The sequence below is a fragment of the Myotis daubentonii genome, chromosome 7 (assembly GCF_963259705.1).
Source record: "Myotis daubentonii chromosome 7, mMyoDau2.1, whole genome shotgun sequence".
NCBI lineage: Eukaryota > Metazoa > Chordata > Mammalia > Chiroptera > Vespertilionidae > Myotis > Myotis daubentonii.
The window spans coordinates 93,959,984-94,104,162 of NC_081846.1; the positions used below are offsets into that span (position 1 = coordinate 93,959,984).

Below are 144,179 nucleotides of genomic sequence, written 5' to 3' on the forward strand. Positions count from 1 at the left end.
TACCCTGTTAAAATTTCACCCTACTTATATATCTAATTTCTAATCCCCTGCTCTAAGTACATATACACCCTCTCTTTTCTCTTCTCTTCTCTTCTCTTCTCTTCTCTTCTCTTCTCTTCTCTTCTCTTCTCTTCACTATCCAATTTTTTTTCTCTCTCTGTCGTTTTGTGGTTGTTTGCTTGATTGTTGATTATATTGGGATTTTTTTATGCTTGTCTGTGAGATTGTTTCGCTTTTCCTTTTTCTTTTGTTGTTGTTTTTTATGGTTATTTTTTGCTTCTGTTTTCCCTCGCCTCGCTTAATAATAGTTGTTCGTAGTTTGCAATCATCTCTAGGTATCTGTTGCTGGAATTTGTTGGGATTAGTGGTTGTTCTATTGGAGTTTTCTCCCCATATAGTTTCTTCCCCTCTTCTATTTCATTCTCTTTCTTTTCTCTTTTACTTTTTTTTCCCTTTTGCAATTTCATTTTTGCACTCTTTTTCTTTCTCTTTCTATTTTTTTCTTTTTCTCTTATTCTTTCTTCCTTACCCCCTAAGTCTCTTTTCTCTGGTGGGCACCTCTATTTGGGGTTATTAGTATCGTGAATACATTTGTGTTCATTGCCTTGTCATTGTGCCTTGTTGTGTTGTATTTTGTGCCTTTTAAAAAATATATATATATTATTGATTTTTTACAGAGAGGAAGGGAGAGGGATAGAGAGTTAGAAACATCTGTGAGAGAGAAACATCAATCAGCTGCTTTCTGCACACCCCCTACTGGGGATGTGCCCGCAACCAAGGTACATGCCCTTGACCAAAATCGAACCAGGGACCCTTCAGTCGGCAGGCTGACGCTCTATCCACTGAGCCAAACCAGTCAGGGCTGTATTTTGTGCCTTTAAATCAACACAGCAGAGAAAGAACTACATAACCAAACACCTGGAGAAGAGAGATCATGGGGAGACAAAGAAACAGTCTGCATATGAAAGAAAAACAGGCATCACCAGAAAAGGAAGTAAACAAAATGGAGGCAATGGAGGCAAACCACCAGTCAGAGAAAGAATTCAGAGAAATGGTCATAAGGTGGATGAAAAGAATGGAAGACAAATTCAACAATATATGTAAGAACCAAGAAGAAATGAATAAGAACCAAGAAGAAATGAAAAATGACATCACTGCTATAAAGAACTCAATAGAAAGCATCAACAGTAGACTAGAAGAAGCAGAGGACCGCATCGGTGAGCTAGAAGATAAGGTAGGAAAAAATACCCAAGCAGAGCAGCTTCTAGAAAAAAAAATTAAGAAGCAAGAGGGGAGCCTAAGAGAACTTTGGGACAACACTAAACGAAACAACATCCACATAATAGGGGTGCCAGAAGGAGAGGAAACTGAGCAAGGAATAGAAAACCTGTTTGAAAAAGTGACAGAAAACTTCCCTGATATAGGGAAGAAAAAACTCACACAAATCCAAGAAGCTCACAGAGTCCCAAACAAAATGAACCCCAAAAGACCGACGCCAAGGCACATTATAATTAAATTGGCAAGCACCAATGACAAAGCAAGAATCTTAAAAGCGGCCAGAGAGAGACAGAAAGTTACCTACAAAGGATCCCCCATCAGACTAGTGACTGATTTCTCAACAGAAACACATCAGGAAAGAAGGGAATGGAATGAAATATACAAAGTCATGCAAAGGAAGGGTCTGAACCCAAGAATACTATACCCAGCAAGGCTATCAATCAAAATTGAGGGTGAAATCAGGAGCTTCACAGACAAAAAAGGACTACGGGAGTTTATTACCACCAAACCAGCAATGCAAGCAATGCTAAAGGGTCTGCTGTAAAAAGAAAAAATAGGAAACAAAGAAGGAACACAGGGGTAAAGAATAAAAATGGTGACAAACAAGTATCTATCAATAATAACTTTAAAAGCAAATGGATTAAATGCCCCAATCAAAAGGCATAGGGTAACTGAGTGGATAAGAAAACATGACCCATATATCAGTTGTCTACAGGAAACCCACCTCAGAAAAAAAGACGCACACAGACTGATGGTGAAGGGATGGAAAAGGTTTTTCACGCAAATGGAAATGAAAAAAAAAAGCTGGGGCAGCAATACTTATATCTGACAAATTAGATCTCAAAGTGAAGGACATAAAAAGAGATAAGGAAGGCCACTTCATAATACTAAAGGGAGCAATCCAACAAGAAGAAATAACTCTGGTAAACATATATGCACCCAATATAGGAGCACCCAAATACATAAGAAAACTTCTGGAGGGGATCAAGGGAGAGATAGACTGCAATGAAATCATAGTAGGGGACTTTAATACCGTACTATCACCATTAGACAAATCCTCTAAACAAAAAATCAGCAAAGAAACATCAATCCTAAAAGACTCACTAGATCAGATGGAATTAATTGACATCATCAGAACATTTCATCCCGAAGCCACAGAATATACATTCTTCTCAAGTGCACATGGGTCATTTTCAAAGATAGACCATATATTGGGTCACAGGCAAAGTCTCTTCAAATTCAAGAAGATAGAAATCATATCAAGCATCTTCTCAGATTACAATGGCATAAAACTGGAAATCAACTACAATAAAAACAATCCAAATAAATCAAACTCATGGAGACTAAATAGCATGCTATTAAACAATGAGTGGGTCACCAGAGAGATCAAAGAAGAAGTAAAAACATCATGGCAACAAGCGACAATAAAAACACAACAATCCAAAACCTATGGGACACAATGAAAGCAGTCTTGAGAGGGAAGTTCATAGCTCTACAAGCCTACTGCAAAAAACAAGAAACAATGATAATAAATTACCTAACCCTACAACTCAAAGGGTTAGAAAGAGAGCAAGAAGAAAAGCCCAGTGTAAGCAGAAGGAAGGAGATAATAAAGATCAGAACGGAGATAAACTACATAGAGACCAAAAAAACAATACAAAAGATCAACAAAACTAAGAGCTGGTTCTTTGAAAGGATAAACAAGATTGATGAACCTCTAGCCAGGCTCACCAAGAAGCAAAGAGAGAGGACCCAAATAAACAAAATCAGAAATGAAAGAGAAATAACAACAGACCCCACAGAAATACAAAGGATTGTTAAAAAAATACTATGAATGCCATGGCCGGTTTGGCTCAGTGGATGGAGTGTTGGCCTGCGGACTGAGGGGTCCCAGGTTCGATTCTGGTCGGGGGCATGTACCTTGGTTGCGGGCACATCTCCAGTGGGGGTTGTGCAGGAGGCAGCTGATCGATGTTTCTCTCTCGTCGATGTTTCTAACTATCTCTCTCCCTTCCTCTCTGTAAAAAATCAATAAAATATATTTTAAAAAAATACTATGAACAACTCTACTCCAACAAATTAGACAACCTGGAGGATATAGACATATTCCTAGAAAAATACAGCCTTCCAAAACTCAATCAGGAAGAATCTAAAAATCTCATTAGGCCAATAACTATGGAAGAAATTAAAGCAGTAATCAAAAAGCTTCCAGCAAACAAAAACCCAGGGCCAGTGGCTTCACAGGGGAGTTTTACCAAACATTCAAGGAAGAACTAAAACCTATCCTCCTCAGACTATTCCAAAAAATTCAAGAGGAAGGAACACTTCCAAGCTCATTCTATGAAGCCAGCAGCACCCCAATACCAAAACCAGATAAAGACAACACACAATGAAAGAGAATTACAGGCCAATATCCCTCATGAACATAGATGCCAAAATCCTCAACAAAATCTTAGCAAATCGGATCCAGCAGTACATCAGAAAGGTCATACACCATGACCAAGTAGTATTTATCCCAGGGATGCAAGGATGGTACAATATCCGCAAATCAGTAAACGTAATACATCACATAAACAAATTGAAAGAAAAAAACCACATGGTCATATCAATTGATGCAGAAAAAGCATTTGACAAAATCCAACACCCATTTTTGATAAAAACTCTCAGCAAAGTTGGAATAGAAGGATCATACCTCAACATAATAAAAGCCATATATGACAAACCCACAGCCAACATCATACTAAATGGGCAAAAACTAAAACCATTTCCCTTAAGGACAGGAACAAGACAGGGATGCCCACTCTCACCACTCCTGTTCAACATAGTACTGGAAGTATTAGCCATTGCGATTAGACAAGAAGAAATAAAAGGCATCCGAATTGGAAATGAAGAAGTAAAACTGTCCTTATTCACAGATGACATGATATTGTACATAAAAAACCCTAAAGACTCCATAAAAAAAACTATTAGACTTAATAAATGAATTCGGTAATGTAGCAGGATACAAAATTAACGCCAAGAAATCTATGGCATTTCTATACACGAATAGTGAACTTTCAGAAAGAGAGACTTAAAAAGTAGTCCCATTTACCATCACACCAAAAAAATTAAGATACCTAGGAATAAACTTAACTAAAGAGATAAAAGACCTCTACTCAGAAAAGTACAGGATGTTGAAAAAAGAGATAGAGGAAGACATAAACAGATGGAAGAACTTACCATGTTCATGGATTGGTAGAATCATCATCATTAAAATGTCCATACTACCCAAAGCAATCTATAAAGTCAATGCACTCCCCATTAAACAAACCTAGAACGAACTCTCCAAAAATTCATCTGGAATAAAAAAAGACCCCGAATAGCTGCAGTGATCCTGAGTAAGAAGAACAAAGTAGGTGGGATCTCAATACCAGATATCAAGCTGTATTACAAAGCCACTGTTCTCAAAACAGCCTGATACTGGCACAAGAACAGACATATAGATCAATGGAATAGAATAGAGAACCCAGAAATCGACCTGAACCAGTATGCTCAATTAATATTTGACAAAGGAGGCAATAACATGCAATGGAGTCAAGACAGTCTCTTCAATAAATGGTGCTGAGAAAATTGGACAGATACATGCAAAAAAAAATGAAACTAGACCACCAACTTACACCATACATAAAAATAAACTCAAAACAGATAAAGGACTTAAATGTAAGACGAGAAACCATAAACATACTAGAGGAATCCAAAGGCAACAAAATCTCAGACATATGCCGAAGCAATTTCTTCACTGATACATCTCCTAGGACATTGGAAACTAAAGAGAAAATAAACAAATGGGATTACATCAAAATAAAAAGTTTCTGCACAGCAAAAGAAACCATCAACAAAACAACAAGAAAGCCCACTACATGGGAGAACATATTTGGCAATGTTTTCACCGATAAGGGTTTAATCTCCATCATTTATAGGGAACTCATACAACTTGACAAAAGGTAGATAAATAATCCAATCAAAAAATGGGCAAAGGACCTAAATAGACACTTTTCAAAAGAGGACATTCAGAAAGCCAAGAGACATATGAAAACATGCTCCAAGTCACTAATCGTCTGAGAGATACAAATCCAAACAACAATGAGGTACCATCTCACACCTGTCAGAATGGCTATCATTAACAAATCAACAAACGACAAGTGCTGGAGAGGATGCGGAGAAAAGGGAACACTCATGCACTGCTGGTGGGAATGCAGACTGGTGCAGCCACTATGGAAGACAGTATGGAGTTTCCTCAAAAAGTTAAAAATGGAACTCCCATTTGACCCTGTGATCCCACTTCCAGGAATATATCCCAAGAAACCAGAAACACCAATCAGAAAGGATGTATGCATCCCTATGTTCATAGCAGCACAATTCACCATAGCTAAGATCTGGAAACAGCCTAAGTGCCCATCTGTAGATGAATGGATTAGAAAACTGTGGTACATCTACACGATGGAATACTATGCTGCTGTAAAAAAGAAGGAATTCTTACCATTTGCAACAGCATGGATGGAACTGGAGAGCATTATGCTAAGTGAAATAAGCCAGTCAATGAAAGAAAAATACCATATGATCTCACTCATTTATGGATAATAAAGACCATTATAAACTTTTGAACAAAAATAGATATAGAGGCAGAGCAGAATTGAACAGACTGTCAAACTACAGCGGGAAGGCCGGGGAGGGTTGAGGGGCGGGGCGGGGGGGGTAAGAGATTAACCAAAGGACTTGTATGCATGCATATAAGCATAACCAATGGACATAAGACACTGGGGGGTAGTGGAGGCTGGGGGAATGTCAAGGGGGAAAAAAAAGACATATGTAATACTCTTTGTAATACTTTAAGCAATAAAACAAAATTTTTAAAAAAAGATTACTCTTAAGTGGATTTAAGAGAAAAAGTAAAAAAAAAAAAAAAATCAAGCTTGTGGTTTACAGGTGGGTACACGCAACGATGGCAGCAGAAGCCCCGCCAGCTTCCAGAGAGAAGGGACTAAATGAAGGAAGGCTGCCAGGCCTGGACATCTGTGGGAGGAAAGGGACTGGTGGAGCTGTGCAGCTGCAAACATGTTCTAATTTAAGGAAAGGGAAGAGTGACTGGAAGGCAGTTCAAAGGCCAGCTGGCAGCTGCTGTCACGGGCTGGGAGGCACAGGCACGGGGATGGGCCAGTGCCTTTGGGGTACCTCCTTGGTCCTGAGTGAGCAATGCCACCACTCAGGACAGAGCAAGGGGCCTATGAGGGTTTTCCTCAAGTCTTACCATCGAATGAAGTCTGTTGGCCCTGTTAGGTTTGACTTGCTTGGGACCTAGGCCCTTTCCTTCTGCTTTCTCCCTTCCGAAGTAGAACTGTCTACCCTCCATCTGTCCCACCTGAAAGCAGGGTAGTCTGGTTCGACAGGTTCACAGATGAAAAGGACTTTTGCTCCAGCATGAACCATACACCAAGTCTAACCAATAATTGATTTGAATGAGTTAGATGGTTTTGAGTTGTTTAGATGAATATTGGCCTTCGTGTGGATGCTGGAATTATTGACTGGTATATGGTGGGATGGGGTGAATGTATTTTGCATGTGAGAATAGAATTTTTAGGGGCCACAGAACTGACTGCAATGGATTTGCCTTTCCATCAAATGAGAGATTTTGAAGTCCTAACCTCTGGTACCTTGGAATGTGACCTTATTTGGAAACAGGGTTTTTCGACGTAAGCAAGTTAAAATGAGGTCATCAGGGTGTGCCCTAATCCAATATGACTCTGGTGTCCTTATAAAGATGGGACACACGCACAGAGGGGTAGACACAAAGAGGGGGGACACCATGCGAAGACAGAAGGCAGAGAATGCAGCTGTCAGCACGAGCCACAGACAATCTGGGGCCACCGAGAGCTGGAAGGCGTGGAGACTTCCCTGCGCGTTCACAGGAACATGGCCCTGCGGACACCTTGATTTTGAACTTCTAGCCTCCAAAGTGACAAATTTGATGTTATAAGCTACTAGCCCAACTGTGGTACTTTGTTACATAACCCCCATTGTTGAACAGAACCTCAATTTGGGGCTTTTATAGCTATACTAGAGGCCCGGGGCATGGACTTGTGCACTGGTGGGGTCCCTTGGCCTGGCTTGCGGGGATCGGGCCAAAACCGGCTCTCTGACATCCCCCGAGGGGTCCCAGATTGTGAGAGGGTGCAGGCCAGGCCGAGGGACCCCACCAGTTCATGAATCAATGCACTGGGCCTCTAGCATGCATATAAGATCTTTGGTTAATCTCTTCCTGCCTTCCCCTCTCCCCCCTTCCCTCTGAGATCCATCAGTCTGTTCCATGTTTCCATGCCTGTGGTTTCTGCTCCTGCGTTGAGCATCTGCCCCCGGTGGTCAGTGCGTGTCATAGATACCGGCCAGCCAGTCGCTTAGGCTTTTATATATATTAGCTATATCTTAAGCACAGTTGCAATCATTGCCACAGAATTCATGGATACAGAATTGCTGGGTCAGAAAATATACAAGATTCTGAGGCTTTTGTCTTGTATTGCTAAGTTGCCCTCTATATGAAAGTATTAATTTAAATGATCTCTTGGTAACAGAAGATTTAATTTTGGGTGGTGGGCACACGGTGTAATATACAGATCTTGTAACATAGAAACCCACACCTAAAACCTAAATGTTTATGTTGACCAATGTCACCCCATCAATTTAGTAAATAAATATAAAAAGAATAATTTAAATGATCTCCAATACTGTGGGAACACCCATTCCTTACATTTTGACTAAGTAGGCTTTGTTCATGCTATTTTTCAAAAGTGTACCTTGTTTTTAAAAGAGCAGTTCAGCTGAGTGCTGAAGAGCCCTTATAACAAGCCCTTAGACCAGGGGTGGGCAAACTTTTTGACTCGAGGGCCACAATGGGTTTTTAAACTGGACCGGAGGGCCGGAACAAAAGCATGGATGGAGTGTTTGTGTGAACTAATATAAATTCAAAGTAAACATCATTACATAAAAGGGTACAGTCTTTTTTTTTTTTTAGTTTTATTCATTTCAAACGGGCCGTAGTTTGCCCACGGCTGCCTTAGACCCTACACTGTTGCTTGGCTGTGAAGTTATGCCCAAGACCTGTGAGTTTCAAAGGCAGTGTTTATGCTATGCTTCATCACTGTTAATTTCTGACTTGGGTAATCAAAGTGTCCAGAAAAAGATATGCCAGAGCCTGGTGGGTAGGACTTCACAGATGTATATCCTGGCAAGATTTAGTTGCAATGTTTCTAGGTTAGTCTGTGCTTGGTCTCCTAGAAAGTGATCAACTCAGGCAAAGAAGGAATAAGAGGGAACACACTGCATCCAAGAACAGATTTGGACAAACCAATCACAGTGGAAATAAATATTAGCTTTATTAACACTCAGAGTGCCATTCATTTATATTCCATAACCCAGGTTACTTAGAGTAATCCTTTGCACCACAATCTTTCAAATGAATTAACATGTTAAAAAAAAAAAAAGCAATTTCATTGTGCTAATTATTGCAGCCTTCATGCATGATACATCTAAAAAAAAAAATGTGTGCCAACAATATACAAATTTCCATATAAACAAAGTCACTGATCACTAACAAAATATAAACATGGTTTCTTTCACATTAGATTTTTAAAAAGCTATTTATCAGCAAGAAAAACAAATACATAAAAACTCTGAAATTTTATACATTTTTACAAGCACAACTTTCAATGAACAACACAAAGTCAAAATATGCATGAAATGTGGCACATACCACGCTGTATCTGGCTTCTGGGAGGTTATAATCATACTGGCTCTTGTAACATAATAAGCTTAGTGACATTCAGCTTCAACAGTGGACTGTATTCCTAGCACAAGTAATTTTACATGGTACCGCATATTAAAAACAAGGATTTCCTTAAGTACAGTAACATTGTCAGATTGGAACTTTAATTTCCAATTCTTTTTCTGCCAGTTACTTAGCATACAGAGTACAGTACAAAGACATTCAATGTATGTTTGGACATTTCTAGACCAATTTATAGTAAATTGCAGAGAATCATAAATGAGGTCTGACCTTGCCCAGTGAGGAAAAAACCTAACTGTTAACATCTTTAGGGTAGGATAAAGGAAACAGTCAACAACAGTAGGACCAGCCAAGAGAGCCTGGAGACAGAAAAGTCTCCGCATCTTTTCAAGACGAGTTAGTTCTCAGTTTTTTCATAGCTCTGAGGACTCAAAGGCCATTTTAGTGGGCAGTGTGTTTTTGCTACTGCTTATGATCTCCTTTTTCCTCTGAATTTGCACTTCAGAGAATTCTCAAAAGAGAACCGACGCTCTCCCTCCCAGGAGTACTTTAACGTACATCTAAGCAAACTTGTGTCTAATTCTGGAAATACAAACGTGTTGTGAATGGTTAAAAACAAAATTTTAAAAATATTTTAGATCAGCCAGCTGAAAATATATTCATATAGTAAATAATCTCTCAGAAAGTTTTTACATATATTTAATTCTAACTAAACAGTACCCTTATAAAAAACAAGTTCATAAAAATGTAGAAACAAATGAAAACAAGAAATTACTGGAATATATAAATGTGCCTACAGACAGACAGACAGACATACATCTCCACACACAACATCCCCTGATACATGGAGTTGCAAGCATACTTTCAACTTAGTCATGGATTTTAAGATACATATAAAATCAGAAAGTGAGTTGAACTCCTGAGTTCTTCGACAAAGAGAGAACCAAGATGAGCATACGCTGTAAAAGCAGTAAGGTCCGTGTAAGTCTGTGACAGCAGTGCAGTTACTGATGGCCACATGTTGAAAGAAGTTAAAACAGAGACACAGACAGTAGTTCAATGCACACATTCATGATGCTCATACACACATCAACAATTATTGGTCAAAGCAGTACATCAGTGTACAAATTAAAAACTTCCAAAAATGTGCAAAGTCAACCTTGATAGGAAAAAAACATTATTATTTGTACATTATTATAAACTGCCCAGCATTCAACTGAGATTAAAATTTTTTACAGAGAGAAACTAATAGGTTAAATACAAAGAATTTAATGGCTACATTAAAAAATGTACATTAGGCCAAAAGGTAAATTACAAATTGATAATCATAGTTTGTAACAAAGTTTATTCTCAAACTTATCCAAGTTTACTTTTATTTATGATGATATTTGAATAAAAAGAACCATGTGAAATGTAAGAGATGTCAGACATTAAAAGTATTCTTGGTATTAACTATTTTATAATATTTCTGAATGCAGAGTAGCAAATTTTAAAACCAACAGCAATAGAAAAAATGTAAACCTTTTACTAATTAACATTGTATTAAAAACAATCATGTTTTTAAAGAAGCATTCTTACCCTTAGACACGGTGCTTTTGCTTGAATAGGGTATATTGCAAGGTTTGGCCCACTTTCCCACTTCCTTTCGCCCATAAGCCTTTTCATCTCAGTGTTTCCGTTAGTCCTCCCTTCTTATTCCAGGTGGGGGGAAAAGTCTTTGGAAAAATTAGAATATGTCAAATGCCTTTTGAAGTCTAAGTATCTACTAGAGTTTAAGATGTAATTTTGTTACTTATCTCTCTCCTCTAAGTAATGCTAATGCTAAAACCACTAGTTACATATGCTTTTAAAATTTTAATTCTAAAAAAATAAATGAACATAAAAGTGCGTTCAGTACAATCACAAACTTTACTGTTCTCAACTGTCATTAAAGGACTCAGATATCCTTATTTGTGGACAAATGCTGCATGCCAACTGGAATGCAGACTCTTTTTATGTTCCAAAGTGTCTATGGCACAAAGCAGACATCGGACTGTAATTTGCATTTCTTCACAGCTTTCCTAATATGTCTCCCAAGTCAATCGTAAGTTCCTAAATGTTAAGACACTAAAAGAAAGTACACTTCCAACCTCAGGCATCGCTAGTCAACGTACCTATGGCCAGCTGATGTTAAGGAGCTCGGCAGGTGTACAGGCTCAGGTCTGCAGTGCCTGTAGTTCCGTAATAGCTGAAGTAAATTCTGCTGCCTAAGTGCAAACACTGAGCGCCTCTTCTTTTACCTGACGGAGATGCAGATTCTACTAGTATCTACTTTATCATTTTTATCCCATTAGCTTACAGGTGGGCAGAAGTAACGGTGCTAGTCAGTTTGGCAATGTGTGCAGGGAATATAAAAGCTTTGGTTTAAAGTGATTCTGATATTGCAGATTGTGAATGCAAACAAGAGTAATCAGGCATAGGGAATAACAGGACTCACTAATTTAATGCCTTTGCTGTTTTATCAAACATATATTACTGTCAATTAAAATGCAGAATTATGAAAAACATGTAGAACTACATGAAAGACTGGGTGCAGGCAACAGGTAAGATTCTACTCTTTTCTCTAGCTGACTCCTCCCTGTACTCTGACATGACTCATGTCCACTCTCGCTATCACTGAGAGGAGTCTCCAGACTCTCCTGAGAGTGCATGAGGCGAGCGTGGGCACTGCTGGCTCTGACCTTCCTTCGCCTGCCGTGGCATCCTGCTCAGATGGGCAAGGGCAAGCACAGCGGAGACCCTGTGAAGCAGGGCCAGTGGCTCCACAGCATGCGCTCCCTAGCCAACCAGGAGGAGGTGTAAGAGAATTTCCTTTCGAATGTTTCATAAACTAAGGAAGCTGGTTTTGATAATGTCTGGCAGAATTTCTATCCCAAAGAGTTCATGAAGAACTATGCAAAATCAATTACTTTCTATTTAAGGGTTAAGTATAAGCTATTATACACACATACGAATTAATTTTAATCTACTTTTAGCAACCAAGAGCTTGGCAATTTACAATAAATACCTGTATTAAATAATCATTTGTACTAGTTACTTGTGGAGAATGCTGGTATTCCTACCCAAGGATAATTATTCATCCATCATCAGTAGGTCATACACATTTGAGTTGTTCCTCCAAGAACAGAAACTAATCTAACTGAACATTCATACCTTTCCTCTCTTTCCATCCCTGCTCCACTACACACACATATACAGACACACAGACACACAGACACACAGACACACAGACACACAGACACACACACACACACACACACACTTCACAGAAATGTAAGTTAGAGTTTTCATTACAATGTTAGATTAGAAATTTGCTATCCCTGGATTTCTTGCTCATTGCCCTACGTCTCATTGCCTGAACATTTGTAAACCATTTAAACAACCTCGTTAGGGCAAAAACAACCATTCTACCTCTGCTATGATCATCACAACTGAACCATGATATACAAAGACTCTGGACAGTGTCCATCTGACTGAAAATCAAGCGCCCACCGGAAGACACCTTCCCGCCTGCCTTTAGAAGGAGGACACTCTCTCCTATCTCAGCAGTCCACGTGTCGCGGAGACTGTGCTGTGTCTGTGCAGATTAATGCTGATGTTTGTCTTCTAACATTAAAAAGAAGAGGTAGAAAAGGGTAGGAGGAGGAAGCAGGAAGTAAGAAATATTTAAGGGCTAATACACAGTCTAAGGCCAAATCAATTCTTGAAACTACTGATTTTGGAAAAAAACTTCATTTTGGTGGGTAACATGAATTATTCATATAAAATAAAATTAAGGCATACAGAGAAAAAGGCACTACCAAAAATGAACAGTTAAATTGCTTTTCATTAACATTTAACCGATCTTAAAATTCAAATAAATATGAACATTACATTCGTAACAAAGGTCAAACCCAATATAAAACAGGAAGGTTTTAAGAAATTGTTTGGATTTTAGTATAAATAACACTGTTGACAGAATTCAATTCCTATAACATTTCTAGACAATTTAGACCAAAATAAAGTTGTTTTTTTCTTTAAAAGAAACAGAAGGAAAAAGCACTATTTATGGGATAAATGCCCTTTTGGACGGAACTGTCTGAGCAGAGGCTGGGTTGTGGGAGGGAGTCCTGAGAGAGAGCGGCTGCTGAAGAACGGAGGTCCCTCTAATTTGGAGCTACTTTTAATTCATGTTGTTAATGACATTTTGGTTTGTAACAGCCAATAATTACCCAAAATTGCTATTTCCTTACATCACAAGAAACGGTAAGACTTTAAAACATCATTGCTAAGCTCTCAGAGTAAGGGTACTGTTTGCCCATGTCTCCTCCTAGGCTGGGATCTCCTTAAGGGTAAGTGAATTAGTACTGACACAGTAGCCACAATTACTGAGTGAGCAAATAAAAAAAGATTCACCTTATTTAAAAAAAACTGATAGATTACTATACTTGACTGACACCAGATGATTTTATATCCAAGCTATTGGTCCCTAGACCCCAAATGAAACCCCTGTCTCAGAACGCTGCCATGGGCCAAGGAGTTGGCATGTGGCAAACATCTTGGCTTTTGAGCCCAAGCGTGGTCGTCCCTATAAACTATTCAGATTTGATTTTCTTAATGACTTCACATATCTTATCTCAACTCCATCTCAGAAATACTAGAGATCAGACCTGACACATGTAAGAGGTAAAGTAGCAGAAAGCTGCTCTAAACAAATAATTTTTCTTTTTAACATAGTTTCTAAAGAATAAGATAGAATCTCAAGTGAAAGCCAATTCAATTTACTCTAAAATAAGCTTTAATTTTTTTGTAGCTCATTCAACCTGTGCGTTTCAATTTCATATAAATATGGGAGGTTGACGATGCCTCTGAAAACTTTCTAAGGCAACAGTCTTTAACCATTTTTTCAAGTTAGAAACATGTTTTGTAAATGAGGAAAATGGAAAAAATGTTAAAATATTCATACAGAAAAGTTCAAATACATTTGAAAGAATTACTAACCATTACTAAATTTCCATTAGTCATTCTATTTTTCAACCCTTTTACTCAATGCATTTTGTTTGCGATGTAAAATCTTCTACTTGGCCAAAACCTAGGTCCTGCCATTGTGACTCCCGCAAGGCCCAAGTGGAAAGACACTTCCTGAAAAGCACGGTCAGACTGCCCGGGGACCTCTCCAGCACCAGAGTCCGCCACAGCCTGAGCGCGGCATCGTGAAGGCACAGTCAGCAGTCTGACCCTTTCCAGCCTCAGCAAAGCAGCACTACCTAGAGAAGAATGAGTTGTGCAGCTAAAAAACAAAACACATTTAGAGTCATCTTAAAAAGTTCAGATTTCATTTGTTGATCCATACCATTATTAGAAAAAAAAGGGGGTGGAGTGTTATATCTAATTGCCCCTGATAAAGGTGGTTTATTTCAAAAATTTCTTTTTAAAATTTACTTTTGCTCTTCCCTACGTCATCCCACTTCAAGCTTTTTTGTTCTAGTAGCTTTTATATATATTAACTTTTCTTGTGGTTTTGGTACCTTTACAACTTATTTAAAATAAATTCACATCACATTTTATATAATAACTCTGTAAACTATTAGTCTATTTTTAAGTCTTTACATAAAGAACAGTACTCTCCCATAGCTAATAATATTTTTCCTATAAAACAAAGGTCTTCTGCAGCAGTGTTAAAGTAGCAGTTTCTTTCAGGTGATTTGTTTTCTATGCATTTAAAAGTAAAAGGGAGACTGAAGAAAGCAAACAATTTTGCTTTGGGTGTCAGAGTCTCCCAGGATCTCTCTCTAAAGAGTGTCGGTCTCAGATTCTGCACCCCTGGTTACCCCGACAGACCGAGTCAGAAGGAAATCACAGCCACAAAGACAAAGAACAAAGGAAAAGCCCCTTGGCCCAGACAGCGTGGTCTCGCTCCAGCATAAGGGGTGCCTTCACCCGTGAGAAGATGAGAAGCGGGACAGCTCCTTGTCCTTGGGGACGGCTCCCAGCACAGGGCGCCGCTGGCCTCCGGGGAGACCACTGACTCATGTTCTTCCTGGCGAGCCGCTTCCGTGGATTACAGGGTACGAGAATCTCGGTGTTTTGACTTCTTCTCAGACTAGCTAATAGAACTTCAAATTTCCTACAGGGAATGACAGATAGGACCTGATACAGTAAACCACAATCTAATGAACTTCAGAAACAGCTGAGTCCCTAAAGATCCTACTTTTTAGCAGAAAATGAAGTATCTGCATCCCCGATGAATCCCATAAAAGGCGTCACATATAGGGCCTCCAGGAAGACTACTACTTTCTAGATCTTTAAACATAACGCACGTCGCACTTGCTTTAATAAACTGGGAACTATTGCAAGTGGCCACATCACTGATAGCATTCATATTTTTCAGTAGCTCCAGTCCATCAGGGATCATGGCTTCTCCTAGGTGTCTCCTTCCATTCAAAGTCCTTGCTCTTAGTGGATACATTGTACTAGAAATACCTGGCGGTTTTAACTTTCCTATAAAGTAGTTAAACCTTGTTTTGATATGCTTTGCTTTTCCCACGACTCTAAGCTGAGTTGAGGAAAGAATGTACGCAGACAGCGGAGTTCAATGAGCTCTGTGTTTGAAGCCATTCCTTCTCTAGCAGGGAGTTCCTGCTTTGGGTGCGATGTGCAGCTGGGAAGGAATGGGCTGCTACTGGTGTTGAGGTCATTCACCCTGACTTGAAGCAGTGGTATTTGCTCTTGTAAAACACTCTCTATGCATCCTATCACCTTCTCTCTGAAATTACTGTTTGCAAGGAACCTCTCTGTAAATGGCTGCCAGCAGTCTGTAACGGGCTGGTCTTTACCACAGGGCTCCTGAACTTTGGCACTTTGGACATTTTGAGCAGGATGGTTCTGTCGGGAGCAGGTGTGGTCCTTATAGACTGTGGTTTGTTTAGCAGCATCCCTGGCCTCAACTCACTAGATGCCACCGGCATCCTCCTAAGCTGTGAAGCCAAAGCTGTCTCCAGGCCTTGCAGGTGCCAAGAGAAACAGCCCTGCCCCTGGAGAGCCACTATCTTACTATGTTTGAGGTGGCTCAGTATTCTGTGATCCCAAGAACAAGGGTTCATCTCCCAACACTAGCTTCATGGAAACTCCAGGTGAAACTCTTAGTTCCTAAGAAATGTTACCCTATGGGGAATCAGGAGCTAGAAATAGGAAGATAGAATATCTATTCAATTATTTTGATTATTTCTTCTTTCTCTTAATTTTGGGACTTTTTCCCTCAGGTAAAGATCACACTTTAAAATACACTAAACAACACATACTTCTGCTTCTCATTACTTCTCTTGATTGGCAAACGTGGTCTCTTCTACTGTGCACTCATTAATTAAAGCAATCTCCTTTTGTCCTTTAATTTGGATTTGCTCATTGACTTCCATATCTGTTTTAAAATAAAATAGTATCTTTTTAAAAAAACAAACAAACCAGAAAACTATCCCACAAGGTTTTTAGATCCCAGTAACATGGATCTTCTATAGTGTATTTGCTTATTATACTGGTTAGGATTAACAAATAAACATAGTTCTTAGAGATTCATATTTTCTATCATGGTTCCTACTGAGCAAGAAGCTTGGTATACAGAGGTTAGGATCTAAAGAATACAGATATAAGGAGGAACCTATATTCTTTAAGTTGAGTACCCACTCTAGACTCAAGTTTAGGGCTCAAACCCACAAATGAGGATCTATTTTAAGTACTGTCATTAAAAACTACAAAGCAGATATCATTTTCTTCTCCTTGTTTCCATGTCTCTCTATCACCACCGATTTGCCGGTAGCTCAGAGAAAGACCCTCTAGTCCCAGGTAGTCCAAATGATCTGTTTGTACTAGAAAGAGTAACCACGTACTAAAGTGCTTTATATGTCTGAACCACATCAGTACACTATAAAAATTTTAAAAAAAAGTTTCAAGTTCTTGTAAGGGAAAAAACGATTAAATATAAAAATTTAGGTTACTATTATTAAACAAATTTAACCAAGAATCAAGAGAAACACTTTCCCTCTTGTCTTTTTCTCCCATCTCTCTTTTTTATAAAAAAGAAAAGTGCAGTCAGAGAGGAGGTGCAGGCAGATGGGCGCCGGGGCAGGGGGGGCTGGCTGCTAGTGACAGTGCACAAACAGGTGCCTCAGCAGCTCCTCCGCCGACGGCCTCAGCTTGGCCTCCGTGAAGATGCGCTGGAGGAAATCCCGGGTGTAGTCGGAGACGTGAGGGGGCAGCTTGGGGTTTGTGGGCTGAGTGGCGATTTTAAAGATGGCAGCCATTGCTTCGTATTCCGCCCACGGAGGCTTTTCAGTTAGCATTTCTACCACAGTACAGCCCACACTCCTGAAAAGGAATTTAAAAGTTACATTTACACAAACAAGATCATCATAAAGAAGGATAGTTACTACAAAATGAGAAACAGGAGTGAAGTCAATATACATTAAGTGTGATTGATTTCAAGTTTAGTTTCATTAAAAGGTTGTAACACTACATAACATAGTTGAAAGATAAAAATCAGTGAAAAGAAACCACAATTTAAGGACTGACTCAAATGGTTAAGCACAAAGTATTACTTTAAGAATAGCTGAATTATAAGAGACGAACAGTAAAAATTGATTACTTCTAAGTTCTTAGGGAAATGAAATATAGTTTTCTAGTGCTGAAGATGCTTAAGATAAAACCCTTCGTCAAGAATGGAAGTCATTGATTAAGCTTCAATGAGGCATAATTAAAATATTCACCCTTGCAATCCTGACATCCTATTTCAAAAGCATGAAAGACCCCTGACACCTGGCCAGGCATTCGTCGCCGCGGAGACAGGCCGCGGGCCAGCCCGCACAGACCTACCAGATGTCCGCTTTGCGGCCGTAGCCTTCCCCGCTGATCACCTCGGGGCTCATCCAGTAGGGCGTGCCCGTGACAGACTTCATTCCTGTCCCCGAAAGGCAGATTGTTTGAAGCCGTTTGCTGGCCCCGAAATCTCCTAGCTTGACGTTGCCTGTTGAATCTCGCAGGATATTTGCACCTAAAAATAAGAAACACCCTCCTTGCACTCTTCCTGTCGGCAGTCTGGAGCGTATAAAAGGACAACAGCAGAGAAGTAAACGGAGCAGGCTCTTCAGTCTGTCTCCGAGCTGCCGCTCACACCCCAGTCAGGACAGTGCCCACGAAGGGCTCACCCACACACTGAAGACTGAGAACCAGGGAGTGCGTGAAGGCCAGGGAGGGTGGAGGAGGGGCAGCACAGCAGGCTCTGGGCCCAGTGTGTCTGTCCTAAAGCAAGAGGCTGCGGCTAAAGCTCATTTCCCTGAGGAGGGATGTCCCGGGGGGCCCTCATCATCAAAACTTCTAGCACTTTCCTCTCCTGCTCTAACTTAGTATTAGTTATTTTATATTTTATAGTTTCTCTAAATATTGGGTTTTGCTTTATATTGATGTTTCTTCTCAGTATCTACATATTTAAAATCTCTCCTATGCAAGCTTCCAGCTTTGTTTTTAAATTCCATTTACTTTTATAATAAACTTATTATAAACTGACTTTGATTGCCTAGCCTGAGGTGGTTGAATTCTGTACGGTGAAGTGCCCCTCTCCCTCGCCACGCTGTCCCGAGAGGCTGGCACACGGCCCATGAGGGAGTCGGCTGCGCTCCAGGCGGAGCGGAGACAGAATTACTGGGAATCACTCCGCATAGGAGCCGGTCTCCTCTCCCATCGGCTTCTTCGCCCATTTGTTTGCATCACTATGAACACAAGGATATTTATCTTATACTTTGGGTTATAACTAATGTGCCTCTTTCGCTGCTCACATTGTTCCAGCTTTGGCCAGTGGGAACTCCTCTCGGCTCCTGTGTCCCTTTGTCATAACCCCATCACTGTGTTCCTGCTTTGGGTTTGGGGTTGTTTCTTAGCATCTTCTTACTTTCGGGCACTATTAGATGCTCAAGGCCTAGAATCAGCCCTCTCTCCAAAGAGCCCCAGTTACTTTTATTTACTTATTTAATTTATTTTTATTGTTTCAAAGAGGAAGGGAGAGGGAGAGAGAAAAACATCAATGACGACAGAATCATCGATCAGGTGCCTCCTGCTCACCCCACCCTGGGGATCGAGCTCACAATCCGGGCATGTACCCTAAGCGGGAATCTAACTGTGACTTCCTGGTTCATAGGTCAATGCTCAACCATTGAGCCACACCGACTGGGCCCTAGTTACTTTCAATGGTATCAGAAACCAAGATCCAGGGGCTAGGTTCATTTATTTGTCATTCTCTATTTTCCCCTTTATTTATCATTTTAAAACTCAATCTTTTCTTCTGGAATTATAAGTCTTGTTTCTGTCTTATGTAAATTATTTCTATTCTCATTTTTAGCTTTACCTATAAACTACCAGTTTTTAAATAAGCAATGTATTTTGACTTATCCAATTTTGAAACTGTTATTTTTAAAAAATATTGTTATTGATTTTGAATGAGAGGCAGGGAGAGGGAGAAAGAAAAACATCGATGTGAGAGCAGAACACGGATTGGCTGCCTCCAGCATGCCCTCCGAGCCTGCAACCCGGGCATGTGCCCTGACCAGGAATTGAACCAGCGACCCTTTGGTGCACTGGGCAACAATCAACTGAGCCTCAGTGGCCAGGGCTGCTTTGTTCTTTTTAAGTCTCCTATAACCATAACCACATATTTTTTTAAGTGGGGGGAAATGATGAAAGGTCTTTTAAATATTTTCTTTTTATTGATTTTAGAGAGAGGAGAGAGGGAGAGAGAAACATCGATCAGTTGGAGGTCCACTGATCCCCACAGGACAGGCTGAGGGACCCCACTGGTGCACCAATCTGTGCACCAGGCCTCTAGTATTTTATATTTTTAAAAATCCTTTTCTTCTTCTTCTTCTTTTTTTAATGGCCTCTAAGGAGAGTGAGTAGTGGAGAAAAGCTACATTATAGACGGGAGAGAATGCATACTGTCCAGTCCCACTGTGAACTTCCGTACTTGTCTCTGTTCTCCCAGGAAACCCCAGCCTGGTGGTGGTGGCTCTCCGAAGCTCTGCCAGTACCAGATGCCCTCCCAGTGAGCCACAGGCCTGAGGGAGGCACACACCAGCAGTCCGGCAGAACAGCACTGTCTACCCTGTTCAACATCTCCCTGTTCATCACGCAAAAAGGACTCTGTCAAAAAAAAAAAAAAAGCCACTGTCTCTAAAATATTTAGCCAGGGAAGGGCAAAAACAAGCCAGATTCTACTGGCCACAGCAGGGAGGCTCAGTCCCAGGCATACCCCAGACAGGCAGAGCTAACTACAGGGAGGAATCACCACTGTGGCATCAATGCCCATCCATACGAAGGGCTGAATGAAAAATGTGTAACCAGGTTCCAAATATAGACTCCTACGTTTTCACTTTACTTTGGATACCTTAAAAGCAAACTATGAAGGAGATTTTTCAAACAAATATAAAAGCAAGTAGAATAGAGAAACCAAGATGGCGACATAGGTAAAGACTGGAGTTTGCTGCCTCGCACAACCACTTCAAAAATACAACTAAAAGATGGAACGGACATCATCCAGAACCACAGGAAGGCTGCCTGAGTGGACATTCTACAACTAGAAGGAAAGAGAAAAGCACACCGAGACTCAGAGGAGGCGCAGTGCTGAAGTAAAATACTAAGGTGCGGAGGTGCATGCGGAGAGGGCTGGCGGCTGAGGGCACAGTTGTCGTTTTCAATCGAGAGGGAGTCTCAGGCTCTGAGCTCCAGTTCTGGGCGAGTCTCTAGGGACCCAGACTCATACGGGAGAAGTGGGACTGTCTGGCATCAGTCGGAACTCGAGGGCAGCTTTCTCTTGGAGGGGCTTGCAGCCTGTTGATCCCGTGGGACCCACCCTGCCCAAGCCCTGCAGGGAGGCTTTTGCTGGACAGCCTCAGGCAAAGGCTAGATTAGCACCTCCCTAGAGATCCAGGAGCCAGGAACCCAGAGGACAGAGTGGGACCATCCAGTTTGCAGCTCCGTGGAACTATAAAGTACACACTCAGGGGGGAGACTCAGTGAGCACCAAAGCCCCATTGAAGCAAGTCTTGCCCCGGAGGGGTGTCTCCAGCACAGAAGTTCTCCCACTACAGACACAGCTGATTCTCACAGCCAATTGGCCTGGAGGTCAATTCCTCCCAGTGATACCTACAACAATCAAGGCTTAACTACAACAAGACTGTGCACAAAGCCCACAAGGGGGTGCACCAAGAGTGTCCTCCTCAGGTAATTGGGGAGGCTGAACCACTGGGCCCTAGAGGACACTGAAAGAAATAGACTTACAAGTCCAGGAAGTGCAGAGAACCCCAAACAAAAGGAATCCAAAGAGGACCACACCAAGACACATCAGAATTAAAATGCCAAGGGCAAAAGACAAAGAGAGAATCTTAAAAGCAGCAAGAGAAAGAAACTCAGTTACCTACAAGGGAGTACCCATAGGACTGTCAGCTGACTTCTCAACAGAAACTTTGCAGGCCAGAAGGGGGTGGCAAGAAATATTCAAAGTGATGAATGCCAAGAACCTACAACCAAGATTACTTTATCCAGCAAAGCTATCATTCAGAATTGAAGGTCAGATAAAGAGCTTCACAGATAAGAAAAAGCTAAAGGAGTTCATCACCACCAAACCAGTATTATATGAAATACTGAAAGGTATCCTTTAAGAAGAGGAAGAAGAAGAAGAAGGTAAAGATACAAATTATGAACAACAAATACACATCTATCAACAAGTGATCCTGAAAATCAAATGAATAGTCTGATGAACAGAATGAACTGGTGATTATAATAGAATCAGGGGCATAGAAAGGGAGTGGACTGACTATTCTTGGGGGGAAAAGGGGTGAGGGGGATGCGGGAAGAGACTGGACAAAAATCGTGCACCTATGGATGAGGACAGTGGGTGGGGTGTGAGGGAGGAGGGTAGGGTGGGAACTGGGTGGAGGGGAGTTATGGGGGGAAAAAAGAAGAACAACTGTAATAATCTGAACAATAAAGCTTTAATAAAAAAAAAAAAGAAGAAAAAAAAAAGCAGGTAGAATAGTATATGTATCCATGCCCCAGCCCCACCTATGCTGCCAGCCTCTCTCTCTTCCCTCCTCATATTATTTGAAACAAAGGCAAGACTTCATGATCGATAGTTCATTAGCTTTAAAAGATAATGGCTCTTATTACACCAAACAGGATGGACAATACCTCCTTAATAATGTTAAATATATACTCAGTGGTTTTTACATTTTTATAAAAAATGGAATCCAAATAAGGTCCATACATTGAGACTCAATGATTCATATTTTAAGCCTTTACTGATCTAAAGGTCTCTGTGATCTTTTCCATGGCACCTTAGGAGGAACCTGAATTGTCCGCCCGTGGCTTTCCTAGTGACTAGGTCTTTGGACTCCATCCCAAGGCATCCTATTGGCCATGTTCGTCTGCTGAAATGTATACTCTACAATTCTAATATTTGGTAGCTGAATCTAAAGGCTTGATCAGACTCAGATTATTATTATTACTTTTTGCAAAACTACTTCATAGATATGATGATGTAATCTAAAGATAGGAAGTATGTCATGCTCAACTGTCTCTGTTTTAGATGTCAGCACCTGTTAATCTTTAATGCTTATACCTATTAATTCATTAGTGGTTGTAAAATGGCACTATTCCATAATTCCTTCTTCATTTGTTAGTCAAAATATTGCTATAAAGACAAGTTCTCTTTCAACCACTATGTGGTCCTCAATGGTACAGTCAGTAAAAGAAAGGCAGAATAAAGGTTGCCTAGCAACAATGATCAATTCGTTTTTATCCTAGGTTTCATTAAAAAGTCATCAACTATCATTCTTTTTCTCTCACAGTTTAAAAATTTCTCACCATAAAGTTTGGGAAATATAGAAAAAGTAAAAACTGTGTCAAAGAAAACAACTATCACTCATCCTGCCATTTGGAAGTAACCACTGTCAATCATATGAACACTTTTCTTCTAGGCCATACTCTTACTTTACAGACGGTATTGCATCTCTAACTTACACCTTACTTTCCTCCTATCCCTGTATTTGTCCTATCAGGATTTTAAGTCAGCTTGCTTCCAGCCTCATCACTCCTGGTAAGGCCCATCTGGGGTAGCTCCCCTTGGTCCCTGTACCTCGTCTCACTATGAGCGCTAAAGAGAAACCAGCTGGAATAGAGATCATTCCTAAAAGAATAATTCCCCAGTGTGGTTCTTCAAGCTATCAGCTGTCCTTGACACCTGAGGCCTGCCTAAGCTGGGCAGATCTTGACATGAAAGACAGACTCCTCTCTCCTCAGGTCATGAGCCACACCCTCCTTCTCTTGTATGCTTCATTCTGGTGCGATGGTCTGGCTCAATGTTCGGTAGCAGAGTCCACTATATCACTAGACACTGGTTAGCAGCGCTCTCTTTAGCCTGAATATGGCCACATTCGGGATGTGGCTCACCACAGGAAGGCAGTAAATACCTGGGTAGCTCAACCCCTCAGTAAGACCAATAAAAAATGCATTTTTTATTTTTATTCATATACTAGAGGCCTTAGGCACGAAATCTGTGCAAGAGTAGGCCTTCCTTTCCCTGGCTGCCGGCACTAGCCTCCCTCTAGCACTCGGGACCTGGGCTTCCCTCCGGCCACTGGCCCCGGCTTCATCCGGAAGGTCGTCAGAAGGAAGTCTGGTCTAATTAGCATATTGCGCTTTTATTATTATAGACTAGAGGCCTGGTGCAAGAAATTCGTGCACGAGGTGGGGCGGGGGAGGGGGAGGGTGTCCCTCAGCCCGACCTGCACCCTCTCCAATCAGGGACATACCTCTCACAATCCGGGACCATTGGCTCCTAACCGCTCTCCTGCCTGCCTGCCTTATTGCCCCTAACTGCCCCCCCTCTGCCTGCCTGGTCGCCCCCAACTGCCTCCTTCTGCCAGCCTGGTCACCCCTAACTGCCCCCCCGCCCCCGCTGGCCTGGTCACCCCTTACTGCCCTCCCTGCCGGCCTGGTCACCCCCAACTGCCCCCCCCCCCCCCCCCCGCTGGCTTGGTCGCCCCATGCAGCCTGCTGTTCAGTCATTTGGTCGTCCCTCACTAAACCCCCTGCCAGCCTGGACGACCCACACAGCCTGCTGTTCAGTCGTTTGGTCATGCCTCAATAAACCCCCTGCCAGCCTGGTCGACCCACACAGCCTGCTGTTCAGTTGTTTGGTGATCCCTCACTAACCCACCTGCCGGCCTTGTTGCCCCAGGCAGCCTGCTGGTCATTACTGTTACTGTGACGGCGTCCTGGACAATTTGCATATTCCTCTATTATTAGTATAGATTGGTTGACTTAATAGTCATCTTTTAATTTGCGGTCACAACCCAATTTTTCTAGAACCAAGATTCAGTTTTTATAGACTCACACCTGCAGATATGCTTTGCAGTACAGAATTTAAGCACTCTCAAATTTTACATATCTCCTCCACTCACTTTTATCTCTCACTTCATGCATTTACCTTACATACCTAATCCCTGAAAACAGCTGAATTTTAAAAATAGCTTAACTGAGTTGAAGTTCATCCGAGCTCAATCTCAGGCTCCCTTCCTCCTTCTTATTTCCTCCCTAGATAATAACACCCACTCCAAAGGCTTAAATTAATATGATCTCAACATGAAGTATATCATCACCATAGCTATCTGAACGCTTTCTAGACACCAGACACGGTTTTAAGCATATTATATGTGTTATCTCATTTAATCCTTACAGGAACCTTATGAGTTGGACATTATCACCCTCGCTAAACATGAGGCATAGAGGGACTGTGCGTGTTTGCAAGGTCACGTGATTAATCACGGATAAAGCCTGAATTTGAACAAAGCCATCAATCTAGTGCCAGAGACTTCTCCGAGCCATTATATTCTAATGCCTATGCCCTAACATGAAACATGGTCACTCTTTATGGTCATTTGAACTTTACTAATTCTGTGAAGCCCGTAAGGGAGCGGCCTACCGTGGAGACCTGGACACCAGAACTTGCCGGAATATGACTGAGTCCTACAGTATTTTAAAGGCAGCTGTACTGATTTAAACGTTAAATTTCTTAAGCGTATTACTCTTCTTATTCACACACAAAGAAAACTGTGTATTTAAAATGAAAAGACCTCATTCCTTACCTTTGATGTCTCTATGAACAATCATATTACTATGTAAATAGTAGACGCCTTCCAGAATCTGACGGGTGTATTTCCTAGTCACATTCTCAGTAAGAGCTCCATATGCTTTTAATTGGTCCTTAATTGAACCCTAAATGAAAACAAAAGAAAACTATGGTATGGTTTGAAATGAACCACTATATTACATCTCTATTTTTTAAAGAATCCTAGCTGAGTGGGAAAGCATGGGAATTCTCAGGAAGAGCGTATATGCCATCTCATTTACATACAATTCAATTATATACTAGTATTCCCTGACAAGAGCTGTGGAAGAGCATGGGTCACCACTAAAGGAAGCCTTTACAACAATTCTTGATCCTTGTTTGTATTACTATCTTGGTTCTGTCTCATATTCCTTGCAACTGTGTTTCTAAAAATTCTCTTGTACTTTTATATCGTTTTGCCCAGAATATATTCTTGTTTTTCCTACTTGTTCTTCTATATATGCCCTATTTAATTATTTATTTTTTTCTTTCTCTGTTTTTAGAAGCATTTTATTGTTATTATTATTATTTTATTTAGAAGCGTTTTATTGATATCTGCCAATTTATTTCTCAGGAGAATGGCTATGATTAGAAAATCAGAACACATTACATTTTCAAGTTTTTCCTTTAAATACTCAACATGCTAGATCAAAACATGAGAAAACATATTAAAGAGAAATTTCAAATTGTCCTAAGTGTTTTTAACGCAGGACGAGGTGCCATCTTGGAGAATGCTGAGTCAGTCTGAGGTGAGACAGACATGTGAATTTTACAAAAGCTGCCCTACTGGTTCTAATGTGCAAATCTGATGAATAACAAACACTTTAAAAGATGGAAAGAAAATGCTTCCTGAGGGACAGATCTTCTAAGATTTATTGTGCCGACGGCACTAGCGGTCCATTGGTGTAGCTGTTTTATCTTTGTGTACCTTTTTCAGTAGGAACAACTGGAATGGGTTGGGAAGCACTGTGCCAGCTAAAAATTGCATGTGTGTAGCCCTAACCGGTTTGGCTCAGTGGATAGAGCGTCGGCCTGCGGACTCAAGGGTCCCAGGTTCGATTCTGGTCAAGGGCATGTACCTTGGTTGAGGGCACATCCCCAGTAGGAGGTGTGCAGGAGGCAGCTGATCGATGTTTCTCTCTCATCGATGTTTCTGACTTTCTATTTCTCTCCCTTCCTCTCTGTAAAAAATCAATAAAATATATTTAAAAATTGCATGTGTGTATGTAAAATTAACAGAGATTAAAAACGACTGCTAGTCCAGGTACTGAAAATAAAGGTAGTTATAGTTCTAGTCTGAAAGTAGTTGTAGATACACTAAGGAATGGGGTGCTGTGCTTGAGAAAATGGAAGAAGAGATGACAATTTTGGCAAATCTTGAATCCAGCATGCTTAATTTACTGAGAAAAATTATATAGCATCATTCACAAACTTGGAGATTCAGGAAAGTCTAGGAACATGTACGGTATGTCCAACCCATTGATGCCGTGGGCTTACCATATTTACAATTCATTCAGATTGTCAATTAACTATAACTAATTTGGTAATGAGCTTTTCCAATTTAAGGAACTGAAATCTATACTTTGATAAGACAGCTGCTTTTATGTGATCTAACACCTCTTCCTGAATAGTCCTGGTTTATCCTACGATTGCTAACTATATAAAGATTATCCATCTCTATTTGTGATATAAATCAGGTTTTTTTTAAACTTTTTTTTTTTTAATATATTTTATTGATTTTTTACAGAGAGGAAGGGAGAGAGATAGAGAGTCAGAAACATCGATGGGAGAGAAACATCGACCAGCTGCCTCCTGCACATCTCCTACTGGGGATGTGCCCGCAACCCAGGTACATGCCCTTGACCGGAATCGAACCTGGGACCCTTGAGTCCGCAGGCCGACGCTCCATCCACTGAGCCAAACCGGTTTCGGCTATAAATCAGTTTTAACCAATTAATCATTTTAATTAATCGTATCTTCAACAATCTGAGTCTCTATTCACTGGTATTCATAATTATTTCTATCTTAATTTAAATATTACACAAACAGTAATGAGAATCTGAATAAAAGAAAAAAGACAAATCACAATCCCAACATAACTCATTTTTCTAAGTTTCTCTGTCCTTGTCCAAATACAGATACCTTTAAAGTATCATAATCATTACTTAAAAGCACTTTGTATTATTTTTTTCTTTCTTACGTAAGTACTTCCTTCAACTTTGCCACAATTTTAATTTTTAACATTATTCTCTTAGACAATGCCATCATAATTTACTTCCACCATGGGCAATGAATTTCCATTTTTTCCATCACAGATCATACTGAATAAATATATGCAGCTTTTTCCTTCTTTTGGATTACTTCTGTAGAATAAATTTCTGTGAGATGCCCTTGTGAGACTGAGTATGGTTAAGACCACTACTATCAGAATCTGGTCCAATTTTATGATCCATAAGCTTACCCTGCAACCTTGCACATTCTACATATAATTCTAACAAACTATTCCCTTAAAGACCCATAAATCAAACCTTTTTTCTATCATATATGACTTATTAAACTATGAGAATGCATGTATTTTTAAAATAATTTTTTATTGATTTCAGAGAGGAAGGGAGAGGGAGAGAGATAGAAACAGCAATGAAGAGAAGCACTGATTGGCTGCCTCCTGCATCCCCCTACTGGGGATTGAGTCCCCAACCCAGGCATGTGCCCTGGCCAGGAGTCAAACCATGACCTACTGGTTGATAGGTCGATCAATGCTCAACCACTGAGAGACACTGGCTGGATTGCATGTATTTTTAAATGCGTAAACACACCATCTTGAAAATCATTAGTATTAGAATGTACTCTACATATTATAAAAATAACATAGAGGGATGACTCTATGAATCACGTTTTGCAGCTCCTAATGAAATTATTTACTGAGACAATTATTATCAAACTGTGTTATAAACATTAGGTGACGGCTGAAAAGGAACTGTGTCTTCAGGAAAAAACAAAACTTGACAATGGAAGAATCAGGGTATCAAGCACCCTAACCTAGCCATCAATCTTAGCATCACTAACAATGAAACAACCAAAAACTGTATCTAATGGGATGCAACATGAAGTACACAGCATGATCTATGGCTCATTCTAATAAAAAATGTTAAATCTGAATCTAACTTAGACTTTAGATCTAACCTGGAGTTTATAGAAAATAAGGGGATAAGGGAACAAATTGTAAAATGCCATGAGGTGAGACTGTCAACAGAACAATAGCCTGACAAATCTATGTCACATAAAACTGCTCTGGATTAAAAGAGGAGTGCCCGGTCAGCATGGCTCAGTGGTTGAGCATCAACCTATGAACCAGGAGATCTCGGTTTGATTCCTGGTCAGGGCACATGCCCAGGTTGTGGGCTTGATCCCCAGTGTGGGGTGTGCAGGAGGCAGCCAATCAATGATTCTCTCTCATTATTGACGCTTCTCTCTCTCTCTCTCTCTCTCTCTCTCTCTCTCTCTCTCTCTCTCTCTCTCTCTCTCTCCCTCCCTCCCTCTCTGAAATCAATAAAAACTTATTAAAAATAAAAATAAAGGAGGAGTAAGGAATACAGCAGCTAAATGTACTATGTGGTCCTGAACTGGATCCTGGTTTGTACAAACCAGCTATTATGAATATTTTTAAGGCGCTTAGAGAAATCTCAGTATGGACTATGATGCTTGTAACCTATTTTAGTATGTATTAAAATTTTTAAAATGAGTTAAAAATACAAAGATAGATGAAGAAGATAGAAAATAAAATTGGAGAGCAATATGCTAAGCGAAATAAGCCAGTCAGAGAAAGATAAATAGGATCTCACTCATTTGTGGAATATAATGAACGTAAGCTGATGAACAAAAATAGATCCAGAGACAGAGAAGCATCGATCAGACTGTCAAACCTCAGAGGGAAGGTGGGGGTGGTGGTGGGGGTAAGAGATCAACCAAAGGACTTATATGCATTCATATAAGCATAACCAATGGACACAGTCAACAGGGGGGTGAGGGCATGTGCTGGGGGTGGGAGCAGCCGAGGAGAGGTCAATGGAGGAAAAAGGAGACATATGTAATACTTTAAACAATAAACAATTTAAATTTAAAAAAATAAAGAAAATTATTTTACTAATTTAAAACTCTTCCAAAATTTCATTAACTAGGTACAACATTTTATAAATCAAAATGTTTTATTTTTCCTTCCTCAACTAAATCTTTAAATAAAATGTCTATTTTTTTCATATGTTTTTATTGATTTCAGAGGGAGGAAGGGAGAGGGAGAGAGAGATAAAAACATCAATGATAAGAATAATCATTGATCAGCTACCTCCTGCAAGCCCCCTACTGGGGATCAAGTCCACAATCTGGGCATGTGCCCTGATCAGGAATCCAACCATGATGTCCTGGTTCATGGGTCAATGCTCAACCACTGAGCAACGCTGGCCGAAAGTACGCTATTTTCAAAGGATATACTAACTTACCCCTGGCATATATTCCATAAATATGGAAAGTTTTTTTTCCTGGAGATCCCTCAAACAGCCATAATATTGAACGATTCGTTCATGTAGTAAATTTTTCAACAACTGAATTTCACACTCAAGTGCATTTACTTCCTGAAAGACAGAACTCATTGTTAAATCTTTACAGCATTGTTAGTAAAGGTAAAAAATTAGAATTTCATTGACCATCAAGGTGATTTAATTCTGAAATTTTTACTTCCTAAGGAATAAACATTTTTAAGTCTGTAAATAATAACTCTTCCTTGAAGGTATGCTAAAGCAACACTAAATCAAAATGTAACTGAGCATTAAAAGAGAAAAATCCACAGTACAAAGTAGATAAACATATCTAATTATTGATTTATTTTGCAAATAATTTGTGTTAGGAAAAATAAACATTCTATCATGTGTTACATTTATTTTATTAAAAACATGTGTTTTCTGTGTGCGAGTCTTACCTTGCTGGTCTCAGGTCTCTCGGGGTCAAACTGAACTTGCTTAACAGCCAACTCTCTTCCTGTATCGACATCATAACAGAGGTAGACCCTGCCAAAGGCTCCCTGGCCAAGCAGTTTGCCCAATCTCCAGTTTATTGGAGCACGAGGTGCTAAAAAAGAACACTTTCTTAAAATGGAATATCTAGATTGCACAAAAACGGTTAAGGACTAAATGAGTATGCTGCATTAGTAACATTCTTGATTGAATATGCTTGGGTGTGAGGAAAAATCATGGTCATCCAAGTTCATAATGATCATCATGGTTTGGGTTTTTAAAACATTTTCTTTATTGATTTTTAGAGAGAGAGAGAAATGTCGATTGGCCACCTCCTGCACACCCCTACCTGGGAATGTGTCTTGACCGGGAATTGAATCAACGACCTTTCCGTGCACAGAACACTCAACCAACTGAACCACACAGGCCAGCGCATGATCGCCAGCTTTGAAAAACTGCCTCTTCAGTCAATTTTCTAAGAATTCTAAACCCAAACAACGTTCATAATCCCATAACTCATTTTTTCCAATGCAATGAGATTATTTTCTTTCTTGGTTATACATGTAATAGTATTATTTCACTCAATCTAAGATGCCACTGCTTGTAAGACAGACTACTTATGATCTTTACTGCAGCAATATTTAGTCAGTTTTCCATCTGCCTATGATATAGAAAGCTGGAAAGAGCCCTACTCTAATTCTAACAAAAGAAAATCTTGAAAACAGCCCGAGGGAAAAAAGCAAACTACAGGGAAACGAACAAAGACACAAACTACAGAACACTTCTCCTCAGAAAATATACAAGCCAAAAAACTAGGGAGAAATATTTTTAAAGTGCTGAAAGGGAAAAAAACCTGCTTAGAATTCTACACCCAGAAAATAAAATCTTTCAAAAAGAAAGGAGAAACAAAGACCTTTTTCAAAAAAACAAAAGCTGAAAGAACTTATTACCAGCAGACTTGTATTAGAAGAAAGGTTAAAGTAATTATTCAAGCAGAAGAAATTTAATACCTGACAGAATCTTGGATCTACATAAATAAACTGAAGGTGTATATATAAAAGGCTTTTTTCCTCTTATTTTTTTTTAAATATATTTTTTATTGATTTCTTACAGAGAGGAAGGGTGAGAGATAGAGAGTCAGAAACATCGATGAGAGAGAAATATCGATCAGCCGCCTCCTGCACATCCCCCACCGGGGATGTGCCCGCAACCCAGGCACATGCCCTTGACCGGAATCGAACCTGGGACCCCTCAGTCCGCAGGCTGACGCTCTATCCACTGAGCCAAACCGGCTTCAGCTTTTTCTCTTATTTTTTAATCCTTTAAAAGACAGCTGTCTAAGGCAAATGTAGTGTGAGGGCATAGATGTAAAAGTAAAACATGATGACACTAGCACAAAAGGGAGGAATTCAGAGAATGCAAATATTACTGCAATCTTTGAGCGTGCATCTTTGTATGCACCGATTACATGATAAAGTTCAGATACTTCACCATCTGGCCAGAGTCACCATTCTAGTCCTATTCCAAGTAAGATATCCTCCACTTCGGCCAAAAACAAACTCTTCCACACGTTCAGAATATGCCACGGCCTCTGCTCCTGTCACCTCCTTCCTGGTGAATTCCTACTCACACGTAAGATCTAGACTAAATGTTACCCTATGATTACTGCTCCAGATACCATTCTCCCTATCAGGCTATCACTGAGAGGGTGTATTTGAAATCTCAGTGCAGGAACTCAACACAGAAATGTGAAATGAATGAACGATGACTAATCGATGACACTTCTCCCAATCAGAGAGGACAGAATCATCTAAAGTAATTCAGCAGCAATAACATGCTTTACCTGCCATTCCAATCACCTTTAGAAATACAACTTTGTTGAGAAGTTGGTCTAACTCTTGAGGATTGGCTTGATATTTATTTCTTTTAATACTATAAAATTCTGCAAAGGTTCTAGTATACATTTCACTATGCCAATGACTGTTACTTACAGCGGCTAGGTGGGCTGATGTCCATTACAGTTAAAGTAGGATTATCTATGTCACTTCCCCTTCTTCTTATTCGACTATCATCATACTCTGGGGTAAAGATACTGCTTCCACTACTAGTGCTTAAGGAGTGGTCAGTAGGACTGAAATTCACAGGAGACCGGAAGCTGGTCCCCTGGGTCCTTCTAGCTCTTGGAAAAGTTTTACGACCTACAAAACAAAAATATAATCACCTTAAAACTTTTATTAATATGTTGTAATTGAATGTTTTTAAAATTTGTAATGTAAGGAACAGAAATTTGTCCCATGACTAGGCTAAGAAACTGAAATAGCAATGATTATTTAATTATATGTTTTAAACCTAAAGTTAGTATTTTTTAAAGAGTTCAAGGAAAAATCCTTGTTAACAGTAAATCATAAAGTCAAAAACAAAAATACAAGGAAAAAAGGTGAAAGCAGAAATGAAAAGTAGGAGAAAAACAAACAGGATCTGAATACAAATTCAAATAATCTCTGTTAACACATATATACACACATTCATAAAAGTCATAGAACTCTCACTTTGTGGTAAAAAGTAGAAAAAATATAATTTAGTCTCATTTCTAATCACGATTTAAAATATAAAAAAAATTGGAAAGTTAAAGGTAGCAATATTTTTTTCCCTTAAAAGGGCCATGCAAGTATGAATTTTATGAAGGAGTAACTTTCTGAATAATATTTTTAATTATTCCCTTCCTTCTAAGGGAAAGATAAATATTATGAGGTAAGTTGGCATAAAACTAAGATGGTATTATAATTTTAGTTATGACCCAATTTAAAAATTTTTTAGGCAGAAAGCTAAATGATTGAGAAACAAGTTTATTTATAATAGTATTACTTAAATATGAAATTTTTATTTTTATTATTTTTGAGAATTTTCACAAACTGTTCTTATCTGAATGCCAGCAACTTACCATCATTGTAGTCTTGATGGTGATATGAAACATGATACCTCCTTGGATAGGTTCCTCCTTTTCCAAATTTCTCAAAGATAGGGTTATCGTAGTCTATTGAGACACATAAGAAATTTATGTTATTAAGAAAGCCAAGTACTTCTTTCAAATAATGAAAAACATATTTACATGTTTTGATTTTTTAAAAAATTCCCCTCACCTTTCCCGCTAAACCATTACTTAATAGCATAAACATTAAACATTTAGAATGTGGATAATCTAACCTGAAAATTCCTGATGATTATCTGGGTAGCTCTGTGCCCTAGGCATTCGTGATTTTGGATAGCTGTCTCTAAAAGTAGAAAATGTCACATTAAATTGAGAGAATGTAAATAAAACATTAAAAAAACTGTATGCAATATCAATATCTGTACGTATGTGTGGAGACCATATCTATATATATATATATATATATATATATATATATATATATATATATATATATAAAACCTGAATATGCAAATAGACCAAATGGCAGAACCGAACAACCAGTCGCTATGACGTGTGCTGACCATCAGGGGACACGCATGGAACATGGCAGGCATCAGCAGCAGGCGGGATGGTGGAGCAGATAATCAGGGGAGCCAGACCAAGGCAGGGCCCCAGTCGCTGTCATCAGGGCGAGCCTCTGGTGATACCTGAAAATTCTTTGCTCCCACGCACCGCAGTCCCACCTGGCGCTCACACCTGCTGCCGGCGCCGGCCTCAGCCCCACTTGCACCTGCTGCCAGTGCTGGAGCCACCACTCGCATCCGCTGCTGGTGACTGGCGCCAGTCCCAATTGCTTGACGCTGTCAACGGGTGTGAGTGGTGGCTCCCAGCCCCGATCGCCCCTCAGTGCTTCTTCACCTCCCTCTGCTCCTGAGGGGCGAACAGGGCAGCAGCCGCTACTCTCACCCGCTGCTGGCGTTGGCCCTGATTGCTCCACACCATCAGCGGGTGCAAGCGGGGCTGGAGCCATCAGTGCATGGGAACAGCGTTGGCGGGAGCGGGATTGCTGGCAGATAGGGGACTGGGGGCCACGGCAGGAGGGGCCAGGTATGGGCGTGGAGGATGGGCCGAGACCTGCCCCTGTGCCCACCGCAGCCTCACGGCCCACAGTTCCTTTCAAGGTGCACGAATTCATGCACTGGGCCCCTAGTGTACATATAAAGAAGCTCATTCTGAAATGTTAACATAACTCAAAAAAGAGAAACTTCTCCTTAAACTCTCATTTGGTCCACGCAGACACGAAGTGTGGCTTTAAAGATGAACCCATGGAGTTCAGTGATCAGATGATGTGCTCAGGAATCAGGTGCTTGGGGATGCCGGTGCTTTATCCTCCCTCTGTCACTTCACTAGCTGTTGTAACCTTGGAATCACCTTTCTGAGACTGTTTCCACATCTATAAAAAAAGAGGTAATATGCCCTAACCGGTTTGGCTCAGTGGATAGAGTGTCGGCCTGCGGACTGAAGGGTCCCAGGTTTGATTCCAGACAAGGGCATGTACGTTGGTTGCGGGCACATCCCCAGTAGGAGGTGTGCAGGAGGCAGCCGATCGATGTCTCTCTCTCATCGATGTTTCTAACTCTCTATCCCTCTCCCTTCCTCTCTGTAAAAAATCAATTAAAAAAAATCTAAAGAAATAAACCACGCCATAGACACCTCATTAAAAAAAAAAAGGAAGTAATTTCTAACTTATCAAGTATATATATTTTACATTACTATTTCCCTAAATTTCTTAAATGTTTTAAATGACTGTCTTTATGTAGATGCAAGCAAAGACAAAGGCTTCATGTACACAGGTAACAGAAAATTAAATGTCTGTTCCCTTACAATATTAGTTATATTTTTACAATAAAGATTTTAATAAAGACACTGACTCTGTGTGTCCTAATTGAAACCAGGAGAGAGGGAGCACTTGTAACAAAAAATTCACTTGATCCACCTTATATTCTTGAACAGCTATTTTACAAAACAATAGGACTTCAATTTTACATCACAATCAACACACTGGGCCACAACTACCAAGACTGTTAAGTTATTTATAATTTGGTGCCAGAACAAACATAATTCTAAACAGGTGAAACAACTCACAAAATCTCCAAAACATTAATACAAAATTTGATAGCAGTTTTGCCAATACAGTTTTAAAAGTAAACGTACATAAATTCTAAGTTTGCATTTACCTTCAAAACACTATTTTGGCAAGCAGGAATACTCAAAATATAATAAGGTGTCAGTTTTAACGAATAATGATACTGAGTCCCATGAGGTTAAGGGATTTGTCTACACTATACAAAAATTAATTTGCCATAAGTATGTATAGACAGTACCAATTAGGTTCCTCTGAATGTAGCACAAAAGCATTGATAACTCAACATACTGTATATGTATGTATATGTATATATATGCATATTTACCCACATATGTTAAAAAACAAAAAATACAATCAACATTACCCATCCAAAGGACTATCAAGTGATGGACAACTTCCTGAGCCAGAATTTTCAGGGCTGCTTAAAAATAATGGGTCCAGCATCTAGAAAAATAGAGTTCCACCATTTGATGTAAAATAACCAGAAGTTACTGTTTTTTAAGAAACAGCTTTATTGAGATATAAGTCATGTAACATAAAATTTACTCATTTCAAGTGTACAATTAAATGGTTTTTAGCAAGTATACTGAAAGTTGTGAGACCTCCTGACAATCTCAGAACACCGTCAGTACCTAAAAAAGAAACCTACCCAATAGCAGTCACCCTCAGAGCTACTCATTTTTAAGTGTTTAAAATGTAGTTGTCCCTTATAGGTACGCTACAAATTCAAAATATCCTAAGAAAAAAATGTTGTTTATCTATGGACTAAATAGTGAAAAGCTAAAAGATTTCACATAATTTTTCTTACTGTAAACTGAACAAAGGCCCCACCCAAATGAGACTAAACACCGTGAGTGCTGCATTATTAGAAAATGAAACTGCAATAGAAGCAGCCAATGTAACTTACAGAAACTGCAGGAACTCCATAGAAATATTTCAGTACTACACAACTTTTCATAACATTTTTTCTATTTTGTTCATTACATTCCACAAAAATATGGAAGGCCCCACGAGTTTGGGTGTCATCCTTGAGCAGGGGACATGCTAATCTTCTCTGTATGGTTCATTTATAGGTACGTACTGCTGGAGTGAGCACTTAATAACTTTTTTTTTACATGTGCTTTTTAAAAAGATATATTTTTATTGATTTCAGAGAAGAAGGGAAGGGAGAGAAACATCAATGATGAGAGAGAATCATCGATTGGCTGCCTCCTACACACCCCTTTCCAGGGATCAAGACAGAAACCCAGGCATGTACCCTGACCAGGAATCAAACCATGACCTCCTGGTTCATAGGCTGATGATCAACTGAGCTACAGCAGCCCGGCAGCATTTAGAAACATTTAAAAATGTTTTAGAAAGTTGATAAACCTCATCTTCACAAAGTTAAATGTTTGTCGTTTTGACTATATCTTTTAAATATTAATTTAAAAATCTGAATATTAACCCCAGGATTACAAATACTGCAATCATTTATTTATGGATGGGCAATATAAAATAATCCACCTTATCGTAACTTTTTTTATGCATGAATGCACATGGGCACACATAGTGTAGGGAAATTAGGCATTTTCCTACACTTTTTACCATTTTGTTCACTTAAGGAAGATGGGATTAAGAGGTGTAATACACACACACACACACACACACCTGCCAAACCACACTGACCTAGGCAATATCCCTTTAATAAAATAAGAAACCACATCCAACTCCTGCTTACTTGGTCCATGCTCTCTGGAATGAACTCCCCTTCACTGTGGATGCTGGTGAAGGACCCGTTCCTGGCAACCTGATGCAGTTCATCTGGAATGTATCCTGGGGGAGGGGAGCTTTGATCTCTACTAGTGGAACCTCAAAGAAGAAAATTATAGGATTTTATAAAGATCAGCATGGAATCAATTTTTGTTTTAATTAAATATACATAGAACTTCTGGTCTATATTACCAATAATGTTAGCAACTGAAACCCAGTTTTTATTAAAGCTTATCAAAGCATTCCTGTCTGTAAAACTTCCAATATTTTTATACCTTTCTAACTCCCACCCTACTGTAATTATTGCCTCACTGTAATATTCATCACACTTATCAGCTGGTGCATTCTTCTGGCTGCTGACAAAGCACTGTGGGGTCGCTAATACAAGAAAGCTTTCTAGATGAGTGCCACTGCTCCCAGACTCCAGGTGCTCCCCCCGAAATGCACGGAAGGCGCCCTGATGTAGTGGAGAGAACATGGCTTCAGTCAGACCTCGTTTTGATGGAGGAAAATAAGACATTTTTTTTTGGGGGGGGGGGAGAGATAGCACTCTGAACTTGTGCCAGTAACCTAATGTACATTCTTGATAACCTATAATTAACACATTTCGTACCGCTCAGTTTTCTCGTGTTTCACGCGCCATCTGTTAAGGACCGCTCATGAGTGTTCTCGTTTTTCATGCCCATGGAAAAAGGAGCGAATCTAGATACTTATGTAAATTTTGTTTGGTCCCTCTTCATAGAGGAAAATGTTTTACGCAGTACCAAACGTTAAAAAAGTACTAGGAACTTTAATTGTTTAATTGTTTTTGTAAATAAAAATGTTATAATTATTGAAAAACAACACCTAAAGTGCATTATGATGATTTAAATAACGTGCAGTTTGCCTAAAAACGTGCGGTCCCTGGCGTATGTCTCACAGATTTCTATGCAGTACACAATGTGTTAAGTCACTGCCCCTTTCCCAGAATCTGGTCTTGCAAGACCTGAGGCCATAAATCATGAACAGCACACAGCCCCCAGAGGGGGGATTATCAGCGCTGGCACCAGGCCAGGCCCTTAGGTATGGTCTCAAGACCCCCAACACCTGGGGCTTTTTGCAAAGCCCACAAAAGGTCCGGACCTATAATCCATATTTGGGGGACCAAGACACCAAGAGGGCATAAAAATAGGGGCTTCCACCATATTGGTTTGCTCAGAATTTGAGAGGCAACCTCCTCTGAGTCTGCCGGCATAACAAAGCTGTGTAACTCCATTTCTCTAAGCATTGCTTGGTTTTTCTATAACAGTTTAAATCCCAGTTATAGCTATTTGTCAGCTCTGTGTCTTTGGGAAAGTGACCCAATCCCCAGAAACCTGTTCCTCACTGGCAAACATGGGACTAAATCCCTTCTCTGCAAGAGAACTGTGACTATAAAATCATTCATAATGAGCACATGCCTGCACATTTGGCTCCACAGTTTTCCTTCCATTCCCTCTCTTTAATCTTTAGAAACCGAAAATGAGATGACTTCTTAACCATTCAGCTTGTATGTTTTCAATTTGGAGTCCTGAATTTTATTATTGGGGACTTAAAATTAGGCTGTTGTTTTTGTGGCAAGCCATGTTCCTGAAATGTACATTTCTTTATAATTTAGAAAACTGGAGAATCTAATATAGTTTATCTAATTAATCACTTAATTTCTTATTAGACAATAATCCACTTTATTTTTACCTGGATGTACAGACACAATGTCATGTTTATTAACACAGTTTCCCTCTGCTCCTAATTTTTTGAACTTAAACTTTAAAAAAACCTATGGGGAAGTTATATGAGTATTAAAAGCTCTGGTCAGATTTAAAAACAAAATAGGTTTTACCTTACGTAAAGGGGTCATTGTGAGTATATGCCAGTATTTGTTGGTGATGAGACCCGGGAAAAGAGTGTGAAATGATTACCAAGAGATGTGCACAAAAGAGATAATTTTCTAAACTGGACTCTAAAATGAGTAGGGACTCACCTCTAAGCCAGAGGCTGACTTAGGCTTTGTAACCACTATGATCACATTGCCCCTAATGTTCTTATGCCTTCCATATGCCCTTGATTATAGAAGAAGACCAATATACTCGTTACTAAAAGGAGACGGGGAAGAAAAAAAGACTGTAAAAGTGGCTTCATCTCCTTACTTAATAACCCATTTTTCTTAACTTTTGTTAGTAATGGGTGTGCCAATGCAATCGTGGTCAAGACCTCCGCACCAGTATAGAATTCCATCCCAAAGGAAGTTTTTCCTCTAGCTAGCTTTTATGAAAATAATTAAAGAGAATAATTGTTAGTAAATAAGGAAAGAAGATAATGGTCATATCTATCAAAGCCATTCTGAGTTTAAAGAAGTAGCAAATGGAAGACCAGTAATTTTTTAATTTGTAATTTACAATTTCTTATCTAGCAATGAAATCAAACAAGAATGTTTATTACAAGAACAACAGTGAGACATTCAGTACAATTTTAATTGAAAATGTCAAATTAACTAATGCATTTAGTTTGTTCTGTCTAATGCAACTAAAATAAATTGGCAATGTTTGCCCTGGCTGGCACAGCTCAGTTGGTTAGAGCTTCATCCTGTACACCAAAAGATAGCAGGTTCAATCCTGGTCAGGACACAGGCCCAGGGTGTGGGTTCGATCCCTGGTCAGGGTGCGTACAGCAGGCAACCGATTTATGCTTCTCTCACATCAATATTTCTCTCTCTCCCCCTAAAATCAATTAAAAAATAATTATAAATAAAAATAAATTGGGAATATTTTACTTTAAAATGATAGGTACTAAAATGTGATAAGGAAAGGGAATAAAGAAAGAAATGTATAACTACTAATAGTCATGCTTCCTAGTTTGAAAAGCAAAATGTACTTAAAAGGTGCTCTCTCAATTTACTGCTGTAGCAATCCCATAACTTAAAGTGGACAAAGTTACCAATCTCAGATTAATCAGAGAAATGGAATGGAAATGCAGGTACCCCTAATGTTCTTTCAACAGACTTTTAAGTTATATAAAAATATAGGCAAATGAAGACGAACAATTTTTATTTTACTTGTGTATTTTCTTTGTTGCTCACATTTCAGCATTTCTGAACAGTAGAATTTATGTAAGATGATACTCAGAAGGACCAAAACAGAAGATAAGTAACCGCTATTTTTGGTGATTCACATGCTAATTTAATCTCTTCTCTTGTTATTAACAAATGTCTTCTGTTACTAGTCTTAGATTCCCAATCACATCTCTTATTTTGTCATACTCTCCTGCTTCCTCCATATTCATGTTTTTCCTCCTCTTCTACTTCCCTTCAAAACCTTCGCTCAAATATGTTTTCGTGCTATCTTTAATGACCAGTCACTGCCCAATCTGCTGAACACACTTACACCAGTGGTTTCTGAGCAATTGTATGCTCCTACAATATAAAAACGCAGCTTATCAGTGTTCCACACAAAGAGAAGACTGGGGCGCTCTGAGCACCTCTGCCCACCCCATGCCCCGCTAACAGGCCTCCTGTAAAACACGGCACACAGCATCCATTTCTCTTTGCACCACAGCGTAATTGGAACAGTATATCATTACTGAGAAATAAAAACTGAATACTACTCCTATATAATGAAGGGCTAATATACTAATTAGACCGAACAGCAGAACGGCCCTCCAGAGGAAGCCGAGGCAGCCGGGGCTGCAAGGGCCAAGCCCCTTGCACAAATTTCATGCATTGGGCCTCCAGTAAAGTAATAATAAAGCATAATCTAGAAACTCTTTATTTTGATAACATTCTTGACATTAACTAAAACTCAGAGAAAGGCTTATGAACGTAGTCCATCCATTAATTTTATTTTTTAATCCTCACACAAGGTCATGCTTTTAGAGAAGAAGGGAGGGAGGGAGGGAGGGAGGAGAAGTAGAGGACGGACAAGAAAGAGGGAAGGGAAGGGAAGGGAAGGGGAGGGGAGGGGAGGGGAGGGGAGGGAAGGGAAGGGAAGGGAAGGAGAGAGAGAGAGAGAGAGAGAGAGAGAGAGAGAGAGAGAGAGAGAAGAGAAAGATCAAAGTGAGAGAGAAACATTGATCAGTTGCCTTCCGCATGCTCCCCAATGGGGGACCAAACCCACAACCAGGAATGTGCCCTGACAGGGAATTGAACCAGCAACCTTTCGGTGCAGGGACGATCCTCAACCAAGTGAGCCCCTCTGGACGGGCCATCTATTAATTTTAATATATGAAAATACTCCTTTTAATTTTCCCCTCCAGTTTATTTGTATAGTTAAAATTTCTTTGAGTAATTTGAATTTGTTCAACATTAAAATACCCTGGGGGTATATAAAGAAAGAATGTGTAAATGGGAGACTGCTAATCCTGTAATACTTGACATAATTTTTCAAGAAATATCAGATACTAGAACATAGTTAACTTAGATAAATTACAGAGAGTTAGAGATAGGCTGCTATTTATCAAGGTTATATTTAGGATATATAAAAGGTTAGAGGAAAAAACTGAGAAATCACCCATTTCACGATTCAGATACTAGCTCGCTTACCTATTACAGAAAGCCGTTTTTTTCTCTCTGCTTCAAATACTGTGTTATCCAAATCATCTAGTGACGGCAATGGTTCTACATTAGTAGCCTACAGAGGAAAAAGGGTGATTAATGCGATTCTTCCCCTTTAAGGCTTAAACAGAATCCTAGATATTCTACATTGTTTGTGGGTCTTATCAAATCTACTCTTTTAACATTTTAACATAATTCTTCCCAAGTTCTCAGTTTCTGCTAGTTTCATATGTACAATATATTACACTTGTAATGTTGGCTATAGAGTTTTGAGAAGTAAAGACATTAAACGATAGCAGTTACAATGTGTACGTTTTCTTTTAATCATATTGAAAATATATCAATAATTATAGACTGTAACTATGTTTCATATATTAATTTTCACAGGCACAAATCCTATAGTCCTTACTAACAAACAATCCCGACTCATACCTGTGTACTTCCATTTACCACAAGTAATATCTTGAGGCTCTTCATATGAACACTGCGATCCAGCAGCTCCACAGCTTTGTCCAAGTCATCTTGAGTAGTTAATGGGATCACCAACTACACAAAAAGGAACATCAGGAATCATGCAGCCATCAAGTCCTTCCAGGACCATCTTATTCCTAAGGGATTATAACTCAGAAGTCCCAGAATACCTGCCTCTTTGATTTGTCAATATAATGGAATTCCGAATGAATACATGTATCCAGACTGCTTTGCTCTTCCAATTCTACCACCACTAAAATCACAGAATAAATATAAACACTTTTTTTGCTTTATGAATCATTAAATTATTCTAGAAACACATTTAAAATTAATTATCTAGGATATTTCCATAATATTGCTAAACTTAAGTTATAGTACCTTCACTCCAAAACAGCATTAAAGAGTACACACAAAAACTATCCTATATAAAAAAATCCTAATATGCAAATCGACCGAACGGTGGAACGGGGCAGCTCCTGTGTTGAGCGTCTGCCCCCCGAGAGGGAGGTGACTGGTGGTGGAGTGGGCTGTCCAGCGAGCGCCCTGACGGTCGCCTCCACAGAGCAAGGCAACCAGCGGCAGTGATCAGGGGGTGGGGCCGGCCAGCAGGCTGTACCAGGCCCCCAGCCAAGGCAGGTGCCAGTGGGGCCCCCCCCATCTCCCTGCCCGCCGGTCGCCACACAGATTGGCCCTGATCACTGGCCAGGCCTAGGGACCCTACCTTATATATTGGGAACAGTCTCTTAGATTTGAAAATTAAAACCTGGCAAGGCTACTCTAACACTGGAAAAAAAAACAGGATGATGCAGCAATGACATGCATGGACTCTGGCTTGCACATTTTGTGGCCAGCCCTGATTCTGACACTTATAACTGTGTGACAAAGACAATTACTTAACTTCTCTCTGCTTCAGTTTTTCCACTCATAAGGTGGGGAAAATGGTACTACTGCCTCAGAAGGATCATGTTATGCACTACTTTTTATAATCAGGGCAAAAATTGTAGCTGCCCATACAACAGCAAGATGCCTTTCACCTGTATGAAAAGTATGGTCACTGGTGCATGCAGCGTCAGATTGCAAGAGGGATGTCCGATTGCCAGTTTAGGCCCAACATCCCCCGAGGGGTCCCGGACTGCGAGAGGACGCATGCGGGGCTGAGGGACCACCCCCTTCCCCCCATGCACGAATTTCATGCACTGGGCCTCTAGTCCTACATAATAAAGAGCTAATATGCTAATTAGACCAAACAGCCGGATGACCTTCTGGGCTGCAAAGGGCTGCGAGGGCCGGCCAAGGCTATGAGGGGCTGCGAGGGCTGGCTGAGGTTGCGAGGGCTGAGCCCCTTGCACGAATTTCGTGCATTGAGCCTCTAGTATAAAATAAAAGGTACTATTATCTTTCACTGATGAAACTTTTATTTTTTTTTAATAGGAATGATGGATTTGCATTCTCACTGGCTGTGCTTATCTACATCCCAACACAAAGAGTATCTGTGACAGCTGCAATGAAGGGGCTCATCTCCCTAACCCTGGAGACTTGAACACTACACTCTAAACCAGTGGTTCTCAACCTTCCTAATGCCGCGACCCTTTAATACAGTTCCTCATGTTGTGGTGACCCCCAATTTCATTGTTACAAATTGAACATAATTAAAGCATAGTGATTAATCACCAAAACAATATGTAATTATATGTGTATTTTCCAATGGTCTTAGGCGACCCCTGTGAAAGGTGTTTGAGCCCCAAAGGGGTCGCGACCCACAGATTGAGAACCGCTGCTCTAAACAAATGTAAGCTAAATAGTGAATCCTGAATGTGGAAATCGGCTTTCATTGGTCTCCTACAGGATTGGACATTATACGAGACAAAAGCCCCTGGGGAGTATCTGAGAACAAGCATGATACAATTAAAGAAAATCAAAATACCTTTTTCTTTTTAAAACACGTTGCAAACTTAGCATAAGATGACTCTTTCAATAACCTTCAAAGTATATCCCATTTCATTAAAAGGACAGAATAAAAACTGTGAACATATCCCACACTTAGCCTGCTTTAACTAGCATAGTACATAAGCTACTCAAATGTAAAGTCCTAGTTAATTTTGGGTCCTAACCTATATAATAAAAGCCTAATATGCAAATTGACCAAATGGCAGAACAACCGGTTGCTATGACACACACTGACCACCAGGGGGCTCAACTCAGGAGCTGCCCCCAGCCCACAGGCCAGCCAAGGCAGGTGCCAGCCCCGCCAAATCGCACCGCTGGTCACCCCGCAGAGGGGGAAGGTGGCGGCAGCAGGGGACAGGGCCAGCTGGCGAGTGGGTGGGGCCGGCCGGCAAGCAGGTTGGCACCGCCCTCCGATTGCCCCACCTGTGGGAGGCGACCTGTGGCAGCGGCAGGACGATCGGGGGTGGGGCCGGCCGGCAAGCAGGCTGGCACTGCCCCCCGATCGCCCTGCCTGTCACCTCTAAGGCAGGTGCTAGCGGTGGCCCCCCGATTGCCCCGCCAGTCACCCCACAGATCGTCCCTGATCGCTGGCCAGGCCTAAGGACCCTACCTCTGCATGAATTTTGTGCACCGGGCCTCTAGTACAGTATAAATTCCTTGAAGACAGGGATGCCGCTCCGCCCCCGCCCCCCCCCCCCCAAACACACACACTGCCAGTTAACATGGAGCACACAGAAGAGAGCAAACACTTGCTAAGTGTTGTTTAATAAGTATCACAGAGTGAAAGCTTCATCTGCACCCAAACCCACTAGCTGATATGGTGTGCATTCATTCTCTACAGATTTATGAAAAAAATTCCTTGTTTTAAGAAAGGCTGCCGCCCTAACCGCTTTGGCTCAGTGGATAGAGCGTTGGCCTGTGGACTGAGGGGTCCCAGGTTCGATTCCGGCCAAGGGCAGGTACCTTGGTTGCGAGCACATCCCCAGTGGGGGGCGTGCAGGAAGCAGCTGATTGATCTCTCTCATCGATGTTTCTAACTCTCTATCCCTCTCCCTTCTTCTCTGTAAAAAAGCAATAAAATATATTTTAAAAAAAAAAAAGAAAGAAAGAAAGGCTGCCAGACACAAATGCACAGGCCCTGTTGTGCAGGAATGTAACTCTTGTTTATATCAATTAGCCTGTGGTAAAACTGGTTTCATTATAAGTTGTTTTGCTTTAAGTCACAGAACCTGTCGATGCTATTAAGTGAGGACTCACTGGACTAATAAGAAAGAATTCACCAGGCCTGCATGGCTCAGTGGTTGAGCGTCAACCTATGAACCAGGAAGTCATGGTTCCACTCCCAGTCAGGGCTCATGCCTGACTTGAGGGCTCGATCCCCAGTGGGGGACCGTGCAGGAGGCAGCCAATCGATGATTCTCTCTCATCACTGCTGTTTCTATCTCTCTCTTTCCCTCTCCCTTCCTCTCCAAAATCAATAAAAATATTTTTTAAAAAGAAAAGAATTCCATCATACAATCTGTTTGTTTACTTAATCTGTGCTTGAAATTATATTCCCAATTTCTGTGTGTAGCTAATTTTATACATTACAACTTATCAACTAGCCTGACCCTTTTTTTTTCTATGAGAAATTTTTTCTAATAATAATAAAAAATTAACTGTTTGGTATTATAGAACAAGCCTAATCTCCTTAAATTATTTTCATTATCTATCAATTATGAACCATATTGGTACATCTTGTTCCTATCTTTAATATTCTTTTTTTATTATATTTTAAGCACTAGAAAACATTTTAAAGAAATGATGAAGATTGTTTTGGCAATTTTTCATTTGAGGGGAAAACCTGAATATTTACTTTTACTATACATTTAATTATAATTGGAATTATTTACTTCTCCATGATATTGTTGCTTTGAGGGAAAACACTGGTTTAAATTACAGTACCAAAATATTAAGAAAGTGATTTTGCTCTTCTCTGTTTACAAACCTGAGATGTGGACATTCTGGAGCGGCTGCCTGGAGTGGAGCCTGGACTGCTGCCTGTAGTTCTGATGGGTTCCTTGTATGTTCTAAGGCCACCTGTTACAAATTTTACAAGTCTCTGCTTGTCTAAATTATATTAAATAAATCACCCAATATTTTCCTGCTTCATGAATTCAATTTAGGCTCATTTATGAAATCTATTTCCTTCCTTCTTATTATTGATAAACCAGTTGTGTGCTAATATTAAACGTTTCTGGAAAGGAAACTAAAAACCGAGCTTAAAAACCCACTAAATAGAAACTAAATTTGAAAGAAGTGAATTATTTTCCTGACTTTACATAGTGAAACATGAAAACAGTCCATAAAAAAGGTTTCCAAATGGAAATGATCTTAAAAATCCATTTGCTTTCTTTTTTCCTCCTCTTTTAATCCTCACCTTAAGATATATTTTTATTGATTTTCAGAGAGAGAGAGGAATGGGGGGAGACAGAAACCTTGATGTGAGAGAGAAACATTGATTGGTTGCTTCCTGTACTGTCCTGATCAGGGATCAAACCAGCAATGGAACCCCCAACCTTTTGGTGTACAGGACAGGACAACGCTCCAACCAACTGAGCCAACCAGCCAGGGCAGAATATCCACTTACTTTATTTCAATGCACACCCCACATTTACCCCCAAAGCAAAGCACACAGAGACACATTTGATATACGCAGGAGCCCAACTAATAAACCCAATCATTGGCTTAAAGTTACTGGTTGTTTCGATTCTGGCAAGCTAGAAGTTTATAGAATAATGGCCCTTTTGGAAAAAAATTTATATTGCACTAGAAAAAAAATATTTATAGAACTAAAATAACAACCGTATAAATAAATGGGTTTTTGCTTATCCACAGGCCAACAAAACTAATATTCCTTTTAAGTTCTTTCCTAGTGCCCTCAATGTTCAAGGAGGGGCACTGAGTTGGTCATGATGTAAATTATGACATGGCTAATTACAGAATCACAGATTCTCACAGAATCTGAGCTGCAAGAAAATTTTAAACAATGTAATCTCATCCTAATGCCTTCTCTACCACATTCCACCCTGAGATAATGGCAGAACCACTCCCAAAAATCCTTCAGAAAGCATGAGGGGGGAAGTTTTTCTATTTTTAGAACATGGAAGAGGGTTCCTAAAACAACAGATCAATTAGCTTGATGTCAGTCCTCAAGAAAACCCTACAAAAATTTATACATAAACAAATTTGGAGAACTCAGAAAAGAAACAGCAATTCTAGGAACAAGAACAGGTACAACATGAAAAAATAATGCCAAACTAACATCATTTTTCTTGACAGACCTACTTGCCTGGTAGATCAGGATAATATTGTAGTTTTAATGTACTTGACATCTGAAAATTTCCCATGAAACCATTTTAGAGCAAACAAAAACAAAGATGCATCTAGGTTCCCCTAGAACAGGGATGGGCAAACTTTTTGACTCGAGGGCCACAATGGGTTCTTAAACTGGACCGGAGGGCCGGAACAAAAGCATGGATGGAGTGTTTGTGTGAACTAATATAAATTCAAAGTAAACATCATTACATAAAAGGGTACGGTCTTTTTTTTTTTTAGTTTTATTCATTTCAAACAGGCCGGATCCGGCCCGTGGGCCGTGGTTTGCCCACGGCTGGCCTAGACCTATCGCCATGCCCCTGAAAAGCTCGCAGTCCCAGGGGCTGGCAGCTGGACATCAGGCCAGCACAAACAGAAATAAGTGCCAAGACAGGGCAAGGTAACAAGGTGTTCATGGCTAATTTAAAGCCAAAAAGTATCTGAAAAATAAAAATTTAAGGTGTTCAAATATTGTAGTACTCATCATTTTGTTCAGGTATATTATTTCTTTGAAAAGGGATTTTTTAATCAAAATACTTTGTTTTCAGTTGTTCGTTAGAAACATTATATTAGCATATTCTTTTGCTTTAAATTAATTCATTTGAAAACATATTTTCTTTTCTTTTTTTTAAAAAAATATATTTTATTGATTTTTTACAGAGAGGAAGGGAGAGAGAGAGTCAGAAACATCGATGAGAGAGAAACATCGATCAGCTGCCTCCTGCACATCTCCCACTGGGGATGTGCCCGCAACCCAGGTACACGCCCTTGACCGGAATCGAACCTGGGACCTTTCAGTCCGCAGGCCGACGCTCTATCCACTGAGCCAAACTGGTTTCGGCTGAAAACATATTTTCAAATGTTTTTATTTGCAGAATGTTTCATATGTTTTCTAAAATTAATTTTTACTAAGCTTCCTGTAGGAACCCTGTCCCGAGTACACCAGGTGTTCAAGGCCACTCTGAGCGTGGGAATCCTAATCAGGGTGTTCAAGGCTAACTTACTATAAGCAAGTGCAAAAGGACGCAGCAAGCTATACACTGCGCAGGCGTGCCTGTCTGTAACCCAGATACTGAGGTCACTATTTGGCATAAAGCCTCTTTTGTTTGAGCTTATTTAAGCTGTATATAAGTTGCTCTGACCAGCCAGTACGGGGCTGCGTTATAGGGAAGATGTATTACTGACCAGTCGGTGTGTGGCGGCTTGGTCAGGCTACTTTGCTAGCAATGGCTCCTGTGTTTGCTACTATATTAGCAAGGGTTACTGGGTCTACAATAAAGTCTCTCTTATACGCCTATGACTGCTCATATCTTTTCCATCCGATACCTGACATCCAAGGAGGTCCAGTCCCTGGCCTAGGGACTCGGACCCAACCCCTCCCCTGTCTCCAGTCCCACTGGGACTTCTATCCCTGGAGCGCAGAAGTCTTTTCCATGTTAGGGCCTCCCACTGCTCACAAACTGCTTTCTCTACCAAGAATGTTCTTTCTCTCAAACTCTTTTCAGGGTTGTCTTTTCCTACCTCTATTTTCAGTAATTAAACATTAGCACCTCAGTCAGGTCTTCCTTAGTGTTATCTAAATAGAATACCTACTGCCCTTGCCTTTATTCTTTGTCACAATATTTTATGCATTCCCTTCAAAGAACTTAACATATTTAAACAGTTCATTTATTAACTGTCTGCTTCTCCTACTATAAGTCTATAAATTCCATAAGGGGCTGTAATTCCTAACTCATAGCATTATGCCTGGCAAATTCAACAAGTATTTTCTGAGGTGGTAAACAAAAAAAAATAAAAGTACAAATTAACCGGTTAACTACATTGTCCCTGAAAATTTTAAGGTCTCAAGATCTTGAGATCTCTTCATAGGACCTGAAAGAAACCTCAGAGATCATCAAATCGAATCCAAATTTTACAGAAGTTTCAAAAGGGGTTCCCCAGAACACAGAGCTCCTCAGGGCCACAGCAAGCCCTTAAGATCATGTACCACTCCCAAATGCAAACATGATCTAATCATGTCTTAACCACCATGAAAATAATCCTGTAAGTTTTAACTAAACTCACTACCAAAGCTCTACTGTCTCTTAGGAAGTATAGAGCATGAGAAAAGATAATTTATCAATAAAGTACACAGAGTAAAAATAAAATATAAATAAGCAGCAAATGTTTAAATTATATATATCTATATATATATATTTCCTCCTTTAATAGATTCTCATTCTATTATTCTCACAGTAGTACCTTTTAATATTTTAGACAATGGAAAAATCCATTTTAATTAAATTTACAAATTTGTGCTCTATCATTCCTCTAACATACCATATCTGCATCAATCCCTGAATAAAAACACAACAGTCCTAAAACAATCTCTGAAATGAATACACTACTTTCCAAAACAAGAACAACTTAAAGTGAAACTTTCCATTTACCTCGTTATTGGTGTAATGGAGCTCCATGGACTGTCCAAAGGCAGTTTTAGCTTTCGACCTCAGATGTTCCAGTCTAACTGGTCTGGGGAACTGAAGGATTCTGTGTAAATAGAATTTTAAACATCTTATTTTCTTAGGAAGAGTTAGCATGTGTCAACAGTTACCTTTCGAATAAACTGAAATTAAGTAAAGATATAAGCGCCCACTGTACATGAGCACCACAATGGCTTGTTTTGGATCAAGTGCACTAATTCTCAACACAAAGTTCAAAAACTCTGAAGTCTGTTCTATTCTAATACAAATTATAAACAGGAAAACGTCACAAAGCTCTGCAGTTTGTAATTTGCACTGAAACTGTTCTATGAGTATTAAAGGGAAATGTAAAATGTTCACTGAAGAAAATAATTAAACTTAACTATGTGATATCCATACTATGAAATGGAAGAAAACTGTTAAAAAGAATAAAGTCATTCTTTGGGGGTTCAAATTTTGATTTCTCGTACCCTTATCAACTCAACATTTAAATATAAATATTTTTAAAGAATTAAAAAAAATTAATTCTAGTATTTCTTCCTATGTCGCAATGGATTGGCCTATGCTGCTCCCGGGAACATGAGCCTAAGCCTGGAAACCACTCTACTAGCCTGTAAGCTCTGTCAGGCAGGGACCATCTGCTCACTGACTGGTCCCTCAGGGCCCAGCAGATAACAAGCACTCAATAAATAGTGCCCCATGAAGGAAAAAAAACACACTGAAAATACCCATAAAAGAACTGTAAGTAGAAAAAGCAGAATGGACGACACTGATAGAGTATATCTAGCATGTCGCATTTTTAAAAACTATATCTCTGTGTAAAACATTTTACATCTCAGGTTATATGATTTATGAGCCTTTTTAAAGTCTTTAAAATGGATAGATCTTTCATTAAATTAATGAGACACAAATGACAAACATGAAATCCCATATTCTCCAACTCCAAATAGTCTTGTTAATAATCCTGTTAACCATCACCACCCAGCTCTGCTGCTGTAAGAAGACACAGACCCGGAAGACTAGGCTGACCCCACTCCTGAATAATTCACAGCCACCATTCCAATTCATTTCCCTCAACGTTACTATTTAAGTGCATGCTGTATGTTGAGAATAATCAACATTGTGAATGTTGCCAGCTGGCGTGGCTCAGTGGTTGAGTGTCGACCTATGAACCAAGAGGTCACAGCTCGATTCCCAGTTTGGGCACATGATCGGGTTGCGGGCTTGATCCCCAGGGTGGGGTGTGCAGGAGGCAGGCGATCAATGGTACTCTCTCATCATTGATGTTTCTCTCTCTCTCTCTCTCTGTCCCTCTCCCTTTCTCTCTGAAATCAATAAAAAATACATATTTTTTTTAAATTGTGAATGTTAAGTCCACATACATAATTCTGTAGAGTATAATATGATAAGGAGATTTATAAGGATATGATTATGATAAGTAAAAATAAAAGAAAATGGTAATATTCAAAGGCTGCATTATGTAATGATCTTATTTACTTCCGAATATTGCAAAGTAAAAACATTTATCTTTCTAATGTTTAGCCTGAATTTTGATAGTTTCTATCTTAAGTTTAAATACATGTTACACGTTATCAAGGACTATTCCATTCTCAATTTGTAAGCCACAAGCCTTCATTAAAACATAGAAAGAACCTTTAATAGCTTTAACTAGAACACGCATTTAATTAAATTGATAATCTGAATTGTAATGTTTCTTTCCTTACCTTTTTTCTCCTCTATGTTCAAATTTGACTCGGACATCATTCTGTAATGAAATGATAAATCATTTCAGAAATCAAATAAAACTTTTTTTTTTCTTAGTCATGCATTTAAAACAGAGCAGAGGGGCCCTAGCTGGTTTGGCTCAGTGGATAGAGCATTGGCCTGCAGACTAAAGGGCCCCAGGTTCGATTCTGGTCAAGGGCATATACCTCGTTTGCAGGCTCAATCCCCAGGAGGGGCCATGCAGGAGGCAGTCAATCGATGATGTTCCTCTCTCATAAATGTTTCTATCTCTCTATCCCACGCCCTTCCTCTACTATCTAAAAATCAATAATAATAATAATAATAATAATAATAATAATAATAATAATAAAAAAACCCAGAGCTGACGGGGAAGGTTTCATTTCAGTATCAACTCCAATAAATTGATAGGGTCTGCCAAAAAGCCAGGTTGAGAATTACGTTGCTGAATTTGGGGTCAAGAGGGAAGATCAATAGGATCTGTTATGTAGCATCATGGGCATGAGACATTTGCTAATCCTGTTAGAGGGAAATTTAGCATAATGTATTTCTATTTTTTAGGGCAACATCCCAAACAAATTTTATCTATAAGAATCAAAATGGCCCTGGCTGGTGGTGCTAAATGGTTAGAGCCTTGGCCCCAGCACCGAAGGGTTTCGGATTCGATTCCTGGTCAAGGGCACATAGCTGGGTTGTGGGTTCGATCCCCACCCCCTTGTCAGGGCACATGCGAAAGGCAACTGGGGATGTGTCTCTCTCACATCAATCTCTCTCTCCCACTCCTTTCTCCCTCCCTTCCACTCTCTGAAAAGCAATGAAAAAAATATTCTCTGTTGAGAATTAACAAAAAGAATCAAAATGATCCTCATTTGTAAATATACAGAATAGATGACTTTAAATTAAAAAAATGCTTATCTTATGTGCTTTAAAAATGGATGAAACATGCCTAACCGGTTTGGCTCAGTGGATAGAGCGTCGGCCTGCGGACTGAAGGGTCCCAGGTTTGATTCTGGTCAAGGACATGTACCTTGGTTGCAGGCACATCCCCAGTAGGGGCTGTGCAGGAGGCAGCTGATAGATGTTTCTCTCTCATCGATGTTTCTAACTCTCTATCCCTCTCCATCTCTCTCTGTAAAAAAATATATATATATATATTTAAAAAAAGGAAAAACAAAGAAAGAATGGATGAAACAACTTTAGAGAGCAGATACCACATTAAATGTAATTCTACCATTTTTTAAACATACACTTATAAAAAATGTTTAACAAAATATTTGATTCAAAAGTATAAAAGCTAAATACTTTAAGCAAAACCTCTATAAGATCAAGATATTCAAGAAAAATAATTCACAGAACAATATAAATTTATTAAAATATTATTGAAACAAATACCTGTTTTTTTGGTGATAAAGATTTTGTTTTTCTGTTTTCTTGTAAGGATAATGCTGGTCGACTGGCTTTATGAAGAACAGCCAAATCTTGCATGATTGAGTTCAAAGCTTGCTGATCATCTAGGTATTTTTAAAATAACATAGTCAGACTTGTAATTTCAATATGTATTTACTACTGACATCAAACACAAAATTTATAATAAAATTTAATGCAAAAATCTAGAACATTTTCAATGCCTATGCTTGTTATTTTGGTGAAATAAAATTTCCATTTAGAAACTGAAGAGCAGTAATGTTAGAATAGCACTGGACATGAGCACTAGCATCATACTGGGTGTCCATACATGAGATTTTTACAGGCAAAATAAAGTCATTCTGATTCTTCTAATGATGTAACATCCTAGAATATGGGTCGAAACAGCTTTATTATGACAAGTTCTTTTCTATGACACCTAAACAAAACACAAGACATCTAAAATCTTAAATAAAACAAGTGTGTGTGGGGGGAACTTTCTATAAATACCATCATTACTTAGCATTTCTGTTCAAAGTACAGAATTCTTTTTAGAGTTTTTCTCTTTCATCAGACTTCAAGTCAGAAATAACAAAAGCTTTGCCTACTGATTTTATGAAGTGTTTTCTTGAACTTCTTCTCCATAAGGTTCAATAAGACTACAAACATTTAAAGACTCTTTAATGATCTCAAACTGGAACAATTCAAAAGGTAACAATACAAGAAAAATCCATTCCCAAGGGAAAAAAAACACTAAACCCATAAAACTGAGTGAAAGAATCATGAACCATAAATTTTTAATTTTTTCCAAACAGATCAAAGATTTCTTCATAAGACTATGAGCATGAGCCTCCTAGAAATGCCAATTATATAATCTGGGAAACTTCAGGGACAATATAATTGATTTTCACTAGTAAATCAATTCCACTAATAATAACCAACAATTGGTTAAAAAAAAAAAAAGGAATTCAGAGACTTTACAGCTTACATTTTAAAATGTAACCATTTTGGCCTGGCCAGTGTAGCTCAGTGGTTGAGCGTTGACCTGTGAACCAGGAGGTCACAGTTGGATTCCCAGTCAGGGCACATGCCTGGGTTGCAGGCTCAATTCCTATTAGGGAGCATGCAAGAGGCAGCCAATCTATGATTCTCTTTCATCATTGATGTTTCTATCTCTCCCTCCTTCTCCCTTTCTCTCTGAAATCAATACAAATATATTTTTTAAAAAGTAACCATTTTGGTGAGTAATAATTTATGTTCCAAAATAGTAATAATTAAAACATGCTTTATCTTGTAATGAAAAATCATTTAAATGAATGTGGCAATTCAATGGCTTCATTGTCTTTCAAACACACAAATACCTGACTTCTCTAATGCATTAATTTTTGTAACATTCAATATATTGTTTTGTAGCGAAAATATTTGCACATTAAAATGAAAATTAATGGCTCCAAGGGTTTTATTAATAAATTCCAGGTTTAGAGAAAATTTTATAAGTAACCTTTGTAAAATAAAATCTCATCAAAATGTTAGCTTAGCCCAAGAGTAACTGAGCCTATGGGTATAATATAATCACAACATGTGTACTGTCCATAGGTCCAAGCCAGACTATGTCATTTATTGATAAAAATAAACCTTTCCTTAGAAAAAAATTAGCTGAGAATGATCTCAACTGAAATGAAATTATATGATATAACCTTCTTGAGAAAGGTAAGATCCTTAATTCTGTACTGGGTGAGGGGAATTCTAATACTTAAAACATATCTATGTTTTAATTACTTTCTTCATTAGAAAAAAATTTAAACACTCTAATTTAGGTATTTTTACATGTTTCATATCATAATATCAAAATAAACAAGTGGCTGGGGAGGCTTTGGCTTAAATCTCTTATCACATTTACATACACTAATTTCCTGTTTTGTTTTTTTTTTGGTTTTTTTTAATTGCTTAAAGTATTACAAAGGGTATTACATATGTGTCCATTTTTTCCCCCCGCCCTAGACAGTCCCCTAGCTGGTTTTGTTTTTTAAAAAGTACTGTTTTCTATCATACGTGTACAAAAATAAAGAGGGCCATTTGAATATAAGTAACTTCTTAGAGCAGTGGTTCTCAACCTTCCTAATGCCGAGGCCCTTTAATAAAGTTCCTCATGTTGTGGTGACCCCCAACCATAAAATTATTTTCGTTGCTACTTCATAACTGTAATTTTGCTCCTGTTATGAATCGTAATGTAAATACCTGATATGCAGGATGTATTTTCATTGTTACAAATTGAACATAATTAAAGCATAGTGATTAATCACAAAAACAATACGTAATTATATATGTGTTTTCTGATGGTCTGAGGCGACCCCTGTGAAAGGGTCGTTTGACCCCCAAAGGGGTTGCGACCCAGAGGTTGAGAACCGCTGTCTTAGAGAGATGACATACTAATAAAGAGCAACTTAATCGAGTTCCTTCTTTTTTCTGGCTTGAAGAAGAATCACATGGTAGATAAATACCTGATAGGCAACTTACTTTGAGGAAGCTGACAAGATGTAAGCTAACAAATCCACAAAAGATCAAGCAAAGTGTGAGCAGAAATACACCACGAGCACTTTTCTAACAATTCTTAGACTGTTTTCCTCAAGAACCTCTGTGGTGGTGATCAGTACTAGACAGCTAAGACAGGCTGTAACTGTCATAAAGATCATGAGTTGATCAATGGGCAGTCAGGACAGCCAGAGGGCCCCACGGTTGACCGACAGTCACACAGACGAAGCAGTGGGTTTCTGACACATGTTGAAAGGACATTTAGTTGAGCACAAAACCAGAATATATTTGGGAAATCATTTCAAGTAAAATATTTTATTAGGCATGTTTAATTAGATACCTTATATGCTTATTCATTATACTTAAAATAATTATAGGAGAATATCCTCAATAAAAAATTCAAATATCTGTGAATCATACTTTAAAATATTCATGTTTTTCTATGACTAGTTTGGTATATGTTCTTAAGCAATGGCTGTTCTTTGTTTTGTTGTTTTCTATAGTACAGTATTATTTGAGAAGGTAGAAATCAATTTGATTAACACACAGCCCAGATTGCAAGTATGACCAACCAAAATGAAAAGTTAATAGGAGTTCAGAAAAAGGATATCCAATTTAAAGCTGACAAAACTGGAGAATTTGGACCACACTGCACTCATGGTTACAGAGAGAAACCTCCATATTGTTATCCATAGTGGCTACAAGTTTATCATGAATACAGAAAAAAAAAAATGTCTCCCCTATTTTAACCTTCAATTGTAGACAAAAAATTCTTTAGTTTGAACTTACCCATCATGACAACCAGCTCAACAATCTGAAAATTAGGGAAATGGTTCTCCCATCAGAATTCTTTATTGCCTTAGGAGGTAAAAGACAAACATTAATAATAAGAAACAGAAGAGGCAGACACACATACACAAAAATACCAGTATTAAAACCACTAATGAGAAACATACAATATTAATACTTTATACATTTTGCTGAGAACAAGGTCCTTTATTTTTCCTAGACACTCAATTATTGAGAACAAAAAATCATTATTTTTAATTAAGTTTAACTCAGTATTTTTCAGGCTCCTGGCTTTTTATGCTAAAAACAAAACCCAGAATTTTTGAGAATCAAAAATTATGTTAAAGAGTTAATCTAATAAACTCAAATTCCTACAGGACAATGGCAGGCATGAAGATGAGTAAAACGGGTCATGCTTAGAGACGAAGAGAACCAAAAGCGAGGACATCAACAAACACAGCAAAGGCCTACAAAAATTCTCTCTTGCGTTAAAGAAAACATTGTCAGGATCAACTTTTTCAGAACTCTGAAATTAACCAAAGGCTTGCAGCAATCTAGGCAGCAATCAAGTATCTCAATAAAAAGAGAGAGATGGCACTGGCTGGATACTCAGGGTGTTGGAGCATCGTTCTGAGGCACCAAGTTTGAGGGTTTGGTCCCTGGTCAGGACACATACAAGAAACAATCAGTGAACACATAAATAAATGGAACAACAAATCGCACGCTCTCGCCTTCTCTTCCTCCCTCCCTCCCTCCTTCAGAGCAAGCATGCAAGAGACCACCTTGTGGTGTTCTGACCCTCCCTACTCCTATCTCCCTACCCTCTACTCCAGTGCCAAAGTAGCAATTTACACCAACAGCCCTCCCGCCTGTAAGCCACAGGAGAGGACAGAATGGGGAGGAGTGCCTTCGAAGTCCGACTCTCCTCCCATGTCATTATGTGACCTCCTAGTGGCTGGATGTGAGCACCACTGGAAAGGCTGTCTATTTAACCTGACTCCGAGCTCTTTCAATGCACAAAAGCTTAGGGTGCCTGTTCAAATCAATGAGGCAATTAGTGCATTATTTTAACGGTCTAAGAAAGGGAAAACAGTTGTGGGCAAACCAATAGTTAAGAAAAATAAAGTTCTTTAAAAGAAAAGCTGAGGAACAAATTGTCAATAGAAAGCTTTGAGAAGCTCCAACAGGTTCCTGGGAGCCTAGAAGTCACACCAATGCCCAAGGCTGCTGCATGCTGAAGACAGGCCTCTGACCAAGGTGGAGGTGTAGAGAGTGCTGAAGGCCAGCTTCAATACACACAACAGAGAGCTTCTCAAAAACGTTGTCAAACGTATCGGTTCCAGGCATCTAAGGAACTGACTGAGCAGTCTTCAGTCATCACACACAACAAAGAATATGGACTTTAAAAAATTAGTTCTTGCCCAGCGGTGTGGCTCAGTGGGTGAGTGTCAACCTAAGAACCAGGAGGTCAGGGCTCATTTCCCAGTCAGGGCCCAGGCCCAGGTTGTGGGCTCGATCCCCAGTAGCGGGTGTGCAGGAGGCAACCGATCAGTAATTCTCTCTCATCTTTGATGTTTCTATCTTCCTCTTCCTCTCCCTTCCTCTCTGAAATCAATACAAATATATATTTTAATTAGTTCTTAAAAGTCACTAAATGAATAAATAAGAATAAGCAAACAAACAAAAAAACGGAGAGGAAAGAGAATCTGATTTCCAGAGGTGGCACACTACAATATTTTAAATAATCAGTGTTCAAGAAAAAATCATGAGACATATAAGGACAGCATGGTTCCATATACAGGAAAAAAAGACATCAACAGAAAATGACCCTTAGGAAACCTAAGTTAGAGTTAAACTAACAAAACAAAGACATTAAATCAACTGTTTTAAATATGTTCAAAGAACTAAGGAAGCCATGTCTAAGGAGCTAAGGATGTCTGAGAATGATTTTTCATCAAACAGAATATCAACAAAGAAACAAAAATTATACAAAAGGAACCAGATAGAAATTTTGGAGTTAGAAAGTACAATAACTAAAACCATCAAGCATGCCAACAAATGCATAATAGGAATCCCAGAAGGAGAGGAGGAAAAGAAGGGGGCAGATAGAGTATTTTAAGAAATAATAGCCAAAACCCCCAAATTTTATGAAAAACAATGTGTACATCCCAAAAACTCAACAAACTCCAAGTAGAAAAAAAAATCAAAGTGATTCACACCTAGAAATATCATAATCACACTATTGAAAGACAAAGAATCTTAAGAGCAGCAACAGAGAAGAAACTCATCATGTACAAGAGATACTCAACTGATTTCTCACTGGTAACCTAGGAGACCAGAAGGCAAGAAAATGACATTTGAAGTGCTAAAGAAAAAGACTGTGAAACAAGAATTCTGTGTACAGCAACACCATCCTGCAAAACTGAAGCCAATATTAAGACATTCCAAGATAAACAAGCACAGAGAATTCATTACAACCAGACTTGCCTTACAAGAAATATAAAAGAAGCCCTTCAGGCTGTAATGCAAGGCCACTAGGCAGAAAATCCAATCCACAGGCAAAAAGAACCCCAGTAAGGATAATTATGTAAGTAAAGATAAAGGGCAAAATCAGCATACCTTTTGTTTCTAACTCTTCATTTCTCCTGACTGTGGTAAGTACAAAACTGATCCACCCTAAAGATTTCCAAGCACCAAATCCTAGAATTTCTGCATATAATCACTTTACATGACAAAGGGGACTTTTAAAATATGATAAATTAAGAAACTTTAAATGGGAAGATTATTTGGTTGGACTCCACATAACCACAGTGGTCCTTAAAAATGACAGGAAAAGCAGCAACATGGAATTGGGGGGGGGGGGGGCGGTGATAATTCCATGGAGTGGATGGATACAGGAAGCTTCTAGAAAGTGGAAACGGCAAGAAAATGGATTCTCCTCTAGAACCTTCAGAAGGAACACAGCAATGCTGACACTTTGATTTTAGCCCAGAGAAACTAATTACAGATTTTTACTTCCAAAACTGTAAGATAATAAACTGAAGTTGTTTTAAGCCACCAAATTTGTGGGATTCTGTTATAGCAGTATGTAGGGAGTATTTAAGACCACCTCAGTTTCCTACAATCAACAAATCAATAAATGATAAGTGCTGGAGAGGATGTGGAGGAAAGGGAACCCTAGTGCACTGCCGGTAGGAATGCAGACTGGGGCAGCCATTATGGAAAACAGTATGGAGTTTCCTCAAAAAATTAAATGTGGAACAGCCATTTAACCCAGTGATCCCACTTCTAGGAATATACCCTAAGAAACCCGAAACACCTATCAGAAAGAATGTTTGCACCCCTGTGTTTACAGCAGCACAATTTACAATAGCTAAAATCTGGAAACAGTCCAAGTTGTCCATCAGTAGAAGAGTGAATAAAGAAGCTGTGGTACATTTATACCATGGAATACTATGCAGCAGTAAAAAAGAAGAATCTCTTACCCTTTGAGACAGCATGGAGGGGCCTGGAGAATGTTATGCTAAGTGAAATAAGTCAGTCAGAGAAAGACAAGTATCACATGATCTCACTCATATGTGGAATCTAATGAACAAAATAAACTGATGGATGGAGTGGATCCAGAGACACGGAAGCATCTCAGAGAGAACGTGGGGGGCAATCAACCAAAGACCTTGTATTCATACATGTATAACCCATGGGCACAGAGAGTGGAACGGTGAGGGCATGGGTGGTTTGGAGGGGGTGGATGGGGGGGAAAAGGGGACATATGTAGAACTTTCAACAAGAAAGATTTTTTAAAATGGCCACCCCAGTTTCAATGAATTGCTAGAGGGACTCACAGGATTCAACAATGTTAAGGCTGATCATACAGACACATGATCTACCTTGCACATACCAAAATTTCTGATTCCCAGAATAACAGCAGGTGCTCAGCATAAACTGTATTGTTTGTAAGCAACTTAGGCATAGTAAACCATTCTTATTAGTTAGGCAGGTGGGAACCCTTCTGAAATTCAAGTTCTCAGATGTCAGCCACGGGTGGACATAAGCAGTTCTTTCTAACGATAAGCAGTGAGGCCTGCTATGTTAACTCCTTCCTACACTAGCAGCAACAGGAAGCTAATACGCACACAAATTTAAAGAAACTGCATAAAGCAATAATTGTAAGTGTGTTACTGGATATACAATATATAAAAATATAATTTGTATAAAAGCAACACCAAGAAAAGGGAAAAAATGAAGTTTTATTAAACATGTTTGTATACCACTGCAATTAAGTTGATATTAATTCAATCTACACTGTTTTAATTGAGATGTTAATTTTAATTACAAGGTTCAAATATTAAAAACTAAATGTAAAAAGTAGTAAAAGAAACAAGAGAATCAAAATAGCACACTAAAAATATCTAACCCAGCTGGCGTGGCTCAGTGGTTGGGCATTGACCAGGAGATCACAGCTCAATTCCCGGTTAGAGTACATGATTCCAGTCAGGACACATGCCTGGGTTGTGGGCTTGATCCCCAGTAGGGGGCATGCAGGAGGCAGTCGATCCATGATTCTCTCTCATCATTGATGTTTCTATCTTTCTCTTCCTCTCTGAAATCAATAAAAATATGTTTTAAAAGATCTAACACAAAAGAAGGTAGCGATAAAGAAATGAGGAACAACTTTGATAAAAGGAGCTGGGAGGAGAAACCAAGATGGCGGCATAGGTAAACACCGGAGATTGCTGCCTCGAACCACTTCAAAAATACAACTAAAAGACGGAACGGACATCATCCAGAACCACAGGAAGGCTGGCTGAGGGGAAATTCTACAACTAGAAGGAAAGAGAAAAGCATACCGAGACTCAGAGGAGGTGTAGTGCGGAATTAAAGTACAGAGGTACAGACGCGCACGTGGAAAGGGCTGGCAATTGAGGATGTGGATGTCTTTTTCAATTGGGAGGGAGTCTCAAGCTCTGAGCTCCAGTTCCGGGCAAGTCTCTGGGGACCCAGACTAATACGGGAGAAACTGGACTGTCTGGCATCAGTCGGAGCTTGAGGGCAGCTTTCTCTCGGAGGAGCTGGCAGCACTGCCGGGACACTGAGAAGCGGGGCCTCTGAGGGCAGCCATAGCTGCTTGCTTCGCCCTATTGATTCCCTGGCACCCCCGCCCCGCCCAAGCTGTGCGCCGGCTTTTGCATATGAAAGGCCTGGCCTGGCCCTTTGCAATCTGAAAATTACCCAACAAACTACAGCTGGTCCAAGGCCCCAAGGCAACTCATATTGTTTCACAGGTGAGCTCCTGCTGGGTAGTAGCCTCAGGTGGAGGCTAGATTAGCACGTCCTTAAAGATCCAGGAGCCAGTGTGCCCGGTGGTCAGAGTGGTACTATACAGATTGCAGCTCCTCGGATCCATAAAGGACACATTCAGGGGGCAGACTCAGTGAGCACCAAAGCCCCACTGAAGCAAGTCTTGCCCCAGAGAAGTGTCTCCAGCACAGAAGTTCTCCCACTGCAGAAACAGCTGTTCTCACAGCCAATTGGCCTGGAGGTCAATTCCTCCCAGTGATACCTACAACAATCAAGGCTTAACTACAACAAGACTGGGCACAAAGCCCACAGGGGGTGCACCAAGAGTGTCCACCTCAGGTAATTGGGGAGGCTGAGCCACTGGGCCCTATAGGACACCTAGCACAGAAAGCCACTCTATCAACACAGGGAAGCAGCCAAAATGTGGAGACAAAGAAACAGGTCACAAATGACAGAAAAGGAGGAAAGCAAACTATTGGATATAGAGTTCAAAACCACACTTTTAAGGTTTTTCAAGAACTTTCTAGAAACCGCCGATAAATTTAGTAAGACCCTCAAAAAGTCTGGTGAGACCGCCAATAAATGTAGTGAGACCCTCAAGAAATCTAGTGAGACCCTCGAGGTTATGAAAAAGGACCCACTAGAAATTAAACATACATTGACTGAAATAAAGGATATTATGCAGAGTTCCAACAGCAGACTAGAGGATCGCAAGAATCAAGTCAAAGATTTGAAATACGAAGAAGCAAAAAACACCCAAACGGAAAAGCAAAATGAAAAAAGAATCCAAAAATACAAAGATAGTGTAAGGAGCCTCTGGGACAGCTTCAAGTGTACCAATATCCGAATTATAGGGGTGCCAGAAGAAGAGAGAGAGCAAGATATTGAAAACCTATTTGAAAAAATAATGACAGAAAACTTCCCCTACCTGGTGAAAGAAATAGACTTACAAGTACCAGAAGTGCAGAGAACCCCAAACAAAAGGAATCCAAAGAGGACCACACCAAGACACATCAGAATTAAAATGCCAAGGGCAAAAGACAAAGAGAGAATCTTAAAAGCAGCAAGAGAAAGACAGTCAGTTACCTACAAGGGAATACCCATACGACTGTCAGCTGATTTCTCAACAGAAACTTTGCAGGCCAGAAGGGAATGGCAAGAAATATTCAAAGTGATGAATGCCAAGAACCTACAACCAAGATTACTTTATCCAGCAAAGCTATCATTCAGAATTGAAGGTCAGATATGCCAAAACCGGTTTGGCTCAGTGGATAGAGCGTCGGCCTGCGGACTGAAGGGTCCCAGGTTCGATTCCGGTCAAGGGCATGTACCTGGGTTGCGGGCATATCCCCAGTGGGAGATGTGCAGGAGGCAGCTGATCGATGTTTCTCTCTCATCGATGTTTCTAACTCTCTATCTCTCTCCCTTCCTCTCTGTAAAAAATCAATAAAATATATTAAAAAAAAAAAAAAGAATTGAAGGTCAGATAAAGAGCTTCACAGATAAGAAAAAGCTAAAGGAGTTCATTACCACCAAACCAGTATTATATGAAATGCTGAAAGGTATCCTTTAAGAAGAGGAAGAGGAGGAGGAGGAGGAAGAAGAAGGAGGAGGAGGAGGAGGAGGAGGAAGAAGAAGGAGGAGGAGGAGGAGGAAGAAGAAGGAGGAGGAGGAGGAGGAGGAGGTAAAGATACAAATTATGAATAACAAATACGCATCTATCAACAAGTGAATCTAAAAATTAAGTGAATAAATAATCTGATAAACAGAATGAACTGGTGATTATAATAGAATCAGGGGCATAGAAAAGGAGAGGACTGACTATTCTTGGGGGGGAAAGGGGTGAAGGGGTGTGGGAAGAGACTGAACAAAAATCGTGCACCTATGGATGAGGACAGTGGGGGTGGTGAAGGCGGAGGGTGGGGTGGGAACCGGGTGAGAGGAGCTATGGGGTGATAAAAGAGGAACAACTCTAATAATCTGAACAATAAAGATTTAATTTTTAAAAAAAGAAATGAGCGACAAAAAGAGACATAATACACAAATATAAAATAGCAGGTGTAATCCTACCTTATACGTAATTACATTGAATATACATGGAATGAACAAACCATTTAAAAGGCAGACATCAGCAGAATAGATTTTAAAAAGCATGGTCCAACTATATGCCACCTACAACACTTTAATTTTTTTATTTTTATTTTTTAAAAATATATTTTATTGATTTTTTACAGAGAGGAAGGGAGAGGGATAGAGAGTTAGAAACATCAATGAGAGAGAAACATCAACCAGCTGCCTCCTGCACACCTCCTACTGGGGATGTGCCCGCAACCAAGGTACATGCCCTTGACCAGAATAGAACCTGGGACCTTTCAGTCCGCAGGCTGACGCTCTATCCACTGAGCCAAACCGGTTAGGGCTGAAAGACAATATTTTAAAGATGAAAATACTCTCAAAGTGATCTACAGATGCAATACAATATCAAAATTCCAATGGCCTTTTTTTTTTTTTTTTTTGCAAAAATGGAAAAGCTGATCCTTAATATACATGGAAATACAAGGGACCCTGAAAAGCCAAAACAATACTGGAGGGGGGGGGGGGGGGAGTTGGAAAATTCATACTTCCTAATTTCAAAACTTACTCTCTCTCTATCTGTCTATCCTCCTCCCTTCCACTCTCCCTAAAAATCAATGAAAAATATCCTTAGATGAGGATTAACAACAACAAAAGTAAAAACTTCAACATTACAACTGCTTGAATTCTTTTTAGTTGTATAATTATTTTGAAACTAGAGGCCCAGTGCACGGATTTGTGCACGGGTGGGGTCCCTCAGCCTGGCCTGTGGGGATCGGGCCAAAACCAACTCTCTGACATCCCCTGAGGGATCCGGGATTGTGAGAGGGCACAGGCCAGGCCCAGGGACTCCACCGGTGCACGATCTGGGCCAGGGAGGGGTCGCGAGAGGGCTCCAGGGTGTGTCCAACCCATCTCACCCAGTCCCCATTAGCCAGACCCCAGCAGCAAGTTAGCCTATGGGTTGAAGCATCTGCCCCCTGGTGGTCAGTGCACGTCATAGCAACTGGTCACAGGGTCAAACGAATGGTCAGACACTTAGCATATTAGGCTTTTATTATATAGGATGTCAAATAACATTAAAGAGCCCTAGCCAGTTTGGCTCAGTGGACAGAGCATAGGCCTGCAGACTGAAGGATCCCAGGTTTGATTCCGGTCAAGGGCACATGCCTGGGTTGCGGGTTCGATCCCCAGTAGGGGGCGTGTAGGAGGCAGCCGATCAATGATTCTCTCTCATCAATGATTCTTCTCTCTCTCTCTCCCTCTTCCTTCCTCTCTGAAATCAATAAAAAATATATTTAAAAAAGAATAACAACATTAAAGAAATATCAATGAAACATTTTTAAATATATTAATACATGGAATATAACATAAAACATGAAAATCCTCCTTTTGTCACCCTATCCATAGCATATCTAAAGGGTACCACTAAGCTACTTCAGGTATTTGGGCTTTTTAATCAAAGATTAATAAATTTTAAATAGTTGAGAAACAAAAATTTAGTTTAAGCACCCTATTTTATAGATGAGAAACCTTAAGGCCAAAAAATAATATAATTTACTCAAGGTCCTAAAGTTGGGCAAGTTAGGACCCGATTATCCATTTCTTATTGTTCACACAAGCAAACTTTCTAGAATACTGTATATGTCACTCAAGTTCATCTTCTGGGAAAACGGCTAGCATGGGGAATTCTCCAACCATACATAAACACATAAAGCACACCACAAAGTGGTTGATGGAAGTTTTATTGAGTGCATTCTCTTTCTACAAATTTAAGGGTTCAACTGAACTTTTCAGGCTTTTAATCTAAAATGGTTAAGACAAATCTTGACTAACCTAAGAAATGAAGCACTGTGAAAATGAAAATATTTTTCAGTTAAACAAATCAATAACATCTCTTTCAGGAAAAGCAATAGAAATTCCCCAAACCACAACTGTTAAATCAAAGAATGAATCTAATGAAAAAGAGCTCAACATTGCATTTTGTAAACAGCTATGTTGTGTGTGTTTTTAAGCAACTGTGAGGCTAAAATTGGCAAAACATGAAAAAATTACAAAATTAAGTGTTTAATAGGAAAAAAAAACCTAAGCAAAGGTGAATCATATCTGTATCTGAAAGGTCTTATCCACAAAATATTTTAACTATTTTGTCAATTGTCTGTGGGTAAACTAGTAACAGTTACACATGTGGGTATATCATACTTTAAAATTCACTGCAGTACCTGTTCAATTATTCTGTCAGCATTCCACTCACCTGAGAGCACAGAACCAACATCGTACTTTATTGATACCTAGCACTCTGCTATTTCCTTTGTCCCTATAGTTGTAAGATTAGATAGCTTAAGATTTTTCTTGTTTCCTGAGGTAGGCTTCTATTACGATGAATTTCCCTCTTAGGACTACTTTAGTTGTATCCCATAGATTTGAGGTCATAGTGTTCTCATTTTCATTTGTATCAAAGTATCCTTTGATTTCTTCCTTGATCACACTGCCAACTCATTCATTGTTTACTAACCTATTATTTTCCCTCCATGTATTTGTGTATTTTCCCATTGTTTTTTGTTATAGTGGTAGCGGCTATAATTGATTTCTAGTTTTATACCATTGTGGTCAGAAAAGATGCTAGATATGATTTCAATCTTCTAAAATTTATTGAGACTTGTCTTGTGGCCTAATGTAGTCAATCCTGGAAAATGTTCCATGTGCACTTGAAAAAAAAAGTGTCTTTTGCTGCTTTGAGGTAAAAGGTTCTAAACATATCAATTAAATCCATCTGCTCTAATGTGTAATTTAAGGCCACTGTTTCCTTGCTAATTTTCTATCTGAAAAAAGCTATCCATTGATGTCAATGCAGTGTTAAAGTCCCCTTCTATGAGGGGTAAGGGAGGTAGAGGAAGGTAATGGGAGGTTAAATCATGATGAAAGGAAACTTGACTTGGGATGGTGAACATACAATATACAGATAATGTATTAAGAACTATACATCTGAAACCTATATAATTTTAATAACTAACTAGAGGCCCGGTGCACAAACCAGCAGTTGGACATCCCTCTCACAATCCTGGACCGCTGGCTCCTAATCGCTCAGCTGCCTGCCTGCCTGCCAGCCCCTAAATACCCCCTGGCCGGCCTGATCACCCCTCACTGCCCCTCCTGCTAGCCTGGTAGCCCCCAACTGCCCCCTCCCTGCCAGCCTGATTGCTCCTAACTGCCCCCCCCCGGGCCTGGTCACCCCTTACTCCCCCACCCCCTCGCTGGCCTGGTTGCCCACAACTGCCCCCCTCTGCCAGCCTGGTCACCCCTAACTGCCCCCCGCCCCCTGCCGGCCTGGTCACCCCCAACTGCCGGAAGCCGGTCCATCCTTGCTGCTTGACACAGTCGCTGCAGGGAAGAAACATCTGCACAGCATATGTTTCAAGGGACCTGGCATATATGGCATACTGTTCTTAATATGTTTGCTCCCCTTCTTAGCCCTATGTGTTTTAATCAAGGTCACCTCTCTGAGAAAGGTTGTTTCCCCAGGTGGAGATTTTCCCCTGAAGTTATAGGGATTAACAGGACTAAGGAAGGGAATAAATCAGTAAAACCCCTTAACTAAGTGCCAGGCAGGTAGTTAATCACTTTAACTATGAACAATCACGCTTAAGTTACATAATCTTTACTTAGGATAATCTCTTTCAGTTACTTCCTTGTAGCTTAACAGAACGAAGAGTAGTGATCTTGGAATGGAGATAACAAACGCCCTAACCTTTTGAACAGAATGGATAGGATTAAAATCAACTGGTATAAATACAGGTGTAACGGGAGAATAAAGAGAGAACCTGGAGAGAACATGGCTGGAGAACCTGGCTAGGCTGCTGATCAACTGAATGCCAACTCCATCCACACCTTTGGGAACCCCTGGACCTGCTGGGGTTGGACCCCAACACCCAAATGCCTCCCCTGCCGGCCTAGTCACCCCTCACTGCCCCCTCTGCCAGCCTAATTACCCCAAATTGCTCCCCCTGCAGGTCTGGTCACCCCTAACTGCATCCCCCCGCCAACCCCCCCCCCCCCCGCTGACTTGGTTGCCTCTTATTGTCCCCCCTGCTGGCCTGGTCACCCCCAACTGCCCCCCTCTGCCGGCCTGGTTGCTCCCAACTGCCCCCCCCATCCTGGTTGCCCTTGTGGCCCCCCTGCTGGCCTGGTTGCCCCACACAGCCTGCTGTTCAGTTGTTTGGTCATCCCTCACTAACCCCCCTGCCAACCTGGTCACCCCATGTAGCCTGCTGTTTAGTCGTTTGGTTGTCCCTCACTAACTACCTGCCAGCCTGGTCATAGGCAGCCATTTTTGTGAGGGCGTGAAGGTTATTTTGCATATTACCTCTTTATTATATAGGCTATCACGCCAACAAACTCAATTAAAAATAATAAAATCCCCTTCTATGATTATATTATCTCCATCAATATTAGCTTTATATATTTAGGTGCTCCTATATCAGTGGTTCTCAACCTTCCTAATGCCGCAACCCTTTAATACAGTTCCTCATGTTGTGGTGACCCCCAATTTCATTGTTACAAATCAAACATAATTAAAGCATAGTGATTAATCACAAAAACAATATGTAATTATATATGTGTTTTCCGATGGTCTTAGGCGACCCCTGTGAAAGGGTCGTTCGACCCCCGAAGGGGTCATGACCCACAGGTTGAGAACCACTGTACTATATCAAATGCAATTGCTTACAATTATGCATTTCCTTGTTAAACTCATCCTTTTGCCATTATGTAGTGACCTTCTTTGTCTCCCATTGTAGCCTTTGTTATAAAGTCTATTTTGTCTGATATAAGTTTTCCTACCCAAGGTTTTATGTTTGTTTGCATTTGCATGACATATACTTTAACATCTCTTTACTTTCAATTTGTGTGCCTTTCATTCTGAGGTAGGTCTCTTGTAGATGACTGCCAGGAGCCGGTCCATCCTTGCTGTTTCAAGGGACCTGGCATATATGGCATACGGTTCTTAATATGTTTGCTCACCTTCTTGGCGCTGTGTTTTAACCAAGGTCACCTCTCCGAGAAAGGTTGAATCCCCAGGTAGGGATTTTCCCCTGAAGTTAGGGAGGGAATAAAACCCCTTAACTAAGTGCCAGGCGGGTAATTAATCACTTTAACTACAAACAATCATGCTTAAGCTGCATAATCTTTACTCCCTGGAATGGAGATAAGAAACGCCCTAACCTTTGTAATAGAGATTGATAGGATTGAATCAACTGGTATAAATACAGTTGTAACAAGACAGAAAGAGACAGAGCTTAGAACACAGAATTCAGAAGACAGAACCTACACGGAGCCTGGAGACAGAAGAACTTCGCTGGAGAGAACATGGCAAAAGATCCTGGACTGAACCTGACTATAGAACATGGCAAGAGAACCTGACTAGAACCTGGTGACTGGACCTGGCTGGAGAACCTGGACAGAACCTGGCTGGAGATCCTAAGCAGAACCTCTCCGGAGATCCAGACCAGAACTTGGCTGGAGATCCTGGCTAGGCTGCTGATCAACTGAACACTGTCTCCATGTCATTCCTTCTTCGCCGACTCCGTCCACACCTTTGGGGACCCCTGGACCTGCTGGGGCTGGACCCTGGCAGATAACATATACATGGGTCTTGTTTTCTTATCCATTCAGCTACCCTACATATTTTTTAAAAAATATTTTTATTGATTCCAGAGAGGAAAGGAGAGGAAGAGATAGAAACATCAATGATGAAAATCATTGATCAGCTGCCTCTTGCATGTCCCCTACTGGGGATCAAGCCTGCAACCAGGGCATGTGCCTAACCAGATATTGAACCCTAACCTCCTGGTTCATAGGTTGAAGCTCACCCACTAAGCCACACTGGCCTACTCTACATATTTTGACTATACTTAATCCATTTACATTTAAAGTGATTATTGATAGAATGTAGTTATTGCCATTTTATTATTGACTAGAGGCCTGGTGCACGAAATTCATGCGGGGGGAGGGGTGTGTCCCTCAGCCCAGCCTGCACCCTCTCCAATCTGGGATCCCTTTCACAATCCAGGACTGCTGGTTCCCAACCACTTGCCTGCCTGCCAGCCTGATCACCCCTAACCACTCCCCTGCCAGCCTGATCGACACCTAACTGCTCCCCTGCCAGCCTGATTGCCCCCAACTGCCCTCCCTTGCTGGCCTGGTCACCCCTAACTACAATCCCCTGCTGGCCTGATCGCCCCCAACTGCCCTCCCCTGCAGGACCGGTCCCCCCCCACCAACTGCCCTCCCCTGCAGGCCTGGCTGCCCCCAACTGCCCTCCCCTGCCGGCCATCTTGTGGTGGCCATCTTGTGTGTTGGGTCAATTTGCATATTACCTCTTTATTAGGATACTAGAGGCATGGCCTGAGGGGATTAGCCCACTGTGGGAGCACCACTCATGCTGAATGAGAAAATTAGTCTGAGCTGATATTTTGGGGGTTATGTCTTGGGTAAAGGTGTGTTCTGTGTCCTGGAGGAACCTGGCAGAGGGCTTTGCACCCCAAAGCCACTTGGTGAATATCCTTGATGTGTGATGCCAGGTCGACGACACCATCGGGGATGTTCAGGGCAACCATGCTCCAGGATCCTCAGCCATCAGGACAGCCTCCCCGGGGGTCCACAGTCACATCCTCTCTTGCCATCTGCTTATGCCAGCTCCCTGAGCTCTTTCTAGAACACACCTTAGAGGGCCTGCATCAGCTGGTGTGGTCAGGCCAGAGTCTGATTGTCTCAGGTATTTGATAGGTGCAGAGACTCAGCCTCACCCTGGGCCTACTAGCGGCCACTGTGGGAGTGCACTGACCACCAAGGGGAAGCTCCTGCGTTGAGCATATGCCCCCTGGTGGTCAGTGTGCATCATAGCGACTGGTTGATCTAGTCGTTCCACCATTCAGTTGCTGGACTTTTAAATATATAGATTTATGTTCCTTTGATTTTACTTCTTCTTAAAGAAGTCCCTTTAACATTTCTGTAATATTGATTTGGTGGTTATGAACTTCTTCAGTCTTTTCTTGTCTGGAAGCTTTACTTCTCTTTCACTTTTACATGGCAGCCTTTATCGCCAAGTAGTTTTGATTATAGGACCTTTATTTTCATCACTTTTGACATTTATTTCCAATCTCTTCTGGCCTGAAATGTTTCTGTTGAGAAATCAGCTGACAGTCTTATGGGAGCTTCCTTGTAGGGAAATGTCTTACTCTTGCTGCTTATAAGGTTCTCATTTTGTCTTTAACCTTTGCCATTTTTATTTTTAAAATTTATTTTAATTTAATTAATTTTAACCCCCAACCAAGGATATTTTTCCACTGATTTTCAGAGAGAATGGAAGAAGAGAGAAGAGGGGAAAGTAGGGAGAGAGAAAGGGAGAAGAAGAGAAAGAGAGAGGAGAGGAGAGGAGAGGAGAGGAGAGGAGAGGAGAGGAGAGGAGAGGAGAGAGAAAGAGAGGAAGAAAGAGAAAGGAAGAGAGAGAGAGAAACATCAATGTAAGAGACACACAACTGGTTGCTGGGAACCAAGGCACATGCCCTCGACCGAGAATTGAACCCGTGATGACGCTTCAGTGCATGGGCCCATGCTCTAACCAGCCAGGGCAATTATGATGTGTCTTGGGGCCTTTTGAGGTTCAAACTGTTTGAGACTCCCTGTGATTCCTGGACTTGCGTTTTTCCTTAACCAGGTTAAGTTAGTTTTCAGTCATTATTTCTTCAAATAGGTTCACAATCCTTTGTTCTCTTCTCTTCTCCTTCTGTTACTCCTCTGATGTGAATGTTATGTTTAATGTCCCAGAGGTCCCTAAAATTATCCCCATTTTTTAAAATATTTGCTTTTTGCTCTCTGGTTGGGTGTTTTCTGCTACCTTGTCTTCCAAATCACTGATTCAATCCTCTGCTTCATCTAATGTAATGTTGATTCCCCCCGGAGTATTCATTTCAATTCTTTTATTCTTCATTTCTGACTGGTTCTTTTTTATGGTTTCTTATGCTTACTTACCTTGAAGTTCTCACTGAGTTCATCTATTCTTCCCTTAAATTCTTTGAATACCCTTACTACCAGTATTTTGAACTCTGTCTCTGGTAGATTGCTTGCCAACATTTTATTTAGTTCTTTGTCTGGAAATTTCTCATTTGGGCATCTTTCTTTGTCTCCGCAATTTGGCTGTCTCTTGGTGTTTGTTTCTATTTATTAGATCTGTTATGTCTGCCAGTCTTGGAAGAGTGGCATTACGTAGTACCTGTCCTGTGGGGCCCAGTGATGCAGTCTCCCTGATCACCTGATTTGGGTGTTCCAGAAGTGTCCTTTGTATGGATTGTGTGTGCTCTCATGTTTTAGTTGAGCCTTGATTGCTGTTGGCACATCAGTGGGCGAGACTGACCCTAAGGCTGGCTGGGTGTGTCCACAAGCAGAGAATATGAGCTGCTCTGCAGGGGCTGGCCCCATGAAGCAGGATTCATACCAGTGGAGTCTGGTGTCTACTGAGATCAACCCTTTGGGTGTGCCACTTGTGGAGCTAATCGGTGGTGCTCTGTAGTCTGAAGCTGACCACTAGGTGTCTTGGTTCTGGGGCCTCTCGGGAGGGTCTTTGTTGCAGGTCAATGTTAAGATGCTACCTTTACTGGCCTGGGGCTACCTGTTCTTAGCTACAAAGTGGTCTGCTGTTGGTAGCTGACTGTGCTGGGCACAGACGCTCATGGCAAGGGCCATACTGAGAACTGAGGCTGGCTGCCACTATCACTGGGCCTCCAGAAGGTCAGCAGAAGGCCAAGGCACCTGAGATCCACTGCCACCTGCTGGCTGCCCATAAGGGTCAGCTGCTGACAGAGCCTCAGGCAGTATGCAAGTTGGGTTAGGCAGGTCTTAGGGAGTCTAAAGAGTAGAATGAGTGGTATCACCAGGTTAATACAGATTCAGATTTGGCACCAGTTATGGGCATGAGGCCACTTCACAAAAGTCTCAGGGTACACCGAGGCTGACAGCCATCCACCTGTTGGGGAGCACACGAGACTTGGTTGGAAAGTTCAAGGAATAATTAGGGGTGCCGCCTTCGACACTCCCCGAAGTCAGAATTCCTATAAACAGGGCAGGTGGCCTTCCACACACTTCCCTTTTCTCAGAATATCCTCCTTACAAACTTTCCAATCAAGTCTCGTGTGCTCCCCAACATCTGCCTGGTGCCTGTGGAACTTTGCAGTGGGGTGGCCTCTTAGGGAGTCATCAGGCTAAAGCTAGTAGAGTTCACCAAGATAATGTAGATTCAGATTTGGTCTCTTGCGGGGAGGGCTCAACACAGGGAATATGGTGAACTCTATCTGGTAGATCCCTCTACCCCTTGCCCTGAAGCCAAATAACTCAGTTTCTCCCTGTATGTCTCTGGCACTCCTCACCTACCCGAGCTTGACAAAATCCATCTAGAGTTTTTAAAAAAAGACTGTAACATGGACCCAAGCTGGCTGTCACCAAAAGAACTTCATGCTGGGTTGGGTAGGGCTAGATAGAAGGGAGTCAGTCACCAGGGTGGAGCTAGTAGAGTTCACGAGGCTAATGCAGATCCAGATTTGGCTATGTGTGGGGGAGGCTCAACACAAAAAAGATGGTACCTGTCAGCCGTGCAGGAAGAAAGCCAATGCTGGCCATCCCTCCAGCCCTTGCTCTGAAGCCACACAGAGCAATTTCTCCCTGTATGTCTCTGGGGACCCCAAGTCACTGTCGTCTACTGACTGCCTGCAAGTGAGAATTTATATGCTGGTCCTTTAAAAGAACACTTGGGCCTGGCTGGTGTGGCTCAGTGGTTGAGCGTTGACCTATGAACCAGGAGGTCAGGGTTCGATTCCTGGTCAGGGCACATGCCCAGGATGCAGGCTCAATCCCCAGTGTGGAGTGCGGGAAGGCAGCCAATCAGTGAGTCTCATCATTGATGTTTCTCTCTCTCTCTCTCCCTCTCCCTTCCTCTTTGAAATCAATAATATATATATATAGAGAGAGACATCTGGGTTTTAGTCTTACCAGGATAAACAGAAGCCCCACTAATTTTCATAGCTAGAAGTCATGTGGGCTCCTCTTCCTGGCACTGGTGTTCTGGGCTGGGGAGCCCAGCGTGGGGCTAGACATGCTCACTCCTTAGGGCAACCTCTGCAGCTGAAATATTCCTCCAATTTCTTAACCACCACCTATGGGTGTGGGACCAGTCCATTTCACATCTCTGCTCCTCCTATCAAACTCAACATGGCTTCTTTATATTTTTAGTGATAGGACTTCTGTTCAATAAGTCTTCAAATGATTATCTAGGTTGACTGTTCTATAATTTAATTGTAATTTTGATGTGGTCATAGGACTAAAAAAAAAATACAAAAAAATTTATGACACCAAGAGCTAGTTCTTAGAAAAATACGAGAACCAAGATGGTGGCATAGGTTAACGCCGGAGTTTGCTGCTTTGAACAACTACTTCAAAAGTGAAACTAAAAGACGGAAAGGACATCACCCAGAACCACAGGAACGCTGGCTGAGTGGAAGTCCTACAACTAGGAGGAAAGAGAAACGCATACGGACACTCAGAGGCGGTGCAGTGCTGAAGTCAAATTCTGAGGTGCGGAGTGCGCGGAGCGGGCTGGCGGCGGAGGGCGTGGTTGTTGTTTTCAATCGGGAGGGAGTCGCAGACTCTGAGCTCCAGATACAGGTGAGTCTTTAGGGACCCAGACTCAAACGGGAGAAGCGGGACTGTCTGGCTTCGGTCAGAGCGAGTGCAGCTTTCTCTCCGAGCTTTGCAGCAGGTGCTGGGACTCAGAGAGGCAGAGCCCCTGGGGACAGGACTGAGAGCCGCCATAACTGCTCTCTCCAGCCCACCCTGTTGATCCTGTGCCACCCGCCCTGCCCAAGCCCTGCACAGAGGCATTTGCCGGATAGCCTCAGGCAAAGGCTAGATTGGCACCTCCCTAGAGGACAGAAGTTCTCTCACTGCTGACACAGCTGATTCTCATAGCCACTTGGCCTGGAGGTCAAACCCTCCCTGGTATTAGCTACGACAATCAAGGTTTAACTATAAGACTGCGAACAAAGACCACTAGGGGGTGCACCAAGGAAGCATAACAAAATGCGGAGACAAAGAAACAGGACAAAATTGTCAATGGAAGATATAGAGTTCAGAACCACACTTTTAAGGTCTCTCAAGAACTGTTTAGAAGCCGCCGATAAACTTAATGAGATCTACAAGAAAACTAATGAGACCCTCGATGTTATATTGGGGAACCAACTAGAAATTAAGCATACACGGACTGAAATAACGAATATTATACAGACTCCCGACAGCAGACCAGAGGAGCGCAAGAATCAAGTCAATGATTTGAAATGCGAGGAAGCAAAAAACACCCAACCGGAAAAGCAAAATGAAAAAAGAATCCAAAAATGCGAGGATAGTGTAAGGAGCCTCTGGGACAGCTTCAAGCGTACCAACATCAGAATTATAGGGGTGCCAGAAGATGAGAGAGAGCAAGATATTGAAAACCTATTTGAAGAAATAATGACAGAAAACTTCCCCCACCTGGTGAAAGAAATGGACTTACAGGTCCAAGAAGCGCGGAGAACCCCAAACAAAAGGAATCCAAAGAGGACCACACCAAGACACATCATAATTAAAATGCCAAGAGCAAAAGATAAAGAGAGAATCTTAAAAACAGCAAGAGAAAGAAACTCAGTTACCTACAAGGGAATACCCATACGACTGTCAGCTGATTTCTCAACAGAAACTTTGCAGGCCAGAAGGGAGTGGCAAGAAATATTCAAAGTGATGAATGCCAAGAACCTACAACCAAGATTACTTTATCCAGCAAAGCTATCATTCAGAATTGAAGGTCAGATAAAGAGCTTCACAGATAAGGAAAAGCTAAAGGAGTTCATCACCACCAAACCAGGATTATATGAAATGCTGAAAGGTATCCTTTAAGAAGAGGAAGAGGAAGAAAAAGGTAAAGATACAAATTATGAACAACAAATATGCATCTATCAACAAGTGAATCTAAGAATCAAGTGAATAAATAATCTGATGAACAGAATGAACTGGTGATTATAATAGAATCAGGGGCATAGAAAGGGAATGGACTGACTATTCTTGGGGGAGAAAGGGGTGTGGGAGATTCGGGAAGAGACTGGACAAAAATCATGTACCTATGGATGAGGACAGTGGGTGGGGAGTGAGGGCGGAGGGTGGGGAGGGAACTGGGAGGAGGGGAGTTATGGGGGGGGGGGGAAAGAGGAACAAATGTAATAATCTGAACAATAAAGATTTAATTAAAAAAAAAAAAGAGCTGGTTCTTTGAAAAGATAAATAAGATTGATAAACCATTAGCCAGACTCATCAAGAAACAAAGAGAGAAGACACAGTATTTAAATTCAGAAACAAAAGCGGTGAGGTAACAACTTTCACCAAAGAAATACAAAAGATCATAAGAAAATACTATGAACCACTCACTATCTGCCAACAAGCTGGACAATGTGGATGAAATGCACCAATTCCTAGAAAAATAAAATCTCCTGAAACTGAAAAAGGAAGAATCAGAAAACCTGAATAGGCTAATAACAATTGATGAAATTAAAGCAGTAATAAATAAAAAAACTCCCATAAAACAAAAGCCCTCATCCAACACCGCCTTTTTAAAAAAAATAAAAACTCTTGCCCTAACCGGTTTGGCTCAGTGTATAGAGTGTCGGCCTGCGGACTGAAGGATCCCAGGTTCGATTCCAGTCAAGGGCATGTACCTTGGTTGCAGGCACATCCCCAGTAGGGGGTGTGCAGGAGGCAGCTGATCGATGTTCCTAACTCTCTATCCCTCTCCCTTACTCTCTGTAAAAAAATCAATAAAATATATTTTAAAAAATAAAATAAAAAAATAAATAAATAATAGAAACTCTCAGCAAAGTGGAAATAGAGGAATCATATCAACATAATAAAAGCCATATGAGACAAACTTACAGCTAACATCATACTCAATGGGCAAAAACTAAAACCATTTCCCCTAAGAACAAGAACAAGACAGAGATGCCCACTTTCACCACTCTTGTTCAACATAGTCCTGGAAGTCCTAGCCACAGCAATCAGACAAGAAAAAATAAAAGGAATCCAAATTGGAAAGGAGGAAGTAAAACTCATTATTTGCAGATGACAAGATACTGTACACAGAAAACCCTAGAGACTCCATAAAAAATATACTATCTATATATATAAAAAGCCAAGCGACTGGAACGCCGGAATGACTGGTCACTATGACACGCACTACGGTGGCCAACCAGCTCAATCGGGGCCCCAACTGGATCCCCCAACCTCTCGCAGCCCCTCCCCCCAGCTGGCCCCACCCCAAATCGGCCCCCCCACCCCAATTGGGGGCAGGGCTGGCCAGCCAACCACCAGCATCTCCTCCCCCCTGCTGCCCTGGACCTAATCAGCCCCCATGGGGCGGGCCAGCCAGACCCCACCCGTGCACGAATTCGTGCACCAGGCCTCTAGGATTTAATAAATGAATTCAGGAACACAGCAATATACAAAAATAACAGCCAGAAATCTATGGCATTTTTATACACCAATAATGAATTCTCAGAAAAAGAAACTAAACAAATAATCCCACTTGCCATTGTAACAAAAAAATTATGATACTTAGGAATAAACTTAACCAAGGAGGTAAAAGACCTATACTCAAAAACCTATAGGATGTTGAAAAAAGAGATACAGGAAGATATAAATAAATAGAAGAATATACTGTGTCCATGGGTTGGTAGAATCAACATCATAAAATGTCCACACTACCCAAAGCAATCTATAGATTTAATGCAATCACTATTAAAATACCAAAGGCGCCCTAACTGGTTTGGCTCAGTGGATAGAGCATCGGCCTGCAGACTCAAGGATCCCGGGTTCAATTCCAGTCAAGGGCATGTACCTTGGTTGCAGGCATATCCCCAGTGGGGAGCGTGCAGGAGGCAGCTGATCGATGTTTCTCTCTCACTGATGTTTCTAACTCTCTATCCCTCTCCCTTCCTCTCTGTAAAAAATCAATAAAATATATATTAAAAAAATAAAAAATAAAATACCAAAGGCATATTTCAAAGATCTAGAACAAAAACTCCTAAAATCTTTATGAAACCAAAAAAGACCCTGAATAGCTGCAACAATCTTGATAAAGAAGAACAAAGTTGGGGGGATCACAACACCAGATATCAAATTATGCTACAAAGCCACTAAACTCAAACAGCCTGGTGCTGGCACAAGAACAGGCATATAGATCAATGGAACAGAACAGGACAATAGAGCCCAATGCATGGGAGAACATATTTGCCAATGATACATCCAAAATATATAAGGAATTCATACAACGTAACAAAAGACAATCTGATTTAAAAATAGACAAAGGACCTAAAGAGACACTTCTCCAAGGTGGACATTCAGAAAGCCAAGAGACATATGAAAAAATGCCCAAAGTCACTAATCATCCAAGAGATGCAAATCAAATAGACAATAAGGTATCACCTCACACCTGTCAGTATGGCTATCATCAACAAACGACAAGTGCTGGTGAGGATGTGGAGAAAAAGGCACCCTCATACACTGCTGGTGGGAATGCAGACTGGTGCAGCCACTGTGTAAAACAGTATGGAGTTTTCTCAAAAAATTAAAAATGGACCTCCCATTTGACCCAATTATCCCACTTCTAGGAATATATCCTAAGAAACCTGAAACATCAATCAGAAGGAACATATGCACTCCTATGTTCATAGCACCACCACTTACAATAGCTAAGATCTGGAAACAGCCCAAGTGTCCATCAACAAATGAGAGGATAAAACACCTGTGGTACATTTACATGATGGAATATTATGCAGCTATAAAAAAGAAAGAAACTCTTACTATTTGCAACAACATGGATTTACCTGAAGAGCATTATGCTAAGCGAAATAACCCAGAGAAAGGTAAGTATAACATGATCTCATTCATATGTGGACTCTAATGAAATAAATTGATGGGAAAAAAAAATAGATCCAGAGACACAGAAGCACAGAGCAGACTGTAGAACCTCAGAGGGAAGACATTAAAAAAAAAATGATGGCAGCATAGGTAAAGAAGCATTCACACTCTCCATCAACCACATCAAAATTACAGTTAAACCACAAAATAACCATCATTCAGAGCTGCCTGAAATCTGGCTGAAGGGAAGTCCTACAACTAGAGAATTAAAGAAGCCACAGTGAAAAGTAGGAGGGTGGAGGCAGGAAATGGGCTGGTGTGATCCCCAGATATAGTGTGGGTTTTTCATTGGGAGGCATATCTTGGTTGTGGAGGTCCATTTGAGCAGTGAGGGGTCCCAACCCTACATCAGACCCTTCAACCCAGGTTCCAGTTCCAGGAAGAAAGTCCCCATAACTTTGGGTTGTAAAAAGAAGCGGCGATTGTGGCTGAGTGACATGTAGGCTGCTGGAGATCCAGGCAGCTCCTCTTAAAGGGCTGGCACATGGACTTACTTGGACTCAATCCCTCTGGGCTCCAGAGCTGGGGCTGAGGCTTGAAAGGATCCAGGGACATATGGGGAGGAGCTAAATTGTCTGGCATCAGGGGTGGGAGGGTGACAGCTTTCTCCTAGACAAAAGTGAAAGTAGAGGTCATTGTTCCTATGTTGAGACCTCCCCCACCACAGAGCTGACTGACAGGCGCCATATCTGAGTTTCCATTAGCCTGGCTGACACTGTTCACCTGGTCCTGGTGACTCCCTAAGACCCAGACCCATCCAATTTTAAAGCCCACCCAAGCTGTTTGCAGTGGTCTTTCCATTTGAATAGACTGTCCTGGCTCATCTAAAATCTTTCAAACAAGCAACAGCTGACCTCAGCATGCCCCATACCTCTCATTAAGATGCCCCAGGCCCGGTACTAGCAGCTTGCCTTAGTTCACAGCTTGGCCTCTCCTGGGCACCTCCAAACCCAACACAAGTAGCAGCCATCTGCAGATCACTCTGTAGCTTGTGCCGGGTGGCCCCAGGGAGGGCACAAGCAGTGGCTGACTTTGCGCCACCCTGGAGGTCACAGAGCCAGTGCACCCAGTGGTCAGCTTCAGACCATGCCAGATTACAAACCTACCATATCCACAAGAAACACACTCAAGGGGAAGACTTGGAGAACACCAAAGCCCCACTGAAGCAAGTCCTGCCCCATAGTGGTGTCTCCTGCACAGCAGCTCTTCCCCTGTAGTCATAGCTGAACCACACAGCCAATTGATCTGAGGTCAATCCCTCCCAGTGATGCCAATAACAAGCAAGGCTCAAATACAACAGGACAGTGCATAGAGGCCACATATGGGTGCACCTAGAGTGCCCAGCACAGGTGACAGGGGAAGCTGAGCAACTGGACCCTACAGTACACCTACAACACAAGGCCATTCCACCAATTCCAGGAGCTATAGCAGCTCTACCTAATACAGAGGAACAACCAAAGAAAAGCAGCCAAAATGCATACACAAAGAAACATGTCACAAATGAAAGAACGGAAGAAATCTCCAGAAAAATAACTAAATGAAATGGAAGCAAACAAACTACCAGATACAGACTTCAAAACAATGGTTACAAGGATGTTCAAGAAACTTAATGAAATATTTAAGGAAGTCAGTGACAACTTCAAGGAACTTAGAATATCAACGACATAAAAAAGGACCAGACAGAAATGGAGGATACACTAATTTAAATGAAGAATAATTTATAGAGAATCAACAGTAGAGTAGAGGACACAGAGAATCAAATCAGTAATTTGAAATATGAGGAAGCAAAAAACACCAAATCAGAACAGCAAAAGGAATAAAAAAAATATGAATATAGCCCTAGCTAATTTGGCACAGTGGATAGAGCATTGGCCTGAGGACTGAAGGGTCCCAGGTTCAATTCTAGTCAAAGTCACATGCCCAGGTTGCAGGCTTGATCCCTAGTGTGGGACATGCAGGAGGCAGCCAATCAATGATTCTCTTTCATCATTGATGTTCCTATCTCTCCTCTCCCTTCCTCTCGGAAATCAATTTTTTAAAAAAAAGTATTTTAAAAAATAAACAGCGTAAGGAGCCTCTGGGAGAACTTCAAATGTACCAACATTTGCATCATAGAGGTGCCATAAGAAGAAGAGAGGGAACAAGAAACTGAAAACCTAGTTGAAAAAATAATGACAGTAAACTTTCCCTACCTGGTGAAAGAAATAGATTTACAAGTCCAGGAAGCACAGACCCAAACAAGAGAACCTAAAGAGGACCACACCAAGACACATCATAATTAAATTCCAAAGGTTAAAGACAAAGAGAGAATCTTAAAAGCAGCAAGAGAAAAGCAGTTAGTTGCCTACAAGGGAGTGCCCATACAACGGTCAGCTGATTTCTCAACAAAAACTTTACAGGCCAGAAGGGAGTGGCAAGAAATAGTCAACGTGATGGAGAGCAAGGACCTATACCCAGGATTACTCTACCCAGCAAAGCTATCATTTAGAATTGAGAGTCAGATAAAGAGCTTCACAGACCAGAGAAAGCTAAAGGAGTTCATCACCACCAAATTGGTATGACATGAAGTGTTAAAAGGTCTTCTTTAAGAAGATAAAAATATGAACAATAAAATGGCAATAAATACATATCTATCAACAACTAAATCTAAATACAGTGGGGCCCTGACTTATGAGTTTAATTCATTCTGTGACGGAGCTCGTAACTCAAATTACTCATATGTCAAATCTTAAAGTGAACGAATGAGACACGTGATGCTGGGCTGATGCTGTGGCGTTCACTGTGACGTTTGCTGCGCCAACTAGCGGTGGGGTATCTGAAGCTGGCTCGTAACCCGAACTTTAGCTCACAACTCAAAGCAAAAAATCGGCTGATGGCTCGTATCTCGAAAAACTCTTTAGTTGGGACACTCCTAAGTCAAGGCCCCACTGTATCAAAATAAACAAACAAGAAATCTAATGAACAAAATAAACTGATTAATAAAATAGAACCAGAGGCATGGAAACATGGAACAGACTGATGAATCTCAGAGGGATGGGGGGAAGGAGGATGGGGAGAGATTATCCAAAGATCTTATATGCATACTTAGAGGACCGATGCACAAAACTTGTGCAAGGGGCTCGGCCCTCACAGCCCCAGCATGGTCCGGAAGATCGTCCGGAAAGTCGTCCAGACGGCTGTTCTGCTGTTCGGTCTAATTAGCATATTAGCTCTTTATTATATAGGATAGGCATTACCTATGGGGCAGGGCAGGAACCAGGTGGGGAGAGACAATGGGGGGGAAACAGGAGGACATCTGTAATACTCTCAACAATAAAGAAAAAAAAAAGAACCATTGAAAGTAAACTAGGGATCACGCAGGGCTGGGAAGATAGAAGGATAGGAGGGTGGGTGGAGAAAGGAGAGAGATGGGAGAATTTGGGGCTGATGGCAAAGGGTTCGAGGCATCTTTCTGATATAACGAAAATGTTCTAAAATTGACTGCAATGATGGTTGCATAACTCTATAAATATTACTAAAAACTACCAGAATTATACACTGCAACTGGTAAAATATCTACATATTTATAAAGAGTCCAAAACAAACAAAGGGATGACCAAATGCCAGGCTGCATGCACAGCAGGCTCGGGTGGGCAGGGACTGGAGAGCAGACTGAACTGCTGACTTCTTGGAGACAGAGAGAGGCAGGGCTGGTCAGGAGCTTCTGTGGCTGCTGGCAAGGCCCAGAGAGAGCAGCAGGGGCTGATCCGCAGCCTCCGTGGCAGCTGTGGATCAGCCCTTGCCTCTCTCTCTTTCCAGGCCTCACCAGCAGCCACGCCTCTCTCACTCTCCAAGAGGCCAGCAGCCTGGGGCAGCTGCTGATACGCCCCACCTCTCTGATCAGGCCCAGAGATAGGCCCGGAGACACTGACTGGCATAGAAATTGTGAGGAGCCAATGACTGCCTAGGAGGTGGAGCTTTTGACGCTAACTGGCATAGAAACCAACCAATCAGAACCAAATCTGGGTGAACTGCGAGGAGCCAATGGCTGCCTAGGAGGCAGAGCTTTTGACGCTGACTGGCATAGAAACCGACCAATCAGAACCTAATCTGGGTGAACTGTGAAGGCAGAACCTAAAGTGGGAGCTGAGGAGGGATTTTAAGGGCAACAACTGTTTGGTGTAAGGTGTAAGAAAGCAGTTCAATTTTTTAATGACTGGTTTGGCAGTATAGTATATATGGCTGGCTATCAGTCCAGATATAGGGATTATGTATTTTTGTCTGCCAAGAGCATCTCCTCCTGCTGAAAAAGGCTCCCCCCCATTTATGTAATCCTATCCTATATAATCTATCTATACTAATAAAAGAGTAATATGCTAATTAGACCGGGTCGACTGGGCATCTTCCAGACGTCCAACTTCCTTCCGGACAAAGCCATGGTGGTGGGGGCCAAGGCAGAGGCTGTTAGGGGCTATCAGGCCGGCAGGGGAGGGCAGTTGGAGGCGAGATCAGACTGGCGGGGGTGAGATCAGGTTGGCAGGAGAGGGCAGTTGGGGGTGACCAGGCCAGCAGGGGAGGGCACTTGGATGCACAATCAGGCCGGCAGGGGAGGGCAGTTAGGGGCAATCAGGCCGGAAGGGGAGAGCAGTTACGGACTCTCGATCAAGCCGGCAAGGGAGGGCAGTTAGGGGCAATCAGGCAGGCAGGCAGAGAGGTTAGGGGCGATCAAGCAGGCAGGCAGAGAGGTTAGGGATGATCAGGCAGGCAGGTAGAGGCAGTTAGGGGCGATCAGGCAGGCAGGCAGGTGAGCGGTTAGGAGCCAGCGGTCCCAGATTGTGAGAGGGATGTCCAACTGCCAGTTATCCCCCAAGGGTTCCCCAATTGGAGAGGGTGCGGGCTGGGCTTAGGCCCCTCCACCCACCGTGCACGAGTTTTGTGCACCGGGCCACTAGCATGGTACAAAAATTGTAGGTCAATGACAAGGTGCTAGAGTTATGGGGAAAGACAAATATTTTCCATAAATGGTGGCAGAACAATTGGAAACCTCAGTCCTTACTTCATAACATATGAAAATTAACTCATATACATCACAGATCTGAATATAAAAAACTAAAGTGATAAAACTACTGAAAAAAAAAGTGGTAACTTTGAGTCTGGCAAAGATTTCATTTTCTTAGTGTCTTTTGAAGAGCAACAGTATAAATTTTAAAAGAAAAATGCATTCTACTTCATCAAAATTAGTAACTTAGCCCAGCCGGAGTGGCTCAATGGTTGAGCACTGACCTATGAATCAGGAGGTCAGGATTCGATTCCCAGTCAGGGCACATGCCTGGGCCTACAGGAAGCACTGATTAATGATTCTCTTTTATCATTGATGTTTCTATCTCTCTCTCTCTCTCTCTCCCTCTCCCTTCCTCTCTTAAGTCAATTTAAAAAAATTAGTAACTTATGTTCTTCAAAACACACTATGAAAAAAATAAAAATGCAAGCCACACACTAGGAGAAAATATATACAAAACATATCTTTAACAAGGAATTTGTATCTAAAATTGGTAAAATACTCTTACAATCCAATTAAAAATACAAACAACCTAATAAAGAAAGGGCAGAAGATTTGGATATACATTTCACACACAAAAAAGATACATAAATGACAAATAAACATATGAAAGATGCTCATCATCATTAGTCATTTTGGAAATGCAAATCAAAACCACAATGCAATTCCCAAAGATTGGCTATCCAAAGTGTTGGCAAGGATGCTATGCAACTAAAATGCTCATACACTGCTGCTGAGAATGTCAAATGGTACAATTACTTTGGAACACAGTCTGGCAGTTCTGTAAAAAAAAACAAAACTAAACTAAACATACGATCCATCTATCATATTCCTTGGTTATTTACCCAAATGTTATGTTATCATGATTTGAAAAGTTACATTCATACAAAAACCTGCACACAGATGTTTAGTAGCTTTATTCATAACTAGAGGCCCAGTGCATGACATTCATGCACTGGGGGGAAGGAGGGGTCCCTCAGCCCGGCCCGTGCCCTCTCACTCCACCTGCAGGGAGTGGGCCTAAGCCGCAGGCAGACATCCCCCAAGGGGTCCTTAGTGCTGCCTTGGAGGTGAAGAGGCTCCCGCCACTGCTGCTGCACATGCCAACTGTGAGCTGGCTTCTGGCTGAGCAGCACTCCCCCTATGGGAGCGCACAGACCAACAGGGGGGCAGATCCTGCGTTGAGGTCTTCCCCCTGGTGGTCAGTGAGTGTCATAGCGACCAGTCGTTCCACCATTCAGTCAATTTGCATATTAGGGTTTTATTATATAGGATTGCCAAAACTTGGAAGCAAGCAAGATGTCCTTTAATAGGGAAATGAGTAAAGAAACTGAGGGACTTGCCCTGACCAGTTTGGCTCAGTGGATGGAGCGTCGGACTGCGGACTGAAGGGTCCCAGGTTCGATTCCGGTCAAGGGCATGTACCTTAGTTGTGGGCACATCCCCAGTGGGGGGTGTGCGGGAGGCAGCTGGTCGATGTTTCTCGCTCATTGATGTTTCTAACTCTCTATCCTTCTCTCTTCCTCTTTGTAAAAAATCAATAAAATATATTTTAAAAAAAGAAACTGAGGGGCATCTAGATGATGAAATATTATTCAGTGGGGGAAAATATTGAGCTATCAAGCCACAAAAAGACCTGGAGAAACCTTAAATGCATATTTCTAAGAGAAAGAACCTAATCTAAAAAAGCTATATACTGTATGATTCCAAGTATATGACATTTTGTAAAAGGCAAAACTATGGGGGCAGTGAAAAGGTCACACTGGCTGCCAGGGGTTCAGAGCAGGGAAGCATGAATAGGTGGGCCACAGGGGATCTTTAGGGCAATGAAACTGTTCTGTCCGATACTACACTAATGGTGCATTTGTCAAGACCCATAGAAGTTCAACACAAAGAATGAACCCTAATGTAAACTGCAGATTTTAGTTATCCCTCTACCACCACCTTCAACCACCCACTTGATTACCAAGTGTCACCAAATTAGCAAAGTGTGGTCCCAGACCCTAGGCCATAACTAACTGATGGCCCAGAGGTGGGCAAGTGACCCAAGCAGGAGCAAACACGGATAATCTCTAAAAATTACAAATAGATTACCAAAAGGCAAGAGTAGGAGTCAACAGATATTGAGTGTACCAATGAAGAGCTGCATGCCTTGCTGATACCCACCTTTTACTTCTTCTGTCTGTCTGAAACACTTCAGCCCTTTTTTCTACGTATCCAAACCACCTTTTATGGACCCAGCTTATGCCTTCCCTCTCCCCCTCAGCTAGTCAGCTTTTCCTCTACAAATGACATAAGTGGAAAATAATTATCCTCTGAGGACTGTCCATGTGCTAGGCACTTCATATATATCACCACCTGACCTTGGCTGCACTGGAATGACAGCACTTGCTGTCTTTCCACTCTTCATGGCAGAGTCATCTTTCTTAAAGGATATGAACTCATGTAACAGTTTTCTCACTAACTATTCTATACGTTTACATATGTTCTCTGCAGCTAGACTACAATATCCTCAGATACAGGAACTGTATCTTCTACTTTATCTTATCTCCGTCCATCTTCTCTCTTCCCTCCACTTATTCCCTCCCCTTTCAAAGCACACCCTTTCTACCATTATTATTATTACAATTACTACTATAATAAAAGCTAATGTTTATAATAGTTTGCGAATTGCTGGCACTCTAACTGCTTTACAATCCTTTTGTTTAATCCTCACAACAATCCCATAAGCTAGATATGATCTCCCCATTTCACAGGAGGAAGATTTGGAGAATTCAAAGAACTTGCTTTCTCACAGTAGGATGAACCTACCTCTATAAAATATCACTGTTGCCCAGCAGGACGTGGTTCAATGGTTGAGCATCGACCCAGGAACCAAGAGATCACCAGTTTGATTCCTGGTCAGGGCTCAATCCCCAGTAGGGGTCATGCAGGAGGCATCCAATCAATGATTCTCTCTCATCAATGATGTTTCTATCTCTCCATCTCCTTCCTCTCTGAAAAAAGTTAAAATATCTTAAAAATAAATAAAATATCACGTTGATACCATAACCATCACATCCCCCACAGTGATTCCCCATCCCCACCTTTATTTGCTGGGGCAGTTTGTACTGTACTCAACTTGGGTAAATTCAAACTATAGTGGGGCCTTGACTTACGAGTTTAATTCATTCCGTGACGGAGCTCGTAACTCAAATTACTCGTATGTCAAATCAATTTTCACCATTACAATGAATTGAAATGCCATTAATCCGTTCTGGACACCCAAAAAACACCGCAATTGTTTTTTTTAATGTTTTTAAATAAGAAAAATGTATTTAAAAATAACAAATATTGTATAAAAACACAATAGTGAACAATAGAATGTAGTGCAATAAACTTGTTTTATTAAGTTTAATGTACAGCATTTACCTTGGAGATCAAACAAGTTAAAGATGCTGATGGAGTTGGAGGAGAAAGGCTGAACTGAATAACTGAATCTTATTTGCCGATTTTTGCCCTTTTCGCCATGCTTTCATCACTTTCATCTACAGGAGTTTTCGATAAAAACCTGTCCAATGAGATCTGTTCCATCCTCCCTTTCAGAATATTTCTGAAATGAGTTAGGGAAGTGTCATTAAATAGCTCCATCGCACGCCCAGTTGCAATTTTTTCTGGGTGTTTCTTTTGAATAAAGTCTGAAAGTTTCTCCCACATTCCCAACATTTCCTTTATCTCACTTATAGAGATAACCTCCTCCTCCGTGTCATCTATTTCCTGAAAAACCTCCGTGTGCTGCAGAAACTATGCAGGCCAGAAGGGACTGGCATGAAGTATACAAAGTCCCACAGGTTGAGAACTGCTGTGCTAAACTGATTGATACAACATGAGGATATATCCCTGATAAACATATATGCACCCAACAAAGGAGCACCCAAATATGTAAAAAATCTTCTGGAAGATTTTAAGGGAGAGATTGACAGCAATATAATCATAGTAGACACTGACATCACTAGAGAGATCTTCTAGACAAAAAAATCAACAAGGAAATTGCAATACTAAACAACAAATGGATTTAATTGACATTCACAAAATATTTCACCCCAAAGCTGCAAAATATACATTCCTCTCAAGTGCACATGGGATAGTCTCACACACAGACCACATGTTAGGACACAAACTCTCTACAAAATCAAGATTGAAATCATATAAAGCATCTTCTCAAACCACAATGGCATAAAAGTAGAAATTAACCACAAAAACACCCCAGAACTTACAAACCTATGGAGGCTAAAAAGCACGTTATTAAACAATAAATGGGTTTACCAATGAGATCAAGGAAGAAATAAAAAACATCTTGGAAACAAATGAAAATGAACACACAACAATCCAAAACCTATGGGACACAATGAAAGCAGTCCTGAGAGGGAAGTTTATAGCTCTACAGGCCTACCTCAAAAAACAAGAAAATATGGTAGTAAATCATCTAACTCTACATCTCAAAGAATTAGAAAGAGAGCAACAAGAAAAGCCCAGAGTAAACAGAAGGAAGGAAATAATAAAGATCAGAGCAAAAATAAATGGCATAGAGACTAAAAATAATAATAATAATAATAATAATACAAAAGATCAATGAAACCAAGAGCTGGTTCTCTGAAAAGATAAACAAGATTGATGAACTTCTAGCCAGACTCATCAAGAAATAAAGAAACAGGATCCAAATAAGCAAAATCAGAAATGATAGAGGTGAAATAACAACTAACAGCACAGAAATACAGAGGACTGTAAAAAAAAAAAAAAAATACCATGAGCAACTCTAAGCTGACAAGCTGGACAAAACAGAGAAATAGCTAGAAAAATACAATCTTCCAAAACTGAATCAGGAAGAAGCAGAAAAAAACAACACAAAAAAACCTCAACAGGCCGATAACAATTGATGAAACTGAAGCAGAAAACAAAACAAAACAAAACTAAACTCCCAGAAAACAAAAGCCCTGGTCCAGATGGCTTCACAGGGGAGTTTTATCAAACATTCAAAGAACTAACACCTACACTCCTCAGACTATTCCAAAAGATCCAAGAGGAAGGAACACGTCCAAGCTCTTTTCATAAGGCCAGCATTACCCTAATTCTAAAACCAGATAAAGACACTACAAAGAAAAAGAATTACAGGCTAATATCTCTGATGAAACAGATGATAAAATCCTCAACAAAATATTAGCCAATCGGATCCAGCAATATATTAAAACGATCAAATCCCTATGACCAAGCGGGATTTATTCTGGGGATGCAAAGTTGGTACATTATTTGCAAATCAATAAACATGATACATTACATAAACAAATTGAAAGACAAAAATCATAAGATCATATCAATTGATGCAGAAAAAGTATTTGACAAAATCCAACACCCTTTTTTGATAAAATCTCTCAGCAAAGTGGGAATAGAGGGATCAGACCTCAACATAATAAAGGCCATGCATGACAACCTACAGTCAACATCATACTCACTGGGCAAAAACTAACACCATTTCCCCTGAAAACAGGAACAAGACAGGGTTGTCTGCTTTCATCACTTTTATTCAATATATTACTGGAAGTCCTAGCCACAGCGATCAGACAAGAAGAAGAAATAAAAGGCATCCAAATTGGAAAGGGGAAAGTAAAAGTGTCGTTATTCACAGATGACATGATATTGTACAAAGAAAACCCTAAAGACTCCACCAAAAAACTACTAGGTTTAATAATTTGGCAATGTAGCAGTATACAAAATTAACAACCACAAATCCATGGCATTTTCCTATACCAATAGTGAACTCTCAGAAAGAGAAACTAAACAATCCCATTTACCATTGTAACAAACAAATTAAGATACTTAGGAATAAACTTAACCAAGGAGGTAAAAGACCTGGACTCTGAAAACTACAGGACATTGAAAAAAGAGACAGAAGACATAAACAAGTGGAAGAGTATATTGTATTCATGGATTGGTAGTATTAATATAATTAAAATGTTCATACTACCCAAAGCAATCTATAGATTCAATGCAATCCCTATCAAAAAACCAATGGCATATTTCACAGACCTAGAACAAATACTCCAAAAATTTATATGGATAAAAAAAATAAAAAGTCCCCAAATAGCAACCTTGAGAAAGAAGAACAAAGCTGGAGGGACCACAATACCAAATATTAAGTTATACTACAAAGCCACTGTGCTCAAAACAGCCTGGTAACTCACACAAGAACAGGCATATAGATCAATGGAACAGAACAGAGAGCCCAGAAATCGACCCAAGCCATTATGCTCAATTAATATTTGAAAAAGGAGGCAAGAACATACAATGGAGTAAAGACAGTCTCTTCAATAAATGTGTTGGTTTAACACGTTAAGCGCCATGTCAGTTACCGGTGACTGGAACAAAAAGGAAGACAAAAAGGCTTGGCACTTAACATGTTAATTGGATAGGTACATGCAAAAAAAGAAACTAGACCACCAACTTATCCCACACACAAGAATAAACTAAAAATGGATAAAAGACTTAAATGTAAGTCATGAAACCATAATATCCTAGAAGAAAACGTAGGCAGCAAAATATCGGACATCTCACAGAGCAGAATTGTCACCGATACAAGAGCAAGAGAAACAAAGGAAAAAATAAAGAAATAGGACTACATCAAAATAAAAAGCTTCTGCACAGCAAAAGAAGCCATCAAGAAAATGAAAAGGGAGGAGAACATATTTGGCAATGATATATCTGATAAGGGGTTGATTTCCAAAATATACAAAGTACTCATACAACTCAACAAAAGAAAGACAAACAACCCAATTAAAAAATGGGCAGAAGACCTAAATAGCCACTTCTCCAAAGAGGACATACAAATGGTCAAGAGAGATATGAAAAAGTGCTCAACATCACTTATCATCATAGAGTTGCAAATTAAAATGACAATGAGGTACCACCTCACATCTGCCAGATGGCTATCCTAATATATAAAAGGCCAGGGTTGTAACAACCAATCACGAACAAAGGCTGACCAACCCGGAGATCCTTCAGTCAGCACTGGGTTGCTGTGGCGACCCAGCCCTGACTGCCCTGCTGCAGTCTGGCGACCCAGCACTGACTGCCCAGGGGGCTGAGACCCAGAGAGAGGGGCAGGGTCTGATCCGCAGCCTCAGTGGCAGCTGTTGATCAGTACTTGCCTATTTCTTTCTCTCCCTCTTTCTTATGGAGCTTCACCAGCAGCCGGGCCTTTCCTTCTCTCCTGGCCTACGCAGTGGCTTTATTCAGCCCTGCCTCTCTGATCAGGCCCAGAGATAAACCTGGAGATGCTGACTGGCATACGAACCAACCAATCAGAACCAAATGTGGGTGCTGTGAAGAACCAATGGCTGTCTAGGAGGAGGAGCTTTTTTAAAAAAAAATTATATATATTTGATTTTTTACAGCAAGGAAGGGAGAGGGATAGAAAGTTAGAAACATTGATGAGAGAAACATTGATCAGCTGCCTCCTGCACATCCCCTACTAGGGATGTGCCCGCAATCAAGGTACATCCCCCTGACCAGAATAAAACCTGGGACCCTTCAGTTTGCAGGTTGATGCTCTATCCACTGAGCCAAACCGGTTAGGGCAAGGAGGTGGAGATTTTGACGCTGACTGGCATAGGAACTGACCAATCAGAACCAAATGTGGGTGCTGTGAAGAACCAATGGCTGTCTAGGAGGTAGAGCATTTTAAAAAATATATATTTTATTGGTTTTTTACAGAGAGGAAGGGAGAGGGATAGAGAGTTAGAAACACTGATGAGAGAGAAACATCGATCAGCTGCCTCCTGCACACCTCCTACTACGGATGTGCCCGCAACCAAGGTACATCCCCTTGACCAGAATTGAACCTGGGACCCTTCAGTCTGCAGGCTGATGCTCTATCCACTGAGCCAAACCGGTTAGGGCAAGGAGGTGGAGCTTTTGACGCTGACAGGCATAGGAACTGATCAATCAGAACCAAATCTTGGTGCTGTGGGGAGCCAATGGCTGCCTGGCAGGCGGAGCTTATGACACTGGGACAGAAACTGACCAATCAGAACCAAATTGGCCAGCAGAGGGCAGTTGGAGGCGAGATCAGGCTGGCAGGGGAGGACAGTTGGGGGGCGAGATCAGGCTGGCAGGAGAGGGCCATTGGGGGCAACCAGGCTGGCAGGGGAGGGCAGTTAGGAGTGATCAGGCAGGCAGGCAGAGGCAGTTAGGGGTGATCAGGCAGGCAGGCAGGCAGGCAGACAGGTGAGCAGTCAGGAGCCAGCAGTCCCAAATTGCAAGAGGGATGTCCAGTTGGAGAGGGCACTGAGCTGAGGGAAACCCCCCCTCTCTGTGCACGAATTTCATGCACCGGGCCTCTAGTTAACAATAAATCAACAAACAAGTGCTGGTGAGGATGTGGAGAAAAGGGGACCCTAGTACACCGCTGATAGGAATGCAGACTAGTGCAGCCACTGTGGAAAAGTGTGAAGTTTCCTGAAAAAAATTAAAAATGGAACTGCCATTTGACCCAGGGATCCCACCTCTAGGAATACATCCTAAGAAGCTAGAAACACCAATCAGAAAGAATATATGCATCCCTGTGTCCATAGCAGCATTATTTACAATAGCTAAGATCTGGAAACAACCCAAGAGCCCATCAGTAGATGAATGGATTAAAAAACTGTGGTACATTTACACCATAGAGTACTATGCAGCAGTAAAAAAAAAAGAAGGATCTTTTACCATTTGAGACAGCATGGAGGGACCTGGAGAGTATCATACTAAGCAAAACAAGCCAGTCAGAGAAAAGACAAGTACCACATGATCTCATTTATATGTAGAATCTAATGAACAAACTATCCTGATGAACAACAACAACAAAAAATCCAGAGACATTGAAGCATGCAACAGACAAGTATTTCAGAGGAAGGGGAAGGAGGAGGCAGAAAGAGATTAACCAATGAACTTATATGCATATGTGCATAGTCCATGGACAGATAATAGGGCGGGGACAGCCTGGGGCGTGGGCAGGAGTGGGATGTAGGGAATTAAGGGGCGGGGGGGGACATCTGTAATACTTTCAACAATGAAGATAAATTCTTTTTTAAAAAGGAGTCAAGTTAAATTCATTGAATAAATTATTTCCAAAAAGGTAAAATACTAAAACATTACTTGTTAATAGTTCTACTTTGACTTCTTACAGAAAAATTGAAAGATAAATTTGGCTCTGTTATAGAAAACATTTTGTACTTTATTGGAAAAGCATGTTTCTAAAAAAGTATAAATATATTTTCCAGTAAAAGAACCTATATTTCTAGAGGCTATGAAATGTATTCATAAATTTGTCAATCTAAGAATGATGACTGCTTGCTTTTTGGTTATCATTAGAAATTAAGGTTTCTAAGGTTTAAATATTCTAATTAATATGGCAGGAAATAATATGTGCTTTCAGTAAAAGAAGGTATAAGGCACGGAAATGCATTTTTGAAAGAATTCAAAGAAAATGGTTTATCCTAATTCAGTTGGTTATTTCCAAATAAGAAGAGACAAAGTCACCCTAGCTGGTTTGGCTCAGAGTGTCGGCATGCGGACTGAAGAGTCCTGGGTTCGATTCTGGTCAAGGGCACATGCCTGGGTTGCGCACTCGATCACCAGTAGGGGGCATGCAGGAGGCAGTCGATCAATGATTCTCTCTCATCATTGATGTATCTATCTCTCTCTCCCTCTCCCTCCTCTCTGAAATAAAAAAATATATATTATAAAAAAAAGAAGAGACAAGAAAAGTTGTAATACGTTTTGTGGGGAAAAAATCTTTTCTTTATTCCTTTTTTTTTTAAAGAAATGGGGGTAGGGGGACAGAAGGGGGGAGAGAAAGTGTGTGTGTGTGTGTGTGTGTGTGTGTGTGTGTGAGAGAGAGAGAGAGAGAGAGAGAGAGAGAGAGAGAGAGAGATTTGTTGTTCTGCTTATTTATGCATTCATTGTTTAATTTTTTTATGTGCCCGTACTAGAGATCAAACCTGCAACCTTGGTATGTTGAGACAACACTCTAACCAACTGAGCTACTGGCAAAGGCAGGAAAAGAAATCTGGAGAAAAAAGTTTATGTGTTGTGAGAATAAACGAAGTAATATTTTCTGCCAGAGTAGGGAGTTTAGGCAACTGCCATTTTGAAACTGCAAAGGTCGGCCTCTCCCTTTTTCCTTTAAATTAGCCCATCACACAAGAATGAGAGCCTAAACTCTGGCCAATCAAGAGTCAGAAATAAAACCTCAAGCAGACCCCTACTCAGTGTGCGTGCATGCTTGCCCAAACCCTGTGTGGGCTGTGCACCCTCTGCAGAAGTAAAGATATTTGCCTTGCTGTCTGGCTCCCGAGTATCCTTCGCGTTCTACCAGGACCCCTGGTTTGGGGCTCGTCTTCTTTCTAACATGTGCGGTCAGCAAAATATGATTAAAATGAATTAAAATATCAAAAGCTGATGCAAACTTAGAGTTTGGTTCTTTCTCTCTGTGTTAAAATGACAGTTTTCCTGTACTATTAGTATGCTCTTAATAAGGAACTCTTAAAAAGAGGTGCTATGTCTTACTAAAATTATTTCCTTTGCTCAACATCATCCAGTCTTTTATTGCTTAGGTAAACCTTAATTTTAAGAGCTAAATTTTGCTTCTAACCATTTAAATTTCTGGAACAATTAAACGGATAACTAAAGTAAGGGAATCTCTTTACAAAAGGGGAAGATGAAACTAATGGCTTATTTGTGATTTGGAAAGTGGGTTTTAATCCAATTGCCCCCTTTTCAAGGAGAACAATGGACTGGTGATGGTTTGCATGTATTCTCACTGGGTAGAGCATCCCCATGTTGAAGGGCCACAGCTGCAGCAGTTACTATAATACCTCAAGAAAGCGTTTTCCTGCTTGAAAAATCCCTCCAGAGCCTCACAGCAATTGGGGAGCCCACTTTATTTTAAAGTCTGGATTGCAAAGTGTACTATTCACCATTGTCCTAATTTGTTTAATGTACCTCATTGTCAAGCTGTTTTTCTGTATCACCAGGTGAATAAAACCCCCTATAAAGACTCAAGTTGATGGTTGCACTAAGAATAAAAATGATATACCAAGTCACTACCTCCTTTAATTTAGAATGGTTTTGAACTCTTTTCCTGCTATAAATAAGTTGCTTGAATATATATCTGGATCAAGAAGATACAGGCTAGCCCTGACCAGGTGACTCAGTTGGTTGGAGTGTCATCCTGTGTACCAAAAAGGTTGTGGGTTTGATTCCGGGTCAAGGCACATACCTAGGTTGCAGGTTCAATCCCCAGTAAGTAGCGTACAAGAGGCAACCGAGTGATGTTTCTCTCTCACCTCTTCTCTCTCTCTCTCTCTCTCTCTCTCTCTCTCTCTCTCTCTCTCTCTCATCAATAAACATATCCTTGGGTGAGGGGGTAAAAGAAAGATACAGGCTAACTAGACTCATAAGTATAATTGTCTTTTGCCAATTGATTTACCCAATGTTTGCAGAATTAATGCCTGTACCTATTTTTCAACTCCTTTTTACACTATTTACTAGTGGTCGTTGCATGAAGATTCACGCAATAGGCCTTCCTTCCCCTGGCTGCCGGCACCAGTTTTCCTCCGGCACCCAGGACCCAGGCCTTTGGTCCGGCCACAGCAGCGAGACTTGGCTCCTCCGCTTCAGCTTCTCACAGCCCCCCCGCCCCCCCCAGCTCCTCCAGTGGAGGCCAGGACAGACTGGAAGCCTGGGTTGCCACCTGCGACCCAGACCCCCAGCCACTCCTTGAGCGGAGCCCAGGGCCTGCGGGAAGCTTGGCTTCCTCCGTCGCCAGGAGCAACCCAAGCCTCCTGCTCGCTCCAGCTCCGTGACTGCCACCATCTTCAGTCGTCTTCAGTCTTCGCTCTGCGCCTGCGTATGCAAATTAACCACCATCTTTGTTGGGTTAATTTGCATAGTCGCTCTGATTGGCTGGTGGGTGTAGTGGAGTGGCAGAGTGACAGAGTGATGGTTAATTTGCATGTTCCTCTTTTATTATATAGGATTCCAGAGATTACAGGACAATGATGAAAGGTCTTGCTAAAGCCTCACTAATTCAATGCCTCATGGCAAAATCTGCCTCAAAAACCTTCCAGGTTTAACAGGTACCTGATGAACCTCTTAAAGGTAGGTGGCCCTAGTTGCTCAATTGGCTAGCCCAATCTTGGGAGTATCACCAATGGAGATAAACCAACAGCAGGTAGCCAAACCACTCCAGTACCAAAATGGCACAACACACACCTCAGACAAACAAACATGATAGGCTATCAATACTATCTGCCAACGGATTGCTACAGAAAGGGGGAATATGGATCCCAGGAAGATTCATCTGATGTGGATCCCAAGAAGGAACTATCTGCTGAGATGAACTCTCCATGGTCGACAGAGGACCCACATTTTGTAAAAGTCATTTGCTGACGGGCTTCTCACATACTCTATAACTGGGAGAACTTCAGACGAAACCCTCAGCTACCCACAAAATGCTCCATTTGTTTATTATCACCTGAGTCAACAACCACTGCAGGGAAACCCTGGTTTCATCTTTCTACCAATGGACTGAGACTTGTCCCGTCCAATCAGACCTGCACAATTTGGTGCCTCATTTACATAAAATAGACCTATCTGGGAACCTTGGCAGGAACTTTCACTACAAGAGGTGGTCTCTCCTTTGTCTTGGTGGAACACAATTCAGGTTGCTACCTCAAATTGTATTCCAGGCTGCAGATCCTTTTGTTCAAATAAGTGCTTCTTATTTTCATTACAGTCTAAAATTAATTTTGGTTTACATCTGTGTAGACAGACTATAGGAGATTTCTACAATAACTAATAATGGCTGTTGAACTCTTATTATATACTAGGCACATATTAAACATATCTCATTTTTTTTCTTCCTTTTTTTTGAATCCTCACTTGAGGAGTTGAGGATATTTTCCCATTGGTTCTAAAGAGAGTGGAAGGGAGGGAGGGAGAGAGAGAGAGAAACATCAATGTGACAGACACATCAATTGGTTGCCTCCCACATGTGCCTGACAGGGATGGGGTGAGGGTTGGGGGGAGAAATCTGAGCTGCAGTCCAGGAATGTGCCCTTCACCAGAAATTGAATCCTCAACCCTCCTGTGAGCAGGCTGATGCTCTAACCACTGAGCGGCTGGCCACAGCCATATTATCTCATTTAAAACTCATAGAAGTCTATGAGTTAGGTACTATTATCTCTATTTTACAGATAAGGAAAGTGAAGCTTAGAGAGGTTAAACAGTAGAGCTGGGATTCACATTCAGATTTGACTCCCTTGTTCATACTCTTAACTGCTTATTACTTTTATTTTCTTCCCTCTCTTTTCTTTATTTAAGGTGTGTTTTTTTCAATAAACATTATAATCACAATCATTTAATATGTTTGCTAATTTAGTTCAACTCTTGTTTCATCTTCAAGGCCTTCTGAAAGTGTTCTTTCCACTCGAGTACATAGTAGGTACTCCATGCATGATATCATTACTTTGGTAAAGCAAATCCAGTTTTTGGTTGCCTTGATACAGCATGGTACAACTGCTCAGAGCCTAGATTCTGGAGCTGGACTGCCTGCCTTCAAGTCGCAGCTCCATCACACACAAGCAGTGTGAGTATGGCCAAGTGACTTCCTGCCTCAGTGTCTCAGTTCCCTCTTCTGTAATATAGGTGCAGTAACAGCAACAATGATGTAAGTAATAATTCACTGGGTTGCTGACAGGATTAAATGAATATCTTTAAAGTAGTACTTAAAACTGTCTAGAATGTAGAAATTGTTTTACGTTTGCTAAATAAAATGAATACTACTGAGAGAGAACAAAGAAAACCAGTAAATTAAAAAAAAAACAACTTTTGTAAATCATCAGTTGATTTGGTAGGCATCACCTTTTAAAAAAAATTATCTTTTTTTTTCTTTTTTTAATACATCCCATTGACTTTCCACAGAGAGGAAGGGAGAGGGATAGAGAGCCAGAAACATCGATGAGAGAGAAACATTGATGAGAGAGAAACATCGATCAGCTGCCTCCTGCACGCCCCCCACTGGGGATGTGCCCGCAACCAAGGCACATGCCTTTGACCGGAATCGAACTTGGGACCTTTCAGTCCGCAGGCCGACGCTCTATCCACTGAGCCAAACCAGTTCTGGCTAAAAAAAATTATCTTTACTGTTGAAAGTATTACAGATGTCCCCTTTATTTCCCCATTGGCCCCCTCACCCCACACCCACCCCTCCCAGGCCTTCACTACACTTTCACCTGTGTCCATAGGCTATGCATATACATTCCCCTGGTTCATCTCCCCAACCCGCCACCTTCCCTCTAAGATTCGTCAGTCTGTTCCATGCTTCTATGTCTCTGGGTCTCTTTTGTTCATCAGTTTATTTTGTTCATTAGGTACCTTTTAAGAACCTTGAAACACTGTAAAGGATGATCTCTTCTGTTTGCCAATACTCCATTTAATAAACATTTGGCTCCAAGCACTGATCTCGGTGTTGGGGGACCAGCATTAACCAAACACTGCCTCTGTCCTTGAAGAGCCAACTTCTTAGTGGAGGACACAAAGATGATACAGAGTGCAATGTGGTGAGAACAATCCGAGAGGCAGAGTCAGCGCTCCAGGAGCATTTGGCCTGACATGATGGCCATCAGGGGTCCTAATGTGGAAACTGTCAAAAGAACACTAATAAAATCACGCCTTAAACTATTTTTTGATTTGTCATTATTAAAGTCCACACCAAGTGATTACCTGCATAAACAGGACAAAAAAATACCTTTAGAAGAAACTTCTAATGTTTACAAACCACATAGTGATTTTTAAATTTATGGCCCTATGAATCTCAAACAAAACACTCTTGAGCATGTTTAAGAAAGGCAATGTGGCCAGCACCGGTTCGGCTCAGTGGATAGAGTGTCAGCCTGCAGACTGAAAGGTCTCGGGTTCGATTCTGGTCAAGGGCATGTACCTTGGTTGCAGGCACATCCCCAGTAGGGAGTGTGCAGGAGGCAGCTGATCGATGTTTTTCTCTCATCGATGTTTCTAAATCTCTATCCCTCTCCCTTCCTCTCTGTAAAAAATCAATAAAATACATTTTTAAAAAAAGGAAAAAAAAGAAAGGCAATGTGCTAGTTATAGGAGGGACTCCAAATATTCTATTTCTATCCTCCTGTCAATTGGGAAGGCAAAATATAACCAAAAAATTAAGAAACAATCTAAGAGTCAAGTAACAACCAAGGCAACAATTCAAGATGTTATAAAGGAATCATGTAATTTTAACAACCACAAGAACAGAAGTCAACCAATATTCCCAACAAATCTCAGGAATATCCAAAACAAAAGATCAAGTTATACAGACACATTTCTTCTAACTGTGTGCGTGTATATAGAGATATACTTCACACAACACTTCAGGATAAGAAAGAAGGTTTTCTATCTCCACATAGACAGTTAATCCTGATTTACAAAAGATGTATGAAAAAATTCATGTGAACTGGTTCATTAATTAAATCACATTATTTGAGAAACCAAGATGGCGGCATAGGTAAACACCGGAAATTGCTGTCTCGCACAACCACTTCAAAAATACAACTAAAAGACAAAACGGACATCATCCAGAACCACAGGAAGGCTGGCTGAGTGGACATTCTACAACTAGAATGGAAGAGAAAAGCACACTGAGACTCAGAGGAGGTGCGGAAGTAAAGTGCAGAGGTACGGAGCCGCACGTGGAAAGGGCTGGCAATTGAGGATGTGGTTGTCTTTTTCAATTGAGAGGGAGTCTTAAGCTCCCGACTGCTCTGAACTCCAGTTCCGGGTGAGTCTCTGGGGACCCAGACTCATATGGGGAGAAACTGGACTGTCTGGCAGTGGGCGGAACTCAAGGGCAGCTTTCGTTCAGAGGTGCTTGCAGCGATTACCGGGACACTGAGACCCAGGGCCTCTTAGGGCAGGGCTGAGAATCAGCCATAGCTGTCTGCTCTTCCCTACTGATTCCCTGAGACCCCGCCCCACCCAAGCTGTGCGCAGAGGCTGTTGCATATGAAAGGCCTGGCCCTTTGTAATCTGAAAATTACCTAACAAACTGCAGCTGGGTCAGAGAGACCCAGAACTTCCAAAGAAGGTCCAAGGCCCCACAGCAACATGCATTGCTTCACAGCTGGGCCTCATCTGGGCACATCCAAACCCCAAACAAAGAAGAGGAATCTGCAGATCTCTCCGTAGCTCCTGCTGGGTAGCCTTAGGTAGAGGCTAAATTAGCACCTCCTTAGAGATCCAAGAGCCAGTGTACCCAGTGGTCAGAGTTGGACCATCCAGATTACAACTCCTCATATCCATAAGGGACACATTCAGGGGGCAGACTCAGTGAGCACCAAAGCCCCACTGAAGCAAGTCTTGCCCCAGAAGGGTGTCTCACAGAAGTTCTCCCACTGCAGACACAGCTGATTCTCACAGCCAATTGGCCTGTAGGTAAATTCTTCCCAGTGATACCAACAGCAATCAAGGCTTAACTACAACAAGACTGTGCACAAAGCCCACAGGGGGTGCACCAAGAGTGTCCACTTCAGGTAACTGGGGAGGCTGAGCCACTAGACCCTATAGGACACCTAGCACAGAAAGTCACTCTATCAACACAGGGAAGCATAAAAAATGTGGAGACAAAGAAACAGGTCACAAATGACAGAAATGGAGGAAAGCAAACTACAGGATATAGAGTTCAAAACTACACTTATAAGGTTTTTCAAGAATTTTCTAGAAACCGCCGATAAATTTAATGAGACCCTCGAGGTTATGAAAAAGGACCAATTAGAAATTAAGTATACACTGACTGAAATAAAGAATATTATACAGAGTTTCAACAGAAGACTAGAGGATCGCAAGAATCAAGTCAAAGATTTGAAATACGAAGAAGCAAAAAACACCCAACCAGAAAAGTAAAAAGAAAAAAGAATCCAAAAATATGAAGATAATGTAAGGAATTTCTGGGACAACTTCAAGCATACCAACATCCAAATTATGGGGGTGCCAGAAGATGAGAGAGAGCAAGATATTAAAAACCTAGCTGAAGAAACAATGACAGAAAACTTCTCCTACCTGGTGAAAGAAATAGACTTACAAGTCCTGGAAGCACAGAGAACCCCAAACAAAAGGAATCCAAAGAGGACAACACCAAGACACATCAGAATTAAAATGCCAAGAGCAAAAGACAAAGAGAGAATCTTAAAAGCAGCAAGAGAAAAACAGTTATTACCTACAAGGAAATACCCATACGACTGTCAGCTGATTTCTCAACAGAAACTATGCAGGCCAGAAGGAAGTGGCAAGAAATATTCAAAGTGATGAATGCCAAGAACCTACAACCAAAATTACTTTACCCAGCAAAGCTATCATTCAGAATTGGAGGTCAGATAAAGAGCTTCACAGATAAGGAAAAGCTAAAGGAGTTCATCACCACCAAACCGGTATTATATGAAATGCTGAAAGGTATCCTTTAAGAAGAGGGAGAAGAAGAAAAAGGTAAAGATACAAATTATGAACAACAAATGAATCTGAAAATCAAGTGAATAAACAATGTGATGAACAGAATAAAGTGGTGAATATAATAGAATCAGGGGCATAGAAAGGGAGTGGACGGACTATTCTTGGGGGGGAAAGGGGTGCTGGGGTTGCAGGAAGAGACTGGACAAAAATCGTACACCTATGGACGAGGACAGTGGGGAGAGGGGTAAGGGCAAAGGGTGGGGTGGGAACCGAGTGGAGGGAAGCTATGGGGGGAAAAAAGAGGAACAACTGTAATAATCTGAACAATAAAGATTTAATAAAAATTTTTTAAAAATCACATTATTAATGAGAGAACATGTTAATTAAGTAAACCCTATTATAAACCCTTCTTTAAAACAAACACCTACCAAATGTCAGTTAATTAGTTGGAAAATAAATTCAACTTTATATTACATGTATTTGATTTACTTCTATCAGGCTTAATTAAAATGAGGTTCACCTCTAAATGTAATCAACACATTTCATTATCAGAAATTCTGATAATGATAATTCTGACATGTTTACTAATTTAACCATTATGAAATGAGAACAGAGTGAAGTTTAAAAGAACTTACAAATCTTTAACTTCACATAGTGGTAGAATTAGGACAATTTAGATCTTCTAACTCTTAATCTTGTGCTCCTTCCATTACACCAGAAAATGGAGCATTTTCTCAAAATGCTTTTTAGTAAATCCACTCTTCCTTTATTGTATTTTTGGCTATTCCTCTGCAACAAATACTGCCTAAGAAAAACTTAAAAGAAACACACTCCTTGAGGAAAATAACTGCATTTAATTTTTCCCATTTTTCTCAAGCCAGTTTTGTAAAAATTTATGTATAACAGAAAACACCTTAAATTCATAATTTAAAATCCACAAAATCAGAATGTTCTTATTACATATAGCTGCACTGGATATTTTACGAAATCCTGTTATTTTGTTTCTATCTATAGACCAACAAATGATTGTTAACACTGAAATTCAAAAGCTAGCTGTACAAAGATCAGCAGGAAATGCTACAACTATTAGGTGAAAGATTAATGGAGAAGAGACTACAGTGCTAATTTATTATGCCACAGATTACGTGCTAATTGCAATAAAGAAAAAATACCTTACTCCAATAGCCAAGTGATCAAACTCAGCATTACAAATAATAGTACTTGATAGTTTATGTCTCCTGATGGGAAGTAATATGAAGTACACAGCATCACTTAGTAGTTATTCTTGTCCAAAAATACTTAATTTGAAAATAATCAACCCTTTAAACCTAGCTTACAGTTAGCTAATAAAGAAGGAAAGAGAGGAACACTGTAAGTCAGTGGTTCTCAACCTGTGGGTCGCGACCCCTTTGGAGTCAAATGACCCTTTCACAGGGGTCGCCCAAGACCATCGGAAAACACATATATAATTACATATTGTTTTAGTAATTAATCACTATGCTTTAATTATGTTCAATTTGTAAAAATGCAAATACACCCTGCATATCAGATATTTACATTACGATTCATAACAGTAGCAAAATTACAGTTATGACGTAGCAACGAAAATAATTTTATGGTTGGGGGTCACCACAACATGAAGAACTGTATTAAAGGGTCGCGGCATTAGGAAGGTTGAGAACCACTGCTCTAAGTGATACCATGGAGGAGGAAAAAAAATCAGACAAATCAAGAATGTGATTCATTCTAGATGAGAAGAGATCAGAGATTTAACAAATCCTGGTTTGGTGGGGTTGGGTGTAAAAAGCCATAATAGACCTTTTAGTACAAATGGGGAGATTTAAATATGGATGAATATTAGATTACACTAAGGAATTAGCAATAAGAGACTATTAACTCTCCTATACAATAAAGAGCTAATATACTAATTAGACCTTCTGGAACGACCAGTGGAGGGGAGGGGCCCAAGGCAGCAGGGGCTGCGAGGGCAAAGCCCCTTGCATGAATTTCATGCATTGGGCCTCTAGTCAATAATATTAACTAAGAAAATTAACATAATGGTATTTTGTATATGTAAGAAATGTTTCAAATAATTCAGTCAAAAATAATATACACATCTTTATAGATGCAGCAAATATGGCAAGATGTCAAAAAATACTGAATCTAGAGGGTCATCATATATGGATGTTCACTGTAACCAATTTTCTGTATGCCTGAAATTGTTTCATAATAAAAGGGGGAGGCTAAAGAGTGCCAATTTTACAAAGGGAAGAAAGAAGGAAAAATCCTGAAACCAAAGCTGTGGGAACTGTGAAGAGCCAAACATGACTTCATTTTTAGCATCTGTTAAATACAGTTTATCTCTTTGGTAGCAATAAGGTTAACAAGGAATGAAAGCTCCACCTAAAACACTGCTTAAAAGATTGAGTCTATAATGTAATCCAATTATTTGAGATAAACCTTTAACTGCTAGTTCTCTCGAAAGACACATGGAGCGCATGACCAGAAAACAATTCTTTAATGGTATCATATTCAACAAAATTTAACAAGGCTCAACATGTTTATATTTTAATCAAACAACAAATTAATCTGTGAGCCATCCACTTGTTAACTTTATAATTTGATATTCCATTCAACTACAAATTTTCTCAAACCTGGTAATAAACTAGAGAAAATTATACATAACTATAATTGTGCATTAATAGATTAAGCATTTGCAACTATGCAGAAAGCTTCAATTACTGAAAGAAATTTATTAACACTTTTTTCTGTAAAAAGAAAAGGCTCTTTACTTTTTCACTAACCATAATCAAAGAAATAATACAGGCCAATGCCAAAATGAGAATTGGTAGTTTATAAACACGGATTGGTGGCCACACACAAATGAAAGAAAAAAAATCACGCCATTAAAATGTAACTTTCTTCAATATTCTATCTATACTGTAAATTTTTGACACTCAACTCAGAAATATTGCATAAGACTACACAAATGACAAGTGTGTCGCCATTGCCACATAACCCAGCAACAAATTTTGCAATAAGGAAATATCAAGCAAATAACCCATCTGCAAGTTCCCTGCATGCTCCAATAATAAACTGCACAACTACAATTGTAACTTTTCTCTTTGTTAATCCTCATATAGGATTTTTCCCCCATTGCTATTCAGAGAGTGAAGTGGGAGGGCGGGCGAGGGGAGACATATCGACGTGAGAGAGACACCTCGACTGGTTGCCTACTGCATGGAGAGCGAACCGCAACCCAGGTACATGCCCAGGACTGAAATCGAACCCGCGACCCTCACGGTGCACGGGATGACGCTCCAATGAACTTGAGCCACACCGGCCAGGGCATAGCTTTTTTTTTCCAAGCCAAGAAAAATGACTTGTCTAGGCTGCAGCAAAACACATCAAACAGTCTATGATGGGGCAAATAAGCTACATCTACCTATATATTAAGAATTTACTCCCAGGTAGAAACTCTCCAGCTATATATTTATTTTTGCAAGACGCAGAAATACAGTTCTGCAGAAAAGTCATCGTATTCCAATCAAGGCTTCCCAGATTATCAGCTGCATGACCTCGGTCCAATGCCTGGGTCTAAGCCTCAAGCTGTTTATCTGTAAAATGGGAAACACTACCCACCTCCCCGGCAGAGAAGACTAGGGAGACGCTGCACGACAGCTCCCAGCTCCCAGCGCCCGGGAGGCTGGGTGCTGGCTGAACGCTCCGCAAAGAGAAGGCGGACTCAACCCTGCTCTAGAGGTGACCACAAAGTGGGGCGCAAAGACAGGACCTTCGCTCACTGCAGGGACGTCCCGGCTCCTCCCAGGGACCCCGCTCCCCGCTCCCCGCTCCCCCCAGGGACCCCGCAGAGCACAGATCAGCAGCCCGCTTCTCGCGGGCGCGCGCGCGCACACGCACACACACACACACGTACACACAAACACACGTACACACTCACACACACACGTACACACTCACACACACGTACACACACACAGGCACGTACCGGCCGCTCCGCGGGACGTGGGGAGCCGCAGGCCCGAAGAGTGGCTCCGCCGGCCTCTGCACCCGCCCCTCGGCCCCGTGCGGCCTGTCACCGCGCCCCCGTCGGGGAGGCCGCGGGCCGGGGCAGGAGAGGCGCGCGAGGAGCCGGGCGCGGGCCGGGGGGCCGGGCCGTCTCTCCTTCACATGGAGTCCGGGCTGAGCCGGGCGGCGGGAGCGCGGAGATCCGGGCCGCTCGGCGCCCCTCGGCCCGCGGGAAGGGGGCCGGAAAGCAGGAAGCCGCGGGCCGGGCGCCGCCGGAAGCGGAGAAGGGGCGGGAGGGTCCGCTCCTCGGCCGTGGGCGCCGGGCCTCCGGGTCCCCGTCCTCGTGGTCGCCGGGCGCCCCCGAACGCGCAGTCCGCGGCCACACCGCCCAGCCAGGCGCCGCCGCGGAGGGCAGCCCGGCCGCCGCTACACACGCACCCGTGACGTCGGCGTAGCGCGGCCCACGTCACGACCGGCCGCGGGGAGCGCGCCCGCGCCCGCGCCTGCGCACGCCCGCCGCTCCCGGCAGCCTTGTCGGCCGGAGTCCGCCGGTCCGCGGCCTGGCAGGCGCCCCGCCTCGCAGCCAGTCCCGGGGAGCTTCCGCGTGGGGCGCGGGCGTCGCGGGGAGCCCGGCGCCGGCGGGAGGAGTCGATGGGGTGGCCTTGGCCCGAAGGGGGCGCCCCCGGGCTGGTGGCGGAGCTCGCCCGTCGCCCGCTGGAGGCCTCTGTGCCGGGGTCCCTGCGCTCCATGTTGGCGCCCCATCCCCTCTCACCCCTAAACTAAAGCACCTTCCCCGCCACAGGCCCCGTCCCCATCCCGGCGTCTCCCCGTGGCCTCGGGTCCCTCGCTCAGCGCGCACATGGACCCACCCCATCCTGCCCGCTCCAGCCCCGTCCGCTCGCAGCCCCAACGGGAGGCGGAGGCGGGGCGGCCTCGCGGGGCCGGGCCGGGCCGGGCCGGGCCTCCTTCCTGGGTTTGTTGCAGGCCCCGCGGCGGAGGCGGCGGAGGCGCGGGCCGGTGCTCGTCGCCGGGAAAGCCCGCGCGCAGCTCCGGGACTGTCGGACCCGCTGGCGGTCTGCTCCGCCGGAAACGGCAGCGCAGAGGCGGGCAGATGCCAATCCCGCGGCCTCCTAATTGCAGAGCTCAATAGAAACCCACCTGTTTCGATTCTGGACACACAGAATCAAGGCCCTTAAGCTGCCTCTGGGCCCCGCCATTCTAGGCCCGAAACGGGTGGGGTTCCCCCTGAGCCCCCCGCTCCCACGCCCCCGCCGGCCGGTCGGCCGGCGGGTCCACAGTTGCTGGCTGAGTGACCTCCAGGGGTTCCCGTCCCGCCCCCCCCCCCCCACTCCCACCACTGGCTCCTGAGAAACTCCCCTCCCGTCGTCTCTCCTTTTCATTCCCTTTTTCCTTGGGTGAGTTTGCCTCTTCTTTAGACATTAAATCCCCAGCGTCCTTGGCTATTTTAGTATATGTGACTACAAATAGTGATCTTGGGGGCTTTTTCTTGATGAAACTCAGTCGATATGTTTTGCCTCCTGCTCTGTGTCTGGTGTTGCAGTGACCACATGGTAGTGCGGCTACCGCCCGGGGCGCAGAGCGGACAGGAGGCTGGTGAGCGGATGGCTGGCAGGCCTCGCGCAGCAGGTGCGTGGAAGTGGCGAGGAGATGCGCAGGCGTGCCTGGGGACGGAGGGGAGACCTCGGAGAGGCAGCTGCGTTCGTTTTCCAGGCTGCATACCACACTGCCACCGGCTCGGTGCCTGAAACAGCACCTCCTTGTTAGCTCATAGTTCTGTAGGTCAGCATCCTGCTGAAGTCAGGGTGTCAGCTGGGCCCAGTTCTCACCTGGAGGCCCTAGGAAAGATCTGCTCCCAGCCTGTTTTTGTTGTTGGCAGAATCCAGTTTCTGTGGTTGGGTTGAGATGCCCATTTTATTGTGGGCAGTCAGCTGTTGACTTCGAGACCCACCATCTTCAAAGCCGGCAACAGATAATTTCTTCTACTTCAAATCCCTCTCACACACTGAATTTCTTTTTTTTTTTTTTTTTTATTGCTTGAAGTATTACAAAGGGTATTACATATGTATCCATTTTATCCCCCCGCCCTAGACAGTCCCCTAGCCTCCCCTAACCCCCAGTGTCTTATGTCCATTGGTTATGCTTATATGCATGCATACAAGTCCTTTAGTTGATCTCTTACCCCCCTCCCTCCTGCCCCCCAACCCTCCCCGGCCTTCCCGCTGCAGTTTGACAATCTGTTTGAGGCAGCTCTGCCTCTGTATCTATTATTGTTCAAAAGTTTATAATGGTCTCTATTGTCCATGAATGAGTGAGATCATGTGGTATTTTTCCTTTATTGACTGGCTTATTTCACTTAGCATAATGCTCTCCAGTTCCATCCATGCCGTTGCAAATGGTAAGAGTTCCTTCCTTTTTACAGCAGCATAGTATTCCATCGTGTAGATGTACCACAGTTTTCTAATCCATTCATCTACTGATGGGCACTTAGGCTCTTTCCAGATCTTAGCTATGGTGAATTGTGCTGCTATGAACATAGGGGTGCATATATCCTTTCTGATTGGTGTTTCTGGTTTCTTGGGATATATTCCTAGAAGTGGGATCACAGGGTCAAATGGGAGTTCCATTTTCAGTTTTTTAAGGAAACTCCATACTGTCTTCCATAGTGGCTGCACCAGTCTGCATTCCCACCAGCAGTGCACAAGTGTTCCTTTTTCTCCACATCCTCTCCAGCACTTGTCGTTTGTTGATTTGTTGATGATAGCCAGTCTGACAGGTGTGAGATGGTACCTCATTGCTGTTTTGATTTGCATCTCTCGGATGATTAGTGACTTTGAGCATGTTTTCATATGTCTCTTGGCTTTCTGGATGTCCTCTTTTGAAAAGTGTCTATTTAGGTCCTTTGCCAATTTTTTGATTGGATTGTTTATCTTTCTTTTGTTAAGTTGTATGAGTTCCCTATAAATTTTGGAGATTAGGCCCTTATCAGATATGTCATTGGCAAATATGTTTTCCCACACAGTGGGTTTTCTCGTTGTTTTGTTGGTTTCTTTTGCTGTGCAGAAGCTTTTTATTTTGATGTAGTCCCATTTGTTCATTTTTTCTTTAGTTTCAAGTGCCCTAGGAGCTGTATCAGTGAAGAAATTGCTTCGGCATATGTCTGAGATTTTGTTGCCTTTGGATTCTTCTAGAATTTTTATGGTTTCCCGTCGTACATTTAAGTCCTTTATCCATTTTGAGTTTATTTTTGCACACACTGAATTTCTGACTTACTCTTTTACTACCAGTTGGAGAATACTCTGCTTTTACTTTTATTATTTTTTGTTGTTGTTAATCCTCACCTGAGGATATTTTTTCCATTGATTTTTAGAGAGAGAGAGAGAGAGAGAGAGAGAGACACTAATGTCAGAGAGAGACATTGATTGGTTACCTCCTGCATGAGCCTTAACTGGGGCTGGGGATCAAACCTGCAGCCCAGGTGTGTGCCCTTAACCAGGAATCGAACCCGAGACCCTTAGTTGCACAGGCCGCCACTCTAACCACTGATCACACCAGCCAGGGCTACCCTCTGCTTTTTTTTAAAAAAAAAATATATTTTATTGATTTTTTTTACAGAGAGGAAGGGAGAGAGATAGAGAGTTAGAAACATCAATGAGAGAGAAACATCGATCAGCTACCTCCTGCACACCTCCTACTGGGGATGTGCCCGCAACCAAGGTACATGCCCTTGACCAGAATCGAACCTGGGACCCTTCAGTCAGCACGCCGACGCTCACTGAGCCAAACCAGTTAGGTCTACCCTCTGCTTTTAAAGCAGTGGTTCTCAACCTTCCTAATGCCACTACCCTTTTAATACAGTTCCTCATGTTGTGGTGACCCCCAACTATAAAATTATTTTCGTTGCTACTTCATAACTGTAATGTTGCTACTGTTATGAATCGTAATGTAAATATCTGATATGCAGGATGTATTTTCATTGTTACACATTGAACATAATTAAAGCATAGAGATTAATCACAGAAACAATATGTAATTATATATGTGTTTTCCGATGGTCTTGGGCAACCCCTGTGAAAGGGTCGTTCGACCCCCAAAGGGGTCGCGACCCACAGGTTGAGAACCCCTGGTTTAAATAGTTCACATGATTAAATCAGGCCTGCACAGATAATCTGTTCTTAAAGTCAACTGTGTTGTGCTACATAATGTAATTATTGAGTACCATCCTATATAATAAAAGCCCAGTGACCCAACAGCAGAACAACCAGTCGACCAGTCGCTATGACATGCACTGACCACCAGGAGGCAGACACTCAACGCAGGAGCTGCCCCCTGGTATCAGTGCGCTCCCACAACAGGCCGATCCCTGCAGGCCACGCCCCCCCCCCCCCCCACCAGTGCACGAGGCCTCTAGTTTACTATATTTACAGTACCTACAGTTATGCAGGCTATGTTCAACAGTGGGCAGGGATCTCCAGGGAAATGAGAATCCTGCATACCACACATGGTAGGCTGAAACTTGATTCAGAGCTAGTTATTTGCTGAGAGAAATAAGAATAGAGGAGTGGACATCCAGGAAGAGGGAATCAAGTATGCACAAGCTTGGAAGTGTGAGAGAACATGCCCTGTCCTGGAAGTAATAAGAGTTGCTGGCCTCCAGGTAGCCGGACAAATGCAGGCAGTGGGTAAAGCCAGAGAAGGAAGACAGCAGCCAGATTAGGATGAAGGGAGTGTTGGAGTAGGTTAAAGAGCATGGTTAAGAAATGAAGGTCTACACAACCATACTGGCCATGAAATTGATATACAGTGGGGCCTTGACTTACGAGTGTCCCGACTAACGAGTTTTTCAAGACATGAGCCGTCTCTCGGCTGATTTTTTGCTTGAGTTGCGAGCTAAAATTCGGGTTACGAGCCAGCTTCAGATACCCCACCGCTAGTTGGTGCAGCGAACGTCACAGTGAACGCCACATCAGCCCAGCATCACGTGTCTCGCTCGTTCACAATTGATTTGACATACGAGTAATTTGAGTTACAAGCTCCGTCACGGAACGAATTAAACTCGTAAGTCAAGGCCCCACTGCATATAAGGAGTGTTGGTTGAGATGCATTCAGCTGCAAGGAATAAGACCCCTGGCCCCAAACAGCTTAAACTGAACTTTATTTTCACAAATAACAAAAATCCAGCACATGAATTTAAAATTGGTAAGGGTTGTGAATTGTTATCTCTGCAGTCAGAAGATGGCTACCTCGGCTCTGAACACTATGACCTCCCACACAGGAAAGGGGAAGGATTCATTCATTCTCATTCTCCCTCTCCATCTCCCTCTTCCAAACTTTTAATTTTAGATGAGTTTTAGGTTTATTAAAAAAATTGAGAAGCTAGTACAGAAAGTTCCTATATACTTCATACCTAGTTTCCTCTATTATTAACATTCTATATTTGCATGGTACATTTGTCATAATTAGGGAACCAATATTGATTCATAGTCATTAACTAAAGTCCATACCTTATTCAAATTTTCTTATTTTAACTAATGTCCTTTTTCTGTTTCAGAATCCCATCCATGCTATCATATTATATTTAGTCATCGTGTCTCCTTAGGCTTCTCTTGGCTGTGAATTCCCTTGTTGTTTCTTATTATTGTTGTTTTGTTTTACTTATTAATTTTTAGAGAGAAAAACATAGATTTGTTCTTCCACTTATTTATGAATTCATTGGTTGCTTCTTGTATGTGCCCTGACCAGAGATTGAACCCACAACCTTGGCACATTAGGATAACACTCTAACTAACTGAGCAACCCCTCCAGGGCAGACTTTCCTTGTTTTTGATGACCTTGACAGTTCTTTTTCAGAATATTTTTATTTTTAAATTAAGAGTTGACATGCAATATTATATTAGTTTCAGGTGTACAACCCCATTATTAGACATTTATATACTTACTAAGTTATCACCATGATAAATCTAGTAACCATCTGACACCATACATTTATTACAATACCAGAGGCCCAGTGCACGAAATTCGTGCACCCGGGGGTGAGGGGGGGGTCCCTCAGCCCTACCTGTGCCCTCTCGTAGTCCGGGAGCTTTCAGGGGATGTCAAACGGACTGCTTAGGCCTGCTCCCTAAGGGAGTCGGACATCCTTGGCGCTGCCCCGGAGATGGAAGAGGCTCCTGCCACCGCCACTGCACTAGCCAGCTGTGAGCCCGGCTCAGGGCTTCTGGCTGAGCGGTGCTCCCCCTGTGGGAGCACACTGACCACCAGGGGGCAGCTCCTGCATTGAGCATCTGCCCCTAGTGGTCAGTACACGTCATAGTGACCAGTTGTTCTGCCGTTCAGTCGATTTGCATATTGGCCTTTTATTATAGAGGATTATTGACTATATATTCCCTGTGCTGTACTTCATATCCCCATGACTATTTTGTAACTACCAATTTGTACTTAATCCCTTCAATTTTTTTCATCCATACCCCCTCAACACCCCTTCAATCTGGCAACTGTCAAAATGTTCTCTGTGTTTCCGTTCTGCTTGTTCATGTATTTTGTTTTATAGATTCCACATATAAGTGAAATCATCTGTAATTTGTCTTTCTCTGTCTGACTTCTTTCACTCAGCACAATACCCTCTAGGTCTATTCATGCTGTTACAGATGCAAGATTTCATTCTTTTTTATGTCTGAGTCCTATTCCACTGTATATATGCACCACTTTTTCTTTATAAATTCATCTATTGATGGACACTTAGGTTACTTTCATTCTTGGCTATTGTAAATAATGCTGTAATAAACATTTAGATGTATGTTTTTTTCTATTTAATGTTTTGGGTTTCTTCGGATAAATACCCAGAAATGGAGTTGCTGGGTCCTTCTTCATTGTTATAGTCTTTGTTTTAAAATCTCCTTTGTCTGGTAGAGGTATTACTATCTCAGCCTTTTTTTTCCTGTTTCCATTTTTTAAAATTGATTTCAGAGAGGAAGGGAGAGGGAGAGATAAGAAACATCAATGATGAGAGAGAATCATTGATCGGCTGCCTCCTGCATGTCCCCTACCGGGGAACAAATCCACCACCCAGGTATGTGCCCTGACTGGGTATCAAACAGTGACCTTCTGGTTCATAGGTTGATGCTCAATCACTGAGCCATGCCCCAACAGGCTCCATTTTAAAATATATATATATATATTTTAAATATATTTTATTGATTTTTTACAGAGAGGAAGGGAGAGAGATAGAGAGTTAGAAACATCGATGAGAGAGAAACATCGATCAGCTGCCTCCTGCACATCTCCTACTGGGGATATGCCCGCAACCCAGGTACATGCCCTTGACCGGAATTGAACCTGGGACCTTTCAATCTGCAGGCCGACGCTCTATCCACTGAGCGAAACCGGTTTCGGCTAAAATATATTTTTTTATTGATTTCAGAGAGAAAGGGAGAGGGAGAGAGAGATATTAGTCAACCCCTGAGCCACACCAGTTGGCCTTCTGTTTCCATTTTTTTCATTTTCATTAGATATATTTTTCCATCCCTTTACTTTCAGTCTGTATGTGTCTTTCAATCTGAAGTGGGTCTCTTATAGACAGCATATGTAAGGATCTTGTTTTATCATCCCTCAGCCACCATATGTCCTTTGATTTGACCATTTAATCCATTTGCATTTAAAATAATTGTTGATAGATACTAGTATGTATTTATTGCCGTTTTTAATTGATAGTTTTGGTCTTTTTCTACTTCTAAAAGATTTTCTCTTTGTCTTTAACCTTTGGTATTTTAATTAGGATGTGTCTTGGTGTGGGCCTCTTTGGGTTGGTTGTGTTTGAAACTCTGAGCTTCCTGGACTTGTATGTCTATTTACTTCACCATGTTAGAGAAGTTTTTGGTCATCATTTTTTCACATTGGTTTCCAATTTCTTGCTCTCTTTCTTCTCCTTCAGGCACCCCCATGATGTGAATGTTGGTACACTTAAAGTTATACCATAGGCTCCTTACACTATCCTCATTTGGGAGGGCGAGTTCTTTGTGCTGTTCTGATTAGGTGTATTCTACTTCCTTATCTTCCAAAATGCTCATTTGAGCCTCTGCTTTACCTGTTCTACTATTGATTCTGTGTAATGTGTGCTTCATTTCAGATATTGTATTCTTCATTTCTGACTGGTTCTTTTTATGTTTTCTATCTCCATTTTTGTTTCCTACTTCTTTGTTGAAATTCTCACTGTTTCTTTATTCTTCCCCTAAGTTCATTGAGCATCTTTATAACCAGTGTTTTGAAGTCTGCCTATGGTAGATTGATTATCTCCATTTAGTTTAGTTCTTTTTCTGGAGTTTTGTTCTGTTCTTTTTTCTGGGACTTGTTTCTTTGTCTCCTCATTTTGGCTGCCTTCTTGGTGTTTGTTTCTGTGTATTACACAGAACTGCTATATCTCCTGGATGCGGTAGAGTGGCCTAAAGTAGTAGTGCCCTGTACAGCCTCCTGATCACTTCCTGGTACAGCTGGGAACTCCAGGTGCACCCCCTATGTGGGCTGTGTGCACCTTCTTGTTCTAGTTGAGCCTTGGTTGATGCTGGCACATTCATGGGAGAGATTTAATCCCAGGCCCATCAACTGCGAGGACTGGTCATGATGACAGTGGAGGATCTTCTATCAGGAGCTGACCCCATGGAGCAGCACTCACTTTAGCATGGCTCATGTACCTGATAAGTCCACACCTTGAGTGTGTCACTTGTGGAGGTGGTTGGGAGGTGTTTCAGTGTGGTACGTAGCTGTCCAAAGAGTACGCTGTCTCCGGGGCCTCCTGGGAGGTACAGACCAAGGTCAACTGCTGCCTGTGCTTTGCCCAGGGTCAGCCAGCATGAGCTACAAAGTAATCTGCAGATGGCTGCAACTTGTGCTGGGATTGGAAATGCCCGAGAGAAGCCAAGCTTAGAACAAAGGCCTGATGCCACTACTGCTGGCCCATGACCATTTAGCAAGAGGTAGGGGTATGCAGATGCCAGATGCTGCTTGTTTTAAAGATTTTAGAAAAGTGAAAAGCATGAGCCGAGACAGGCAATTTATATGAAAAAAAAAAAAAACGCACAAAAACACTGGAAATGGCTTTCATGGGCCTGAAACAGTGTAAGGAAGGTGCGAACAGTAAGCCAGATTCAGATATGGTGCCTGCCTGCCTGCTCTGTGGATGGAGAGCTCAGAAAAGGAACAGTGGTTTCCACCAGCACTTCTGTCTGTGAGAAAGCTGCCCCTCCAGCTCTTGCCCTGCTGCCAAACAATTCATCTCCCCATATGTCCCTGGTGACACTGTGCACTGGCCCTTTAAGAGGAAAGTCTGGGTCTCCAGCAGCCTCCATGTCACTCAGCCACAATCCCCCTGGTGTTTACTGCAGAAGTTATGGGGACTTCTTTTCCTGGCACTGGAACCCTGGGCTGGGGTTGCTGGTGTGGGGCTGGGATTCTTTGCTCCTCAGGAGAAACCTCTGTAGCCAAGATATTTCTCCCCATTTCTATCTGCCACTCATGGGTCTGGGGCCAGGCCAGTTCACATCTCAGCCTCTGCTCTCGGTCTCAATGTGGCTTCTTCAGTAGAACCTTAACTATAGGACTTGTGTTCAGCTAGATTTCAGGACATTCTGAATGATGGTTGTTCTGTAGTTTGCTGTGATTTTGCTGTGTTTGTTGGAGGTTCTGAGTACCAAATTTATGCTGCCATCTTGATTGGAGACCTGACAGTGAGGAGTACTAGTCAAGTGCTTGGTAGAATATTCCTCTATTGTTGCCTGTCTGATGTTGTTCTCATGATTAGACTAGAGTTATGAGTATGGAGGATGAAGAGCACAGAGGTAAAGTGCCATTCAAGGGTACATCCTAGCAACATGGTTTAAGACTGTTGAGGTTGACCTTCATTGCCTGTTTGAGGTATTGTTTTTCAGGGTTTTCCAGTCTTTTCCCCCTTTTCTGTACTACTAGTAGCCCGGTGCATGAAATTCGTGCACTGGGGCAGGGGGCCGGGGCTTCTCAGTCTGGCCTTCACCCTCTCCAATCTGAGATCCCTCAGGGAATGTCCAACTACCTGTTTGTGCCCACACTTTTAACAGATAACAGCTCCATTGTTGTTTCTTTCTTATGCTTAAAACCATTGGAATTAGTAGGTATTCAAAGTGTGTATACATTTTGGGGGAACACCCTGTATATCTCTAGTCAGCGGTGAAAGAAACCAACAACAGATTTGGAACCCCAAGACAGGGAACCTCGCTCACTCCCCACATGTCTCCCCACTTCACTTTCCACCTTCGTGGGCAGCAGGAGAATCAACGTTTTCTCTCATTAATTTGGAAAAGCACATCCTGTCACCCGCTGTTCGGCAGGAGTGAGCTAGGCCCCAAGCAAGCGAGGCTCAGTCAGGGCAGCCTTCGCTCATGGGTGCTGGCACCCAAAGTGCACATTCCTCCTCTACAGTCGCCCCGACTATCCCACTGTTTCACTGAGAGGACGGAATTCCTCTCCACCTCTGGGTTCTTGATCTTGAACGCTGACCGAAGGCACCTCAGCGAGGGCCGCCCGCGCCCACCAGGTGTGTCTGTCTGCACCTGCTCCTGCCTCAGCACCTGCATTAACCCCCCAGAGGTGATCTCGTAGCTGCACTGGCCTCCGTGGGAACAGGGCATCACCACTCTGCCCTCTCACTGTCATCTCACAGGCACCCACCCTCAGCACCCAGAACACCCAGACACTCTCCAAAGGACGTGAGCGCATCAGAGGGGATGTGTGCCCATCCTGTTGGGGGTGTTAGGCATGCTGGGTTGATGGAAGTGCGGTGGAGAGGCGGGGGGAACTTGTGCACGCCTTGGTTTGTAACTGTTGCAGGCGCGGGAGGGTGACAGTGTGCTGGGGGATGTTCGCACGCCAGGGGGGATGTGCACACCGGAGGCCTCTGGCTTTGCAGATCCGCAAACCCCCATGGTGTGGCTAGGAGGACATCAGTCTGGCCTGCCACGGTGGCTGTCCCTGCGATCCTGCACCTTCTGGGCCAGGAGGCGGATCTTGCACAGCCACTCTTGGGCGCTGATGGCCTGCAGGCGCTACTTCAGCTCAGCCTGCAGGCTCCGCTTGGTGCACTCACAGTTGTCACCACCACCATGTGGGGAGTACAGGCCGCCCTCCGGCCAATCCCCCCCTGTATGAGCTGCCGTCCCGCCAGGGAGGGTCACGGATCCAGGTCCCAGGACCGCGGACAGACTCAAGCACTGCTCCCCCCCCCCCCCCGGCAGGGTCACAGATCCGGGTCCAGGGACAGTGGACAGCCTCCCGCGCTGCCCCCCGCCCAGCAGGGTCACAGATCCGGGTCCCAGACCTCCAACAGCCTTGCCCGCTGCTGCCCACCTTCAGTATGCAAATTAGCCACCATCTTGTTGCTTCAGGCTGGGGGTCCCCACTGGGGTGCCTGGCCAGTCTGGGTGAGGGGCTGAGGGCTGTTTTCAGGCTGGCGGGTGACTGAAGCTCCCAACTTCTCCTTTTTTTTCTTTTTTCTTTTTTTCCCTATTCTGGGATTTATTTACCTTCTATGGCTGTCACTAGAGCTGAGAGCAGGCTTTAGCTCTGAGACCTGGCTGCAGCTCTGAGACCTCGGCTGCTGAAAGCAGGGATCTGGGTTTGTTTGGGTTCTATAGTTGTAACACTGTTGTGGTCCTGCTGGCTGAGGCCCGACTGGCTGAAAGCAGGTTTCTGGGGTTTGTTTAGCTTCTATAATTGCAACATTGTTTCTTAGAGTGCAAGCTGAGAGCCCAGCAGTGGCAGGCGGGGAACCTTGGCTTCCTCCATCACTGGAGCAAGCAAGCCTCCTGTTCGCTTCAGCTGTCTGGCTGCCGGCCGCCATCTTGGTTGGCAGTTAATTTGCATATCACCCTGATTAGCCAATGGGAAGCATGTCAGAGGTACAGTTAATTACCATGTTTGTCTATTATTAGATAGGATACTTTTCCCAAAAAAACTCCCTGTGCTCACACCTAAGGAGTGGGGAGTTATGCTTCACTTTCTTGAATGAAAAATGTCCACATAAATTTCTAAGAATTCTTCTACATGGGAGAGTTGCCTCTTCTCCCTCATTTAAGTATTTTAATATTTTTTTTACTTGGTTTCAGAGAGAGGAAGGGAAAGGGAGAGAGAGATAAAAACATCAGTGATGAGAGAGAATCATTGATTACCTGCCTCCAGCATGACCCCAGTGGGGATCAAGCCTAAAACCTGGGCATGTGCCCTGACCAGGAATGAAACCACAACCTCCTGGTTCATGAGTCAATGTTCAACCACTGAGCCACACCATCTGGGCTCCCTCATTTATTTATTATGCAATCATTGATTTAAATTAAAATGGATTAACAAATTTATTTTATACTTTGGGTTATAATCCAATAATATATATATATATATATATATATATATATATATATATATATACCCAGTGCACGAAATTTGTACACTTGGCGGGGGGGTCCCTCAGCCTGGCCTGTGCCCTCCCACAGTCCAGGAGCCCTCGGGGGATGTCTGCCTGCTGGCTTAGGCCCACTCCCTGTGGAGCGGATGTCAGTCGGACATCCTTAGTGCTGCTGTGGAGGTGGGAGAGGCTCCCGCCACTGCTACTGCACACACCAACTGTGAGCCCAGCTTCTGGCTGAGTGGTGCTCCCCCTGTGGGAGCGCACTGACCACCAGGGGAGCTCCTGCATTGAGCATCTGCCCCCTGGTGGTCAGTGCGTGTCATAGCGCCCAGTCATTCTGCCGTTAGGTCTATTTGCATATTAGCCTTTTATTATATAGGATATGAATAGTTTAAGAAAATACTATTGATTTATTTTTGAGAGAGAGGAAGGGAGAGAGAGAGAGAGAGAGAATAACATTGGTATAATTGCAGAGTATTGATGGCCTGACTCCTGCACAACCCCTACTGGGGATTGAGGCCATAACCCAGGCACATGCCCTTGACTGAGACTCAAATCAGCAACCTCCTGGTGCACAGGGTTACACATAATGAACTGAGCCACACTGGCCAAGGCTACCTTATTAATATTTTTGCCCAAATTTTTTCAGGTTTGACCATAGGCACTCTTTCCACTGATACCTGTGACCCTTTGGCATACCCTATCATGTGGGCTTTTTATTTTTATTATTAATTTTTTTTTTTTTTTTTTTTTTTTTTTTTTTTTTTTTTTTTACTTTTGAGCACTTGCTTTCTTTCTGGCACTACCAGATGTGCTAGACCAGGGGTGGGCAAATTTTTTGACTCGAGGGCCACAATGGGTTCTTAAACTGGACTGGAGGGCCGGAACAAAAGCATGGATGGAGTGTTTGTGTGAACTAATATAAATTCAAAGTAAACATCATTACATAAAAGGGTACGGTCTTTTATTTCAATAGTTTTATTCATTTCAAACGGGCCGGATCCGACCCGCGGGCCGTAGTTTGCCCACGGCTGTGCTAGACTCATCTTGAATATTTCCTGCTTCCGTCCTAGAATCAGCCATTTCTTCAAGGAGCCCTGCTTCCTTTTATTGGAGAACTAGAGGCCCGGTGCACAAAATTCTTGCATGGGGGGGGAGGTCCCTCAGCCTGGCCTGCGCCCTCTCGCAATCTGAGACCCCTTGGGGGATGTCCGACTGCCAGTTTACAGGCCTAAACCGGCAGTCAGACATCCCTCTTCCATCCTGGATGCTGCATGCACCAGTGACCATACTTTTCATGCAGGTGAAAGTCATCTTGCTGTTGTATGGGCAGCTACATTTTTTGCCCTGATTATAAAAAGTAGTACATATTTTTTGGCTTTGTCACACAGTTATAAGTGTCACAATCAGGACTGACCACAAAATGTACAAGCCAGAGTCCATGCATGTCATCGCTGCATCATCCTGTTTTTTCAGTGTTAGAGTAGCCTTGCCAGGTTTTAATTTTTAAATCTAAGACTGTTCCCAAATATATAGGGTTGGGTTCCTACACCTGGCTGGTGATCAGGGCCGATCTGTGGGGCAACTGGTGAGCGGGGCAATTGGGCCCCTGCCCCCCTCCGCCCCCCCCCCCCCGCCCCGCAGGCTCCCACCTTGGCTGGTGGCCTGGCACCACCTGCTGGCTGGCCCGGCCCTGCCCCCCCACGACCAGTCATTCCACCATTTGGTCAATTTGCATATTAGGGTTTTATATAGTAGTAGATAGATGACATTAGAAACCAAGATCTCAGGTTAGGCATGCGCCGGATTCTCCTTTCACTGAGGACCGTCTCAAGTCGCCCTCCACAGACTTCCCTTTTGTTTTGCAGCAGAGTCTGCTAATAGTGCCCCCGAGTCCATTCTCTTCTTCCCATAATAATCAAATTTTAGCTGAGCACGTAGCCCCCCTCCCCATAATAAAGAGCTCATTTTCCACTCTGGCCAGGTAGCTCACTTGATTGGAGTGTTAACCCCATACACCGAGATTGCAGATTTAATTCCCAGTCAGGGCACATAAAAGTATCAACCAACAAATGCATAAATAAGTAGAGCAACAAATTGATCTCTCTCAAAACCAAACAAAAAAACCCCACAAAAAACAATGAGTTAATTTCCCAGCCTCCCTTGCAGCTAAATATGGCCATGTGACTAAGTCCTGGCAAAAGGAGAATCAGTAGAAGTGTCCATCCAGGAAGCTTCCTGAGAGACCCTTACTCAAGAGACCACTGCTTTTACCCCTCTGTTTTTATCCCTTCCTCCATCCTGAAATACCTACAGGCTGGTTGGAAAAGTGAGGACAAGGGGCAACCCCCTTCCTAGTCTGGCCCAGACTGCTCTCTACTTTCACATGAGAGAGAAGTAGATCTGTGTTACTGGTAGCTGAACCTACTACTAAGCATCTTATCGGCTGGAGCTGTTCCTGAAAAGAAGTTAGCGTTCCCATGATGGCTTCAGCCTACAGGAGGTTGCCTCCGGGTTGGCACACTGCCAGGCCATGTCTAGCTAGAAACTGAGGCTAGGTGACAAGGGAGATGGGGGATGGAGTGACCCCCCTGAGAAGCACATGGAGAAGCAGGAAGTGGGGAACCAGAGCAGGACCCCTCAGGTGGACAGGGCTGTATAAATGATCTTTGGCAAATCTATTATGCTTTTACTCCCAGGGGAGTTGAGTAGAAACTCACTTTCCTGTTTCAAAAACCAAAGATAAAAAGTGCTTCCACAGTCAAAGAAAAGTCACATCTGGGATTTCTGCTGTTTGAAATGGCCCAGGAAGTACTCTGCGTGTGGGAAGAGTCCTTATGATAAGATCTCCAACAGAGAATTCATGGTCTTGAGTTTTCTATGATCTTGATCATCTCTAATTTTTTCATCAGTTGCCAGTATGTATATTTTTAAATAGTCTGTTGCATATTGTACTTTATGTTATACATATTAATAACAGAATATGTGGAGAAACTTCTCACCCCTTCTGTAGCTCTGTTTCCATCCACTCTTTGCTGCATGCATACTAGCAGATCTTGGTTGTGCTGGTATTTTTCTTTTAGATGCATTTTAATTTGTTTAGGCAGCTGTAATCATCCTGTGAATGCATTCTGCACCCTGCTTTCTCACTTACACAGAACAAATAGTTTTACTTTATTTTCTCTTATAAACAAATTTGAATATTTTATATATATTCTTAAAATTTTAACTTTATTCTAATTTTTTATTAAAAGTACTCATAAAACAGATACAGAGTTCATGGCAGTTTCTGGGTGCTGGGGAATGCAATGGAGAGATTTTTTTTTTGCCCTTAGTGTTTGCAGCAAAATTAGAATGACCATGTGAGACACCAAAGCTAATTAAATCTGAGAAGTGAAACTCACATAGAGAATGACAGTCCCTCTCACCTTCCGGAGTGCTTGTCCCAGTGCTGGCTGATTTTCTCACTTTCATGATACAATGCAGAAGGAGTATTATGGATTACGGTTGGGGGAAAGGACTCAAAGGTGCTTAAATCATATGGGTTATATAAGGTAGTGCATTCTAAGACTTTATACTAAAAGATATGCTTTTAAAACATCAAACTGCTAATATTTTTAACTTGGCTGTTAGCTTGGGGCCCCTGGTGGTTCCCACTAATGCAGCATCACCCTGCTGGTCAGCCTTTTGCTTCTGTCATGTGTCTTATCTTTCTCCTGTTTATATTGTCTGTTTATTCTCTTCTTGTTCCTCTTTTTTCTTCTCTCTCTGCCTCATCTCCAGTCTCTTTAATTTACCATATTTCATTAGTTTTCACAAACATCCTGAAAAATGAGTCAGCAGAATTACGATTCTCATTTGCATAAGAGGAAAAGTGGCAGAGAAAGGTTGGTGGCTGTCGCCAGGCCCCGGGACACCTAGTGGAGCAGCCTCGAAGGCGCCCATCGGCCTGGCCCTCCTAGTGCCTGAGGTCTCAGGGTTTCTCCCCAGCGCCAGGCCCGCATCTCCTCACTGGCTGCCTAAGGCCCCAGGGCCCCACTCCCTGCCTGCCCCCTCCAGCTGCCCCCAGTCCCTGGGCCTCTCCCCTCGAGGCTCTGCTTACCTTTCTTGAAACCACTGGCTTTCTTCACGCCCAGCCCTCCCATCCCCCTCTAGGGCTGGTTTGCAGCCCCTAAACCCCCTCAATATGCCATCAGGGGGATGGCACCAGCAGAGAAGAGTAAAGAGTTGTCATTCTCATACTTATGACTCATCCTGCCCCTCACCGGATGTGAGGTGGCACCTTTTACTGTGGTTTCTAGAAGTCAAGTCACAGGGTTGGTGTCCTCTCTTCCTCATAGGTCAGCCTGGCTGAAGTGAGCGGAGCCGGGCTCAGTACCCTGTGAGGGAGCAATGCCAGGAGCCCTCAGCCCACAGGCTGCTCAGGCCAGCCTCAGGGTGAAGGGGGAAAATAAGACATGTGGGGGGCTAGCTATCTGAATCCGTGCCCATAACCTGCCTTCTGACGTACACCCTTGCTTGCCAATAAACTCCATTCTTATCTGTGATGCCTGTCCTGCCTTAAGAACCTGTTTCCCGGAATACTCCCATTTTACAGAGGCCATAAACCATGAACCATACACAGCCCCCGGAGGGCTGGTGCCAGTGCTGGCAGGCCTCTGGGTGTGGTCTCACTTCCCCCATCCCAACTCCCGGGGGGTTGTGGGGGTTGGGGGGGGGGTGGGGGTGCTGCAAAGCCTACTAAGGGTCCAGAAGCCTGATCCATATTTGGGGGACAAAGGAACTGAAGAGTATAAAGGGAAAGCTTCGCCCATATCCATCACTCGGGATTTGGAGACTGACTCCCCTGAGTCAGGGCACTAGTGCAATCTGTAAAGGCTACTTTTCTGAATATTCTCCGAGTGCCCAGCTGATTAATTCTCCCACGCCACCTGGCAGCTTATCTGCAACAAGAGAGTGGGACTGCCTGTGCCTCAAACAGTGGCTGCCCTGCTATGGCAAGGCCTGCGCCCTCACCAGGCTGGACTGAGAGCACTAGAGTCAGCAGAGACGGGTACCTGCCCTTCTCGGCCTCGCTCTCCTCAGCATCTTTGTCTGGAAGACAAGGCCTGCTGCCCTGGGACTGTGGCGGACACCAGTGGGCTAAGCATGTGAAACCTGTGGAAACACATGACACTGGTCCCCATCTGCTGCCTGCAGGGGGCCCAGCACTGCCCTGCCCAGAAGCCCACAGAGCTGACTGGCCCTTCAGAATGCAGGTGCCCAGGCATGACCAGAAGGCAGTTATTTTCAGGGAAACCAACTCTGTAATTGTGGCCCCACATTATGAGTCACACCTTTAATTCCTGGAGTTCCTTCCAATGATCAGGCTCCCATTAGCCAGCCGGCCAGTCAGCCTTGAACACAGTGCAGGATCTGTGCCAGGAAAAACCCATGCAATTTTCTGTTGCTATGGAGACACACTCTCCCTTCCGAAGCCCCTGAGGCCACCCTTCCCCTGCCATACCTGCCCCTCCTTCCCCCCTCCACCGCTGTCCATGAGAACCAGCCTCCCTCCGTCCTCCGCTCTGGAAGAGATTCATATCAAAGCAAGAAGAGCTGAGAGATGTTACCCCTGTGGATGAAACACGGGAAGGAGTTCCACGGAAAGTAACTTCACGGGTGATCTGATCATGCATTCATGGTGGGTGGTCATGCCCCAGGCCTGTAACTTATTTAGTGAACGGTTTTAAGCCAGTCCTACCCATTGTCCTTGTGCATCTAGGTTAACACACCTTCGAAAAGGAAAACCATCCCAATGAGAGCACATAATCTTGCTAACTATCCTGTCTTCCACCTCCATGAAGGTCCTCTCTAATTTCAAATGCATGAGAAAAGCTGCAAAACGGTTTTTCTCTGGAGGAGTTGAGATCTTGCTCTCTGATATGTTATCAGTTTCAAATTAACTCATTAAAATTATCTACAGGTTTGGACTTTCTTACATTGATACCCCCCAGGAGTTTTATGAATTTGTGAAATTTGTAGAGAGACATCTGAGCAGAGAAACTGCACTGCCTGGTTGGCCTGGCCTAGGACCCCCACCCAGTGAACTTGCTCTAAGTTCTCTACAGTCTTCAAAAATCACTTGCTGAGCCTCACAAGTTCTGTGTCTTGGCCTTACCTTTCCCTTAACCCTTTGAGTGCCAACCAATATCCTAGGAACTATGGTAAAATTGCCAAGGCATTTTTGCTGATTTTACAGCAGTTTAGGAAAAAAATTATGAATCGCAAGTAAATGAAGTTACATATTCAAAAACGTAAGGAAACCTTTACTACATTGACATATTTAGCAATATCATTGTGCTAGGGGCAGGGGCCTGACAAAAAAAGAATTACTAAGTAGGCTGAGGGGCAGGGACCATGGGAGAGAAAAATTGCTAATTATCTTGCTAAAAAAGCAATGTGTTATGATTGAACCCAGCCAGGTGTGACCCTGCTCATAAATTTTGTGTAAACTTTTTACCCTGCCAGTACCAGGAACGGCTAATGAACCGCTTTGCAGTTTGTTTTTTCTTTTTTAAAAAAAAATACTTTGTAGTGTTGCAGATAAAAGGTCTTGCTGTACTCTTGGTCTGCACTGCAAGCTGTGGGCTCTTACGGGAAGGACACGGCTAGCAGTCAGCTGGTCAGCTTAATAAAGGCTCTTAAAATTTAAATTCTGAGTCGGTGGTCTATCTCGATGAGCTAACCCATAACATTTGGAGGCCCCAGCGAGATCCCCGGCAGGGATGAGACGGACCCCTTATTTAGGGCAGGAGGCTCTCCCCCGGCAGGGGTGAGAGGGACCCCTTATTTAAGGCAGGAGGCTCTCCCTTAGCAGGGGTGAGAGTGACCCCCTATTTAAGGAAGGAGGCTCTCCCCGACTTGTCGCCGGGCACGCAGCGAGATACACCACATCCCTGTGGGGAACGACTACCAAGGAGGCCTCCAGTCCACCCAAAAACTTTCAATTCGGAAACTGAGCCACCTGGACTCTCGAGAGAGGTAAGGACCGGTCGTTAAACAGGAATTGGGACGTCCCATGGAAGGACCTATACGGAGGGCTGGACGAAGCGGTACTCCTGGTCCTGACCCACGGCCATGACGGTGGCCGGGGTCCCTGGTTCATGCGGCTGTAGGCTGCACTGGGTTTGTCTGTCTGGTGTTTGTTTGTCTTAGTGTTTGTTGTCTTGGTGTTTGTCAAAATGGGGCAGTCGTCGTCTGCTTCTGTGTGCACCCCGCGGCAATGTTTTCTTTTTTTTTTTTTTTTAATATATTTTATTGATTTTTTTACAGAGAGGAAGGGAGAGAGATAGAGAGTTAGAAACATCGATGAGAGAGAAACATCGATCAGCTGCCTCCTGCACATCTCCCACTGGGGATATGCCCGCAACCCAGATACATGCCCTTGACCGGAATCGAACCTGGGACCTTTCAGTCCGCAGGCCAACGCTCTATCCACTGAGCCAAACCAGTTTCGGCAGCAATGTTTTCTTAAGGATTTTCAGGACTTCAAGAAGAGAGCCGGAGACTATGGATATGATGTTAGTCCTGTTGATTTACAGCAATTCTGTGAACGGGAGTGCCCCACTTTCCAGGCGGGATGGCCGGACGTAGGGACTTATGATTTAACCACCGCTTTTCAGGTTCACCATGTTGTCTATGGCCGGCCGGGTCACCCTGACCAAATTCCCTATATTCAAGTGTGGGTCGATATTTTGGCTGAAAAACCAAGGTGGTTAAATGTTGTCAGAATAAGAAAAAGAAATTGGAACAGAGACAGACAGTCCTCTTGGCTTCGGCCCAGAAGGGCAAAACTCCCCCCGTTGTAACTCCCCCTGTTCTGCAAGGTCTGGGTGAGGAGGCACTCCCCGGGGTCAGGCCGCCTCCTTATGTTCCCCCGGCGCCGGATCCGGATCCGGGTGAGCCCCGGCCTCAGGCCCAGGCCACACCACCAGCTCTTGACCCAGAGCCCCTGCCTCCCCCGACGCTGATTGTCACCCCTCTGGAACCCCAGCGGGAGGGGCTTTGTCGTCCTCCAACCCCTTCAGTCCGTCCCATACTGGACAGGGAACGGAATATGGAGCGTCCGGGGGTGTTGGGCCGGCGGCCCCAGCGCCTCTCCTGCCCGTGAGGCAGGCTGGGCCACCGGACCTGGGCCTGGACGGCCAGCCTTTCATGATTTATGTCCCTTTTCCAACTAGTGACCTGTACAATCGGAAGAACCAGAATCCTTCTTTCTCCCAGAACCCACAGGGGTTAATCTCTCTTTTGGAGTCTGTGTTTTTTACCCATCAACCTACCTGGGATGATTGTCAACAGTTGATGCAAACTCTTTTCACTTCGGAGGAGAGAGAGAGAGTCAAGGCGGATGGGAGGAGATTTGTGCTGGGTCCCGATGGGCAGCCTACCTCTGACCAAGACAGATTAGAGGCTGTGTTTCCCTCCAGGCGGCCCAACTGGAACCCCAATAGTGAGAGGGGAAAGGAGGCTCTTGATCGGTATCGCCAGACTCTATTGGGGGGGCATCCGAGCTGCTGCTCGGAGACCCACAAACCTCTCTAAGGTGACAGAGACAGTCCAGGGGCCTATGAGAGCCCGCCAGCTTTCCTTGAGAGGCTGTGCGAGGCCTATCAGGTGTATACCCCCATGGACCCTGATGCCCCGGAAAGTCGGAGGGCTGTCAATGTTGCATTTGTTTCCCAGTCGGCTCCAGATATTAGAAAAAAATTGCAGAAGTTAGAACGCTTTGAGGGGAAATCAATCTCTGAGTTGGTTAAAATGGCCCAGAAGGTTTTTGACAATCGGGAGGACCCGACGGCAGGTTTAAACACCCGGATGGCCAAGGTCCTCCTGGCCCTGAACGAGGAAAAAGGCCCAAGGGGCCGGAGAGACAATAAGAACCAAGGAAAGCCTCACGGGAGAAAAGGAGTCCAACCCTGGCTTGGGAAAAATCAGTGTGCCCTTTGCAAAAAGGAAGGACACTGGAGAAGGGAGTGCCCTGAACGTGCGGGGGAACCGACTCCCCTGCTGGTGGAGGAGGTGGATTAGCGTTGTCAGGGCTCAGCTGGCCCCCAAGAGCCCAGGATAGCTCTGACAGTGGGGGGCCAAAGGGTGGACTTCCTTGTGGACACGGGAGCCACCTTCTCTGTCCTGCAACAGCCAATGGGTCCGGTCTCTAAGGCAAAAATCCCCATCAAAGGGGCAACTGGAAAAGTGAAATTCTACCCATGGACTAAAGGTCAGATCAGTGACCTAGGAAACGGCTCAGTGACTCACTCATTCCTAGTAATGCCAGAGTGCCCTTACCCTTTGCTAGGCTGGAACTTGCTGAGTAAATTACGGGCCATAATCTCTTTTGAAGGGCCAGGGCCAGAGGTCAAGTTACAAGACCCAGGGACTGCGGGGATATATCTCCTGACATTGCCCTTACAGGAGGAATATTTACGACATGAGGAGGAGCCTGGGGAAGTCTCAGCAGATGCCTATCTCCAACAATTAAGACAGGCTATCCTGGGAATTTGGGCAGAGGACAATCCGCCAGGGTTAGCTAAACACTGGCCTCCAATTGTAGTCTAGCTAACCAGCAGTAACACCCCAGTCAGAGTCCGGCAATATCCAATGAACCAGAAGGCAAGAGTGGGAATTGCCAAGCACATTAAGAGGCTGAAAGAGGCTGGAATCTTGATTCCTTGCCAATCTGCTTGGAACACTCCCCTGTTGCCAGTACAGAAACCAGGGACTGAGGATTTCAGGCCGGTGCAGGACTTAAGGGAAGTAAGCAAGAGAGTTGAGACTATCCATCCCACGGTTCCGAACCCTTACACTCTTCTCAGCCTCCTCAAGCCAGAACACCGGTTCTATACTGTTCTAGACCTGAAGGATGCCTTTTTCTCCCTTCCCCTGGCAAAGCAGAGTCAACCTATTTTCGCCTTCGAATGGGTGGACCCGACAGAGGGAGAGTCTGGACAGTTAACTTGGACTAGGTTGCCACAAGGGTTTAAGAACTCACCTACTCTGTTCAATGAGGCCCTAAACCAAGACCTCCAGGAGTTCCGTCAGGACCATCCACGGGTGACTCTGCTCCAATATGTAGACGACCTCCTACTGGCCACGGAGGAGGAACAGGACTGTAGACAGGCCACTCGAGAGTTGCTGACCACCCTAGATCATTTGGGGTATCGGGTCTCAACCAAGAAAGCTCAGCTATGCACTACCCGAGTAACATATTTGGGTTACAACATAGAAGGGGGTAGGCGAACTTTATCCAGTATCAGAAAGAATAAAGGCCATCTTGTCAATCCCCAGGCCTACCACCAAAAGGCAAGTCCGGGAGTTCCTCGGGGCAGTGGGTTATTGCAGGCTATGGATACTAGGTTTCGCAGGAATTGCAAGACCACTATACTCTGCAACGGGGGGAAAGGAGGCCACCCTGGTCTGGACAGAAAAGGAAGAAGAGGCTTATAAAAGACTGAAAGAAGCCCTGATAAGCGCCCCAGCACTCGCCCTGCCAGACCTAACCAAACCCTTCCAGCTATATGTAGCTGAGAACAAAGGGGTGGCAAAAGGGGTCCTCACACAACCCCTAGGACCATGGAAACGCCCTGTTGCTTATCTCTCTAAGAGACTTGACCCAGTGGCATCGGGATGGCCCAACTGCTTGAGAGCCATTGCAGCCACCGCCCTGCTGGTAAAGGAAGCCTCAAAGCTAACCTTTGGCCAAAATCTCCAAGTTGTTGCCCCTCATGCAGTTGAGACCTTATTAAGGAGCCCCCCGGAGAGGTGGATGTCCAACGCCCGCATTACCCAGTACCAGGTGTTACTGCTAGACCCTCCACGAGTCAGCTTCCTGAAAACAGCTGCCTTGAACCTGGCCACACTCCTCCCTGACGAGGAGGCAGAGGCCCCTTTACATGACTGCGAGGAGACACTGACTACCCTCACTTCCCTCCGAGAGGACCTTGTGGACCAGCCCCTGCAGAACCCAGATGAGACCCTCAACAGGAACGGGAGCAGCTTCGTAGAGGAAGGTACCCGGTATGAGGGGGCGGCAGTGGTGGCACAAAAGGAGGTTCTCTAGGCACAGGCCTTAGGCACCTCAGCCTAAAAGGCAGAACTCATAGCACTCACTCAGGCCCTCCGGTGGGGAAAGGGAAAAAGAGTGAACATTTTCACGGAGACTCGGTATGCTTTCGCCACTGTACACGTGCATGGGGCCCTATATCAGGAAAGAGGCCTCCTGACCTCAGGAGGAAACGACATTAAAAAGGCTTCTGAGATACTTAACCTCCTGGCAGCCATATGGGGGCCAAAGGAAGTGGCAGTGATTCATTGCCGAGGGCACCAGAAGGGCGATAGTCCCGAAGCACAGGGAAATCGACTTGCAGACCAAACAGCCAAGGATGTGGCTAAAAGACCAGTAGGGCCCCGAGAAGTTCTCGTAACCCTGCCAGCACGAAGGCTCCCAGAGAAGCCTACTTATCGGCCGGAGGAGCAGGGGCTAGCTGTGAAACTAGGGGCCCGGGAAGGAGAGGCTGGATGGGTGATTTTGCCAGACGGAAGGCCTGTAGTGCCAGAAGCTCTGGGGCGAACCATCGCTTTCCAGACCCACCAGAGCACCCACCTGGGGGGAACGAAGCTATCAGAACTTCTGGGAAGAGAATTTTACATCCCAGGGCTCCAGAAAATATCCCAAGACTTGGCTAGAAGGTGCCAAGTGTGTGCCCAGGTGAACCAAGGGTCCCCTGTTGTGGCCACACCAGGGCAGTGATTCCGAGGTCAAAACCCCGGGAACACTGGGAAGTGGACTTCACCGAGATACCAGGAGGACAAGGAAGGTAGAAGTACCTGCTGGTTTTCATTGATACCTTCTCTGGCTGGCCTGAGGCATACCCAACCAAGGCAGAGACAGCACAGGCAGTAGTTAGGAAACTCCTCACTGAAATTGTCCCCCGGTTTGGCCTGCCACTATCCATGGGGTCCGATAATGGCCCAGCGTTCATCGCCAAAGTTACACGATCCATAGTTAAGGCCCTGAGGGTTACCTGGAAATTGCATTGTGTCTATAGACCACAGAGTTCTGGACAGGTAGAGAGGATGAATCAGACCTTAAAGGAAACATTAACTAAGTTAAAATTAAAGACTGGCGAAAACTGGGTAAGTCTCCTTCCTTTTGCTCTCCTCAGAACTAGGTGTACCCCGTATATAAAAGGACTCACCCCTTATGAAATTATGTTTGGCAGGCCACCACGTCTTCTTCCCCGCCTAAGGGAGGAAGATCTTGCCTGGCTGTCTACCCGAAATTTGCTTAAGTCCTTACAGGCTTTGCAGAGCAGCGCCACGTCGGCACGACGGGTGGTGAGAGCCGTACGGGAGGACGCACCGAGAACCAGTCCAGCGCAGCCTGCCTTCTCTCCGGTGATCTCGTCTGGGTGAAGTGCCACGACCCTGGCAGCCTGGAACCTAGATGGGGTGGACCCTACCAGGTGGTGCTGAGCACTCCAACTGCCATCAAAGTTGCAGGAAAGAGGCACTGGATCCATCGCACCCAAGTGAAGGCGGCTGACAGCGGTGACAGCCCCCAAAGGTGGAAAGTGAAACTAACCCAGGACCCACTAAAGGTGAAACTCGTACCTGCCTCATGATCTATCTACTGCTGCTCGCTGTTATGTGGAGGCTCGGTAAGCCCCTTTCCCACCAGGTCCCACATTATGCCTGGGAGGTGATCCGCACCACGGACGGGGTAGTACTGGCCCGAGAAACGGGCACCGGTGAACCGACTCTCCGGTTTGACCTGTGTAGCCTCTCCAGGGAGGATTGGAACCTGCCCCAGGACAGACCCAGGCTCATGAATTTGGGCCCAGCCGGTTCGCAGCTGGGGATCCCCGGGGAATGGCTACACACAGGGCTGCAACCACCTATGGCTGCGGGACCCGAGGGACTGAGCAACAACTATGGCATAGTCCCCTATACGTCTGCCCGCGCCAGCCCCGGACTCCCTTTCTGAAGTGTGGGGACCAGGAGGATTATTACTGTGGACAGTGGGGCTGTGAAACCTATGCCAAATGGCCCCTGAAGCTTCCGGACAGGGACATACGGTTCACCCGGCAGGTGAAGCCAGGGGCCCCGGAAAGGAACTGTGCTATTGGAAACTGCAACCCCATTGTCATCAAACCCGTGGCATATTGGGCTAAAGACTGGACGGGGGAAAGACATGGGGATTGAGGCTATATGTCTCTGGACCAGACCCTGGGGTACTATTTACTATCCAGCGACGGGAAATACCCCGACCGCCCAACCCAATTGGCCCCCTGGCCCCTCAGCGACCCGAGGTCAGGAGACCAAGCCCGGCCCCACGTGTGACAAGCCCGCCACCACCATCATCAAAGACTGAGGCAAGTCGCCGGGATGCAGAAACCTGGCCTCCGCCTCAGGGAGCTCTGCTGAGACCAGACATTTTCGCGCCGCTGGAAGCCTCGTTCCAACTTCTGAACAAAAGTGCGCCCGACCTTACTGCAAACTGCTGGTTGTGCCTCAACCCCGAGCCCCCCTATTACGTAGGGATCGGAGCTTCAGCTCCATTTGGGGCAAGTGCGGCCCATGTCCGCAACGTGTCCGCGGATGCAAAAACCCCGGGACTATGTGCATGGGGAAAGGGGAGGAGGGGATTAACTTTAGGAGATATTACTGGAGCTGGGCTGTGTGTCCCATCTGCCAATTACTCCCTCCCGGATTCCCCCTATGCAGAAAATTGTAACCAGACACTCTGACTTCCCGAGAGACCAGGGTCTGGGGGCCCCCTGGTACCTGGTGGCCCCAAATTGTACCTGGTGGGCATGCATCACCGGAATCACCCCTTGCATACTCTCCCTAAACCTCCAGACTGGGCCCGAGCCAGGGCTCTGCAGCCTAACTCATATCCTGCCGCAAGTGTATTATTACTCAGGGGAAGGAGGAAGGGAGCACCTCCTCATAGAGCCTTGGTGGATTAAGAGAGCCCCGGTTCTGGTTCCCCTACTCTTAGGACTCAGAATTGCAGGATCCACAGCGGTAGGGACAGCCGCCCTAGTGACAGGACATCAAAATTACAAAGAATTGGGTAATCAAATTGACCAAGACCTGAGTACCCTAAAAAAAAATAAAAAAATCCATAGGACAGTTGGAGGAATCAGGAGGGTCCTTAGCTGAAGTAGTCTTACAGAACAGGAGGGGACTCGACCTACTTTTCCTGAAACAAGGGGGACTGTGCCTAGCATTAGGGGAGGCGTGCTGCTTCTACACTAACCACTCCGGGGTAATCAGAGAAAGTTTAAGTCAGTAAAGGAAACGGCTGATGGACAGAGAAGAGGCCCGTAGGACCGAGGGGAACTGGTATGAGAATTTGTTCTCCTGGTCCCCGTGGCTCACAACCCTCCTATCTGCTGTGGCAGGGCCCCTCCTTCTCCTAATAGTAGGTCTCATTTTCGGACCCTGCCTGCTCAGGTGTCTCCTCAGTTTTATCCAAGACCGAATCCGAGCTGTCAAGCTTATGGTCCTACACACCCAATACTCCAGAATCTTAGAGGAGGACGCTGAATCAAAGATTTGATTCGGGCATAAGACCAGTAGGGAATGTGCTAGGGGCAGGGGCCTGACAAAAAAGAATTACTAAGTAGGCTGAGGGGCAGGGACCATGGGAGAGAAAAATTGCTAATTATCTCACTAAAAAAGCAATGTGTTATGATTGAACCCAGCCAGGTGTGACCCTGCTCATAAATTTTGTGTAAACTTTTTACCCTGCCAGTACCAGGAACGGCTAATGAACCGCTTTGCAGTTTGTTTTTTCTTTTTTAAAAAATAATAGTAGTGTTGCAGATAAAAGGTCTTGCTGTACTCTTGGTCTGCACTGCAAGCTGTGGGCTCTTACGGGAAGGACACGGCTAGCAGTCAGCTGGTCAGCTTAATAAAGGCTCTTAAAATTTAAATTCTGAGTCGGTGGTCTATCTCGCTGAGCTAACCCATAACATCATCATCACTAATAAAAGCGGACTTAGAACTGGACGCCATTTCGAACCTTTGATAGCGCTCCAGGCACTTTTGGCGAAAGACAGGAGGAGTGCCATCGCACTCCCTGGCACTCGAGGGGTTAAACCCCTGTCGGTTAAGGGAGCTGGAAGCCAGGACGCACCCCAGGAACAAGGAGTACTTTGAGGGCCTGATCGGGTTCTGAATCCCACTCTCCAGCCCAGCGGAAGGACCAGGTGCTTCAGAAGTAATGGGTGGTGGTGGGGGGGGGGGGGCGTTGTTGAAGAGTGCAGGGTCAGCCCCAGGAGACTGCCTCTGGCCGGCTGGGAGCGCACTGGAGAGGGGGCGCTGGTGGGTATGCACACAGTAAAGCAATTCCTGAGGCACGCTGATCTAAACAAGGAGGAGGAGAAGGCTCTCCCTGATGGGAAAATGCCAGTAGAGGAATGAATGGTGGGGTTAGGACATTTACCCCACCAGGAAGCCCAGTGGTGAAGCTGGATGGGGAACCGGATATTTGAAAAGTTTCTGCTCTCAAGAACTAATCACTAAGGGAAAACTGAAACTTTCGAGTGGAGCAGTGGTTCTAGACCTTCCTAATGCCGCGACCCTTTACCAGTGATGGCAAACCTTTTGAACTCGGCGTGTCAGCATTTTGAAAAACCCTAACAACTCTGGTGCTGTGTCACATATAGAAATTTTTTGATATTTGCAACCATAGTAACTTAAATGCCATTTAACAAAAAGAAAAATCAACCAAAAAAATGAGTTTGCGTGTCACCTCTGGCACGCGTGTCATAGGTTCACCATCACTGCTTTATACAGTTCCTCATGTTGTGGTGACCCCATCCATAAAATTATTTTCGTTGCTACTTCATAACTGTAATTTTGCTACTGTTATGAATCGTAATGTAAATATCTGATATGCAGGATGTATTTGCATTGTTACAAATTGAACATAGTTAAAGCATAGTGATTAATCACAAAAACAATATGTAACTATATATGTGTTTTCTGATGGTCTTGTGCGACCCCTGTGAAAGGGTCATTCGACCCACAAAGGGGTCACGACCCACAGGTTGAGAACCGCTGGAGTGGAGAAACCTGGCAAACACCACCTTCACACAGGGAAACGGACCCTACAGCCTGCCTGTGCTGAGGCTTCCAGAAGTCACCCGCTGCCCGCGGCCGCCTGCCTGCCCGGGAGTGACTGTGCACAGCCGCTGTCGCCTGCGCTCCCAGCCTGCCTGCTGCTGCAGCCACGGCCTGGACACCGCTGGGCTCAGCGTGGACGCATCCCTGCCGTCATCACTGACCAGAGAGGACTTTTAACTCCCAAAGTGCCCATCTCCTGTGGGCGACCCCTGGCATAAAGCTCAGCTTGGCTTTGACTTCCTGCCGTGCTGTGTGAACTCAGGCAAGCTACTTAGCCGCTCCAAGCGTCAATCCTTCGCCAATGAAACGGAGAGAGCGACACCTTCTTCAGGAAGCAGCAGTCCCACTTCTAGAAGTTTCCTCAGGAGAAGTGAGAACACATGCACACAGACTCACCCACCTGTGTTCATGGCGGCCTCTTTCCTCAGAACCCCATACTGAAATCAACCCAAATATCTATCAACTGGTTTTCAAAGAAGGTAACGAATGCACGATAACAGAGTGAGTTTGAAAAGCCAGGTGAATGTCTCCACAGCATGATTGCATATGGTATGTGTGGAGGTCTAGGAGAGGGGGAGGGCTGTCCACAGGGGCACACAGTGCGGGGAAGACTGTATACTTTTGTCAAAACTCATCAAATTGTACAACTAAAACTGGTGATTTTATTGCCTGTAAACTAAGCCTAATGAAGCAGATAAAAAGATGATACCTACATCACAGTGTCATTTTGAGAATTACTGGGATGATACGCATGTGCCCCAAGTTCGGCGCCTGCCCACAAAGAGGGTCCTGCAGGAACAGCTTAGTGCAGTGGTTCTCAACCTTCCTAATGCCGTGACCCTTTAATACAGTTCCTCATGTTGTGGTTGAAAGGCGCGCCGCCCGCCTCTCCGGGCGGTGCGGGAGGAGGAGTCTGGCCGCTGGGCTCTGAAATTGAAATCCCTCTGCGCCCACCGTAGGGCCTGGCCTCCCCGGAGCGGGTCCGAGTGTCCGGACCGGCTGCGTGGTGGCTGGCGGCGGGCCGAGGGGCGACCGACCACGGGGGAGGTCATGGGAGCGGAAGGCCTCACCGCCTGGCTCTTTCCTCTCTTCCCCCGTGGTCGGCTCCCCGCTTGCCCGCGCTGGGGCCGGGGGTCCATGCGGCCCTCGGGGCCCGGTCGGGGGGACCTGGACCGGGCCCAGTGCAGCAGCGGTGGCAGCGGAGTGGGGCGCGTGCCCTGGCTCGGGGAGGCCGCCATGCTGCAGTGCACCGGCCCCATGGGCCGGGCCTGCTCCGAGCGGATGCCGCTCCCCCAGAGCTGGGCCGCTCCACCGGCCGCACCCCGTTTGCTGGGCCTGTGCCGCCCAGATGCGCTGGAGTCCCAGTCTGCCCGCAGGCCAGCTGCGGGTGCTGTGCGGGAGGGCCATCCTGCCTTGTGGCGAGTTCGAGCGGCATCAGCAGGAGCCGGGCAAGGACTGCGCCCTCCATCTTGCCTTGGGTCCTCCACCTTGGGACAGAGCCATGTGCGCCCTCCATCTTGCCTTGGGTCCTCCATTTTGGGACGGTGCCATGTGCTTCCTCACGGGAAGACGCCGCTGCTAGCCACACCCAGGATTTCTCTGGACTAACCAATGGTGATCAAGGGAAGTGCACGCCATCACTATGACCACATCCTGTACCGACGCGCGCCTGGCCAATCGGCGGGGCACACAGTCCCCTCTCCTGCCCTCACTCCACCCCCCTTTAAAACCCCCTGTCCCATCAGGCCTCGCTCTCTCGGCCACTGGAGCTTACCGTTGCATCGGTGAGTGTGGCAGGGGAGCCAAACCTAGGTTTGAAATAAATGTCTCTTTGCTTTTGCATCGGACTGACTGGCTCCCTGGGGGTCTTGGGAACTTTGAAATCTGGGCACAACAGTGGTGACCCCAACCATAAAATTATTTTCGTTGCTACTTCATAACTGTATTTTTGCTACTGTTATGAATTGTCATGTAAATATCTGATATGCAGGATGGATTTTCATTGTTACACATTGAACATAATTAAAGCATAGTGATTAATCACAAAAACAATATGTAACTATATGTGTGTTTTCCGATGGTCTTAGGCGACCCCTGTGAAAGGGTCGTTCGACCCCAAAGGGGTCCCGACCCACAGGTTGAGAACCGCTGGCTTAGTGAGTGGTCGGCATGGCACAGTCTTTGGAGGCGCAGGGCAGGCGTGCAGGGCAGAGGCTCCCCAGGGGCGCCCTCGCCGCACTCGCTGCACGGAGGGACCAGGCCATGGGGGAGAAGGCCCCGAGCAGCCTCAGCGCCGCCGGGCAGCGGACGGCCGTGTCCTCTCCTCCGCAGAGCCTTTCTCCCTTCCGTCTCGAGGCCCGCCCACCGACGGTGGACGTCCAGCGGTGAGCGGCCGCCCCACGCCTCCAGCTCCCGCCCGGCCCCGCCTCCCGGCCCCAAACCTCCACGGAGAGCGGCGCCGGCGCCCCTGCCTGGAGCTCGGGGCGCAGGAGGAGCAGCCCTGCGGCCAGGAGAAGCTGGGGAACCCGAGGCCGCGGGGAGACGCAGGGGAAACGGCGGCCCGAGAAGCAGGCCTCCCGCCGCCGGGGCTGCGGGTGTTTGCAGATGTTTGTCTGGTTGCTGGGCAACGGGTCGCCGCCGCGGCGGGGCGGCGGGGCGGCGGGGCTCCGGGGAGGCGGGGAGGCGGGGCTCCGGGGAGCGGTCAGGTGCCGCGCGGCGCCGCCCGGGGGCCGGGAGCGGCCCGAGGTCTCCGGTGCCGCCCGCGCTCTCCGTGCTGTGTGGGCGCCGAGGCCGGCAGCCCCCGAGGGGAGACGGGCTGCAGGAGTCAGACCTCCGCTGGGCTCCGGGGCGCGGGCGGTGTGGCTCCGGCCGCTCTCTCACCCTCCCTGGCCTGGCCTCCTGTCTGCCACGGAGCAGATGCGATCCCACCGAGAGAGACTCCTCCGGGGCCAGGCAGCCTCGCAGCACGAGCTTCCTACACACACGCCCCCCTCTGACCCGGGAGCGAGGGCCCGGCAGAGGTAACTTCCTAAGGCACCGATTTGCGGTGGCGGAGACCGGCCACCTCCTTCTCGGAGCCACAGGGTGACTGTGTCCTTCTCGGAGCCACAGGGTGACTGTGTCCTTCTCATCACGCCCTGCTCTCCAGCCCAGGCCGGGTCTCTCCAGGCGGCCTTCCCGCTCCCCCGCGCCCTCTCCAGGCCTCCTGGGCGCTCCCGGCCGCCCTGCCTGGCTGTGCTGGGTGCCGCCCAGCAATGTGACTCAGAGGCCGGCCTCACCCTTCCCCGTTTGGCAGGCCCGGGAAGAAGACTCTCCCAAGTTTCACTCCCAGGCGCCGACTGAGCGCCCCCCCCCCCCCCCCCAGCTCTGTGAACGGCCATGTCCTCTGTGGGCGACACGGAAAGCGCCCGCAGGCAGGGCCCGCACACCTCACTCCCACCTGCGACCGCCCGCCCGCACCACCTAGAGTGCTGCTGAGTAAGTGGATGATGGACAGGGGAAAGCAAAAGATTCACTTTATTCAGGCCTCTAATAGGAGGCATTTGGGACTGTTGAGCGAGGGCAGGAGATCTCTGGTTCAAGACCCTTAGCCTAATTTCTACCGGCTCTTAAAACTTAAAAATATCTCTTATTATTCGGACCTATTTCTCCCCAGTAGCTATGAAAATGTCGCATTGATTTAAAGGTCAGAAGTGACTGTATCCTGAAAGCCACAGCACTGTGAGCACGCCCTCCCTTCGAATGAGTGTCCTGTTTGTAGGAGATTGGCCCAAATGGGTGTTTTACAAACGGCAGGTCCTGATCTGTTAGTATGTTGTGAAATCAAACTAGCGGGAAGTCAACAGCAGTGGCTGGAGAATAGAATGTGTCACACACACTGAGTGAATATGGTGATGTGGAGTTTGAGTTGAATGTGTCTGTATGGCAGGTCATGTTGTAAAACATTGTTTACTGCGGTGACAAGCAGGAGAGGCCCCGCCCCCTGGGCCCGAGGGGTCTGTCACTCAGGAGTGCGCCGGACCCTGCCCCAAGGCCCTGTAGGCTGAGCCCACCACAGCCGCCCTTCCCCATCTCCCCTGTTCATCAGTTGGAGAAAAGAAAACAATAAATGTAGACATTGTTAAAGAAAAAATTGACAAGTAGACCTTATCTGTGCTACTTTAAAACGAATAGAGGCTATGTGTGCTTTAAACAATCATACAGTACTAATGCAAGGTAGAAAATAAAGCTCGTCCATATGGGGGGAAAAGAGGAACATCTGTAATAATATGAACAATAAAGATTTATTAATAAAAAATAAAATAAATAAAATACTTGACTTTGGAAATGGGGAAAAAAATAAAAATAATAATAAAAAAATATTTCTAAAAAAAAAAACACACCAAACAAACAAAAACAAAAACTCATCTTCTTGCTCCTAAATTCAGGGCATACCTCCGAGGCAGGGTCTGCTGGATCCCAGCGGCCCACAGGCGCTGCTGCCCTGAGCCCATTCTTTTATTTGCACAGACACCTCGCTTTCCACAGTCCCAACACAGCTGCACTCCTATGGGCTCCCTCAGGCTCCCTCAGTGTCCGAACCTGTTTGTCCCCCCAACTCCCTGTCAACCCCATGCTACCCCAAGGTCAGGCCAGTTCTGCATTTCCATTTGCCCAAGTTAAATCACAGGGAATTCCCCAACTGGCAATTATTTTTTCTAATAAAACTCTACCTGCCATTAAGGCTACTGCTGTTCCTGCAAGGGGCTGCCTCACCGAGCGAGAGGACAGACACGCCATAGCTAACACATATTTGCATACTTGAGGTGGGGCATGTGGATAAAATCCAATGGCCATGCCGCAGACGGACCTAAAAAGGGTGGAAAATGTCCCTGGGATCCGGGAAGTGGTTTTCCAGGGCTATCCTTTGGACAGACAGGACTTCTGCTGTACATTCTACAACCTGCAGTGGGAGAAGGTTTCCTGTAATGTTTACTCCACTAAATCATCTTTTTAGAACGCCAGTGTGTTAGTTTATGTACATTGAAGTATAGGCATTTGAACCCTTATAGGTAAGATTGATTTCTCAATGGGTCCAAGCCATATATCTGCTTGTCTGGAATCGAAGCCCCCCCTTTTTGTTGGCATATCTCCTTTTCTTCTTCTGCAGCTGGGACTGTGAAGGGAGTCTCCTATTGATCTAGCGAGGGGCAAGGAATCTTCTCAGATCTGGGTAATTTGATTGCTCAATTCTGCCTATTTATCTGCAGCATCACTAAATGACTTCCCTTTGCTTCCATGATGGCAGCTTTAGAATATTCTGGAATTTTGATACCTGCCAATTGTCTCAGTTACCGTGGTGTATAATAATTCTACAACCAGTTTCCTCCCGAAGGCATGAGCTACACCCAATGCATAGTGACCATCAGTGTAAATGTTGGCTACTTGGCCTTTGGCCAATTGACAAGCCCGAGTTAGAGAGTTATTCAGCTTGCTGGGTGGATCTTACTTCAGGTAGATAAGAACGTTCAGATACGTCTGCCATGGAAGTTTCTGCATGTCCAGCTCGGTAATTTCCCTGCTCACCTTTCAGATCAGGTCCGTCTGGGAACCACAGTAAGTCAGCATTATCAACAGGGTTTCCCTGTTCACCTTTCAGATCAGGTCCGTCTGGGAACCACAGTAAGTCAGCATTATCAACAGGGTTCCTGTAAGTCATTCCTAGGAGCAAGAAGGTTGCCAGTAAGTAAAATGCAATCAAAGGTCTTCATCTTGTAAAGAAGGGAACAGAGTTGCTAGGTTAAGACTGTTACATCCAGTCAAAGTAGTATTAGGTGCAGGAAGCAGGAATGCCCCATAATAAAAGCACAATAATGCCAAGTGTCTGACTGATCCGTCTGCCACTCGACCATTCACTATAACGCGCACTTGACCACCCGGGGCAGACGCTCCGACAGGTAGTTAGCTTGCTGCTGCGGTCCAGCAGATGAGGACTGGAGGAGAGGGCCAGACACGCCCTGGAGCCCTCCCGAGGTCCCTCTGGGTACCAGGCCTCTAATACTCTATAAGAAACTAGTCACTGACTGAGTAATGCTGAGCATGGGGGGATTTTATCAAAGATTCAACAGAACGAGGAACCTAAATGGTTAAAGAAAAACCCACAACTATCTCGTCTGTTTGGTTGCATATCGTGGCTATAGCATGCAGGGAGAGAGCCCTTTGCCACTGAGTCTAGTTGCTGACTATAATATCCCGTAGGTCTGTGATGGCCTCCATGGCTCTGATTAGAACTCCTTTTCTCCCATGCATGAAAAGGAAGAAAGTAAGTTCATAACTAGGGTGCTGCATGGTTGGAGCTTTCAGTTCTCTTCCGTTAGAGCTCTACAGCTCGTTTGCCCTCAGAGTTCCACTGGGTGGGATCGGGTTGATCTGACTGTAATAGGACATACAGAGGCTGAGCCATTGATGAAAATTTGGAACCCAGTTGTGACAGTATCCAGTCAACCATACAAAACCTCTAAGCTTCCTCTGAGTTCTTGAGAGAGGAGAGGAGAGGATTCCTCTGAGTCTTTCAGGATTAATCAGTAGCCCATCTGTAGGTATAAGATGACCAAGGTGTTTTCCTTGGGGCAAACAGAATTGCAGCGTGTCCTTTGGGACCTTATACCCCTTCATAGCTAGCCATAGGTAAATTATGTGCCCTTGGGAATCTAATGTGCCCTGGAGCAGCGTTTCTCAACCTGTGGGTCGCGACCCCTTTGGGGCTCAAACGACCCTTTCACAGGGGTCGCCTAAGACCATCGGAAAACACATATATAATGACATATTGTTTTTGTGATTAATCACTCTGCTTTAATTATGTTCAATTTGTAACAATGACATTGGGGGTCACCACAACAGGAGGAACTGTATTAAAGGTCATGGCATTAGGAAGGTGGAGAACCACTGCCCTGGAGCATAAAAGTAAATCATCCACATACTGGACTAGAGTGGAATTGCTGGGAAATTTAACATCATTCAACTCAGCCTTTAGTATCAGAGAGAAATAGGTGGGCTCTCTGTATATCCTTGGGGCATTACTGTCCAAGTAAATTTGCAATCTTCCAAGGTGAAAGCAAAATGCATTGACTGTCTTTTTCTATAGGAATGCTGGGAAAGGCACGACATAAATCTCTCACTGATAAATATTGACAGTTCACAGGCATGGCTGGTAATAGTTTCTGTGGATTTGGAACCACAGGATGTCTGGGAATAGCTATCCTATTTATAGCTCTGCGGTCCTGTACCAATCTCCATCCTTTCCCATCTGGTTTCTTTACTGAAAGGATAGGAGAATTACAGGGGCTTGTACATGGGATTATAAGTCCCCCTTTTAAGTAATCAATACATATAAAAGGCTAATATGCTAAGTGTCCGACCATCCTGGTGATGATGTCACGTAGCAAAGCCTGGCTTCCTCTCCCTAGCAATTAGCCTCCTTGCAGTTTCTTTAGCCCAGGAACACGACTTGCTTTATAACCAGATGGAAACATTTCACCAAATGCCTGTGAGGTGTTTTCCCGTGCCTCATCACATTTGATCCTCACAGAAGTCCTAGAGTAGGTAGGTAGGAGCCTGGGTGAAATCCTATTTTCTTTTCATTAGTCAGAAAACGGAGATTCAGGAAGCTTAGAAACTTGACCTGACTAAAAAGAACTAAGAAATGGTGGACCTTGAAAAATGACTTCGGGTTTTCTCACTGCACAGAATATAATCAAACACTGCTGCAGTTAAATATTTTACCCTTTGTTCTCCCTGCATGATCTACAATAATAAACTGCTTCATGTTGATATTTACTGCTGTGTTGCTGACAATTACCTGAAAGAGAAGTTGGGGTGCTTCACTGGGCTGGAAAAAGTTTAGCTAAATCAGAAAGCAGGTCTAATTAAGCAAGTTTATTGTATATCTATAAAAGGCTAAGTTGACTCGCACATGCACAATACATATAAAGCTCTTGCTGGTGCCACTCACATGCATGTGTTTCGACCTGTCATTGTCGATCATGATTTTGGCTGACACTTCTATTATAGAAAAAGGGTGAATAGCGATATTAAAATATTTCTTCTAATTAATTTCCATTCAATGTGCATGAATTCATTCACTGGGCCACTAGTCTTGTGTAATGGGCTTCATTCCAGCTAGTGCAGCAGATCTTAGAGGATATTGGCAAATATTGGGTAGAGGTGAAGTATTACTAATAGTTATTGTAATGGGAGTGGCTGACTTGATCTTTCCAATATCTGTCCTGGGAAGGGCCCAGACCTCTTTAGAAACACACAACAGCCCTGGCCAGTGATGCTTAGTGGATAAAGCATCAGCCTGCAGACTGAAGGGTACCGGGTTTGATTCCAGGCAAGGGCACATGCTCCATCCCTAGTAGGGGCCATGCAGAAGGCAGCTGATCAATGACACTCTCTCTCATCACTGATGTTTCTGTCTCTCTCTCCCTCTCCCTTCCTCTCTGAAATCAATAAAAATGTATTTTAAAAAATATGCTGCAGAAAATGTTCAGTCTCAATATTAGTTTCCTTTTTGGAGGTTACTTTAAAATCATTACTTTTTCAATCAGTTCAGCATCCAATTCATTTAGTTCTGCATACATTTCACCCTTCTAAGAAAAGAATATGTAGCATCATGGATTTCAATAAAGTCCCTCCCAGTCAGGTGAATTGGGGCAGGTTTGATGAGCAAAAATAGACCTTGCTCTATAATATTCCCTAGTTGAAAATGAATGGGTTCTGATTAGAAACTGGATGTTGGTTGATTAGCAATCCCTACCATCTTATATAGAAATTTTAATCTGAGGGAGAGGGTAGGATTTAGAACAGATAGAGTCTTCAAGGACTTTAGTAGTTTCCCCTTCTATGGTAACTTCAGTTTCTCTGAAAGCAGCGGTTCTCAACCTGTGGGTCGCGGCCCCTTTGGCAGTAGAACGACCCTTTCACAGGAGTCGCCTAAGACCATCCTGTATATCAGATATTTACATTACGATTCATAACAGTAACAACATTACAGTTATGAAGTAGCAACGAAAATAATGTTATGGTTGGGTCACAACATGAGGAACTGTATTTAAAGGGCCAGAAGGTTGAGAACCACTGTTAAAGTATGGGTCAGGATGCCCTCACCACCTGGGAGCAGCCCTGTGCTCTCTCTGTCTCTCTCTCTGTCTCTTTTTGCTAGAGGAGGCAGTAGGTAGATATCAAGAAGAGAGGAGGGAGCGAATGGAACCAGACACCTGATTAAGTAGGAAAAAAGAGCTTTACAGGCACCCCGGGGGCTAACCCACCCCGGGGGCTAATCCTTCTGCCAAAGGGAGCAAACAGGAAGGGTGGCTTTCGGTCACGGTCACCTGGGAAGTGTGTTGACTAGCGGGCGGGGCGGGAGAGACTGCAGAGAGGGAACGCCTTGTGTTAAGGGCCTGCACAGTAGGAACCATAATGGTGACCATAAACGTGGGAGGGCACAGGCCTGGGAAGATCCGAGGAAAGATTAAACAGGGACAGGGCACAAGCCCGGGAAAGTCCAGCAAAGAGATCGGATGGTTTGAAAGAAAGCCTGCTCTTTCCCAAATCCAAGGAAATATGAGGAAGCTTCACCAAGACCCCGGGCTGCCCTCCAGCCGCCAGTGCTGTCTCCCGGGTGCACTTCACTTTCCCTGCAGTAACCTCGCCAGTCGCTTAAAACCCTTCCAGTGCGTGTCCCTGAACGCTTTTCTGCGCCATGGCCGGAGAACCGATGTCCTCTGGTCGCCTTCCTTTTTCTAAGTCCTGTCTCTGTTTTACAGTCTTTCCTAAGACGACCTACTTCTGCAGAAAGAGAGACACTCCTTCCCTCATGGGACAGGCTTCTGGGAGGGCTGCCCTCATTGCTCATCTCTGGAGCTGAAAATTCATAATGTTAGTAGCTTATTCCTTTTCTTCATTTTGAATCGTTTTAAATAGTTGACCAGCAGAGTTTCTAGCTTATCAGCATGTGTGGTCGGACAGTTTAATCCATGTTGTTCAAACAGAGTTAAAGTTCCTCACCTAACCCTTCCATCGATGCCGACTGAACACTGCCTGCGTAATTGTGACGATCCTTAAAACTGTCCAGAGACGATCCTGAGTATTGTTTGAAAGTTTTCTCAA

The 144,179-nt window shown here is 43.4% G+C and overlaps 1 protein-coding gene and 1 non-coding gene across 7 annotated transcripts; both read right to left on the bottom strand.

Annotated features, from left to right (window-relative positions):
- Positions 1 to 8,659: 8,659 nt before the first annotated feature.
- Positions 8,660 to 105,895, bottom strand: MAP3K2 (mitogen-activated protein kinase kinase kinase 2). 6 transcript variants are annotated; one of them, XR_009453868.1, is made up of 18 exons: positions 105,393 to 105,895; positions 56,404 to 56,472; positions 53,071 to 53,189; positions 51,660 to 51,700; positions 49,903 to 50,002; positions 42,131 to 42,244; positions 41,687 to 41,774; positions 37,103 to 37,233; positions 35,747 to 35,826; positions 33,530 to 33,597; positions 33,267 to 33,359; positions 32,317 to 32,523; positions 30,292 to 30,440; positions 29,816 to 29,947; positions 25,297 to 25,426; positions 17,978 to 18,155; positions 16,414 to 17,473; positions 8,660 to 15,239 (listed from the first exon to the last, which is right to left on the bottom strand). XR_009453868.1 is itself a non-coding variant. In XM_059704775.1 (18 exons), the coding sequence occupies exons 3-18, from the start codon at positions 56,408 to 56,410 to the stop codon at positions 17,248 to 17,250; spliced, it is 1,863 nt and encodes a 620-aa protein (XP_059560758.1). In that variant the 5' UTR covers positions 56,411 to 56,472; positions 79,311 to 79,425; positions 105,393 to 105,895; the 3' UTR covers positions 8,660 to 17,247. The 6 variants fall into 6 exon arrangements, 2 of the variants coding, with proteins under 2 accessions (XP_059560758.1, XP_059560757.1); XR_009453867.1 differs by having other exon boundaries at positions 8,660 to 12,313; positions 12,362 to 17,473; XR_009453866.1 differs by having other exon boundaries at positions 8,660 to 12,313; positions 12,354 to 17,473.
- Positions 36,374 to 36,478, bottom strand: LOC132238919 (U6 spliceosomal RNA). The gene has a single exon (XR_009453894.1). It is a non-coding gene; the product is annotated as a U6 spliceosomal RNA (small nuclear RNA).
- Positions 105,896 to 144,179: the final 38,284 nt, after the last annotated feature.

Coding starts and splice junctions, on each gene's coding strand:
- MAP3K2 (XM_059704774.1), bottom strand. Junction 51,701..53,070: donor CTTTATCACCAAAAAAACAG/GTATTTGTTTCA, acceptor ATTTCATTACAG/AATGATGTCCGAGTCAAATT. Junction 33,360..33,529: donor TAATCATCAGGAATTTTCAG/GTTAGATTATCC, acceptor GTGTCTCAATAG/ACTACGATAACCCTATCTTT.